The sequence below is a fragment of the Odocoileus virginianus genome, chromosome 24 (genome assembly GCF_023699985.2).
Source record: "Odocoileus virginianus isolate 20LAN1187 ecotype Illinois chromosome 24, Ovbor_1.2, whole genome shotgun sequence".
Lineage (NCBI taxonomy): Eukaryota > Metazoa > Chordata > Mammalia > Artiodactyla > Cervidae > Odocoileus > Odocoileus virginianus.
Genome location: NC_069697.1, coordinates 45131426 through 45275604, shown reverse-complemented (window position 1 = coordinate 45275604; position 144179 = coordinate 45131426). Strand labels below are relative to the sequence as shown.

The 144179-nt window shown below is 43.3% G+C and overlaps 1 protein-coding gene and 1 non-coding gene across 2 annotated transcripts; both read left to right on the top strand.

Moving 5' to 3' along the window:
* The first annotated feature begins 58897 nt into the window (after nucleotides 1-58897).
* RASSF3 (Ras association domain family member 3) lies at nucleotides 58898-134823 on the top strand. The gene is made up of 5 exons (XM_070454656.1): nucleotides 58898-59191; nucleotides 122707-122814; nucleotides 124855-125083; nucleotides 126671-126780; nucleotides 132106-134823. Exons 1-5 carry the CDS (start codon nucleotides 59081-59083, stop codon nucleotides 132253-132255), a joined length of 708 nt encoding a protein of 235 aa, XP_070310757.1. The 5' UTR covers nucleotides 58898-59080; the 3' UTR covers nucleotides 132256-134823.
* Nucleotides 67115-67187, top strand: TRNAK-UUU (transfer RNA lysine (anticodon UUU)). Its single transcript has one exon. It is a non-coding gene; the product is annotated as a tRNA-Lys (tRNA).
* Nucleotides 134824-144179: the final 9356 nt, after the last annotated feature.

Below are 144179 nucleotides of genomic sequence, written 5' to 3'. Positions count from 1 at the left end.
TCTTCTTGCCTGGACACCACTTTCATAGATAAAGTTACTTCATAATAAGGCCCCTTATGTATTTCATAATGTAAGATGCCTCTTGAATGGGTTTCATTACTAGACTACTGTTTAGAGAAGTCTATTAGCTGGTGAATAGAGTTGTAGAAGATAAGAAGATAAGATAAGAATCTATGTGTTGTGATCTGGCTGAAAGAGACCTTTTAGAGAGCTTTACACTGGAAAACAGTTTGGCAGTTGCTCAGAAAACTATACAGAACTACCATATATCCCAGCAACTCCTCACCTAGGAATGGAAACAATCCAATGTCCACCAAGTGATGAAAAGATAAAATGTGGCGCTTCAAGCCAGTGAAATATTCAACAAGGAACATTCTGATACGTGGGATGACATGGATAGACCTTGCAAGGAGCTAGACACGAAAGGCCACATATTATATGATTCTGTTGAAACAAAATGTCCAAAATAGACAAATCTGTAGGAACAGAAAGTAGATTAGTGATTTCCAGGGGCTAGAGGAAGAAGGAAATGGGCAGTGGCTGCTAATAGGTAGAGGGCCTGTTCTTGGGATGATGGAAATGTTCTGGAATTAGATAATAGTGATTACTGTGCAACATTATGATTATACTAAAAATCATTTAATTTTATTTTTTAATTTGTATTTATTTTTTTTGGCCACACCATGCAGCTTATGGGATCATAATTCCCCAACCAGGGATAGAACCTGGGCCCTCAGCATTTAAAACACCAAGTCTAACCACTTGAGCTCCATGAAATTCCCTGAACTTTCTACTCTTTAAAACTTTCTAGTCTTTAAAAATTAGAATTTTTATCGACATATAGTTAATTTACAATGTTGTGTTACAGCAAACACAGCAAAGTGTTTGCAAAGTGATTCTGTTGTACATATATATTCTTTTTCATATTCTTCCCCATTATATCAATAGTGTACCACAGGGTGTTGAATATAGTCCCCGGTGCTATACAATAAGCCCTTGTTGTTTATCCACCCGATATATAATAGTCTGTATCTGCTAACCCCAAACTCCCAATCCTTCCCTCCCTTACTCCCCTCCTCCACAGGCAACCCCAAGTCTGCTCTCTATGTCTGCAGGTCTGTGTCTCTTTTGTAGATACGTTCGTTTGTGTTGTATTTTAGATTCCAGATATAAATGATATAATATGGAATTTCTCTTTCTGTCTCTGGCTGACTTGGCTTAGTCTGATCATCTCTAGATCCAGCCACACTGCTGCAGATGGAATGGTTTCATTATTTTTTCTGGCTGAGTAATATTCCATTGTATTTTTATACCACATTTTCCGTATCCATTCATCCACCAGTGGACATTTAGGTTATTTCCATTTCTTGGTTATTGTAAATAGTGCTCCTGTAAACATAGGGGTGCAGGTATCTTTTCAAATTAGAGTTGTATCTGGTCATAAGCCCAGGAGTGAGATTGCTGGATCATAGGGCAACTCTGTTTTTAGTTTTTGGAGGAATTTCCATACTTCTCTCCATAGCGGCTGCACCAATTTACATTCCCACCAGCAGTAGAAGAAAATAAGAAAAGCATTCCCTTTTCTCCACAACCTCTCCAGCATTTATTATCTGGAGGCTAGACTTTTACTGATGGCCATCCTGACCTGTGTGAGGTGACCCTCATTGTAGTTCTGGTTTGCAGTTCTCTAAGTGCCTAACGGCCATCTCTACGTCTTCTTTGGAGAAATGTCTCTTTAGATCTTCTGCCCACTTTTTGGTTGGGTTGTTTATTTTTTGTTTATTTTTTGTTGGATTTTATGAGCTATTTGTATATTTTGGAAATTAAGCCCTTGTCTACTGACATCATTTGCAAATACTTTCTGAGTCAGTGGCTGTCTTTTCATTTTGTTGACAGTTTCCTTTGCTGCACATAAACTGGTACGTTTGCTTAGGTCCCATTTGTTTATTTCTGCTTTTATTTCTATTGCCTTGGGAGACTAAACTAAGAAATCATTGCTACAATTTATGTTTTGCCTATGTTCAGTGAATGTTTTGCTTATGTTCTCTTTATGAGTTTTATGGTGTCATGTCTTATTATATATATATTTAATTCTTTAAGCCATAAATGGTGAATTTTATATTATGTGAATTTTATCTCCATTTTTAAATTGTGAAAATGACGTTGATAGTAGTCTCATCTGTCTTTGTGAAATGTATTCACTGGTATCATGTTTGGATTTCAGAGAAGCCCAGGTTTTCATAAATGGCTTAGCATACTGCTATGAAAGAATAGGCCCTACACAAACATGTATCTCTATTACTCCACATCAGATACTGGGTTTTGGTTTGGAGGCTTAAATTTCTCTCTGTCCATCAGATGGACAGAGATTCATGTACCTCTAACCAAGAACCTCCTGCACTTTCTCTTTCAGAGGGTAAATACATATGCCATTCTTACTGCCAAGACCTGGTACATCTGGATTATCCACAAAATGGGAAATTACCAAGCGGTGTGCCCATTTGTGAACTAAGACACCCGAGCCGAGACAACCCGCAGGTAGGTGCTACAGACTGCTTGCAGTGTTCTGAACTGGGGGCTGCGCCATCGCCTGATGCCGACAGGACGGGCTCCTTCACCCCATGGCTGACCCGTGTGTCTCTATAAGTGCTCACTCGTGTTTATTCTTTGCCGTTGCTCCTTTCTTCTGTTGCATTGGAAGCTTAACCATGGGTTGTGATCCTAGAAATATTAGGATAGAATGTGCGAACAGTTTATCCAACAGATTTTGGAAAAGATACAAGGCATCAATCTGTACCATTGTTAGCCCACATTAAGGATAAGGTGTGGCTGACCAGTGTGCTCACTGCCAACTGACAATGGGACTTGAACTTTGAATGAGTGTGTTGGTTGTTTCTACGTCTGATAAGAGCCTCAGCGTGAACACTCTTCAGGAATCCATCATTTTTTACTGGTTCCGTTAAAGCCAGGGTCTCCAACTAGTTGGTTGAGATCTAATTTTGATAGGTCCTCAGCCTGGTTCTGGCAGACCTCCCTTCTCACTGTTTTCCCTGGTTGGTTGAGATTTCCAGAAGAAAGGGGGTACCACCAGCAGTGGAGCCTGTCTCTGCTACCTTGACTATTTCTACCATCTTCTCTCCTGACCTTTCAAGATTTTTCTTCAAAAGTCATCTTTCCTCCCCACCCCAGAAAGCTGGGGGCAGTGGCATTAAATGATCCTTGGGTGTCTTGTTGATTTCTGGGAGCTCATTTTCATGTCTGAATAGGATTACTGAAATCAGGCAACAATATACATCTTTCCTTTACATGTGTCTGAAGTTATTATTCAGTCTGGGGCCAAGACACAGATTCTGTACAGCCCCCTGACCGATGCTGAGCACAAAAGACCAGATGGGTGATTTTTGCCACTTGCTTTTCCCCTAGCAGAGTTAACTCTTGGTCAGAGCAGGCATGGCTTCTGTGATGAGTTTGTTCAGCATGTGTGGCCCTCACATCTGTTAAATTTCCATTCAATTTAATTACACTTGGCAGGGGCATAGGAATGAATGGGGAGTCAGTAAAGGGCATGAATAATAGCTTGTCTGGCAAACTGATGGCTTCATTTTAACTAGGGACTGATGGGACTTTTACAACAGGAGTCGATTGGAGTTCCTGCAGAGTTGTACCAGCTTTAAAACTAATTTCAGAAAATGCCTTCATCTCCAAAAGAAAAGCTTGGATTAGGGAGGCAGTTTGTAATTTAATAGGATGACTTTGGAGTGAGCAGAGAGAATAATAGAGGTATTGTGAGAGGCTCTAGGGAGAACAAATATATACTTGTTCAGCTTGAAAAAAAAAATGTAGAGTTCAAGTGTAAGGTTTAAACAAATTCTTTAAGACGTTTCTCAAAAGGTATCTGAACTACCAATGCTGAATAATTCATATACTTCTTATATACATTTTAAAAAAGCAACATTGAGCAATCCTATGTGGCTCTAAAAGCTTTTCATAATTATAAAGTAATTTGATGTTTGATTTTTAGTTTAATTTAAATTTTTTTTGTGGACCAGTTTTAAAGTCTTTATTGAATTTGTTACAATATTGTTTCTGTTTTATATTTTTGGGGTTTTTGGCCATAAAGCATGTGAGATCTTAGCTTCCCAACCAGGAATCAAACCTGCACCCCGAAACTGGAAGTTAAAGTCTTAACCACTGGACTGCTAGGGAAGTCCCTAGTTCACTTATTTTTAAACTGTAGAATTTAAGATTTAAAAGTTGATGTTCTAGGGAGTTCCAGATTTGGTTTGCTGGATAGAGCCAAAGCAGAAGATGTGAAAAATGGCTTCCCAACAGCCTAAGTATAAAATTTCTCTATATTAAAGTAAGAATGCCCCCAACTGGAAATACCACCCTAGCATTATCATTTCTTGCATATCCATCTAGGGGATAATGTGTACTTCACAGGAGGTGATGAGAATTAAATTCAATTTTGAATATTTTTTTCTTTTCATAAGGCATATCTAATATAATACATTGTTTTAAAATTCTACCTAACCAATCTATTCCTGTGATTTGAATTGGGGTTTGATACTATATTTAGCTTTTCTCATGAGTTTTTTTTTTTTTTTTTATGTGGACCATTTTTAAAGTTCTTATTGAATTTGTTGCAATATTGTTTTGTGTTTTGTTTTGTGTTTGGCTGTGAGGCATGTGAGATCTTAGTTCCCTGATCAGGGATCGAACTGGTACCCCCTGCATTGGAAGATAAAATCTTAACAACCACTGGACTTCCATGGAATTTCCTTTCAGGGCTTTTAAATCTGCTAAATGATCAATGCAATGGTTTCAAAGTCATTTACAGGATTCTGAGTTCTGACAATCTCTCAGGATATTAACCTTTTGGAAGTGTATGTCAGCTGATGCTATAATCTTTGGCCACTACTAGAGAGATAAACTTCAGAATGGTTTCAATTCTGTGACGACCCTTAAGAAAATTATTTCAAGCAAAATGACCTAGAAGCTATAGAATTTGAGCAAGAACCAATGCAATTTTTCTCTCACTCACTCTTATCTTGCAACTGCTTATTGATATGCTGAGGGCTTTGAAAGATGGTGGATGGAATAGACCCAACCACACAATCATTTTTCCATCTCACTCACCAAATCGTAAGGGATTAAGCCTTTAAAAACACCACCAGCAAGTTTTGAATGCAATACAATGTTCAGGAGACTACATAGAAGTTTAAGATTTGGTGAGTGACTTGGAGAAATGATTGAATGGTTGAACCTCTTCCAGTTTTCCAAAATTGTAATTAGAAAAGTCAGGACTCAGAGAGGTTGGTGATTCTGTGATCTCCTACCCCTGATATCTGGTCATTCTCAGTAGGTTACACAGAAGATGTAGGCTTCACAGCTATTTGTCCTCTTGAGGCTCTGAAAGTGTATCTTTTCCCAAAGTAGGGGAAGAAATGCAAGGTCTGAGTGAACTAGCAGAAAAGTGGGGGTACAAAAGCCCACCACCACCTGTGCTTCTGATGTAGGTAAGAATGGGATTGAAGAATGAACGATGCTAGAAAATGTTTAGGGCTTCAGTAAAACAGCCCATTATAAAAATCTCTGAGGAGCGGTTGTTCCTCCTTCAGTTCTGGCTGCCACAGGCGATAACGTCATTCTGTAAGTTGTGTCTGTCTCCTCTGTTTCCAGCATTCTAAGTGATACACTCTGATTTTGAATTACTCCCCATCTGTTGCTCAGTCACTAAGTTGTATCCGACTCTTTGTGACCCCATTGATTGCAGCACTCCAGGCCTCCCTGTCCTTCACTATCTCCCTGAGTTTCCTCAAACCCATGTCCATCGAGTCGGTGATGCCATCCAACCATCTCATCCTCTGTCATCCCGTTCTCCTCCTGCCCTCCATCTGTCCCAGCATCAGGGTCTTTTCCAATGAGTGGCTCTTCCCATCAGGTAGACAATGTCCTTCCATTGAATATTCATGATTGATTTCCTTTAGGACTGACTGGTTGAATCTCCTTGCAGTCCAGGGGACTCTCAAGAGTCTTCTCCAACATCACAGTTCAAAAGCATCAATTCTTCAGAGTTCAGTCTTCTTTGTGGTCCAGCTCTCACATCCATACATGACCACTAGAAAGACCATAGCTTTGACTAGACAGACCTTTGTCAGCAAAGTGATGTCTCTGCTTTTTAATACACTGTTGAGGTTTGTCATAGCTTTTTTTCCAAAGAGCAAGAGTCTTTTAATTTCATGGCTGCACTCACCATCTGCAGTGATTTTGGAGCCCAAGAAAATAAAATCTGTCACTGCTTCCACTTTTCCCCATCTATTTGTCATGAAGTAATGGGACTATCGGGAAAGGCATATAGCAAGGCTGTATATTGTCACCCTGCTTATTAAACTTCTATGCAGAGTACATCATGAGAAACGCTGGGCTGGAAGAAGCACGAGCTGGAATCAAGATTGCCAGGAGAAATATCAATAACCTCAGATATGCAGATGACACCACCCTAATGGTAGAAAGCAAAGAAGAACTAAAGAGCCTCTTGATGAAAGTGAAAGAGGAGAGTGAAAAAGGTGGCTTAAAACTCAATGTTCAGAAAACTGAGATCATGCCATCCAGTCCCATCACTTAATGACAAATAGATGGGGAAACAATGGAAATGGTGAGAGACTTTATTTTTGGGGGGCCAAAATCACTGCAGCCGAGAAATTAAAACACGCTTGCTCCTTGGAGGAAAAGCTATGAGCAACCTAGACAGCATATTAAAAAGCAAAGACATTACTTTACTAACAAAGGTCTGTCTAGTCAAAGCTATGATTTTTCCAGTAGTCATGTATAGATGTGAGAGTTGGACTTTAAAGAAAGCTGAATGCCGAAGAATTGATGCTTTTGAACTGTGGTGTTGGAGAAGACTCTTGAGAGTCTCTTGGACTGCAAGGAGATTCAGCCAGTCGATCCTAAAGGAAATCAGTCCTGAATGTTCACTGGAAGAACTGATGCTCAAGCTGAAACTCCAATACTTTGGCCACCTGATGCAAAGAACTGACTCATTGGAAAAGACCCTGATGCTGGGAAAGATTGAGGGCAGGAGAAGAAGGGGACGACAGAGGATGAGATGGTTCTATGACATCACCAACTCAATGGACATGAGTTTGAGTAAGCCCTGGGAGTTGGTGATGGACAGGGAAGCCTGGCGTGCTGCAGTCCATGGGGTCGCAAAGAGTCAGACATGACTGAGCGACTGAACTGAACTGATGGGACTGGATGCCATGATATTCATTTTTTGAATGTTGAGTTTTAAGCCAGTTTTTTCACTCTCCTCTTTCATCTTCATCAAGAGGCTCTTTAGGGACTTCTCTGATGGTCCAGCAGCTAGAACTTTGAGCTCCCACGGTAGGGGGCTAGGGTTGATAGAAACTAGATCCTGCATGGTGCAGTGAAGACCCAGTGCAGCTGAATAAATATTTGGAAGAAAAAAAGAAAAGAGGCTCTTTAGTTCCTCTTCACTTTCTGCCGTTAAAGTGGTTTCATCTGCATATCTGAGGTTGTTGATATTTCTGCTGGCAATCTTGATTCCAGCTTGCGAGTCACCCAGTCCAGTGTTTCACATGAGGTATTCTGCATATAAGTTAAATAAGCAGAGTGACAATTTACAGCCTTGATGTACTCCTTGCCCAATTCGGAGCCAGTCCCTTATTCCATGTCCAGTTCTAACTGTTGCTTCTTGATCTGCATACTCCCTATCTAGCAGTAATGATTAGGTGCAGTCACAGGAAATTGACATTTTTGTAGATTATAAATGGCTGAATAGCAGCTAATTTCATAAGGCTCAAACTCAGACTAAGGGAATTATTCTTAATGATTATGCGCAGATGGTAACTTTTTTTTTTGAAGTGTTGGCCACAACAATCAAGCAGAAAAAGAAATAAAAGGAATCCAGATAGGAAAAGAAGAAGAACTCTCACTGTTTGCAGACGACATGATCCTCTACATAGAAAACCCTAAAGACTCTACCAGAAAATTATTAGAGCTAATCAATGAATACAGTAATGTTGCAGGATGTGAGATGGTACCGTTTCTAATGGGAGCATCTGCAGCAGCCTGGCCTCTGCCGAGCTCTCCTCGTTCCGGTGCCTGGAGGCGGGTCAACCGCAAGTGAGGCAGAGCCTTCCCGTCCCGGCCCTGCGAGGCTGGGGTCGGGATAGTAGGTTTCGCTTGTGATCTCAGAGCCGCCAGAGGGCGCTCTAACACCGGCTACCGTGCGTTTGCGCGTTTGCCTTGGACACAGGAGCCTGGGGTGGGCTACAGTCCACGTGACCGCAAGAGTCGGCACGACTTAGCGACTTTATCACCACCACCACCACCAATGAAAAAAGCAACAAATACACCAAGACGGTGTTTATAGAGCACGCATGGACAGAACTAAGGTTTAGATATATCAGTATTATGTTTATTGCTAACATTAGTTACGCGTCTGTGTGCTTGTCACATATTTGCTTTTATGCTTACTACAATTCCGTCAGCAAGATATTTTCATTCTTACAGATGGGGAGAGCAAGGCTTACAGACGTTAAGTGATTTTACAAATGAGAAGACTAAAACAGATTTTATCTAGAGGCTCAGCTAGCTGATAAAAGTGTCTTGCTTTCCCCTCTTTTTTCCTTTTTAAAAATTCGTTCTTTAAAAGAAAAAAGAATTATGCTTCAATTTTTTAAAACTGTTTCTAATTTTATTTTTTTATTTTTATTTTTTCCATTTATTTTCATTAGTTGGAGGCTAATCATCTTACAACATTTTTTTTTTTCCATTTATTTTTATTAGTTGGAGGCTAATTACTTTACATCATTGCAGTGGTTTTTGTCATACATTGAGATGAATTAGCCATGGATTTACATGTATTCCCCATCCTGGTCCCCCCTCCCACCTCCCTCTCCACCCGATCCCTCTGGGTCTTCCCAGTGCACCAGGCCTGAGCACTTGTCTCATGCACCCAACCTGGGCTGGTGATCTGTTTCACCCTAGATAATATACATGTTTCGATGCTGTTCTCTTGAAACATCCCACCCTCGCCTTCTCCCACAGAGTCCACAAGTCTGTTCTATACATCTGAGTCTCTTTTTCTGTTTTGCATATAGGGTTATTGTTACCATCTTTCTAAATTCCATATATATGTGTTAGTATACTGTAATGGTCTTTATCTTTCTGGCTTACTTCGCTCTGTATAATGGGCTCCAGTTTCATCCATCTCATTAGAACTGATTCAAATGAATTCTTTTTAAAGGCTGAGTAATATTCCATGGTGTATATGTACCACAGCTTCCTCATCCATTCGTCTGCTGATGGGCATCTAGGTTGCTTCCATGTCCTGGCTATTATAAACAGTGCTGCGATGAACATTGGGGTGCATGTGTCTCTTTCAGATCTGGTTTCCTTGGTGTGTATGCCCAGCAGTGGGATTGCTGGGTCATATGGCAGTTCTATTTCCAGCTTTTTAAGAAATCTCCACACTGTTTTCCATAGTGGCTGTACTAATTTGCATTCCCACCAACAGTGTAAGAGGGTTCCCTTTTCTCCACACCCTCTCCAGCATTTATTGCTTGTAGACTTTTGGACAGCAGCCATCCTGACTGGCGTGTAATGGTACCTCATTGTGGTTTTGATTTGCATTTCTCTGATAATGAGTGATGTTGAGCATCTTTTCATGTGTTTTTTTTGCCATCTGTATGTCTTCCTTGGAGAAATGTCTGCTTAGTTCTTTGGCCCATTTTTTGATTGGGTCATTTATTTTTCTGGAGTTGAGCTGGAGGAGTTGCTTGTATATTTTTGAGATTAATCCTTTGTTTGTTGCTTGTTTCTAATTTTAAAAATTTAAAAGTTGTTAAATAAATAAAGAAGAAGCCAGAGAGGGAGAGAAAGACAAAGAAGCAGAAGCTGGTGTCCCATAGGTCAGTGAACTCTCCAGTCCTGACTGCCTGCGCAGCAGGACACAGTATCCTACACCAGACTGCCCTGCTCCCGCAAGTCTCTGTCTGCTATTTCTAGGACTCTCCCCACCCCCCAGCTTGCCCTAGAAGACTATTTGATCTTGGTTTCCCCCTTATTTGAATGCAAGCAGTAGGAGCAGGCAAGAGAAGAATGTTAGGAACCTCTACACCCTCAAAGATAGCAGCTCTACTTCTATAGCCCTTAGCGATCAAGGGCCAGGAGATCATCATGCAGCCCCCTGCTAGCTGGGTGGCCTTGGTTACCAAGTCATGTAATGTTGCCAAAAAATTATATGTAAAAAATGTAGTAATATCTTATTCTTAGGGATGTTGCAGAGATTTAAACAGTGCATAGGAAAGCAGTTAGCCCAGTGCTTGGCAGGAACTGATTTAATTAATGTTGCCAACAAAGCTCCATCTGGTCAAAGCTATGATTTTTTCCAGTAGTCATGTATGGATGTGAGAGTTGGACTATAAAGAAAGCTGAGCACCAAAGAATTGATGCTTTTGAACTGTGGTGTTGGAGAAGACTCCTGAGAGTCCCTTGGACTGCAAGGAGATCCAACCAGTCCATCCTAAAGGAGATCAGTCCTGAATAGTCACTGGAAGGACTGATGCTGAAGCTGAAACTCCAATACTTTGGCCACCTGATGCGAAGAACTAACTCACTGGAAAAGTCCCTAATGCTGGGAAAGATTGAAGGAGGGAGGAGAAGGGGACAACAGAGGATGAGCTGGTTCGATGACATCACCGACTCAATGGACATGAGTTTGAGTAAGCCCCAGGTGTTGGTGATGGACAGGGAAGTCTGGCGTGCTGCAGTCCATGGGGTCACAAAGAGTCAGACATGACTGAGCGACTGAACTGAATATTGCTCTTTTATTTAATTCTCCCAACAACACTTTAAGGTTGGCGTTTCTCAGAGAACCTGGCTTAGACCATGATTCTTTGAGTGCTTGTGGTTTACAGAAGAGGAAATTTGAGTTCCCCAGGGGCTAAGTGACTTGCCAAAGGTCCACAGCTAGTATTACAACTATAAAATATTTTCAAAATTTTTTTCATTGTTTTCAGTTTTTCAGCAGGCAAGACTGAGCAATATCATTTTCACATGTGCACCTTTTCACATGTGCACAAGATGCGCGCCTTACACAAATTCTTAAGGCCTTCCAACAGCCTTCGGAAAATCCCTGGTGTTGGCTAATAGGGAAACAGCACCCCAAATTTAGGGGAACCTTGAAATGGATCTAATTTAAACATTGTAATATGATTCTCTGAACAGTTAACTTTTTCTTTATGCTTTGATTGTGGTTAAAAGGATGTGAAAGTGTTAGTTGCTCAGTTGTGTCTGGCTCTCTGCGACCTCATGGACTTCATGGACTTCTCCAGGCAAGAATACTGGAGTGGGTTGCCATTCCCTTCTCCAGGGGATCTTCCCAACCTGGGGATCAAATCCAGGTCTCCTGCATTGCAGGCAGATTGTTTACCATCTGAGCCAACAGGGATGCCCCTTAAAAGGGTGTGGGAGAATATAATTTTGGAGGCTGGGGAGCTAGGTAGAAGGCAGAGGGAGAAAGAGAAATAAACTGTGGTGGGAACACAGAGAACTGAGGCTCAGAAGACCCTGAACAAGAATGCTGAGCCCTGGGCTTCATTGTCCTTTTTTTCCAAAATGAGCAACTTGGATTCTACCTCTGAGTCCTATGATGTGAATATATTCTTTCTGCCTTTATCTTGCAGATCTTTCCACGTTCTCCTTTAGATATCACACAATGCTTTATATTCTCAGGATCAGTGTTAAAGGTGTGAAAGAGATTCACTTTTTTTCTTCCAATGTTATTATTATATTCTTTAAAGGGCTACTCAGTAATGACACCAGGTTCATTTGTTAACTGAAGAGAAAAGGTTAAGTTCCTTTTGTAGATCACAACTGGTTGAGCAATAAAAAGGAAGTAAGCAAGCTGTATGTCTAATGATTCTGGGGTACAGAGCTACCACCGGGCCACGAGACTGGACCAGGGTGTTAAGTGGCCCTGACCCTGGGTCAGGAAGGGCGGATAGGACAGTGTTTGTAAACACTGTGGTGCTGGTAAGTTACTGCCAGGAAATTCGCACTTTTAGTCAAGAATTACAGTAAAATATGGGGACAGTTATTGCCCTTTGGGGCTTCCCAATCTGCCTGCATTGTGGGAGACCTGGGTTCGATCCCTGAGTCAGGAAGATCCCCTGGAGGAGGTCATGGCACCCCACTCCAGTATTCTTGCCTGGAGAATCCCCATGGACAGAGGAGCCTGGTGGGCTACAGTCCATGGGGTCACAAAGAATGGGACAGGAGCGAGTGACTACATGATGATGATGAGGGGACTTCCCTGGTGGTCTGAGAGTTAAGACCTCTGAGAGTCTACACCTCCAATGCAGGGCCTATGGGTTCAACCCCTGGTCAGGGAGTTAAGATCCCGTGTGCCATTGGCTTGGCCAAAAAATAAATTTAAAGAAGAATTACAGTAAAATAGACCCTGGGGATATGTCCTTCACAAAGAGAAATATACTACCTAAGGTCACAAATATTTGATCCTCTCTCAGCGCCATAGAACCACCACATCTCTGAGGGAGACTGGACCTGGGGTGCAATATGCCTGATAGCCTTCACAGCCAGGTTTAAGCCAGGTATCTATCTAGTCTCTGCTTAAACATTTCCCTTAAAGAGATGCTTGCTAATTTAAGAAGTCATCTTCTACACAGTCAGGGCTTTAGGTTCTTGATGCTGAACATAATATGTCTCCCTTCAGTTTTAGCATGTTGGCCCAATTTTTTTTAAGAATTAAAAATTTTTTTTTCTTTAATTTATTTAGCTGCACCTGGCTTTAGTTGTGGCATGTGGGATCTAGTTCCCTGACCAGGGATCAAACCCAGGCCCCCTGCACTGGAAGCATGGAGTCTTAGTCATCGGACCACCAGGGGAAGTCCGTTGGCCGGAGCTCTGATCCAAGGAACAATACAGAACATATCCTTCTCTTTTCAGACTTCTGAGCCTACCCCTGTTTTCTGGGTCCTTGTTCCCCTTACCATGTGACTACAGAGGTTCCGGGCCAGTGCTGTCAGAATGCAGAGGGATCTATTGTAAAGGTTTTTAAAAAGTGAAATTCTGGCAGGTAGAGAAACAGACATGAGCAGATTCCTGGAGGTATCATGACCAAGTAACTGGTAAGAGGAGCCAATAAATGGTCAGTTCCTTTAGAACCATCCTAAGGAGATGGCTAGTTTTGTCTCTGGCTCAATTCAACTAACGAGATTCAGCAAGTATTCATTATGTCTCCACTCTGAAGGGACACTGACTCCAACATGGCCCTATCTTCAAGGCGCTTATGGTCCAGGGGGCAATCCCATCTCCCTGTCTTCAAGGCAGGATTGTCTTCACTCAGGAAATATTCACTGAATACCAACCATGTAAACAAAATAGACAATAATACCTACCTTTGTGCAACTTACATTCTGGTGGGAAAAAAGAAACCATCAATAGTAAACAAAACGTATAACTATATAGTATAATAAATGCTGATAAGTGCTTTGGAAAAAGAAAAAATAGAAAAAAAAAAAAGATAAGGGAATCTGGAGCACCAAGGGGTAAGCTGTTTTCAAATGTTTTAGTTTGAGAACTTACCTGGTGGTCCAGTGGCTAAGACTCCGTGCTCCAATGCAGGAGATATGGGTTTGATCCCCGGTCAGGGAACTAGATCCCGCGTGCCATGACTAAAGATCCTTTGCATCACAGCTAAGACCTGGCACAACCAGATAAATCAACAAAGATAAATATTTTAGAAAATGTTTTAGGGAATTCCCTGGTGGTCCAGTAGTTGAGAATCTGCCTTCCATTGCAGGGGACACAGGTTTGATCCCTGGTCAGGGAATTAAGAATTAACATGCCATGCAGCAGCTAGAGAAGCCGTGCACCACAACGAAGGTCTCTCATGTCACAATTAAGCCCCAACACAGACAAATTAATAAATATATTTAAAGTTGTTTAAAAAATGTTTTAGTGTGGTCAGAGTGGGTCTTGCTGAGAAGGAGCCATCTAGAAAAACTTGAAGAAGATGCAGAGCGAGCCTTACAGATAACTTCGGAAAGAGCATTCCAGATGTTGGCACAAAGGCCCTGGGCAGGAGTGGGCCTGGTTTGTTGAAAGCCAGGGTGAGTGAGGAGGACAAGTAAGGGCGGAGGTGTAGGTGATGGTGGGCAGTCGAGTAGCCCCCTCCACAGAGTTTGATTTTTATTCTGAGTGAAATGAAGAGACATCACACGGCTTTGAGTAGAGTGTGATGTGTTCTAATTTCTTTTAAAGGGATCACTGGGGTTTCTGGGTTCAGAATAAATTATAGGTGGGGGCAGGGTTAGCACTGAGGAGACTCACTGAGAAGTTATTGCAGAAACCCCAGCAGGAGTTTGTGGTGGCTCAGACCAAGCAACAGTAAAAGAGGGAAGATCAGACTCACACTCATGGAGCTGGAAGATGTGGCTGACTCTAATGAGCCACTGGAAGGATGGGGTTTCCACCAGTTGAGACGGGGAGGCCAAGTGAGACGTAAACTGTTGAGCACGAGAGGCTGTCTCCTCCACTAGAATGTAAGGGAGGGAGGTGGGGTTTGGTGTATCCCAGATGCGCTCACATCTGCCTCCTTACAGGAAGCTGTAGACTTTCATTCCATCATGAGCAGGTCTTTCTCTTCCCCATCCCTGGGATCTCCATGTGTGGCACATGGCGGAGGCTCAGTGAATATTTGTTGGATGAATGAATAATGAATTTTGATGTACTACAACTATAATTGAACACTGGAAGAATCTGGCTCTCAAAGTTTTAAACAAGAGATTTATATCCTTTAACTCTTTGATAAGACTCTCTTTGTTATACCTTCAAAAGTCTCCATCTTGAAGTAGATTAATGAGATTTCATGATATGCTCCTGTGTTAGTTTAGAACTTAAAGAAGCAGACGTCAGGATGGGATTATCCAGGTAAGAGATTGACTGTGAGTCCATCTGTGATGGGTGAAGGAGAGGGAGTCAGGGAAAGTGAGGAGAGACTCCAGGCAGCAACAAGGCTGACACTTGAATAGGAAGAAGGAAAGATCTTGGATAGAAGAGTCAGAGGGTGCAGCAGTTCTGAAAAATCCTTGAGTGGAGGAACCTTGAGTCCATTTTTAAAATGGACTAAAAACAAATCTTGCCCTTTGTGACAACATGGATGAGGTTAACCTGGATGACGTTATGCTAAATGAAATAAACCAGACACAGGAGGAGAAACTGCGTGATTCCACTTGTATGAGGGTTGTAAAATAGACAGACTCATAGAAGCAAAGAGTGTAAAGGTGGTTGTCATGGACTGGAGGGTGGGGGAAGTGGGGAGGTATTAGCCAAAGGGCAGAGAGTTTCGGTTATGCAAGATGACTAAGTCTTAGAGATCTAGGTACAGTAGAACGCCGGTTGTTAACAATAATGTTTGGACTTCCTTGGTGGTTCAGATGGTAAAGCATCTGCCTGCAGTGCAGGAGACCCGGGCTTGATCCCTGGGTTGAGAAGATCCCCTGGAAAAGGTAATGGCAACCCACTCCAGTATTCTTGCCTGGAGAATTCCATGTACAGAGAGGAGCCTGGCAGGCTACAGTGCATTGGGTTGCAAAGAATCAGACACGACTGAGCGACTAACACATGGACACTTAGGTGAAAGTGAAAGTTGCTCAATCGTGTCCGACTCTTTGCAACCCCATGGACTATATAGTCCATGGAATCCTCCAGGCCAGAATACTGGAGTGGGTAACCTTTTCCTTCTCCAGGGGATCTTCCCAACCCAGGGAGAGAACCCAGGTCTCCCACATTGCAGGCAGATTCTTTACCATCTGAGCCACAAGGGAAGCCCAAGAAGCCTATCCCTTCTCCAGGGGATCTTCCTGGGCCAGGAATTGAACCAGGATCTCCTGCATTGCAGGTGGATTCTATACCAACTGAGCTATAAGGGGTTAAAGTTTTGCTAAAAGATTAGATTTTATGTTAGGTGTGTACATCAAAAAATAATAATAAAGAGGAAAATTTTGGAGGTGATAGTTATGATTGTGCATAGATTGTGGTGTAGTTTCACAGGTATATACTTACCTCCAAACTCATCTAGCTTCAATATATGCAGCTTTCTTTTTTTTCTTCTGATGTGGACTGTTTTTAAAGTCTTTATTGAATTTGTAGCAATCTTGTTTCTGTTTTATGCTTTAGTTTTTTGGCCATGAGGCATGTGGGATCTTAATTCCCTGGCCAGGGATTAAACCCACACCCCCTGCACTGGAAGGTGAAGTCTTAACCATTGGACCTCCAGGGAACTCCCTATGCAACTTTTTAATATGTCAATCATACCTCAATAGTGGTTTTTTAAACAAATGTAAAGGATGGTGACTTGAAAAAAAAAATTGATCCTGAAAGGAGTTTGCATCTTGCAGGAATGGGCCCACATTAGTCCTTCATCTTTGCTTGGTCATTGACTGGAAGCAGGCAGTGGGAAGAAGGGCTGTGATCCAGAATGTTAGCGGCTCCGACTCTCAGTCCTGCAAGCGCCCCACTGCCGGCAAGCTGAGCAGCGCATTGTCGTGGCCAACGCAACCTCCCACCGAGTCCCTTAAAGCCTGCTTTGGCTATTGCTCATGTGTCTTGTGAGTCACTGAATAAGGAAGCTGTCTCTAACCTCAGAAATGGTTTCATCTAATGTCTTCATTTTAAAGATGAAGAAAGAAAGAGGGACTTCCCTGGTAGTCCAGTGGTTAAGACTCCAATTCAGGGGGGCTGTAGGTTCAATCCTTGGTCAGGGAACTAAGATTCTGCATGCCAGGCAGCATGGCTCTGCCACCTCCAAAAATAAAATAAAAATGAAGAAAGAGAGAGGCAGCAATTTTAAATTTTCCCAAGGTACAGAAATTTTGGACTGGGCATTTATTCTTGTATGAAGGCCATCCTGGCCCCAGAGACTGGATGCCAATTGACTCCCCATCCTGACAAATAAAACTGCTCTTTCCTTTTCTATAAGCTCCTTGGAGGCAGTTTAGTCCCAAGCAGTACCACTGAACAACTCATTATTGATACTTGATACCCAAGACAGAATTATCATGCAGATAAGATCACTACACAATGCACTTCTGTGACACCAAGAGCATATGTAACAAAAAATGCGCCAAGGAGTCTCCCCCATTCCTGCTTCTGCATCTCCATGGCATTTTAAGGTGGTGGTTTAGTTGCTAAGTCATGTCTGACACTTTTGCAACCCCGTGGACTGCAGCCTGCCAGGCTCCTCTGTCCAAAGGATTTCCCAGGCAAGGCTATTGTAGCAGGTTGCCCATTCTTTCTCCAGGAAATCTTCCTGACCCAGGGATTGAACCTGCGTCTCCTGCATTGCAGGCCAATTCTTTACCACCGAGCCACCAAGGAAAGCTTGATAGCATTTGTCTTTTACATAAACGCTCCTTAGAGTTGCTGGTGAGGAGGACCATTCTAGGCAATGCTGTGCTTAGTTCAACTTGCATTCTTCCTATTGCTTCACAAGTGAGTGAAAAGTATCTCAAAACCAAACTGTGACTTTTCCATCCTTCCCCATAAGGCTCCTTCCTTCCCACCTCTAGCCTCCTCTTTCCCTTCTAACTGTGTGACACCTCCCTGCAGCTAGTTGCTCAAGTTAAAAACCTGGCCACCTTCCTCAATTCTTCTCTTTCTCCCCACATCCAAAGAACAGATTCAGTTGGCTCTGTGTCCAGAACGTAACAAATGTCCACCTGCTCTCCTCTATGTGTTCTGCCGCCACTCAGTCCAAGCCACCATCGTCTGTTTTGCAGCACGATGATACCTCCTGTGTTCCCTGCTGGGGAACAGAGCAGCCTGGGAGTATCTTTCAAAATGTTAACCAGGTTTATTCTTAATTAAAATCTTCTTTAATTTGGAATATATCTTATTTACAATGTTATGTTAGTTTTGGGCGTACAGCAAAGTTATCCAGTTGCACATATATCTGTTCTCTTTTAGATTCTGTGTCCATGAGGTTATTGCATCATATTGAGTAGGGTTCCCTCTGCCATACACTAGGTCCTTGTTAATCAATCTGTTTTATATATAGTAGTACATTTATGTTAATTCCAAACTTCTAATTTATCCCCCCCCAACCTTTCCCCTTTGGTAGCCGTAAGTTTATTTTCTCTGTGTGCGAGTCTGTTTCTGTTTTGTGAATAAGTTCATTTGTATCTTTTTTTTTTTTTTTAGATTTCACACATAAGTGATGTCCTATGGTATTTGTCTTTCTCTGTCTGAAGTACTTCACTTAGAATAATAGTATCTGGGTCCATCCATGTTGTTGCAAATGGAATTATTTCATGCTCTTTCACAGTTGAGTCATATTTCATTGTGCATATGTACCACATCTTCCTTATCTGATGGACATTTAGGTTGCTTCCATCATCTTGGCTATTGTAAACAGTGTTGCAATGAAGATTGGGGGGCATGTATGTTTTCAACTTATGGTTTTCTCTGGATATATTCCCAGAAATGGGATTGCTGTATCATATGGTTGTTTTACTTTTAGTTTTTAAGGAACCTCCATAACTGTTCTCCATAGTGGTTGTACCAATTTCCATTCCCACCAACAGTGTAGGAGGGTTCCCTTTTCTCTACACCATCTCCAGCATTTATTGCTTGTAGATTTTTTTGATAATACCCATTCTGACTGGTGTGAAGTGTTACCTCATAATTTTGATTTGCATTTCTCTCATAATTAGCAATATTGAACATATTTTCATGTGCTTTTTGGCCACCTGTATGTTTCCTTTGGAGAAATGGCTCTTTAGATCTTTTGCCCATTTTTTGATTGGGTTGTTTGTTTTTGGATATTGAGCTGCATAAATGTTTGTATATTTGGAGACTAATCCCGTGTTGGTATCTTTGTTTGCAAAAACTTTCTCCTATTCTGTGGGTTGTGTTTTTGTTTTGTTTATGGTTTCCTTTGCTGTGCAAAAAATTAGGTCTTTTAAATTTAAAAAGTTTAATTAAATAAGTTTACTTAGTCCTATTTGTTTTTGTTTTTATTGTTATTTCTCTAGGAGGTGAATCCCAAAGATTTTGCTGCAACTTATGTCAAAGAGTGTTCTGTGTATGTTTTCTTCTAAAAGTTTTTCAGTATCTGGTCTTATAAATATAACCTAGATTATATCACATACCTGTTTAAACACCTACTACCCTTAGAATAAGATATGCATTTTTTTTTTTTGGACGGGATCTTGGTTGCCCCAAACTCATGCCCTCCGCAGTGGAAGCACAGTCTTAACCACTGGACTACCAGGGAAGTCCCTAAAATTTGCACTCTTTACCATATTTACAAGGTCCTCTGTGACCTGTGATCTAGCCCCTGCCTCCTATGCTGACATGGTTCATACCACTGCCTCACTCAGCGACTGTATACTAGCTCCCCTGACTCCTGCTCCATCTCTTAAATGGCCCAAGTTCAGTCCTGAGTTCCTCTGCTGTTCTTTCTGCCTAGAATATTTCCCCCCAGGTATGTTTTAACTGGCTCCTTGATCTAGGACTCAGATTAAATGTCACTTTCTCAGTGAGGCCTTACTTAACCATTCAAATTAAATAAAGCATCACCCCCTCACCATTACACTATAACATATTACCTTGTTTTATTTTCTTCATATCACATACCATCATCTGACTTTATTTTGTTTAGTTTTGTCTCTCTGTTGTAGAATGTAAGTTTCATGAGAGGAGGGACTCTGTCTGTTTTGTTCATGGATGCATCCCTTGTGCCTATCTCATCCTGCACAGATTGTGTTCTCAAAAATATCAGTAATATCTTTGATGTACACAGTCATCGATTCCAGTCAACTGACTAGACCTTTTGACTTTCAATATATACATCTTCCCAAATGGTGGGGTTGTTGTGTTAAGCACTGCCGATTGTCAACGTTGACTTCAACTTTCAACTGACAGACAATATTGGCTATTTGACTCTGGAACATGTGTAATTTCAAAACAATTTCCTTGCCCTCTAATAACTTCTGTGGTATCTTTATTAGGTTGGAGGCTAAATCTTCTTGGGCAAAAGTGAAAGTTGCTTAGTCTTCTCTGACCCTTTGTGACCCCGAGGACTACGCAGTCCATGGGATTCTCCAGGTCAGAATACTAGAATAATGGAGTGGGTAGCTATTCCCTTTTCCAGGGGATCTTCCCAACCCAAGGATCGAACCCAGGTCTCCTGTATGGCAGGCAGATTCTTTACCATCTGAGCCACCAGGGAAGCCCAAGAATACTAGAGAGGGTAGCCTATCCCTTCTCCAGTGGGTCTTCCTGACCCAGGAATCAAACCAGAGTCTCCTCCATTGCAGGCCCTAAATATAGTAAATGCCTCCTCTTCCTCATCACGTTTCTACGAGTTGCCATCTCTAAGAGAGAAACAATCATGTTTTAGAAATACATGATTGGTCCTCTCTCAATGTATTTCCATACATTTTTTTTTTTCTTTTCTGGGGGAGCTATACCACATGGCTTGTGGGATCTTAGTTCCCCAACCAGGGATTGAACCTGGGCCCTCAACAGTGAAACCTAACCACTGGACCGCCAGGGAATTCCCCTTCATACATTTTTAACAACCTCAAAACTAAATTCTGCATACATGAAAGAAGGTAAACGACAACTATCCTGCAAGCCAGAAGCAAAAGTCTGGTTCATAAGCAGAGAGTTCTTGCTTCAATGGTGTGTGTGTTAGAACGCTGGAGGAACCTCTTTTTATACTTGTCACCAATCCCCAAAGGACTGAAGTCTTACTGCTGGAACTCTGTCCAGAATAAGAGAGGAGAGAAACTTCTCTAAGAATGCTCACCATCCTAGACATTTCTCGTGTTTTTCCCCCCAAGGAATGTGAACTATCTTGTTTTACATTTTTTATTTTATCATTTAATCCATTTGCATGGCACTGTTGCAGAGCAACTGAAAAACACATTCCAAAGCAGAACTCATCGGAAGCAAGGACACTGGCCTCGAAATCCAGGGTCCAGCAGTGCCTGGCGCCTAGGGAGCACTCAGTAAGTACGTTGTTGTTGCTCATTCGTGTCCAGCTCTTTGCAACCCCGTGGACTGCAGCACGCCAGGCTTCCCTGTCCTTCACTGTCTCCTAGAGTTTCACGCTCATGTCCATTGAGTCGGTGATGCCATCCAACCATCTCATCCTCTGTTGCCCCCTTCTCCTTCAGCCCTCAATCTTTCCCAGCATCGGGGTCTTTTCTAAAAAGCCAGCTCTTCACATCAGGTGGCCAAAGTACTGGAGCTTCAGCTTCAGCATGTTAACCAGGCCAGAAGTCCTGAAAGGGTCCTGAAGGGAGACAGAGCCCCAATTCCCAATGACTCATTGATGAGTTCATTGCCAAAACTACCAAGACGGTAGGTGGAAGTGGAGGGGACGGAGATGGTAGTAAACACATCCTAAAATGGCAATACTGAGAACTCTGATCAAATATGAATTGAGGCTTCCGCATGCAGGCACAGGAATGTTCCCAGAGACCAATAGACCACAGGCTGTTGCTGCTGGAAGCCCATAGTGAGACCTAAATATCAAGATGGCAGCCAGTTTGCTGCTGACAAAGAGGACTTTGCTTTTCTAGCCCTTCTGTGCAGGTGGCATCTGTAATAAGGACCTGCCCCCTCCTCCCTAAAAGCTGGGGAGCCTCGGCTCTTGAAAGTCTGAGGTGCTGTTTTCTTGTTGCTAGGTGGGGACCAGGATACAAAGCAGTTGTTGGAGTGATTAGGTCCAGATTAAGTGCAGCTTTATGGGCGGAGGCTGAGACCTTGAATCCTGCCCTCGGGCAGATCAGCAGACGCTGCAGTTTGCTGAGGGCGGTGATAATTGATCCTCTTGCTACTAGTCAAGGAGGAAGAGAGCAGCTGGGGCTTGCAACTGTTGTGGCAGATCAATTTCAAGTGGGGCGTAGGGAGAAGAAGCCTGTGGCAGGAGCTGGGCTGGAGACAAAGGCTTGGGTGCGATGCCCAGGGGAGGAACCTGGGTGACATTCACCTGAGGCTGAGCGGGTGACGGTCACACCCTGGTTCTTGGTCCTGCCTTGATCAGTCACAGCCGCAGCAGCAACTCTCTTGCTTGAACAGGTGCAAGTGTAAAGAAAGGCACACCTCCCAGCCCCACCACGGCCCACAAACTAGAACGTCCTCTGTGCAGAGAGACAGGGACCAGCCGCTCACGTGTCCACGCCCTGGTCTTCTTCCCAGACACGCGGCTGCCTTCATTTCCCAGACACCTGAGCTCCTGCCCAGGAAATGTGGTGGAGGTGCCGTTGGCCGCGGTCGGGCCTGGCCCCACTTGCAACCTGCCCTCACTGCTCATCCGCTGGCTGAATAGAGAGGACTTTGCGAAACCCAGGGATGCTGGAGCCAGGAGTGGCAGCAGCCTGGGCCCCTGGAGGGGTGGCCGTCCATAGGCGGGCGGGCTAGGATTTGGGGGTTCTCTCTGACGGCTGACTACTATTCTGCTTCCCGGGCGGCTCAGTGGTAAGAGAATCCTGCCAGTGCAGGAAAGGCGGGAGATGCAGTTTCCATCCCTGGGTCAGGAAGAACTCATAGAGTAGGAATAGCGACCCGTCCAGTATTCCTACCTGGAGAATGCCATGGACAGGGGAGCCTGGTAGGCTACCGTCCGTGGGGTCTCAAAGAGTCGGACACGACTGAGCGACGGAACACACACGCATGCATGGTGGTTACCATACCCTGAGTAACACCCTTCTGGAACTGCATCTGCTGGAAACCCTGTTCCCCGAAAGTCTCACAAAGTCTCACTGGGGGAGCTGCTGGTCTAGGAGTTGGCTCTCCACACACCAGACACTGGCCCTCTGCACGCTGGTCCCACAGGGCTTCCTGGCCTCCGTTGGCGAGCCGGCTTCCCAGACTGCGGCGCGAGCTGATGCTGGAAGAGTCTTTGGATAGACCCTCTTGCCTTTCCCCTCACAACCTGGGCTGTGCCCAAGTGTGTCTCTGGATATGTCTCTCTGTGTGTTTGTTTGTTTTTTGGGCTTGTGTGTGTGTGTGCGTGTATAACATAAAATTTGCTATTTTACACAGGGAACTCTGCTCGATATCATGTGGGCAGAATGGATACAGGTATACGCAAGGCTGAGTCCCTTTGCTGTCCACCTGAATCTATCACAGCATTGTCAATCGGCTATAGTCCAACAGAAAAATAGAAAGTTAAAAAAAATTAAACACATACACACATATTTGATATTCTACCATTTTTTCCAGAAATGTCTAGGCTTTACCTAATATGAAACAATGAACCTCTGGTTATTTAACTATGTAAAATAACATAAGGTTCCTAAACACTTCATGAATCAAGATATAAAATTTGCCATTTTAACCAGTCTTGCTTGTTTTTCTTCTTGCTGTTAGAACAGAGGGAGGGCCCTAGGCCTTTGGAAGGGTCACTGCTCCCTGTTGGAGTTGGTTGGGATGGGGTCCTTTCTCCCAGCCACTTTTCCTCACACGACCCCCAACACAGAGTGGCGGTTCCTCCTAACCCTGCCCTGTTGCCAGAACAGCCTCTGGACTCCACCCCAGCAGGAGCTGCAGGTGTGCATTTTCTCACCTCTTTGGGTGTCCCATTGTGTAGAAAACCCCAAAGGCCTGTCATTTTCATTCATCCCCTAGCACCAGCCCGCCAGGCCCTCCCTGGAGTAGTCAGGAAGTCTCACAGTGGAATGTGAGGACAGTTGATGAGGCCCAAGTGTTGCTCCCAGAACAGCTTCTGGTTAGGACGTGTTCACGCCCACCCCGACATTCAGCGACCCAGACACAGAACTGTCTTTAGGGGGGGCAGTTCCTCTCTTGCTCCTCCCCCAGTGATGTCCTCTTCGGCCCACATTTCTTCCCACTCTTGATACGCCTTCTAGAAAAGCTGTCTTGCACTGTTGCTATTGAAGCCTTCAGAGTTCCTCTGGGGCATTGATTTTGAGCACAAATTGGAACGAGGCCCCTCCTCTGGCAGCTACAGGTGCCCCAGCTTGGCTGGTGGAGGGCGGGCTGGATCCCAGCCTCTGCCTGGTTCCAGCCAGGGCCTTTGTACAGTGTTCCACCGGACCCTTCCACCTGGCTGTTGGAGTCTTCCCCCAAATATTGCCACGAGTTATATTTTCTACTTTTATTATTGTTTTTTGGCTGTACTGTGCAGAATGTGGCATCTTACTTCCCCCTACCAGGGGTCAAACCTTGGGCCTGGCAGTGAAAGTACTGAGTCCTAACCACTGAATTGCCTGAGAAGTTCTCCCGTGAGTCTTAAATAGCCAGGGTCTCCCTCCTCCAGCTCATCACTGTCACCTAGGGGCTCAGAGGCACAGGCTTGGGGATTTTGAGGTAGCCAGAGGTGATTGTAGTCACACTGTGCCAAGCAGAGGCTGTGGACTGATCAGAGAACACCACTACCTTGACACCATTGTTCCTACGGGGAAATGTATCCCTAGGTCTTTTCCAACTATCAACTTAGAAATAAATCTTAGCAGACCCTCACCAGACCTAAATCAGCAGACACCTTGATCTTGGACTTTGTAGCCATCAAAACTACGAGAAGCAGGGAATTCTCTGGTGGTCGAGGACTTTCGCTGCCATGAGTCCAAGATCCCACAAGTCACGTGGCACGGCCAAAAAATAAAAAGTTGCAAGCTAAGTCGCTTCAGTTGAGTCAGACTCTTTGTGACCCCATGGACCATCATCTGCCAGGCTCCTCTGTCTACGGGATTTCCCAGGCAAGGATACTGGAATGGGTTGCCATGCCCCTACAGGGGATCTTCCCGACCCAGGGATCGAACCCGTGTCTCTTATGTCTCCTGCATTGGCAGGCAGGTTCTTTACCACTAATGCCACCTTGGCTTTAAAAAAATAGGTCTTTAGGGGACAATCTGCCCACGAGAAGCACAGGACCTGTAACGTAGGTACTTTCTTCTCACCCTCAGGCTTGTGAACGGCTGCGGCTGACTTACTTTGGCCTTAGCTGGCTCCGATTTGACTGTGGCTCTCAGGCTCTGCCCCACAAACTGTGCAAGCTTTGGAGAACAGGTTTCTGGTGGTAGGAGCTCCTTTGTAACTTGAACCCCAAGCACAGGAGGTGTCTTTGTACAGGATTGATTTAATTAAAAAGTGGACAGGGCTTCCCTGGTGGTCCAGTGGTTAAGAATCTGCCTGCCAACGCAGGGGACACGATCCCTGGTCCAGGGAGATTCCACGTTGCCTCGGGGTGACTCAGCCTGAGCACCTACTAAGCCCGTGCTCTGCAACAAGAGAACCCACTGCAAGGAGAAGCCCGCACACTGCAAGGAAGAGTAGCTACCACTCGCCAAGACTAGAGAAAGCCTGTGCGCAGCAATGAAAGCCAAGCGCAGCCACCAATAAATAAAGAGTTGTTAAAAAGTGGGCAGATGCTGATGAGCTCATGTCTCCTCTTGGAATGCTTGCTTGGTGCCAGCCTAAAGCTGAGGTTTAGTAGCTGCTGGGCTAGGAGGTTAGGAGTTTTACCTTAGCCTTTTATCCCGGGCATTTCTCATCTGGGCATCATGTTACTACCAAGGGACAGACATGCAGTTTGAGCAGAAAGCCATCTCTGAAGTGTTTTGAATTTTAATATCCTTTCATACTGGCCTCTTTTTGTCAAGACACCATGTGTGCCTCTGGCTTAACTTGCTGACTCGAAAACTGAAACACACTTCTAGCTGGTAGCAGAAACAAAGGGAAAAATTGTCTGTCTGAAGAGCTATTTAGCTGCCCGCATTTCCATGCCCCCACTGTCCCACGCCCTCTCCTATGTGAACATCCCCCGCAAGAATCCAGCTGCTTTTGTATTAACGTCAGTCATGGCATTTCTCACAGCGGTCTGTTTAGCGCTGAAAAAGTGGGGGCTCTGTGATTGCAGCGTGGTTCATCACAGCACCTTGAAGCCTGGGTCTTAAGGGAGCCTGCCACGGAGGGGCAGGTCTTCAGAGGGTCTCAAGGCATCTGCCAGCCTAGACTCCAGGTTAAGATGCCTCCGGAAACCTCGCTCAGGTTATGTCCTTTTAATCTGCCTGCTTCTCGGCTGCTTAGACACTACACAGGATAGGTTCAAGGAGTCGGCAGTGGCTTCGTCTGGAAGCATTTTCCTGAAACATACAAATATTTGCACCTCCAGGGACCCTGACTCCAGAAAGGCATACACCAGTGTGAGTGCTATGGAGGTCAACCATAACTCAGGAGACGCTCTGAGGGGAGGCCAGGTTTTACCTAAACAATAAGAAATTTTGAATTTCAGCAACAGGAATAACCTGTGACAGGAAAAGGGCTACAGGAATAGAGAGGCGGGGTGGGTGTGAAACAGACAGTATCTGAAAGTCAGGCCTCCAGATGTTAACTGGCCTGTGGAAGAGGCGTCTGGGGAATGTCATCACTATCTGTCTTGCTCTGTGCTTTATAATGACGTGCTGCAGATACTGGGCCCTGACCTCTGACACAGAGCAGAAAGGCTGTCAGCTCTTCAAGACAAAGGCTTCAGAAGCCTGGGAGGCCACCCAGTAACCGGAAATGAGAACACGTCCTTCCATCCTGAAGGTGGCTCTGCAGACTCAGTCTTACCTGGCGATGGAGGAGAACGCCGCTGCCCTGAGTTCTGGCTGGAGATGGGCTCAGGCTTCAGGCTTAATGAGTCTCTGGATCATTCAACACTTTCTGCTGCACTTTCTTTAAGACACCTGTGTTTTTTGGCTACTCTGAGCAGGGAGAGAAGCCAGGCTGTTGGCAACCTCCTCAGATCTGGTGTTCACAGCATCACAGAGGCTATTTCCAGCAATTATCTTCCCATCATAGATGTTCTGTGGAGAGATTTTCTTTACATGGTTCCGTACAGGGCTCCAGCATTGCAGGTGGATTCTTTATCAGCTGAGACACAAGGGAAACCCTTATGGTTTCAAGGCATTCGTTAAAATTGGGAGATGAATTGTGTTCACATGGTCTATCCTCTCTTCTTGTCAGGTCCCCACATGCTGGCCAGCCTGACCATGAATGGCTGCGTACACAAACCAAGGCGTGCTGGTGAGGATGGTGGGGGCAAGCAGAGTGAGTTTCGAGATTCTGTTGGTGCTAGAATCACTCACTCTATCCTTTCTGATAGGCAAAGGGCAAATGTCCTCCTACCAAGCTCAGACCATAGTTTATGATGCTTATAAACTTCCTCTTACCCTAAATTAAGCCCAGTTCCCCACTGGATTTCTCCCATGGCTCCCCGAACCTTTCTTTCACAGCTCCTATCACAGTTTGTGACTAGATTTGTGTGGGTGTGATTATTTATGTTTTCCTCTCATTAGACTGTCAACTTTATGAGAGCATGAGTCATATCTGCTCTCCTCATGATTGACTCCCAGCCCTAAACACAGAGAAGGGCTTATGGTTGGAGTCCAATCAATATTTGTTAAATGAGTGAACAAGTAAATGAATGGATGGATGAATTAATGAATGGAGCTTAAAGAAATCACAGAGAGTAAGTCTGGTGCCATCATTCAATAGATGAAGATACAGAAGGTAAACGGTTTGTTCAAGTCTATGAAACTCTTTTGATTTCACATGTATGATCTAGTTCCCTGACTAGGGATTGAGCCCAGGCCCCCTGCAGTGGGAGCTGAGTCTTAACCACTGGACCACCGGGCAAGTCCCATCATTTTCTATTCATTAGTAGTGAGCCATTAGGTCCAGCCCACACTCAATGAGAGAGTATTACACAAGGGTGTGAATAACAGGAGGCAGGGATGACAGGTCATCCTAGAATCTGCCAACCACAGCAAGGTTAGTTTAGTAACCCAAAATTAGTGTATTAACCACATTAATATAACAAAGAAGAAAAGTATGATCACCTCAATAGATTAAAAAAAAAACAAGTATTTGATAAAATGTGACACCACTGATGACAAAAGCAAAAAATGAAAGTGATTGGTCTTATTCTGATAAGAACATGTGATAGATCGCGTTAATACCCTGACTTCCTCACCCTTCCTGTACCGCACCCTCCCATCATGGGCGAGATTATTGTGGACTCTGGACTCAGCCGTATGACTCACTTTGGCAATCCATATATTGCCATTAAAATACTTGGCATATTAACAGATGTGATGCCAGCAAAGTTCTGAAATGAGACTGCCTATTGGGGTTTGCTCTTTCGTTCTTCTACAACTCACCATGAGAAGGACCTAAGCAGGCTAGTCCACTGGCTCCATAAGGGGATGAGAAACAGGTGGAACGCAGCTACCCCAGCTAAAGTAGGCAGTCAAACCCAGGTGAGAACAGAGCCCATCCAAGACCAGCCCAACAATCCAGTGAAGCTCAGCTCAGATCAGCTGACTACCACAAATCTGTAAGAAGTGTCTATTGTTATATGTCACTGGGTTTTTGTGGTTCTTTTATTATGCAGTAAAAGCTGACTTATACAGGTTATCTATAAAGCTACCATCAACCAATATCAGCTTTAGAGTTGATATGGTAAAAGTTTTCCTCTGAGACTAGAAATTTCTTAAGTTTGACTGCAATTCATACTTCTTTTTAACTTGGTTCTGGGCATTTTCACCAGTGCAAAAAGGCAAGAAATAGAAATAAAAGAAGAATAGAAAGAAAAAAATAGTTGTCCTAATTTGCAGATGATCTAACTATGTACACATCCAATCCAAAAGAAACTTCAAATCAATGATCAGAATTAGTAAGTGAATTTATCTAGGTCACTAGATTCAAAGTCAATATACAGAAACAATTGTATTTCTATATGCCAGCAATAAAATGAAAGATTTTCAGCATCTCTGTACAGAGACTACTGAGAGAAATTAAAGAAACTACAATAAAAGAAAAAAGGAAGACTATGTTGTGTTCATGGATTGGAAGACTCAACATTGTAAATACGTCAGTTACCCCCAAATTGATCTCCCCAGTGCAATCCCAATAGAATTCTCAACAGGACTTTTGTGAAAATTTACATATCAACCTCAAAATTTGTTTGGAAACACAAAGGGCCAAGAATAGCTAAAACCATCTTGAAGAAAACAACATGGAAACCTTGTTTTTTTTCCTCAGAAAAATCAATATAATTAAGGCTGTGTGGCTTTTTGGCTCAAGCACAAGCAAATAAACCAATGAAACAAAATGTCTATTTCTGCTTTATTGACTATGCCAAAGCATGTGACTGTGGATCACAAAAAACTGTGGAAAATTCTGAAAGAGATGGGAATACCAGACCACCTGACCTGCCTCTTGAGAAACCTGTATGCAGATCAGGAAGCAACAGTTAGAACTGGACATGGAACAATAGACTGGTTCCAAATAGGAAAAGGAGTACATCAAGGCTGTATATTGTCACCCTGCTTATTTAACTTATACGCAGAGTACATCGTGAGAAACGCTGGGCTGGAGGAAGCATAAGCTGGAATCAAGATTGCCAGGACAGGGACTTCCCTGACGGTCCAGTGGTTAAGAATCTGCCTTGCAATGCAAAGGACATGGGTTCAATCCCTGGTCGGGGAACTAAGATCCCACACGCCACAGAGCAGCTCAGCCTGTGTGCTACAACCACTGAGCCCTTGCGCCACAAGTAGAGACTCCGCGTGCCCTAATGAGAGAGCCCCCAGGACACAAGGAGGACCCCACGCACCACAGCTCAGACCAACACAGCCACACAATAAATACATGTTCTTTTAAAAATAAAAGATTGCCAGGAGAAATATCAATAACCTCAGATATACAGATGACACCACTCTTATGGCAGAAAGTGAAGAACTAAAGAGCCTCTTGATGAAAGTGAAACAGGAGAGTGAAAAAGTTGGCTTAAAGCTCAACATTCAGAAAACTAAGATCATGGCATCCGGTCCCATCCCTTCATGGGAAATAGATGGGGAAACAGCAGAAACAGTGACAGACTTTATTTTGGGGGGCTCCAAAATCACTGCAGATGGTGATTGCAGCCATGAAATTAAAAGACACTTGCTTTTTGGAAGAAAAGTTATGAGCAACCTAGACAGCATATTAAAAAGCAGAGACATTACTTTGCCAACAAAGGTTCATCTAGTCAAGGCTATGGTTTTTCCAGTAGTCATGTATGAATGTGAGAGTTGCACTATAAAGAAAGCTGAGCACAGAAGAATTGATGCTTTTGAACTGTGGTGTTGGAGAAGACTCTTGAGAGTCCCTCGGACTGCAAGGAGATCCAACCAGTCCACACTAAAGGAGATCAGTCCTGGGTGTTCATTGGAAGGACTGATGCTGAAGCTGAAACTCCAATACTTGGCCACCTGATACAAAGAGCTGACTCATTTGGAAAGACCCTGATGCTGGGAAAGGTTGAGGGCAGGAGAAGGGGACAGAGGATAAGATGGTTGAATGGCATCACCGACTCAATGGACATGAGTTTGGGTAAACTCCGGGAGTTTGTGATGGACAGGGAGGTCTGGTGTGCTGTGGTTCATGGGGTCGCAAAGAGTCAGACATGACTGAGTGACTGAACTGAACTGATGTGGGCTTGCAGAATCTTAGTTCCTGACCAGGAATTCAACCCTTCTCCCCTGCAGTGGAAGCATAGAGTCCTAACCACTGGACTGCCAGGGAATTCCCTGGTTAACACATATGTTAAAATGTGCTCAACTGTGTTAGGGAAATCAGGATCAAGAAATTCCTAATCAAGGGAGTTCCTTGGTGATCTAGTAGTTAAGATTTCACACTTTCATTGCCTTGACCTGAGTTTAACCCTTGGCTGAGGAATTGCAAGCCACACAGCACAGCCAAAATAATAATAATATTTCTGATGAAGTGTAGGAACCTGGAAAAAGATGCATGGTTTTTTTCAAAGTAAAGGATACAGGATGCACGGAGATACACAGGCTATAATGACGGATATGTAATGTGTGCATGCCTCTGACCAAGGGCTGAAAAGTATTTTGCAAAAGCAAAAATAGTTGGTAGTGATAATTTTTTTCTTTTCCCCAAACAATTCCTAAATTTGTTGCATGGTCTTTCTATGAATGACAAATTAAAAGAAGGGAAGGGGACTTCCCTGGCGGTATAGTGGTTAAGACTCCATGCTCCCAATGCAGGGGCATGAGTTTGATCACTGGTCAGGAAACTAAGATCCCACATGCCTTGTGGCGCAGCCAAAATGTTTTGTTTTTTTTTAATTAAAAAAAAAAAAAAAGAAAGCCTTTCTTCTCTTTGAGAAGTCCCATTCCCCCAAGAAATGTACTGTAGTTTGTAAAGTTCTACTCTGATGAGCTTCTTTAAAAAGGACTAGTCTATCCCTTAGGGGTTGTGTGGTCAGGAATGCTAGCTTCTATTTTCAGCCCTGCTGAGAGACAGATGATGGAGTTCACGCAGGTCCTTTAAGTTTTTCCCATCTTTGAAGCTGAGAACAGTTCCACTTGCTGCTGCCATTTACATTAATGAGGTACATTTAATGCCCATAAAGTTCATTGTGGCATATCAGATTAGTCTTCCTTTGAGAAATCGGCGATATTTATGAAGGAGAAAGAAACAGCAGGAGTGGTGTCAGAAGTGAATTCCTTCAACCAATATTATTGTACAACTGCCCTGCGCAAGATATTGTGTCAAAGTTATTCAGTGGAATAAAAGATGTCTGAATCAAGCCTTCAGGGAGCTTGCAGTCTTCCAGTGATTCTAACTGAGAGTTCATATCCATTGACCAACAGCTCTGGAATTGTGATCTAGAATATTGTGATAAAATCATAGCGTTTAAGTTACAATTAGGTGTTTTAATATGTTATTTGGGGAAGAGGGTCATGAGTCATAGCAAAATGTTAAAAAAAAAAGAAAACAAAACTCTTCATAGTGTTATAACTTTGTCTTGTTCAAGATTAAAATTTTTTCCAGGATCTGTAAAGAATTATAGGGTAAATTTTGATTATGCTGTGAATGGAATATAAAACTAGGTTTTTGTCTTCTGGTTCTTCTGATCTATGCCCTAGTTGTGCACCATAGAGTTAGACTCTAGTGTTTTAAAAGAGCCTAAAGGTCATGTCTAGTCCAGTATTTTTCATACTGTGGGTTGTGAAATCAATGGGCCAGGTTATGACAAGCATTTTCAACAAGTAAAACAGACTAGAATAAAGTTGCACACGGTAAAGATAAGTATTATTTAGCAAAAACTTGTTTTAATACTGGAGTGGGTTGCCATTTCCTTCTCCAGGGGATCTTCCCAACCCTGGGTTTAAACCTGCATTGCAGGAGATTTGTTGAATCTCCTGCATTGCAGGAGATTTCTTTTCCATCTGAGCCACCAGGGAAGCCCTTGTTTTAATTATTATATTGGTTGCATAGGGCTACCATAATCAAGTACTACAAACTGGAAGGCTTAAAGCAACAGAAATTTATTCTTATTGATGTCCCTGCCACCCTGAATGCACCCAATCCCATCTGATCTTGGAAGATAAGTAGGGTTGGGCTTGGTTAGTACTTGGATGGGAGAAATTTATTCTCACAGTTTTAGAAACTGGAAGTCCAAATTGAAGGTGTCAGTAAGGCCATGTTCCCTCTGAAACTCTGGGTAGGCTTCCTTTCATTTTGCTAGTTTCCCATGATAGCGAGAAACCCTTAGCATTCCTTGGCTTACAGCTGCATCACTCATCTTTGCTTCTGGGGTCACATGGCATTCTCTCTGTGTGTTTGTACCCATGCCTGTAATAAAGACTCCCCTGTTCTCCTGAGCCTGTAATAAAGACTCCCCTGTTCTCCTGAGGACACCAGTCATACTGGATAAGGGCCCATCTTAACTTGATTACATATACAATACCCTATTTCCAAATAAAGTCACTTCACAGCTACTGCGGGTTCCAACTTCAATATATCTTTGGCGGGAGTGGGAGAGTGGACATAGTTTAATCTAAAACAATCGTATATCTTTAAAGCCTGTGTGCTGAGTCACAGTGTTAAATGTACTTAATATTAGTCGTGATTAAAAAAGAAACAGCTCGATAAACACTGTTTAATCTAACCAGTCATCCAGTTCTTGACTTTTCTGTAATATATTGACAATAGTCCTAGGGTCCACATGGAGCCCATTAAAACTGGCTGAGCACCTCAGTACTTACCCTGTGGGTCTATGGACAATCCTGATGGTTGACAGTGCTTTTATCAGGGAAGAACTTATTAGGATTGTATACACAGCTAATATGAGATCTAACAGAGCACCTTGAACCATCAGGTTAGGTTTTTTGGTAGCAGTGGTTACAGATAATGTGCTCTTTCAGATCAAAGTGTAATATGGAAATAATAATGATAACAACAACAATATACAGGACTGAGCTACTGAACAACGACTTCCATAGAATAATAATTAACATTGTCATATAAAAGCATAGTACCAGAAAGCAGTCACATTTAGTGATGGAAAAAAAATTAAAATCAGTTTTGGGAACTCCCCAGTGGTCCACTGGTTAAAACTTGACACTTTCACTGCCGAGGGCCTGGGTTCAATCCCTGATCAGGGAACTAAGATTCCCCCAAGCTGTGTACTGTGGTTAGTTGCTCAGTCGTGTCTGACTCTGCGACCCCATAGATGGTAGCCCACCAGGCTTCCCTGTCCATGGGGATTCTCCAGGCAAGAATACTGGAGTGGGCTGCCATGCCCTCCTCCAGGGGATCTTGCCATCCCAGGAATCAAACCCAGGTTGTCTGAGTTGCTGGTGGATTCATTATTGTCTGAGCCACCAGAAGCCCAGGAATACTGGAGTGGAGTGGGTAGCTTTTCTCTAGGGGATCTTCCCAACCCAGGGGTCAAACCGGGGTCTCCTGCATTGCAGGCAGATTCTTCACCAGCGGAGCCACAGGGGAGCCCCACGAGCTGTGTGGTGTGGCCCCATACACACAAAAAAACCACTTTTAGAGGCAAGTTTTAACTGTTACATATAAGGAAGATCTCATTGTCAAAGCTCGAAGAAAGATGCATCTTTTAAAATCTGAAAGGCTTATTCAGAGGAGATCAAGATACTTTTTATTGTAGAAGACAGAAAAAATGAACTAGGTTAAAGGCTCCCCAACCAACAGATCTAGGTCTGCTGTAAAATTGTGAAGCCTTACCTTTACAGATCTCTCAGCGTGTTGCCACCACCCTGCCCAGCTCTCTGAAATTCAGCATCTTTTCCTCCTCTACTTAGACACCTGGCTGCCAGCACCTGTCTGCTCTTTCTAATGAAAAGGCTTTGCCCTGAAACGTTTACCTAGTCTGACCTTTCCTTAGGTAATTTCTAAATAAATCATTGTGTCTATTTTTACATTAAAAGCTTTACCATTTGATTCATAGAAGATCATTGTTAGATCTCAAGGACACTCCAGGTAACAATCCTTTTTTGTCCCTGAGACATTCAAGCTGCAAACAGTCCTATCAATGACAACTCATCACCCTGCCGAGATTCTTGGAGGGGTGGGTCTTAGCGGGGAGGTATGGGGCTACATTTTAGAGGGAAGCGAAAGACGGTATGGAGTTTGAAAATATCTCGTTGAAACAACCTGCCCCCCTGACACCCACCTTCACACCTGCCCTGGAGCCAGACCTGGGTCATGGGTGGCTCTGGAGACCGCAGGACAGGAAAAACACTGAGGGTTAAGCCAGAGTTTTGATTTGGCCCTGCCAGTGATTTCCCTACCAGTTTGTATGCTGGTACCTCTACATGGGAAGGCTGGGATCCCTGGGTCAGGAAGATCCCCTGGAGGAGGGCCTGGCGATCCACTCCGGTATTCTTGCCTGGAGAATCCCATGGAGAGAGCAGCCTGGTGGGCTACAGTCCATAGGGTGGCAAAGAGTCAGACATGACTGAGCGACTAACACTTTCACTCTTGTATGCTCATTTATTTTCTCATCTTTACCAGGGAAGGCTGACTATACAGAGGAACTTTGAGCTACCACTCATTTTTGAAGGGCTTGATCCATGCTAGTATATAGTAACATAATTAATTTGGCTGCTCAGGTCTTAGTTGCAGCACATGGGATTTTCTGTTGCAATGCATGGAGTCTCTAGTTGTGGCAAATGGGCTCAGTAGTTGTGGCTAATTGGCTTAGTTGCTCCGTGGCATGTGGGATCTTAGTTTCCCAACCAGGGATCAATCCCCTGTCCTCTGCATTGCCAAGCAGACTCCTAACCACTGGACGACCAGGGAAGTCCCCCACTGCTTTCTTTTTGCTTTCAGCATGAGCAGCTTTCAGACCTCCAGAGATTTCCTTTAGCCTACCGCCACTCCACTCCCTACCCAAGGCAACAGGAGGCACTTGGGAACATACACACAGCACAAAGTATTGAGCCTTTGTCTCAAGTGGGAAAGAAAATGGTCTCCACCCTTTGGCATAGTTAATGCAGCTGCATTGTTTGGGCTTTTTCTAAAATTAAAAATAATCCCTTTAATTACTTGCTGTTTATGGGCTCAGTGGTAAAAAAATCCATCTGCCTGAAGGAGACTTAAGTTCTATCCCTGAGGTCAGGAGGATCCCCTGGAGAAGGAAATAGCAACCCACTCCAGGACTCTCGCCTGGGCAACCCCATGGACACAGGAGCCTGGCAGGCTACAGTCCGTGGGGTCGCAAAAGAGTTGGATCTGCCTGAGCAACTGAAACAACAGTGGGGTAAAGAGCTCAAGGGTTCTGAGTTAGGTTAGGGGAAGTCAGACTTGTATTTCAGCCATCCACGTAATGTCTGCTGACACCACGCACGTCCCCCATCCCTCAGGCCATCCTGACAGCCTTCGTCGTGATAAACCGTTACAGAAGTGACCAAGGCTTCTTCGTGGTGTCTCCTTGACTTCCTGACCCCCAATCCTGTCCTTTTCCCCCAAAGTCTTGTTGTTGTTTTTTTTTAAACTTTATTTACTTGTTTAGGCTGTGCTGGCTCGTCACTGCTGTGCTCGGATTTGTGGCGAGCAGGGTTAGGGTTAGGGTTAGGGTTAGGGTTAGAGGGGCTGCTCCCCAGCTGCGGTGGGAGGGCTTCCTATTGCCAGGGCTCCTCTGGTGGCGGAACAGGGGCTCTGGGAGTGCAGACTCCAGTAGCTGTGGCTTCAGCAGTGGGTCCGTACGTGTGGTTCCTGGGCTCTCGAGCGCGGGCCCCACAGGTGTGCTGCATGCGCTTCATTGCTCTGTGGCAGGTGGAATCTTCCTGGGCCAGGGATGGAATCTGTGTCTGCTGCATTGGCAGGCGGATTCTTATCCACGGCGCCACTGGAGAAGTCCCTCCTGTTTTCTTTTGAACCTCACTGGCAAGACCTTATTCTGCATGGAAAACATGGTGGGTTTATCTGTGCCATCAATTTCCGAGAAGCATACATTTCGTCTTTTGTCCCTCCACCATTCCAGGCGCTGACCTCGCTCCTGTGTTGCTCACAGCTCTTGCCCAGAAATCCTGCTGTCCAACTAAAACCATGTATTCAGGCAGCTGATTGAAGCCAGAGACCCTGACCTTGCGCTGCATTGCTGTGCAGTAATCCGAGCCATCTGCGCTCGGCAACAATTAAAACCTTCAGATCTCTCGGGCGTTTCCTTCCTCTGATGATAACTTACGGGCTGCAGCTCAACTCAGAGGGAAACGGAGCGGTCTTCGGTGCCAGCTTGATTCCTGCAGGGCAGTTCTGAACAGAGCAATCCCCACTTGATGTACTAGTTCTTTCCTCAGCTGAAATGCAGGTTCTCAACATCTAACAAACCCTGAACGTTTAATTATTCTGATTGCCTCTTTTGCCCAGAGGGGCAGAGGAACCTTCTGTTTATGGAGCCAGAGTCAGACAAAATTATGAGGTAAAGTTGGTTGTGAAGAGCTCATGTCTCCGCTGCAGTCCAAATCTCGTTTTTGGCCTTTCCTGCCAGCTTTCCATCCCCTCAGAGGTCTTGCTGCCTTCGACTAATGAGATCCAAAAGCAACAACAACAACCACAAAACCCCAAAGCAAGTTATTACTTCATTTCTCACCTCCTTTCTTTCCCTTCAAAATTCTTGAATCCTTATGATTGCGACCTTTCCTATCAATTCTGGGGGAAATGCACACAATAAATGCACTTAACCAAAGGGGCCAAGAAAGTCATACTGTCACCCTTGGGAGACGGAGGTGAGAAGCTATAAGAAAAAAATCCTCCAGGAAAAGAATTTGAAAAGGAATAGATATATGTATATGTATAACTGAATCATTTTGCTGTTCCTCTGAACCTAACACAACATTATAAATCAACCACAGTCCAATATAAAATAAACATTAGGAAGAAAAGTCCTTCCAGAGAATGGATTTCTTTTTTTTAATTCAGTTTTTATTTTTAACTGGAAGATAATTACTTTATAATATTCTGATGGGTTCTGCCATACATCAGCATGAATCAACCATAGGTATACATATGTCCCCTCCCTCTTAAACCCCCCTCCCATCTCCCTCCAACTCCCACCCCGCTAGGTTATCACAGAGCACCCGCTTTGGGTTTCCTGCCTCCTATAGCAAATTCCCACTGGCTTTCTACATACGGTAACGTGTAGGTTTCAATACTATTGTCTCAATTCAGCCCTCCCTCCCCCAGTGTGACTAGGGTCTGAGAACTGATTTCTAATGGAAAGCATTATATCCTTAGCAAATCCCTGGGAAGGAGGAAAGATTTGGTTGGCTGGAGTGTAGCTAGTTACACTATGTCCACTACAGTATTATTCTACAGGAGCAAGCCCTCTGGAAAAGCTCAAAAAGGTTCTTCAGATTCAGGCTCTGCTGCTGGATGGAGCTACCAGTCTAAGTCTAGAGACACCACTGAGGATCTCTTGGGTAACCACTGAAAACTTTTAAGACTGTAAAGAGTTCTTTCTCTGAGCATCAGGCTGGGGAGACTATATTGGGGTTGTAGTGCTTTAAGCACTAAGATTTGACAGAATAGTTCCTAACTCAGATGCCAGTAAATGAAGAGGGGTAAAAATAAGATATTTCTTTCCCCAATGCTTGATCAATACTCTTACTGAGTTTTGGAGATGTGTCTTTAGCAGTCATCGTGGAAGACTATCAGAGACCTTCACTGTCTCACTTAATCCTCTTTAGAACCTTGTGAAATATGCATTTTTCACACTCTTAAAAATTAGAAAGTGAAGATCATGCATAAACTTATTCTTGAGAGATAATCACTGATACATATTTTAAATAGTATTATCATCCTCATTTTACAGGTGAGAAAACCAAGATTCAAGAGAAGTACAATAATTTACCCAAAGCCAAATGTTCTATCTCCAAATTTGTATGCTTTTTTATAAGTTTATTTTCCATACCCTCTCCTCCTCTGTTTTTGTGGAGTGGTAGTGATTGTGTCTTTGCCTTTTTCCTATTTAAAAATTTTTCCCACTCGATGGACATGAGTTTGAGCAAGCTCCTGGAGTTGGTGATGGACAGGGAAGCCTGGCATGCTGCAGTCCATGGGGTCTCAAAGAGTCGGACACAGCTGAGAGACTGAACTGACGGACAAAGGAAAAAATGGCTATCAGTTTGAGAATAATCTAATGTGGTTGTTTTATCTACAACACTGTTATGCTGCCTGGTCTGGGTATTGCTAGGTGAAATGTAAAATATAGTGTTTAGTTTGGCTTCCCTGATAGCTCAGTTGATAAAGAATCTGCCTGTAATGCAGGAGACCCCGGTTCAATTCCTGGGTCAGGAAGATCCACTGGAGAAGAGAGAAGCTACCCACTCTAGTATCTTGGGCTTCCTTGTGGCTCAGCTGGTAAAGAATCTGCCTGCAATGCAGGAGACCTGGGTTTGATCTCTGGGTTGGGAAGATCCCCTGGAGAAGGGAAAGGCTACCCACTCCAGTATTCAGGCCTGGAGAATTCCATGGACTATATAGTCCATGGGGTCTCAAAGTGTTGGACACAACTGATCGACTTTCACTTTAATTTAATGTTTTTATTTTTTAAACTATATTTTATTGAAATATAGTTATTTACAATGTCATGGGTTCTTAATATTAATTATTTAAAAAAATTATTTTATTGAAGTATAGTTGATTTATAATGTTGTGTTTATAATTTAATTTTAAAGGACTGGGTTTTGGTGGCCTTCCCTGGTGGGTTTTGATGGTGGAGTGGGTTTTGATAGTGGGTCACCATCCAGAAGACTCCAGAGGACTAATGTTCCTGAAGCCTGGTGGTGTCACCCCCCGATACCCACTAACGTCCCCACTGCCCCAGCCCCACCTCCACCCCCCCCCACTCCTCCACCCTCCGTTTCACACGTGGGATAAGGGACAAATGCTTCTAGTTCAGAGGGTGGTGGTGTTCTGTTGGTATTTGCCAGGCACTTGAGCTTCTACAGTTGTGGCTTCTATACTAAGAGGCGAGGTCCTGGTTGGTTTTTATCATTCCAACTGCTTACAACATGTAACTGAAGAAAATGGAAACTGTAACAGTTCTACTTTAGCTGTAGCTGAAAATATCTCAACATAGACAATGGTATCTCAACCCAATATTTTTTCAAGACCATGATATTTGGTTTTTTCATGGTATTAATTAAATAAACAGCCACACACACACACACAAATACACTGCTCCCCCTCCCCCGCCCTACCCCGCTGCATCTTTAGGTTTCTATATTTATCAAAATCCATTTGCTAAACTAGTACATCAAGGAAGAGCAAGCTATCCCACGTTTTATTCACGTGCTTACTGAGAATAAAGAAAAGGAATAGAGTAAAATGTCACAGGGGAATATTTCTTTATATCTGCTGTGATGGATAGAAAATCAAAATAGTGAATTATGAACTGTCCAGTCAACTGTACATGATGTATCCACTTCTACATGTCATAGAGTTGGTGGGAGCTGTGTATATCACTATTTAAAGTATTCATTCTTGTAGATTAAAATCCAGCATAGAAACTACATGTATTTAAAAATATTTTTTCTTATGATAAAAGCAATACATATCAATTATAGAAAATCCATTAAATGTAGAAAACAGAAAAAAACTAAAAATTATTGATAATTCCTCCAGATTAAGATGATATTTATAAATATCTTAGCCTTCTGGTATTTCCCTGGTGGCCCAGTGACTAAGACTCTGGGCTTCCACTGCAGAGGGTATGGGTTCAAACCCTGGTTGGGGAACTAAGTTTCTACGTGCCATGTGCTGTGGCCAGTAAATTTTAAAAATTAAAAAAATAAAACAAATATTCTATCCTTTTAATCTTTTTCTATGCATAAATTATTTTTAGACAAAATTGGGATCATGTTAAATATTTAGTTTTGTATCATATATTTTTTATTTGATATTAAATCATGAATATTTCTCCATAATATTAAATAAGACGATTTTAATGTCTATATAGTACATATATATATGTAAAAACCTGTTTTATGTACTTCCAATGTGATTGAATATTTTTAATGGGATACAATTACATACCTTTTAATTCCTTTAATTTTTCCATGACTTCTTTTTAATTTTTATGTGTAAAAAGTTGCTGTGATCAAACTTTTTTTAAAAAAGACTGCAGGTTACAATAGGTGAAATATAGCCAGTATTTTATAATAACTATAGATGGGATATAACCTTTAAAAATTGTGAATCACTACATTATGCACCTGAAACATACGATATTGTACATCAGTTATACCTTAGTTAAATTTGTTAAAGTAAAAATAATTAAAAAAAATTAAAAACTAAAGGAAAAATTAGAAATAATTACACTTGTCTTTTGAAAAACAGTAAAACAGAGTATTTAGAGAATACCAAATCTGTTACATAAGTCAAAGAACAAGGGCAACATGGTTGGAAGTAAATTCTCTTTTTCACATTCAACGTGTCAGAATCACTGAACAGTTCAAGATGATACTCTCTCATTAAAGACCAAAGCAGCCGTCCTGTAGTTAGGGCTTTCCCATAGGGCCAGTATTGCTTCAATAAACATGAGCATAATTTTAAACCATTTAGAGGTTTAGAGGTTTGCCTTTTAGAGGCAATTTAAATCAACATCCTTTTTCTCTCCATAAAGGAAAAGGTCTTCCAGACCTAGACTTGCCTGGTAACAATGTTTTCTGTGACAATTTGATGAGCATAAATTTATTAGCCCAATTCTTCCATACATACAGGAAAGGGGCCAGGATAGCACAAACTCGTTAAATAACCACCGTGTTCTAGTATGATTACTTTGTAGATGTGAACCCATGAAACTGACTTTCAAATAAAGGGGAAGGGACACCCTTAATTTCACAGTAGTGTTCAGGAGGAATGCAGGTGGACAAACACACAGACACATGAAGGAAAAGCCTAAATAAATATATAGGTTTAGCAAGGTTTTTAACTAGTCTATTCTCTATGTATGAAATGTAGGGTTTTAAGGTGATGTTTATAATGTGTATACTATTTAACCAAAGTGCTCAAGTAAAAGCTAAAATAACATGAATTTTAATCTCATCACTTGATGTTCATTTCCTCTGTAGTCTTTATCAAATAGCTGAAGGAGCTGGTAAGAAATCTGAGTCCTAGTGTCAGTTCGGCTGAAACTCTCCAAGACTCAGTTTCCCACCTGTGAAGTGACAGTAATTACAGAGCCTTTAGGAGAATATGAGATAACTCTGTGAGAAAGTACCAGGAGCATTTACAAAACTATGGACCAAGATACATCAAGCTGTTATTATTATACTCCTGTTGTTTGATTTCTCCAAGTAGAAATATAGCAATTAACTGAAATACTCCTCAGTGACACAAGGAAACTCAATATCTTTAAGGTTTTTAAACAGCTTTGAAGATGAAAGAGTGCTAAGAGATTTCTTCATAGGAGTGCAGATCTGGTCCCAGTTGAATTTATTTTTAAATAGTGTAAGACAGTTAGTGATTGTATTCACATGGAGTGACTAAAATTAACATCTTTAAAAATTTTTTATTAAAAAACATAATATGAGAACGAATTGTCTAATGAACTCTCACATACCCATCAGGAACATTCAAGATTTTGCCACCCTTGTTTTATCTATTCCCTTTTGCTCAATTCCCTGACAACATATCATTTCATCCATACATCTTTCAAAATACATTTCTAAGAAATATGCACATGAAAAACAATGATTATGAGTAAATAATGCATATTTTAGGGAGTTCCCTGGGGGTCCAGTGGTTAACACTCTGTGCTTTCAATGCAGTGGGCATGGGTTTGATCCCTGATTGGGGAACTAAGATCCCACATGCTTTGTGGTATGGCCAAAACAAACATAAAAACAAAACCAAACAAACAAACAAAACCAATGCTGTCATTATCACTTAATTACTTTATCCTACAAATATTCCTGTAATCATTTAAAAATAATGCCATTATAACACTTTTGCAGCTTAAGATTACTTAATAAATATTTTATGTACTTAGAACATCTCACACTAAGGGACATTCAGACAAAATACTATTTTAAAGACATTGAGAACAATTTTTGTGTGTGTGTGTCTTTGATACTAAATACTTAGTTTCATTTATCTTAATGTATTTTCAATTTGTAGGGGGGTCGCCTTTCCCTCCTTCTGATAAAACCTAAATTTTAAGTATGTAGACATTCACACAATTCCAAAATCCAAATCATATACCAAGATATGTTCACATAGTTGTGGTTCTATTCCCTGTGTCCCCACTGGTTCACTCTAACTCTCTAAAAGTAACTAATTTTATTTTTTATTTTTTGTTTATCTTCTGTTGCTTCTTTTAAAAATATTCTCCAAGTAGATAGCATATGACAAACTGTTCTCCACTGTTCTAACCGAATGGTTAATCCTGGAGATCATTCCATAACAGTGTGCTGAGATTGTTCTCATTTCTTTTCAGGGCTACAACATATTTATTATTTAGCCCATTGCCCAGTTGGTGGATAGTTGGGTTATTTCCACTTCTTAAATTATCATAAATAATGATACAGTCATAACCTTGACCATGAGACATTTTATATTTTAGTCTTGTGACTTTGACATTGTTTCCCACAAGAGGAAATAAATATGTAATTTTGCTAGGTATTGCTAGACTATCTTCCCTTGGAGCTGGAGCTGCTGGCACCCACTTTGTGTTCAAACAACTATATGTGAATGTACATCACAGGGAAATATAGCCTTTATTTTATAATAACTTTAAATGGAGTTTAGTCTATAAAAATATTGAAACACTGTGCTGCATACCTGAAACTAACATAATGTGAATGAAACTAGACTGTAATTTAAAAAAGAGAGAGAGAGAATCCCTTGATGGTCCATTGGTTAGGACTCAGTGCTTTTACTCCTGGGGCCCTGGGTTCAATCCCTGGTTGGGGAACTGAGATCCTTCAAATAAATAAATAAATTTTAAAAGAGGATTGTATAATTGAAGATGCAATATAACAAGAATCGAGTAAAAGAGTAAATTGAGTAATCGAGTAAAATAATCTCATGATAAAAAAATAAAACAGTAGTCACTGTGGTGGTTAATTTTACGCATCAACTTGACTGGGCTGAGGGATGCTCAGATAGCTGGTACAAAATTCTTCCTTTTTTTTTTTTTTAATATTTATTTATGTATTCAGCTGTGTCGGGTCTTGCAGCACATGGGATTCTTCACTGCAGCCCACAGACTCTTAGTTGTGGTGCATGGGCCCAGTTGCTCTGCAATATGTGGGATCTTAGTTCCCTGACCAGGGATCGAACCCAAGTCCCCTGCACCTCGAGGCAGACTCTCAAGCACTAGACCACTAGGGAAGTCCCCAGAACATTATTTCTTAATGTTTTTGAACATTTCTGGAGAAGATTAGCATTTGAGTCTGCACACTCGGTAAAGGAGCCCTTTCATGAGTGAGGGTGGACATCATCCAATCCAGTGAGGGCACAAATAGAACAGAGGGTCGGTTAGCTCTCTCTTCTTGAGTGGGGCCGTTTATCTTCTGCCTTCGAACATCAGCACTCCTGGTTCTTGGGCCATCAGACTCAGACTGGGACTGCATACATCATTGGTTACCCTGGTTCCAAGGTTGTCAAGTTTGGATTGGGACTAGACCACTGGCTGTCCCAAGCCTCTGGTTGGCAGACCAGATCATGGGACTTCTCAACCTCCATAATCTTGTAAACCAATTCTTCATAATAAATCTCTTGAGACCTCAGTAACAAAGTTGTCTAACTTTTTTGGGGTTTTTGCCAATTTGATAGAAAAGAAGCTGTATCTTGCAGTAGTTTTGATTTCTTCCCCCCTTCCACTTTTATTGAGATATAAGTGACACACAGCACTGTATAGGTTTCCCTTGTGGCTCAGCTGGTAAAGAATCTGCCTGAAATGTGGGAGAGCTGGGTTCAATCCCTGGGTTGGGAAGATCCCCTGGAGAAGGGAAAAGCTACCTACTCCAGTATTCTGGCCTGGAGAATTCCATGGACTCTATAGTCCGTGGGGTCACAAAGAGTTGGACACGACTGAGCAACTCGCTTTCATTGTATATGTTTAAGGTGTACAGTATAATGATTTGACTTACACATACCTGAAATGATTACCACAATAAGATTAGTGAGCATCCATCATATACAGATAGAAAGTTAAAGAAACAGAAAAAAAGTTTTTGCCTTGTGATGAGAACTCTTAGGACTTACTCTTTTAACTTTCATCATATAACACACAGCAGTGTTAATTTTCTTTATCGTGTACATCATATCCTTAGTACTTGTCTTATAATTGGAAGTTTATAACTTTTTTTTTTGTAGTGATTTTTGCCGTCCATTGACATGAATCAGCCATGGAAGTTTATAACTTTTGATTGCCTTCAACCAATTGCCCCTCTGCTACCCCCAATTTGCATTTCTATTGTGAGGGTGCACTTCTTTTCATGTAGATTTAAGGGCTATTTTCTTTTTTCTGTGAACCAGCTTATCTTTTGCCCACTTTTCTGTTGGGTTCCTGCTCTTCTTGATGTTTAGGAGTGTTTTTTAGATGACGGATATTTTCTGTTTTTGACAAAATTTTTATTATTTTTTCCTGGTTTGTAAATTACCCTTCTCCTTATTTAAAAAATCAGGGCATAATTTATACACAGTGGAACTCACCCTTTATAGAGCACAGTTCATCAAGTTTTGACAAATGTATACAATTGTGTAACCCACCATGACCACAATCAGGATTTAGCATAGTTCCTGTCGTTTATCTTTGACTCTGCCCATTGTGTTCTATTTTGCCATGATTTTGTACTTTTTTTTTTTTTAGCTACTATAGCCATGACTCATGTAAACTGTTTCTTTCAGTGCACATCTCATAATTTTTTTCTGAGTTTTAAACAAACATTACATAGCCTAACGGTACATTCCACCTGGGGAGGTGAGGACACATATAACTAATAAAATGCATTTTTTTTTCTGTTAAAGTTGTTAAAGCAAAACTGAATAGAATTGCTCGTTTTCATTTGAGGTGTTGTGGGGCGAGCAGTAAGTTGAAGGTACAAAAAGAACTATGGCAGCCTTTAAAGAACCTTTGGTAGTGTTGCTATTTCCAACATACTACTTAGAGGGATCAGGATACACCACTCCAAAATACACCACTCTAACATAAAAGATTCTTTTGAGTCAAAAGCAACTGAGGAACAGCCAACTCCAGAAAAACTCTAAAACCAGAGTGTAAATTTCCCTTTTGCAAAGGAACTTTACATTTTTATAAAGGAAATTTACATTTGTACACATGTCTTGCTCTCCTGTAGAAAGAGAATGAGCAGCGACTCTTATCTAAGATGACTTGAGTCTGCTTAACTAATCTTACTTAACAACCCTTATTTACTTGGTGACCATCCTACAACCTCCCCCTCCTCCCTTGCCATAGTCCAAAATTCCCTTCACACTGATATGAAGATATTTAAGCCCTGGGATTTCAGTCCTTTTCTGGAAAGCTCCCTTATGCCTATGTAACAAACGTATGTGCGTGTTCAGTCACTAAGTCATCTCAACTCTTTGCAACCCCATGGACTGTAGCCCACCAGCCTCCTCTGTCCACGGGATTTCCCAGGCAAGAATACTGGAGTGGGCTGCCATTTCCTATTCCAGAGGATCTTCCAGACCCAGGGATCAAACCTGCATCTCCTGCATAGGCAGGAGGATTCTTTACCACCGAGCCACCTAGTAAGCCCCCATGTAACAAATATTTTCTCCTACTAACAAATCCTTTTCTCCTATTAGTCCTTTTGTCAGCTTAATTTGTAGGGATTTCGAACCTGGACCTAACAAAATAGAGGAAAAATTTCTTCCTCCCCCTATTACCTCCCTGGGTAGAATGTGCATTTAGGCTGTATAATGATAGTTTAAAATCCAGAAGAGAATCATGAGAAATTTGTTGAAAGAAACCTATTTGCATTAAAAAAAAAAAAGGGGGGGAGAGAGAGACAAAATCATGGTAAAATAGAATACAGTAGTCAAAGATACGTGATGGAAACTGTCCTAAATATAGATTATGAAAAAAAAATGTATATATATATAGTTTATGGTCATCGTGGCTTACACAGTTGTAATACAATTGTCAAAATTCATTGCACTATCCTCATCACTTGCATTTTTTGAGTTTAGCAGGAGACTGAGTTTGGCTAGGTTGTTTTTGACAAGAGCAGTCAGTGACACAAAGTTCAAGGATTTGAAGTCCTGTGTCACAATGCAAAACCAGGGCTCACACTGTGAGTCCCTCACCAAACCACAGGAAGTTTCACAAGAGATGGTCCGCTTGTTTGTCCTCTCTTGTCTGGTGTTACAACACAAGCCCCGTGGCCTTGCCTGCCCGGCTCCCCCACCCCAACACTCTCCTTCATGTCCAACCCAGGCTGGTAGTGTGCGAATTCCTGGCAGATGAAGTCTTACCTCCGTGGCTTATGTTTCTGCACCTTGCCCCGCATCTGCTGAGCTCAACTTTCCTTCTCATCTCTGAGTGTTTGATTCAGCCATCAAATAGGCGGTGCTTCAGTTTTTGCTGTGACCTTTTCTCTCGTCCCTGAAATTCCTGCTCTGTTCTCTGCCTGTCTCTCTCCTTCACGGCTCACCAGATCTTCCCATTTTCTGATCTTCGGTTCATGTTTTCACATATTCTTCAGAGAGGGCCTTGGCACTGTCTATCTGTCACTAGTAGGCAATTGTTTCATTGGGTATGTTTTCCTCACCAAATATAAGATTTTATCGTTTTCTTCACTCAACTGTAAGATTTTGGAGGACAGGGAAACTACCACTTTTTTAAAAAAGTAACTTTTATTTATTTATGTTTGGCTGGGCTGGGTCTTTGCTGCTGCCTTCCTCGGGCTGCTGTGAGCCGGGGCCACTCTGGTTGTGGCGTGCAGGCTTCTCCTTGCAGTGGCTTCTCCTGGGGGGGAGCACGGCCCCCAGGGCCTGCGGGCTCAGGCCCTGCAGCTCCCGGTTCTGCGGCACAGGCTCAACAGTCGTGACCCCTGGGCTTATCTGCTCCGCAGCATGTGGGATCTTCCCAGACCAGGGATGGTCGTGTCTCCTGCATCGGCAGGTGAATTCTTTACCACTGAGCCCCCGGGAAGCCCCTCTCTCACTTCTTTTATACTTTACCTGGCTTCTCTGATGCTGTGCACACAGTGAGATCTGAATTGTTACTTAACATAACGAGAGAATGGAGACGGCAGAGCACCAGAGAAGAGCAGGGAGAGCTTTAACTCAGCTCTGGAAGTCTATCCCCATCACCAGTTCTTCTCTTCTATGTGGACAATTTTATGTAGCCCAGTTTATGTTCAGTTCAGTCACGTAGTCGTGTCTGACTCCTTGCGACCCCATGAACCGCAGCACGCCAGGCCTCCCTGTCCATCACCAACTCCCAGAGTTACCCAAACATATGTCCATTGAGTCGGTGATGCCATCCAACCATCTCATCCTCTGTCACCCCCTTCTCCTCCTGCCCTCAATCTTTCCCAGCATCAGGGTCTTTTCAAATGAGTCAGCTCTTCGCATCAGGTGGCCAAAATACTGGAGTTTCAACTTTAACATCAGTCCTTCCAATGAACACCTAGGACCGATTTCCCTTAGGATGGACTGGTTGGATCTCCTTGCAGTCCAAGGGACTCTCAAAAGTCTTCTCCAACACCACAGATCAAGAGCATCAATTCTTCTGCACTCAGCTTACCTTATAGTCCAACTCTCACATCCATACATGACCACTGGAAAAACCATAACCTTGACTAGATGGACCTTTGTTGAAAAAGTAATGTCTCTGCTTTTTAATATGCTGTCTAGGTTGGTCATAACTTTCCTTCCAAGGAGTAAGCGTCTTTTATGTAGTTTTTGTATGTAGTTTATGTAGCCCAGGACAATTTATGTGCTGCCCTTAAGGCTTCCTTCATAGAAATTCTGAAGCCACCACGAGCCTTTTCTGGACCAAAAAAAATATCTAGCTAAAGCAGTTATCTTAAAACACAGACTTCAAAGTCAGATATTTTGAGCTCTGGGAATAGGTGCCATTTACTGAAAAACAGTCATCAGACCGCTGTCTTGTGTTTGTGATAAATGTTCCATAGTCAGCCACTGTTGAGGAGTATCTTCCTCTATCCTTCAAAGGTTCTTTTGGCTGGTTTAATGATCAAATTGACATCAGACAAATTAACAGGAGAAAGGCAAATGTATTTATTTATTTAATGTCCACACTTATTTGTTTGCTTTTTAAAAAAATTTACTTATTTTTTTGGCTGCACCGGGTTCTTAGCTGCAGCACACAGAATCCTCAATCTTAGTTGAGGCCTATGGGACCTAGTTCCCTGACCAGGGATCGAATCCAGGCCCCCGGGCATTGGGAGTAATGAACCTTAGCCAACGGACCAGCAAGAAAGTCCCATAAAGCAAATTGAATTCCATACGTATGAGAAACACACAGACAGGAGCAGTTGGAAGACAGAAGGGTAAAATGAGGAATATATGCCACCCTGAGCTAAGGAATGGGAAAGGAGCCTGAGTCTTCACATGGAGGAAGACAAGTCACAGGACAATCAGAAGGAGAGCAGACATTTGGGAGACGTTTGCTGTGCATGTGAAGTCACTTAGATAAATTTATCTCTGGTAATCATCCTCATTTTGGGAAACGCACTCAATTTCAATTCTTTTTGCTAGTTAAGGCAGAGGCAGGAATTTCTCTCCAGCTCACAGAGTCCTGATTGCCTTTAGCTCAAAATAAGCCACATGCCAAAGTGGCATATTTTGGGGAGGCTTGCCTTGAACCCTTTCACCACAGAACTGTCCCAAGTCTCCATTCCTCCCTCCAGCTCCCAGCCCCTTGAGATTAATTAAATCTCAAGCAAAAATGGCAGAAAACGTCTTTTTATTCTTTATAGGTTATAAAATGAGTATGTCCGCAGAGAGTACATCACTTGACAAGTAGCCCCAGCAGTGGCCTACTTGATTGACTCCTTTCTTTTTATTTATTTATCTATTTGGCTGCTCCAGGTCTTAGTCATGGCACACAAAATCTTTGATCTTAGTTGTAGCATGTGGATCTAGTTCCCTGACCTGGGATGGAACCCAGGCCCCCCTGCATTGGGTGCATGAAGTCTTGGCCAGTGGACCACCAGGGAAGTCCTTGATTCCATTCTTTTTTTTTTTTTTTTAATTAATTTTTTTTTATTCCTTTCTTTTAATCTCCCAGTCACAGCTCTGCTTTCTGAGACCGCTGCAAGAGACAATGCCAGTGTATGTGTATGCTCAGTTGTGTCTGACTCTTTGTGACCCGTGGACTGTAGCCTGCCAGGAGTGGGTTGACATTTCCTACTCTGATGCTAGTGTGAATGGGCCATAATAAGGATGACTATCCCGTGGCGAATGAGTGCAGGTTCTTTCTACCTGTGTTCAAAATAAAGGACTCAGAGCTAAAAGCCCTTGGCAGAAGTGTGGGAATAGGGTGGAGACTTAAATTACTTGGAAGGACTGGTGAAAATAAATATTGGAAAGTTCAGAGTCCCAGTCAATTGAATAAGAATAATCATTTCTCTCATTTAAAAACTCCAAATAGCAAATTTTTTTTTTACACAAATGCACTCTGTTATAATGCATTTCAAATCAATTCACTGCAAATCATTTCTGGTTAAGTCTCAAAGGCTATGCAGTGGTAAGGAAGGTGAATATAGGAGTTACTACTGCTTCACCCAGAGCAGCTGTTATAGTTACCCCATGTTTCTTTTTTATCAGGGGACAATGATGGGGCTTCTGGGGATTAAATGAGTTAATACAAACCAAGCATTCAGAGTACTGCCTGGCACATAGTGAAAGATCAGTAAGTGTCCGATGAATTTTATTTATTTTTAATTGAAGGATAGTTGCTTTACAATGTTGTTTCCAGTACACAGCAATGTGATTCATGTGTGTGTGTGTGTGTGTGTGTGTATTTTTTTTCCATATTCTTTTCCATTATAAATGTTTGGGCTTTGTTTTTCTTTTTGGTCTCTTTTGGATCTTTATTGACAACATATTGACAAGTGTAGCTTGGTGTGTTGTTGGGTGGTTTTTTTTTAGATTCTTTTCCATTATGAATTATTATGAGATATGGAATGTAGTTCCCTGTGCTATACAGTTGGTCCTTGTTTATATTTATTTTTTGCCTTGTCTGAGGGATTCTCTATGATAATAATATCTTGGAAGTTAAAAATGAGATATCAATTGTATCATGATTTTTTTCTATAGGATTTCTTTCATTGAATGTGACTTAACTAATACTTTAATGAAGGCAAACAAGTATGTTTATTCAGTAAAACTCCCAACTATTTGAGGAACAATCCACCTAATTAAGTTTTAGCTTCAAATGTCCTTTGGAAGTCCCGTATCTTTGCCAAAATGATTCAACTGTGTTTTTAATGTTTTGTTTTTTGTTTTGGTTCTTTGAGGGCAACTAGAGTTTTCATTCTAAAATTTTCATTCAATTCATATACATCCATCTTTTTAGCCTGACTTATAAAAAACTTCAACTGATTTATATGTAGTTAATGGTATATGGAAAATACCAATGAACATCTTAGACTCCCACGGTGGTTTTGTGTGGTGTTGGGTTTTTTACAATTTATGAAGCTATAACAAAGTTTATTGTTTTATTTGTTAAATTGTTAAGTATATTTGAGTTTTCAATCTTGAACTACTTTTTACCCTGGGCTACTTTTGCTTGTTTTATTTTGAGATTTGCATGAGAAAAGAAATGTTGAGGTGTAGAAGTGCTAAATGTTTTTCTTCGAGTTTTCATAATCTTCTCTTACCACCCTCGAAAACCCCCAGTGTCTAAACCAAGATCATATTAGATTTTTATCTATCTAGAGGCTTCCCTTGGAGAGGGAAATGGTAACCCACGGCAGTGTTCTTGCCTGGAGAATCCCAGGGACGGAGGAGCCCAGTGGGCTCCCATCCGTGGGGTCAGGGTAGGGGCGCGGTGTTGCACAGAGTTGGGCACAACTGAAGCGACTTAGCAGCATCAGCAGGGGCTTCCCTGGGGCTCAGATGGTGAAGAATCTGCCTGCAATGCCCGAGACTTGGGCATTCGATCCCTGGGTCGGGAAGATCCCCTGGAGAAGGGAATGGCTGCTCACCCCAGTAGTCTTGCCTGGAAAATCCCAAGGACAGAGGGGCCTGGTGCACCACAGTACATGAGGTCACAGAGTTGGACAAGACTGAGCAACTAACACTTTCACGTTTTTCAGGCTTACTGAAACTATACTTGTAGTTATTGCCTTTTTAAAATGAAATATTTTTCACAGAGTTATTATTGAGAGTCTATTTTACTATTATGACTTAACTTTTCAGAGGTTTTAGGACTGAGGCCCCCTTCTTCCATTCCATAATCTGTGGAAAAAGTTCCTTGTAGCGTTGAAACTCAATTGCTTAAAACGTTGCAGCTATTATTTTTTAGTTTCATTTTGATTTTATAAAGCTAAGGAATATTCCAGGCATACAAAAAATACAGACAATACCATAAAAACTCTCTTCAATATCTAGATATTAATAAACTATTTATTAATATTTTAACATATTTGTTTTAGTCTTTTGTCTCTAAGAAATAAATGCCACAATACAGATAGAGATTGCTCCCCATTCTTCTTCCCTTCATTCTCTCATATTTGGGGCATAACTTTCTCATCTCTCTTTTGTCTGTCTTTTAATGGAGACAAGTAGTTATCACTTAAGAGTTCCTGTTAATGTCTGTGGCTTTGAGGGTCCGAAGAAAGAAGATAACATGATTAAGTATCATAATGATGAAGGGCTTTTTCATCAGATATGTGCTTTCCCTTGGCCTGTTCTTATCCAAATAATGAGGAAATGCAAAAGCCTAAGATGAAATCTGGGCTTCCCTGGTAGTTCAGGGAGCTAAACTTGTAAAGAACCTGCCTGCAATGCAGGAGACCTGGGTTCGATTCCTGGGCCAGGAAGATCCCCTGGAGAAGGGATGGGCTACCCACTCCAGTATTCTTGGGCTTCTCTGGTGGTTCACACTGTAAAGAATCCACCTGCAATGTGGGAGACCTGGGTTCAATCCCTGGATTAGGAAGATCCCCTGGAGGAGGGCATGGCAATCCACTCTAGTATGCTTGTCTGGAGAATCCCCATGGACAGAGGAGCCTGGCAGGCTACAGTCCATTGGGTTGCAGAGAGTCAGATGCGACTAAGTACAACACAGCAAGATGAAATCTACTTGGATATAGAAACCAAACCGTGGGGTTAACTCTGGAATATTCATGCCATGTGGTGTCCTTCGCATGAAATATTTTGGCTTGTTCTAGTAGGTCCTAGTCGGATTGGCAAATCTAGGGATGGGAAGGACCGTTTGTCTTTTCTTCCAACATGTCCCATACACCTAGGTAATCTTCATGATAATACGTAATGAGTGTATCGCTTTCCTGGGTCCTGGAGATATGCCCAAACATGGAAATACTATACTTACCTATAGTCATATTAGCTAACACTAACTGAGTTGTTATTATGTGCCAGGCACAGTGTATTACGACACTCACTTTATCTCTTCCCTGTAAGAACTTGTCAAGATAAGCACTACTGTCCCCCATTTTCCAAAGATGGAACCAAAGCTTAACCAGGTTAGACAATGTGCTACTGGTTATGTGATCTCAGGCTACATCTCAGCCTAGGCAGTCTGATCTCCAAGCCCACATACTTAACTACCAAACACACAGCCTTCCAGTTATTATATTGTTTATTTCTGTTGTCATGAAAAAAACTGGAGTAACAAGAGTGATCGTTGCTACCACAGGCCCTGTTTGTGTTGAAACAGAGGAGATACTGATTGTACCAGTGTAGCTACCCAAGTGCATATCCTCTAAATATCAGCCCTGAGGTAAAACCAACTGCCATCACCTTTGAATCTGAGTGTCATAGAATTTTCGAGACAAATTTTAGCATATCTCTTTTCCTTTTTAAAAGACATTTTATTTTTTAAAAAGTATTATTATTATTATTTTAGGCCACTCTGTGCAGCATGTGGGATCTTTGTTCCCCAACCAGGGATCGAATCTGTACCCCTTGCACTTGGGAGCACAGAGTCTCAACCACTGGGAAATACCTTAAAGCCATTTTAAAGACCAGTCCTTTAGGAAGAGTTCTGTTTCAATGTGAGAGAATGACCTTTCTAAATTATTTTCAGGGGAACAAGTCATCATTTTGAAAGTCTTATTTCTGATTCTGTGTCTCTATTGACTCTACCCAGCATCAACAGAGAACAGAACTTGGCAGAAACATGATGAGAGGGACTTTTCTGGCAAGGAAAAAAAAAGATATGATGGGACTATCTCATGATAATATGGCTGACTTAACTGGCTTAAACAATTTAAAAAACATTATCTCACATAACAAGGAGTCCTAATTAGGGCAGCTTCAAAGTTGGTTAATTCAAGGACCCATGCCAGTTCTTTGCATCATTCTGCTTTGCCATCTTTAGTCTTTAATTTTTGCCTCCAAAATGGCTACAGAATTCCCAGGTACCACATTCAGGCATGACAAGACCCAGGGGAAGAAGAGAGTCTTCTTTTGGGGAGTCTCTTTTCAAGGTGAGGAAACTTTCCCCCAAAGCCACCAGCAAACTTTCCCTCAGGTCTCAAAGTCTCAACGACCAGGTCTGTAGGGGACCTGCTCACACCTAAAGGAGTTGAAAATCAGGCCTTCCTTCTGAGCTGGGATTGGAGCACCTTCCCTGGGAGGGGAGGATTCCTGAACTAAAGTCCTTGTTTGGTTAACAAGGAAGTGAGTCATGGATGTTGAGTATGTAACAAAGTCTAATATTTAGGGCAAGAAAGGCTAATATTTGCTTGGCCTTGTTTTATGCCAAGGGCTTTACGTGGATTCTCTTGTTTCATCCTTAAAGTAAACTAAAGGAGCTAAACAGGGACATGGTTAAAGATTTCCATTTTACTCATGATGAACCTGAGGCCGAGAGGCTAATTAAATTATTAAAGATCACACAAGAGTAAGTGACAGTGTTATTCAAATTCCTGTCAGGCTAACCTCCATGGTCATGCTCCTTCCATATGACAAAGGTATCCAAAAAGCGGTTGTTTTTCAATGTGACCTTTATTATAAATCTCCTCGATAAATTATCTCAGTCTTTAGCGTATCCTAAGAATACTACCTACAATTATGATTACACAAATGTAATCACGGCATACATGCTGTTTCATGACCTGCTTTAGAAAATAATTGCTGATCTCGTGAGTGAAAAATGTACCTTGTTGTTTTCATTTGCTGGAGTTTTCAGAAGCCTTAACGGTTTGTTTATGCCCAGCAACCAAAGGATTCCTTTAAAAAGGTTAAGTCAAAAAAAATAAATAAATAAAAATAAAAAATAAATAAATAAAAAGGTTAAGTCAAATCATGTCATGTCACTGTCTCAAACCTCTAGGGGTTTCTCAACTCAGATTGAAAAGCAAAATCAAATTCCCTATAATTGCTCAGTCCATAGGGTCACAAAGAGTTGGACATAACCAAAGGACTTAGTGCACACGTATGCATACTTAGTCAAAGTGTGAGTGGTCTAAATTTTTTCTACATTTATTATATTTGAGTTTCTACTGTTTGTGGATATATACTACTTAAAGAATCTGATTTAAACATTGTGATTTGTAGTCACATTTTTCTCCTGGGTGGTTTACTTGGTGAGCAAGAAGGGTTAAAACTGTTCCAAGAGCCTCCTCTTCTGGATTTATTCAAGGAAAATGGTTTGTGGTACAGGATGATTAAAATTATGAAATCTTTGTGTGTGTTTATAATATTTACATGTACTTATTGTTTTCAGTATATTCCCCATTTAGCATAGAGATAAAAGGTCATTAGGCTATAAATTTCAATCATTAGGATCTTGTGTCAGTGGGACATTTATGATAACAGAGTCCACTTACAAATTCTACTTTGTATTTGATAGTAAGTCCATTCAAAATTGAACTTGGTTCCATACATTTTTATTTACTCCCCTTGCTTGAATTTTAAATGTTAAAAAGTCTAGTTGCTTAATGTGACATTTTCATTTTTTTACAGACAAGTTCCAGTTTTATGTGACTTCCCAGGTGGCTCAGCAGTAAAGAATCTGCCTGCCAATGCAGGAGAACAGGATATGCAGGTTCAATCCCTGGGTTGGGAAGATCCCCTGGAGGAAATGGCAATCCACTCCAGTATTCCTGCCTGAAAAATTTCATGCACAGAGGAGCCTGGCAGGCTATAGCCCAAGGGGTCAAAAAGAGTCAGACCTGACTAAGTGATGAAGCATGCACCAATTTCATGAACCAAATTTTAAATCTGTGATTTTTTTTTTTTAATCAGGAATACTATCAGGAATTCCCTGGCAGTCCAGTGGTTAGGGCTCTGCGCTCTCATTGCAGAGGTTCAATTCTTGGTCAGGAACTAAGATCCCACAAGCTACATGGCATGGCCCAAAAAAAAAAAGCGTACTAAAGTTTGCCCAAGTCTTTTAAAAAAATACTATCAGAAAAATATGGATATATGACTACTATGCTGATTTAGGAAACAGAATACCAATTTTCCTTTCCTTTATTTACGTATTGCTTTTTGTTGTTTAAAGCAGTGCTTCTACTTCATTATTCAATTATGCGTTTTTGTTACACCCAATTCTGGTGATGCGCTGACAAATATAAAAATTAATTCTGTCCTTTGGAACTTAAAAACAATACCAGGAAAATATCCTATTTATGGTACGGTGGCTCACAAAGCACTTTAATGTATTTTTTCTTTTAATATCTTTCTTCAGAGTATTCAGGAATTGTGCAAAACACTTTGTTCTGGGTGGGGTTATCTCCTTCTTTCCATTTACAATCAAACAAGTTATATAAATCCTTTAAGGTACACATGACTCTTAAATTGGAGTATTTAAGTATTTAAATTGGAGTACCCTACCAGGGAGGCGCAATTAGTAAGGATTGTGTTAATGAAATAATGGAAAGCAAATGACAAAAGTCTATCATAAAGTAAGTAGATCATCTGATTTCCTTACATCAGTTTCTGTGCATGGCACACACAGGGGTTGGGCTTCCCTATGGTTCAGACGGTGAAAAATCTGTCTGCAATGCAGGAGACCTGGGTTTGATCCCTGGAGTGGGGAGATCCCCTGGAGAAGGGAAAGGCTGCCCACTCCAGTATTCTGGCCTGGAGAAGTCCATAGACAGAGGAGCCTGGTGGGCAACAGTCCATGGGGTCACAAAAGAGCGGAACATGACTGGGTGACTAACATTTTCACACAGGGATCAGCTTAGATCCGGTGAAACAACATGGAATATCTGGTTTTTAATTATCCAATGGCTGTGAGGCTGGAAAGGCTTCAATGTTGCAAGATCTTTAAAGTGGACTGGCTGTAACTCCAAGGCCTGCTGCCTAGGGTGACTGAGACTCCCTTGAGTTAATAGACAACTTTGCAAACTGGATGTGAGTAAGCCTGAAGGCGTGCAAGCCTTCTTTCTGTCTGAGGAGAGAATGACTCAAGCCAGTTCTATCCTTCTTGTCATCTCTGGGTCAGTTCTCCCTCCCAACTATTCCACATGGCCGAGGAGAGAACCTATAAGGGCATCTGAAGCTCTTCAGATCACAACGGTCCCAGTCCTTACAGCTCCCCTCCTCTCTTGAAGGCTCAGTTGCTCTAGATGTAGTGAAGTGAAAGTTGCTCAGTCATGTCCAACTCTTTGCTACTCCATGGATTTCTTCAGGCCAGAATACTGAAGTGAGTAGCTTTTTCCTTCTTCAGGGGATCTTCCCAACCCAGGGATGGAACCCAGGTCTCCCACACTGCAGGCAGTTTTACCCGCTAAGCCACAAGGGAAGCTAACTCTAGAAAGCATCCTTCAAATCCATGACTGAAAAATAATTGGCCTATTCAGGAATTTCAGACAATAAAGTATAAGGATTCGGTGTATATCTTTAAACAAGTCTCCAATTATCATTTGACTTTTTTACGCCCAAAATAGGAGTATTGCATGGACTGTTACAAGGAATTAATAGCCCTTGTTCCTTTAAATTTTCATGTAAAATGAGCATAAAATAGTACTAACTACCCTGCAGTTGCTCAGTCCTGTCCGACTCTTTGTGACCCCCACAGATTGTAGCCCCCCAGACTCCTCTGTCCGTGGAAGTCTCCAGGCAAGAATACTGGAGTGGGCGCCGTTCTCTTCTCCAGGGATCTCTCCCACCTAGGGATCGAACCCCGGGTCTCCAGCATTGCAGGCAGATTGTTTACTGTAGGGTCGCCAGGGAAGCCTGCTAACCACCTTATGCAGTTGTTTTCAGGACTAAAGGCGGTAACGCAAGGAAGTTTAGCTATAATAGCTGAAAATTTTGTTTTCTAAACTTCTCTTCCCCTCCTAATGTAACCTCTCCTAAAGCCGGGTTACCACAGCAGAGCTGAAACTTCAAAACCGCCTTTCAGTCAGGATCTCAGCAAGGGAATTAGTATGGTTTAAATCAATTTAATAACACCAAGATGTAAATAACTATCACCCACAGGTGGCCTGGAGAAGAATTTTGCATTTTAAAAGAGGATTAGCTGAGTGGAAAGGATTCAGAAAATACGGAACTTGTTTGTTTTTTGAGGAGGGTGAATAGAGTTCCCTGAAGCCTTCACCCCAAGATTGAAACCGTGCCTTGTAGGTAAAGCGGATTTTGGAAGGGAAGATTTAAAAAGCACGTTTAATTAATAAGCACTCGAATTGCAGAACTCGTTCACCCTGCTTCGCACCAAGTGGCCTCAAAGATCATAATGACCTTGGCCGTCCTTATTTCGGAATGAATCCTCACTAGAAAGAAGGGCGAGAGAGAAAGCCCGAAGCTCAACTGAATTTCCGGAAAGGATGTTTTTATTTGAATAAACTACCCAGTCGTTACTTCCCCACGCCTCTCAGCTAACTTTTAACCCTCCTTGGAGGGCTGGGTTGCCAGAGCTCTCTTCGGGGCGAAAAGACTGCAGAACTCCTGAGAGTCTCGGGGGTGGGGTGGGGTGGGGTGGGGGGTTCCTGCGCCCTGCAGTCTTCGCCCGCTGGACCCCCGGGAGGAGGCAAGCAGTGTGGAGACCGCGGACAAAGTTTCCGGCTCTGCTTGGGCCCTCCCCCAAACCCGAGCTAGCCGGGCGGGGGGACTGATCTCCGAGGAATTGGCAGTTTCCGGGAGGCTGGGGTAGCGACCCGGAGCACAGACGCAGCCATCTAAGCAGGGTTCCGGGGGGTTCCCCAAATACTGCTCGGGAAGAGCAGCGCTCGTAGAACAGCCCAGCTACATCGCCCCCACTCCCACCTGCGCCGGGAGTGCCCAGACCGCCCGGGGCGCGTCCCAGGCCTCTCGGGGCGGGGCCCGCGGAGCGCGGGGCGGGGTCACGGCCCAGGGGGCGGGGTCGCCGGGCGCTTCTCGGGCCCCAGCCGCGCCAGGAGCCGGGCCGGGAAGCCGGGAGGCGGCGGGAGGGGCCGGGACGGCCGGGTTGAGCGGCGGCCGCAGCTGCAGCAGGACGGCCCGCCGGCGGCTTGGGGCCGCGCGCCGGGAACCTCGCGGGGCGGGCGGGCGCGGCACCCCCTGCGTGGCCGCCAGCGCCCCGGGGAGGCGGCCCCCGCGCGACGGGACCAGCAGCATGAGCAGCGGCTACAGCAGCCTGGAGGAGGACTCCGAGGACTTCTTCTTCACCGCCAGGACCTCCTTCTTCAGGAGAGCGCCCCAGGGCAAGCTCCGCAGCGGCCAGCAAGTGAGTGGTGTGCCCGGTGGGCGCAGTAGCCGGCGCCCAGTCGCTCCCGGGGAATCCCGGGGCGGCAGGACCCCAACTCCACGTGTTTTCGCGGGGTGCGCGAGGGATGCTCGCGAGGAAGGAGGTGGCGGCCATCGAGAAGGGGCTTCTGTCTTTTCGGATCTCGGAGTAGTGCCTCGAGCTGGTGCTTGCGGGCTTGCGCTGGGCGCACCGGGAGGGAAGCCGGAGGAAGGGCGGGGAGGCGGAGGGCCCGCTCCCGCCTGCCGCGCCAGATGGCCTCTGTGACTCCGCCTCGGGCGGCCGGCGGCTGGGGAGCAGTTCAGAGAGCCAGGAGTCGTCCCCGGGCCACTCCCCAAGTTTCCCCTGTGCCCGGGGACGCCCTTCGCCCCCTCGCGGTCCTCATGGCGGCCCCCTCTATTAGTCCGTTTATTGGCCTGTGGCCCCCGGAGTGTTTGGGGGCCGTGTAACGGCCAGGGGTGGACGTGGGGACCCAGCCTCCCCTACCTTCTCGGTCAGTGCGCCTCTCGTGGCGGGGTGGGGGGCGCTGAGGGAAACACGGGGCCTCGCCAGAGCAGGCGCTCATTAAATCTGGGGGGCAGGAGTCACGGTGGTGCGTTTCCAGTAGAGTCAAGTTTATAGGCGCCTCTAATGTTTTGCAAACAAGTTCCGGTGCTAGGTAGGAGCAGCCGGCGAGAGCTGAGCCTTCGGTTGGTTTCTTCCTTTTTTGGAGGAAGCGTGCAGTGGAAAGCATGACTTGGGAAAAGATTGGAAGGGAACTTGGGTTGGTTTCGCCGACCATGATTGTGTGTTTCAGGGAGGCTCCCCCTGAACGGGACGCTCGGGCTGATGTCTGAGTCCTGTGCTTGAACCCCGCGGCCTCCTGGCCCTGGGAGCCTCGGCAGGGAAGTCCTGCCAACGCAGACGTGCTGGTATCCGATCAGAGAAGGCTGGAAGGGAACAGATTGATTGCTTCTTAAAAAACAGCAGGCGCGCGCCCAACATTGCCATCAGACTTCTTTCTGGAGACTAGAGGCAAGGAAAATCAGGGCCGCATGATGACTTATGGGAGGGGTGAGGACGGAGTAATGTGTCAGGATTTCCTTGCCAGACCTTTAAAGTTTACTTAACCACTTTAGGAGGTCAAATTTCTTTTTAAGATTCGGAAGTTTCAGTCTTTTGAACCTCTTAACTTCCCAAACCTGAAGAAGGGGCGAAGGGTAGGGAAGGGCAAGAGTCAGGTGCCCTTACTCAGTAGCTGATGATCCCAAGTGAAGTTCCGAGTCAATAGTCCTCGGCTTTTGATTGTTTCTAAGGCTTAGTCACTTTAACCTGAGGCTGCTGTAACATATGGTAGGTGATTTCAACAACAAAGTATGTATTTCTGAAAGTTCTAGAGGCTAGATGTCCGAGGTGTGGGTGCCAGCATGTTGGGTTCTTTTTTTTTTTTTTTTTGGCCCTTAGGGGCATGCAGGAGATCCCCCCAATCAGGGATCAGACACTTGCACCCAGGGAGTGGGAGCCAGGAGTCTTGACCATTAGACCACCAGGGAAGTCCCAGCGTGTTGTGTTCTGATGAGGGCCCCTTCCGGGCTCTAGATAGCTGATAGCTACCTGGCAGTTCCCCCACTCTAGAGAAAGGGCTACCTCTCACCTTCTTATAAGGCCACTCATCTCATCCTGTCGGCCACCCTGAAGGCCTGACTACCTCCCAAAGGCCCCACCTCCAAATCTTATCACAGTAGCGTTTCATCATATGAATTGAGGGGTTGGGGGGGGGGCAGAGGCAACAGTTCATAGCAAGTGAAATCTTATTTTTAGTGAAGTGTATTCTGATGCCATGAGTTTGCTGTAAAGTTCGGAAGTCAGGAATGCCTACCTCTCCAGTCAGTGCATTGAAGAATTGCATTTTCTTGTGCTTTTTTTTTTTTCCACTTTGCTTTTCTCTTTCTTGGGCTCTACTTCCTTTCTCTTCTCTACTTTGTGTTTTTGTGTTTTTTTTTTTTCCATTTATGTCACTGTCATCATTTGACACTTTTGAGTAGAGATTGTCAGAGATGGTTGTGCTCATTTGAAGTCTATCCCAGAGGCTACTAGTAGCTGCAGAAAACTAGTTGGTGGTGAATTCTCCAGGCCTGAAATGCTCCTTTATGAGGGCCAAGGTATCCAGGTTGAGCTTGTATGAAAAAATTTTAGTGCTTTAAAAAGTAATAATTTTTTTTCTGGGTTTATACACTTACAATGTCTATGTTATACTCATTAACTTACATAATATTCATCCAGTATATATAACATACTCATTTAATGATACTTATTTAGTGTTTAGGCTGTCCTACCATCGATATATGTTTTGAAGATTGTGCTGAGTGAGAATCAGAGCAGTAAGTCTTAGATCTTTGCTTAAAGAGCTTCAAAGTATATTCTGAAACTTTACTGCCTGTGTATTTCCCCTTCTAACATAACACTTACTGGGTGCTGAGTTAGAGGACTTATTTACCAGTTGGAGAACGTGTTCCAACTGAAACTTGTGGGCATTTTGGTTTATCTAAAGAGTGAATCTGTTAAATTCCTGATAAGATTTATGGGTTAAGGAAGTCAAACTTACTGTAAATTTAAAACAAGGCACTCTTAATACAGAACATGTCTTTTACCTAAGGTTAGATAAATCTTTTTTCCTTCTTTATGCCGGTGATTATAAGAATTAGGTAGCCTCTGACATATAGTTTAGAAGTGAAATTTATGTTTTCTCTAAAGAGGTGGAAAGAGAAGTGTTGCCAGAAGGATCTATTATGGATAATAGTGATTTTGTAAAATTGCTATACCACCTGGTGGAAAGGCCAGGAAAATGTGGTTTCTAGAACTCTTGAAAATATCCAGGGAAAACAAGATGTCTGTGGTAAATGCAGGATGGTGAGAAAGGGGGAGAGAGGGTGAGAAATTTCTTTCTTCTCTTGCCAGGCAAAGGAACATGGCCCAACTTTTTCTTTCTTATTTTATATTGGTGTCCTCTTTAAGAAAAAAAAAAAGGAAAAGGCTTAAAAACTTGTCTGAAAAATACAAAGGAAAGAAATTGTGGCCTTTTTCTAGGAGTTTGAATGCCATGGTTGCTGCTGTATCCCCAGGGCTTCCATCAGTGAGTCTTAGTTGAATGAATGAATGTTTTCTTGGTTTGATAATTGTTGGCTCTTTATGGGTTTTCAGTGTACTCTGTCTTATGATTCTCCCAAGAATCCTCTGCGGCATTAACCTAATGAAAGGTTGCGCCTCGTTAAGTGATTTGCTAAAGACCCACACTTAGGTAGGGAAAAGGCAGTACTCAAGTTTTCCCGACTCAAAATCCCTGTCTGCTTTTCACTGCTTCTTGGCTATAAAAATAATTTTAATATTCCAGTTTACTTTTGCAAAATGGATATCTATAATTTAGGAGTTTCTTAACATTTTGACACCCTAACTTTCATGTATCTTCATTACAGTGTTCATAAGTCATCCTTATGAATGTACTGTTATGCTTTGTGCAGAAGCAAGAATGTTAACAGTGTGTTAACTCATAATTTTCCTTTTCTACATATTAAGGCTTCCAAGAGTAGAAATGGACTAAAATCGTTAATCTATCAGAGCATATTCTGCTTCTTCTCTAAACCAAGGTGGTCACTTTTCTTCCTGAGCCTTGGGTACATAATAGGAATAAGAAATGACTCTGTGTTTGCTTTAGAAGTAGAATAATTAAGAAGTAATTATAATTATAATAAAAGGGAGTTAATAAAAAATGTTAAAAAGAGAAAGAAGTCTTATTTAGGAGCTTGAAATTGTCTTCTGAGCCATCCGCACTTTTTAAGAAGTTCTGGAAAAAAAAAAAAAAGACGTTCTGCTGAAGAATGGGTTAAGATCTTAAGTTCGCCCATGGGTTTTTTTCCTTGTTATAATTTAAATATTTTGTGGTTCTCTGGCTCTGCATCTTACACCTAGAACCAACAGTAATGAGTTGCACTATTTTATTCAGTGTTTCCATTAGAAGTTTTGGTGATAGAGCGCTAATTTACAACATCAAAGGTATTTGATGTTGTATTTAATACAGAGTCCCTGTATTACTGAATATAAACATTCCCAGCAGTTGTTTTGCTCCGTGTACGGTTATTTGCACATCTCGTCACCGTGTCTGATATATTCTGTTCTTACACAGTGTTAATCCAGTGGAATTTTGTGTCTGTGTGAGCAGGACTCACAGAAACACATTCCTTTAACTGAATTTCAGAAGAAAATTAGTCACCAGTCATATACCAGCAAGCATGAACATACACACTCTACCCCATTTCTTTTCATGGCTAACGTGCGAGAGTTAGAATTATTTGGAAAGCAGTGACACAAAACATTTACAAAAAGGAAAGCTAAACACATCCAATGATGTGGTTATTCTTCTTAGATTTCCTTAGGCAGTCAGTGCGTGTTGTACTGTAAACATTCGTTTTTGGACAAAAAAGTGAGACTGGCCGAATGCTTTCTCGTGTACCAGCTCCTCGCCTAAAGCATCAACTCTTGTTTACTCTTAGCTTTCCAGATAAATTGCTGCCTTTTGATAAAGACCCCAGTTTGAGGCTTGCTTTTGGCTTCTAATTTGTCCCAGGGTCATTGGCTAGCCGGGCGCCTCTTTGGAATGGATGGAGAGAAACAGTGTACGGTATAATAAGGTAAATGCTTGCAAAGATACATCTTGACTAACTTGGCCCATTTTTGTCCTTGTCTTGTTGAAGAGCTGATATGTGTTACCTTGTAGGAGGCTGCTATTCTGGTTAAGCTGGCAGTCTACAGTCCTACAGTCTGTGGGGTCGCAAAGAGTCAGACACAGCTGAGTGAATGAGCACGCAAAGCATTGCCTGTTATTACATATGTTGTATATGAGAAGGCCTAGCTCATTGTTCTCTGATGCAACAACTTTTTAAAAAAAATATTTATTTTTATTTATTTACTTATTTGGCTGTGCCCAATCTTAATTGCAGCACACGGGATCTTTAGTTGTGGCATGTGGGATCTAGCTCCTCCACCAGGAATCGAACCCAGGCTCCCTGCATTGGGAATGCAGAGTCATAGCCACTGGACCAGCAGCGAAGTCCCTGATGCAACAACTTTAATTAAGAGTCTGTAACTAGCAGTCTAGTCTTTTTAGGCTTCTTCAGTTCCCTTCAGGATTCAAGTTGGTCCTCATCACAGAACCTGGGCCTGGAATTGCTTTTTTCTTAGTTCTTGCCTTGTCAATTTACATGCCACTTTCTCAGAGAAGTCTTCCTGAACCACCAATCCAAACTAGACACCCTTCCCTCTTAAAGTACTCTGCTCTTTCCCTTCATAGTAAAAGTTGTAATCTCTTGTTATAGTTTGTTTAGAACAGATACTAGCATGTTTACCCAGGGTCTGAAACAAATGCCTGGCACTTGGTAGGTGCTTGAGTAAGTGAAAGCCTACTCATCATTTTGAATGAAAGTCCCAGTACTAGGTACTATGAGTTTTCCTTTAAACACAAGTGCACAATTTCCTCTCTTCTCACAACTAGACCATGAGCCTCCACTGCATCTTATAGAGGGTAGTCATTTAAAAATGGGTAATATTGGTGGTAACCATTACTGCTGGTTTAGCTCACTTTATTTTTCTTTATTTTAAGCTTCAATCATTCATTCATTTATGCCACAATTGAGTTTATTTTTGCTATGAAGGGAAAGAGCAGAGGGCTGCTTCAGATCAGTGATTCAGAAAGACTTCTCTGAAAAGGTGAACTGTAAGGAGAAAAATGTGACCACCTCCACCCAAATCTGGCTCTGGGAATAGAGCAATGAAAAAACAATGTCCCTAACCTCATTTAGCAATAATTTTAAAAAAGCTTATCAAATACATAAATTAAAGCATCTCTCATTTTTCTTTAAAGAGCTTGCTTCTTTGATAAAAGGAAACTTTTTAACTGTTTAGTTTTTTCAGGAATACCCCTGTTGTACAAAGTCTGGTAAGGCTGTTATGTCTATTTAGATAGAAATGTTGGCTGAGATGTGTATCCCTGTAAAACAAGCCACATTTCTCTGTTGACATTTGTCCTAAAATTGTAGAGGACTGTAATATATGATCATCCTATAGTTAGTGTTGGCTTGGCTGTCAGTGGCTAGTTGAAATGGTTTTTGCTTACTTGTATACACACACACACACACACACACACACACACATATACACACATTTTTAATGGAGAGGGCCCAGTTACACACCAGGAGAGAGATTATCAGAGCCTATAAAAAATTAGCATGTGAAATGAATATAAACATGTCACAAAATGGAAGTGACCATCATTCTAAAAGTGTGCTGCCCACGTAGGGTAGTTACTAGTCAGGTATGGCTGTTGAATACTTGAAATGTGGCTAGCCTGATTTGAGAGCTGCTGTCAAGTCTGAACTACGTACTGAATTTCCAAGACAAAGGAAAGAGAAAATATATCACAATACTTGTAATTATTGGTTTACATGTTGAAATAATACTGAGTATATTGAGTTCAATAAAATTAATTTTTATATGTTTATTTTTTGACATGACTATTGGAAAATGTTAAATTAGTGGCTTCCTAAAATAACTGACTTCCCTGGTAAATGCAGTGGTTAAGAGTTCGCCTGCCAATGCAGGGGACACGGTTTCGATCCCCGGTCTGGGAAGACCCCACATGTGGAGAAGCAGCTAAGCTCGTGCACAACTGTGAAGCCTGTGCGCCGGGAGCCCGCGCCCTGCTGCAGGAGAAGCGACTGCAGTGAGAAGCCCGTGCCAGCAACTGCAGAAAGCCCCTGTGCCGCGATGAAACCCAGCACAGCCAGTAAATAATCAAGTCAGTGGCTTGTGTTATACCTCTGTTGGACAGTGCTGTCTGCAAAAGCAGAGCTGCGGCCTCTTGCCAAGGGTGTGAATCTCTATCCTCTAGATGGCTGCAGGTGGACGGACTGGGTACCAGCCAAGCCCGCTGGGAAGATTTTTCTTTGTGAAGGGAAATGTGCCCTTTGCTGTTTGGAATGGTTTCTTCTCAGCTTAGCTCGGGTCACACATATGAGCCAAATGAGCATTTTGAGGTTGTGAAACTGGTGTATATGGGACTTTCCTTTTTTTCACTTTAAGAACTGAAAGGATGAAACCATCCTAGTGGCATTCTAGCTGCAAATGTGCCTTCAGTGTACGGAGGCAAGGGCTCATCTTTCATAGAGTATTACAACAGCCAGAGTAATCTGCATTTTATAGATGGTAATTGCCCACTGCTGCTGCATATGATCCCATCAGCTAAGACAATTTACTAGTTATATATTGCAACACTCAGTTCTTTTTCCAGATACTAAACAAAGTGAGATAATTAGAGGAGGAGAAAGGGTGAGGTGGGAGATTGGAAGCCAGAAGAATAGATTTAGAAGATCTTGGATTTAAAAGATTTAGAATGTAATCAGCAGAATGTTTTCATGGAATTAATGCCAGTTGGCCAAAGTGTGTGTGTGGATTGTGAAAGGAGCTTTCTAAATTCATTTTCCAAGTGTTTATGAATATTCACAATGGGCTAGACTGCTGCTGGGGATTCAATGAACAAAACAGATTGAAACCTGCTCTCATGGAGTTTAGTTAGATCAATTCTTATCCATGGTAAAGAGCAAGATCTTAGTTCAAACTTTGGCTCCATGTTTGTTATATATATGCTGAAAAAATGAGTAATTTCTCATATGTATATCATCTGCACTGGAAAGATTTTAAGATTTTGTGGGTTAGCTAGAGCAATATTTTTAAATTTTTTAAAATAGTGATATAAAAATCACAGCACAGATGATATTAACACATAAGTATTTTGCAGAATTATTTTTCTAGGCTTTTTTGTTTTGCACATATATAATCTTACTGTACTGTTACTTTTAAAAATTGTGAGTTGGGAATTCCCTGGCAGTCCAGTGGTTAGAACTTTGTGCTTTTACTGCAGAGGGCCCAGGTTCAATCCCTGGTCAGGGAACTAAGATCCCACAAGCTGTGTGGCCCCACCAAGAAAAAACATAAATAAATTGTTAGTTTAATACAGGTAGCATTTGCCATCAAAACCATTTTTCAGTGTTCAGTAGTGTTAAGTGTATTTGCATTGTTGTGTATTCAGTTGCCAGAACTTTTTCTTGGGAACTGAAACTCTGTCCTCATTAAATTACAGTACCAAAAAAAAAAAAATAAATAAATTACAGTAGAGTTCCCCTTTCCTCCTCTCAGCCAGCTCCTACTTTTGGTTGTTCTTTGGCTGTTCTATCTCTCTCTCAAGTGGTATCATACAATATTTGTCTTTTTGTGACTGGCTTATTTCACTTAGCATGATATCCTTAAGGTTCATCCATGTGTCAAGATTTCCTTCCTTTAAGTCTGAGTAATATTCCATTGTATATGTATACCTCATTTTGTTTATCCATTTACTCAGCCAGTGGACATTTGGCTGCTTCCACCTTTTGGCTTTTGTGAATATTGCTGTTGTGAACAGGAGTGTACAGATATCTCTTAGAGACCTTGCTTTTATTATTATTATTGCTTAGAAACTTTGCTGTTATTTCAGGTATGTACCCAGAAGTGACACTGCTGAATCATATAATTCTATTGGTAATTTGTTGAGAAATATTGTACTGATAGATTTCCTGCTGTTTAAACTTAGAATTATGAGATACAGCTGTGTGACTTCAGCTATCATTTTGATGTCTGTATTGTATTTTATTGAATAGGCTCTCATTCCCAAAATAGGGCAAACATGGATGTTTCTAATTTTTGCTACTATACATAATACTGTAGTGAACAAGAGCAAGAAACCTTTACCATTTATGGATGTTTTTTAGGATAGATATACAAAATAGAATTTACTGAGTATGAGGGTGTAACCCTTTTTATGAGTAGTTATTTATTGTCAGTTTAAGACTATTTTTAATCTAGTTTCATTGCACCCTCAGCTGCACTGGATGCAGTCAGTGAGAGGAAAAACGTTGCAAAGTCACCTCATTGTTATTTAATTTGCATTCCCTTGGTTAATGGTGAGTGTAGGGACTTCCTGGTGGCTCAGTGGTTGGGACTCTGTGCTTGCACCGCAGGGGGCGCAGTTTGGATCCTTGGTGGGGGGACCAAGATCCCATAGGCCATGGGGCAACTCAGCCTGAGTGCCACAACTGCAGAAGCCGGCGTGCTGCAGTCAACACCCAGTGAATTTAATATTTTGTGGTGCTTTTGCATGGATCTTCCTCTTGGTGTGTGCAGTGTTCATGGCCTTTGACCATTAGGTAGGTGGAAGTCTGGAGAACATTGCTCTTTGCGTCTCCTGTCTGTTTAGCAGGGTAAATGCTTCTTCCCCTTTTTTGTGGTCAGCTGAACTTCAGGTTATTTTTGACTTTGTACCAAAGGGTGGTTGCATATTCTGTCCTTTTGAAATACATTAGAATGTGTTTCAGGCTGACATCACTGAAACTCAGAGCAAAATACTTTTTACTCCTATAATTATGGCACAGGAAAAGCATTGCTAAGACAGCATCAGCATCCTGTGGATACACTGCGGAATATAGAGGGCGGGGAGCTGGATGATGTGTCTTTTACTAATCATGTGAGAAAGGGTGACTAGGAGTGCCTGTTTATCTTTAAATTTCAGTAAGTTTAGCATGAGTTTTCCAACCACTATGGTAGAATTTGGAGGAATTGAAGTTATCTTATAAATGTACTGGGAACTGAAAAACGTTAAGGACAAACTAGTAAAAACCCCACCTACGAAAGAGGATTTTTATACCGTTTACTTATAAGCGTATTGTCTTTGGTTGAAAAATTGCAATTAGATAGAATCTGACCCCATAGTCCACTTTAAGGTTCACCTGTGTCCAAAATTGTTGCTTAATGTTTTATAATCTGATTGTTTTGCTCTCATTTAATTTTTTCCTTCTTTCAGAATATTTTAAGTAAGTGAATCTTTTAAAAGGCTGTGGAGAGTTATTTCTGACTTTAGATAGATGATGAACCCTTCTCAATACTCATATTCTTAGACAATTCAAATTTACCCTGGAAACTTCCCACAGATGCTTGTTTCGAGGAATATTTTTTGATATGTTGCCAGTCAGATCATAGAAATTTATGTGTGTCTGATATAGTTCTCCAACAGCAAAACAAACAAAAACCAAACTTTTTTTTTTTGAAAACAGAAAGCATAACTAGGTGCACCGTGTTGGAGAAAAAAAAAATAGCAATCCTAAAATGAAGTTTAACATTTCATAACATTTTACAGTTAAAGGAGCTTTCCAAGGGAATTAAGATTCATTTGGTTTATTTGGGCTTTAATTTCAGCAGAGCTTTGAGATGATAAGTTAAACAGAAGTTTTATTGGTTTAGGCCTTAAGCAGATCCAGGTTTAATGGCATGGCAGAGGTGAATTCAGGGGTTACTCGACTGTAGTCAGTGATTTCCCAGCTATGGGAAAATGTAAATATTATGTAGGTGGCTTAAAGAAACAATAATATTACTTTTGTCTGTTTAAGCCTGTTTCTGTTTGTTTAAACGGGCTTGTGGATTGCTTTTTCTTGCCAGTTTTCCTTTGAGGGGAAGTGCTGCCCTTTCAGAGCTTTCTGAAGTTTAAGAATTCCTTTCTCGCTTTTCCTAATGACCTGTGTGGGACACGCAGCCCAGTCGGCTGGCGTGAGGGTGATGGCTCTGCCATGCTGAGGTGTGGGGTTGGATCCTCGCTGTCCTGTGGATCTCAGCTAGAGGGAATTTGTTTTGTGAACTGTACTCAAAGCATAATTGTACCTGACATTTGGTGGAGAGGGTTTGGAGGTAGGTTGTGTAGAATGAGTATTTTTTAAAAAGGCAAATCTAGCACCAGTATCAGCAAATTAACTTGAAAGTCATTCTCACTGCACATAGTTCTGTGCAGTTTTAATCACAATGAATCTTAGCAGGGAGAAGCAAGATAAGGATCGGGGGTTGAGAAGTACAAATTGTTATGTGTAAAATAAGTTACAAGGATATACTGTACAGCGTAGGGAATATAGCTTCTATTTTATAATAACTACAAATGAAGTATAACCTTTAAAATTTTTGAATCACTGTATTATACACCTATAACTTACAGAATATTGTACATCAACTATACTTCAATTAAAGAGTAAATCAATATTTTTAAGAAGAAAAAATGGATCTTGATCTTTTCAGGTGAAGCTATTACTGTTTTTAAAGAAAGGGACTGGGTTTTGTTACGGGCTAAAAGGATGGCGTTCCTCTAGACTAACTGCAGTCAGTGGTGTGAGGCAGCCTGAGTTAAATCAGTGTTGTGGACAAGTCATTGCACCTCTTTAAGCCTCAGTTTCTTCATCTGTGTATTACGTGCATGCCTGGCATACAATAAGCAGTAACAAATATTAGTCATTGTTATTTGTGGAAGGTTCTATTATATATGATCATGTGCTTTGAGTGTGCTAGGTTGAACAGAGAACTGACGGTGATTGAGAGATTTGAACCTAATAATCTACTGGAGAATAAAAGACAGCAGGAAATTAGGTTGTCTCTCTTTGGCTTTATGGACCAAAGTAAATTGGGACTTTAATGTAATTGATCGGGAAGGCGCTCCAGTCATTCCCAGAGGCTTAATTTTCTTCTTCTTTTTCCTCCTTCTGTATCACTGTGGTGTCTTTGTTTTTTGGTAAAAGGGCTGATTCCTCCTGACCAAGCCTGAGGCCACCCTTCAAAGTCTTCACCCACTTCTTTCTTCTTTAGCAAGCCATTCCATTGGAAAGAGAGAGAACAGGCATGTGAGAGTGGGGTTCTTTTGCCCAAGCCTTTCTGTAAAAGTTAACACATAGTATGAAAGTGTTTTTCTTTTCATCCTCATCTTTTCTTCCTATTTTATCTGCCTCAGAGTGCAGGGTTTTAGTTGCAGTTTTGCTGGAGGCTGCTGGCTTGACCCGGTGACAAATTCCATTTCTTCTTAGGGCTTTCCTTTTTCCTCCAGAAGGTCTAAATTGCCTTGCGCTAGGCGTTTAGGGACTTAGTCACTGCCTTCTTTCTGGTTTTCCTAAGGTCAGGCCGAATGAGGTAATTCACATAAACTTTGTAACACGCTGCAGGGGGGACGCTGTGGTTAGAGTCCTGGTTCCACGGGCTGTGGCTGGCCTCCCACCCACAGGGTGTCTATCTCCTCTCTGAGGCATTTCTGCGTTGCTGAACACACCCGCAGTTTGCAAACAAGCTTGCTTTTGCAGAATTTGAAAGTAGGCATGGAGGAAGCTCGATGAGTCACGTGATCCGTTTGGCTAACTCTTCAGAGGTCACTGATGCTCTGTGAAAAGTGGCGTGAGTTTTAGAGTGTGGTGGGAAACCTCTTCCTGTGGGTCACATGAGTCTCCTGGGGTTTGTTGCTATTCCCTCTCTGCCCTCAACCATCCCTCTTTGGTTGTATGTTTTTTATAATTAGTTGGTTGTCTGAAACTGGCTCTATATTAATTCTGAATACAGTTGTGAATTTTAATTGCCCTAAAAACTTCTAATCGACTGAGCTGTAGTATTACTGAAGTACTTTTTTAAACAAATGAAAATTATGTGTTTGGCTGTACTGGGTCTTAGTTGTGGCATGTGGGAATCTCATTCCCTGACTGAGGATCAGACCTGGGCCCCCTGCATTGGGAGCACAGGATCTTAGCCACTGGACTACCAGGAAAGTCCCTACTGAAGTACTCTTATAAATAATATCATCAATTTGTGTAAAAGATTTCCAACAGTATCTGGTATGTGAGTGCATGTTTAATACACTAATATTAACTAGTATTATTTCTACTGGTATTAGCATTATCAGTTTAAAAGAGTTTGGCAGGAGCTTTTATTCAGACTGGTGGCTCAGATGGTAAAAAAAAATCTGCCTGCAATCCAGGAGACCGGGTTCGGTCCCTGGGTCAGGAAGATCCCCTGGAGAAGGGAATGGTTACCCACTCCAGTATTCTTGCCTGGAGAATGCCAGGGACAGAGGAACCTGGCAGGCTACAGTCCATGGGGTTGGAAAGAGTTGGACACGACTGAGTGACTAACACCTTCTTACTGAGACAGTTTGGTTCAATAGAAAAGTCTTGGAATCTGGAATTAGGAGGCTCTTGCTTTTGGATCTGTCATCTGTCAGTTCTGAGAGCTGCAGCAGGTTCCTTAACTTCCTTGAGTATCATTTTGGTAGTCTTTACAACAAATTATCATAGAGGGGTTAAATGAGAAAATGTGTGTTATAATTCCTAGATTATAGATTGTAACATAATTGTAAGTATGACAGCATCACAGGTGTGTTTAGAGACTACAAAAGTTTTTATTTTTAATATATATCTTGTCTCTTATAAATTGATTACACATTCTCAGCTTATCATGGTATTAGAGGTGACGCTTGACAAATAGTTGTTGAAAAATGAATTTATTCCTCCGTCTCATTCGTGTGTGTCTGTATATGCAAAGTGGTGATTTGTGTTTGAATAGTTACATCTAAGCAAATTTTAATTACTTTATGAATGGATTGTGATACTTAGGAAGCACTCAGATACTTTGGGGAAAAAACGACATTCTAGTCCATTGTCAGATGAGTCAGGGACCCAAGTAAATTTCATTAGTTTTAAGCCTTCCAGGTTATCCTGTCTGTAAACTTCATGACTCTGATGCTGGAAAAGATTGAAGGCAGGAGGAGAAGGGGACGACAGAGGATGAGATGGTTGGATGGCATCACCGACTCAATGGACATGGGTTTGAGCAAACTCCAGGAGATGGTGAAGGACAGGGAAGCCTAGTGTGCTGTGGTCCATGGGGATGCAGAGTCAGACATGACTGACTGACTGAACAAGAAGAAGGTTTACAAGGGTGAGCCACTTCTGTCCTGTTCACCACTGTATCTTCGTTGTTAATGTGGTGCTTGGCTCAGGGCACAGAGCGGGGCCGTTGATTTTTGTTGATTGGCCATCTGGTGGTTGTTTGATCAGACTCACATCAGAATTATAATCGAGAAAAAGAAGTTGGGTGACCTAGTGGAATAGATTTCTTTTGGTTTCAAGAATAGTAATAGTAAGCAATGACAATAGATTCTGTATCATGTGAAAGTGAGACTTTTAGGTGAAATGGAAAGTATTTTGGACTGGGGATGGTAGCGACCTCCTAGATAGGTAGGTTTAATTGCGAAGTCATGTCTGACTCTTGCAACCCCATGGGATAGCCTGCCATGCTTCCCTGTCCATGGGATCTCCTAGGCAAGAATACTGGAGTGGGTTGCAATTTCCTCTTCCAGGGAATCTTTTTCTGACCCAGGGGTCAAACCCAGGTCTCCTGCATTGCAGGCAGACTCTTAACTGACTGAGCCACAAGAGATCCATGGAGACATCCTAGCCTTGCTCTTTGTTAAATAGCTAAGATAACTTCGGGAATTACTTAGCCACTTTGGGCTTCAGTTTGTTCCTCAATGGTCCTGTCCAGTTCTGGGACAAATAGTTAATTTATACTAGAGCTGCATTCCATATTGGAGGGAAAGTAACGGATCAGTCTTGAAAGGGACTCCATTAAATGTATTGAGATGCCAAATGAATTAGTTTGGAAACAGCTATCTGAAATCTTATCTGGTTGGATGGGGTTGAATTTAAGTGTATTGATTAGTCATTACTTTTTGAGAAATGACTAGAATATGTAGAATTATTTCTTTTTCTGAAGAGGGAACAGCTTGGGAAAGAATCAGAGAAGTTCTTGAGATGTATTTAATTCATCCATATATAGTGCCAACAAGAATGGGTGTCATGCAAGCTGAAGGGAACACTTAATTGTTCTGAACTTCTGTATTGCTGGAGTTATAAATATAGTGTCAAGAGCTGCTTAGGAAAGAACCCACCAGCAGTGCCACATTCCTCAAAGACAGGGCAGGATAAATGTTTGAAAGTCCTCTGCTTGCTGAGAACGTGAGGCCAGGAGCCACTGTGCTTACTGAGGGTGCATTCTTGTGGGTTGGTGTGGCATTTGGGAGTGAGGAAGTATATACATTTCCTTTGGAAAATTTAATTTTTTCTTTTCTTTCTAATATCTCCTTTATTCCAGTTGCACATACTCTTGCCTGGTCAATGTTCCTTGAAAACTTTTAGCAAGTAAAATCCTACTATAAACATTTCAGAATCTATTGTAGCCAAATGCCAGGCTTCTTCTAGAGGCCTCTACCCTCTTGCCCACATTCTGTGTTGAGTGCCTTAACCAGCCTCTCCATTCACTGATCCTAAAATACTCAGTTTAAAGCTCATTTTTTTTAGAATCTCTTGTCCTCTGATTGCTTTATGTGTATTTAAATATGGCTGTCCTGACGACAATGAAAATTCTTGGGGGCTGAGGATTTTTGCTATAGAGGCCATATCAAACGATTTATGAATGTGATGATTAACTTGGTTCGTTAATGAGACATTGTCTTTCCAGAGAAATTTGTTTTTGTTTTTGTTTTTTTAGTGGCCGTGCTGCACAGCTTGTGGGATCTTAATTCCCTGACCAGGTATTGAACCCAGGCCCTGGCCAGTGAGAACACCAGCGTCCTAACCACTGGACTGCCAGGCATTCCCGAGGATTATTTTTAATCTGGGCAGTTTATTTAGAATTTTGCTCTCATATGTTTCTAATTTCATATATACTTCAGGGGGTGTTTCTTCAAGAACCTGAGAGGGAAGATATTTCCTTAAAACTGGTTTTTAAATATTTGAGGGATTATTGATAATTTAGAACAGTGTAAATCTAGGTGGACTGGTCTTTTTAACCTGAGGAGTCTGAGGTTTTTGGCTATTATTTTAGCTAGAAGGAATATGCTTAATGTATCATGACATCAAGGTTTGCTTTCAGTCATGGAAATCATTGAAAATTATTTTTCTAGCAACAGCTGTTCTTTTCATTAAACATACCATAGTATCCCTGAAGTTTTGTAGTGCATTTTCGGGTTGGAAAATGTGTGATGTGATAAACAGAAGAGATGACTGATTTAGTTAACTGCTCACATTCTGTGTTTGTTTTAATTCGAAATGTTGGCCTCATAAAAATGAATATTGTGTCATAATAGTTTATGTGAACTAAAATGTTGGCATCTTGCGGCAAGTAAAGCACCGAGTCTCCAGATCCTATATGTTATAGTCATTGAGCACTATTTGAAGTATCTCTGAATTTACATAAGACATTCCGTTCATTTAGACACTCACTGATCTTGAACAGTTAGTGATCAAAAGGCAAAGTGTGGGCTGAACTATAAAGTAATAATTTCCCCAGATGTAAAATATATATCTCAAAAAAGATGGAAATACAAAGTTCAAAAGCTACTTGGAGGGCCTTCCTTGGTGGTCCAGTGGCTAAGACTCCACGCTCCCGGTGCAGGGGGCCCAGGTTCAATCCCTGGTCAGGGAACTGGATCCTGCATGTCGCATCTAAGAATTTCGCATGCTGCAAGTAAAAGATCGAATGTGCCGCAACTAAGACCTGGTGCTGCAAGAAAGAAAGAAAAGAAAAAGCTGCTTGGAAACGCCAAACCATTCTTCATGGCTGTCAGAACATGTTACATCCAGTTGTGTGTGCCTCAGGAGTCAGTTCTGGTCCCCAGTGGCTGTTGAGTGAGAGTGGAGATAAAGTGAAGAAGGGATTGGAGATACTGCTGATTGGGGAGGATTTGGTTGTGTTGAATGTGTTGGGGCAGTGACAGAAGGGAATCAGAGAGGAATTCATGAGTTTCTGGCTCGGGTGACCGGAAGATGATGCTATCACTTACCAGGAAAGGGAATATAGCAGCAAGATCAGATTTGGGAGGGAGGGTAAGTTCAGATAGTATACTGACTCCATTCTTCCGCGGTGGCGCAGACAGTAAAGAATCTGCCTGCAGTGCAGGCCACCTGGTTTTGATGTCTGGGTTGGGAAGATCCCCTGGAGAAGGGAATGGTAACCGCTCCAGTATTCTTGCCTGGAGAATCCCATGGACAGAGGAGCCTAGCGGGCTACAGTCCCTGGGATTGCAGAGAGTTGGGCACAACTGAAGCAACTTAGCATGCACATGGGGTCTTCAGCCAGAAGCATGGAGGATTCCAGGGCCTAAGGGGCAGTCGAAGCAGAGTGTGTTCATGGAAATGGATCAAGGAGGAGTGGCTGGAGGGTAGGGAAGAGAACCCAGAGAGAGTGGGTGTCCTGGGAACCAAGGTAAGGGCCTGCCTCACGAACAAGAGCTTGGCATTTAAAGATACTCAGCATTGCTAATCATCAGGGAAATACAGATCAAAACCACTGTGAGCTATCATCTCACACCTGTCAGAAGGACCGTCATCAAAAAGAACACAAAACAGTAAATGTTGGCAAGGATGTGGGGAAAAGAGAACCCCACTACATTGTTGGTGGGAATGTAAGTTGGTGTAGCTGCCGTGGAGAACAGTGTGGAGGTTCCTCACAGACTTAAAAATAGAACTCCATATGACCCAGAAATGCTACTCCTGGATAGATATCTGCAAAAAATAAAAAAGTAATTTGAAAAGATACATGTACCCCAGTGTTCATAGCAGCACTATTTTCAATAGCCAAGATGTGGAAGCGACCTGTGTCCGTCAGCAGATGAATGGAGAAAGAACAGTGGTACATACATACGATGAAATGCTACTCAGATAAAAAATAAATGAAATAATGCCATTTGCAGCAACATGGATGTCCTTGGAGCGCATCATGCTAAGTGATATAAGTCAGAGAAAGACAAATACTATATGTACCACTTATATCAGGAGTCTTAAAAATACAACAAACTAGTGAATATAACAAAAGAGAAGCTGACTCAAGATACAGAGAACGAGTTCCTGGTTACCAGTTGGGAGAGGGACAGTATGGGGGTAGATGAGTAAGGAGTGCAAACTACTAGGTATAAAATAAGCTACAAGGGTATATTGTACAACATGGAATATAGCCAGTGTTTTATAGTAACTGGAGTAGCTTTAAATATGGAGTATAACTTTTAAAAATTGTGAATCACTGTATTGTATGCCTTTAATTTGTGTAATATTATATATCAACTAAAATTTTAAAAAAACGACTTTAAAAAGAAAAAATGAAAAGAACAAGAGCTTGGTCAGTAGGACAAGTACTGCAGAAAAGCACAGAAGGACTGGAGTGGAGCCAGTAGGAGGTCTCTGGAGACCTGTAGGAAGAATACACGATCAGGGAGGATGAGGGCATTGTTGAAGGGGGTGTCTGTCTCCCCAGTGGAAAGGACTGTATTTGGACCGGAAGTGGCAGGGACTGCTTAGAAAGACAGAACAGGGTCGGGGGCAGTGAAGTCTGGAAATACGTACATGATACAACAGGAGATGACTAGGAACTTGAGTTGTGGCAGATGGATTTGGGTGGAAGAGGGAGGAGGTTTGCACAGATGGGGGGCAGACATGGGCAGAAATCCTCAGAGGCAGGAAGAGGGAGTGCTGGTCTACCCGGACACCTGGCTGGTGTGTGGGCATGGCAGCTGGTCTCACCCTGCGGGTGTGGGGAGAACCACGCCTGGAAGAGGAAGGCTGACTGGTTCTGAACAAGCTTGCTTGCCAGAGTGAGGACTTTGGACTTTGTTTTCTGGGTAAGGAGGTGCCATTTAGGGAGGAATAATGTGGTCTCTGACTTTGAGACCAATAGCAGTTTATGGCAGAGTTGAGAGAGAGGCGGGGCCGTCCTCTGGGAGGCTATTGTCATAACCTGGGTGGACATCATTAGGGCTAGAAATAGGACAGGTGTGGTGGGAGAGAGGAGGATTCCAGAAGTAGTGAGTAGATTGGCACCTGCCTGATCAGGTGAGGGAGGGAGAGGAAGGGGAGGAGGAAAAAGGAGGAGGTGTGGAAAGTGGCTGAGAGCATGACAGCATTGTTGTGCAAATAGCACAGGTCTAGTGAGGAGGCAGGACGGTTCAGTTTTAGGCACATTACAAAACATCTATGGAGCATCCAGCCGACAACCAGGACCAGGGCTCTGGAGCTCTGGAGGGAGGTCAAGGCAACAGGCAAAGACTTGGCAGCATGAAATCATCATCCTTGAATTAGAGGTGGTTAAGATTTATTTGAAGGAACAAGAGAAAAATAAATCTTGATGTGGAACTGTAAATGTAAACTTCTCAGACCACTGCAGTATATTTTTATCTTTCTTAGAATAAGGCCTTTGATGACTGGAATGTGGACCTGCCCCCCAAATACCTCGAAATTAACATGACAAGAAGATAAGATGTTAGGAAATAAGAAGTTTCACTAGAAATGCTGTTATCTTGATAGTTTTTTCTTCTGTTAAAATCTGTTTCTTCAATCCTTTTGTTTTGTCTTTTTGATGAGGTAGACATTGGAAGACTGCTGGGGACTAGCTAGCTGGTTGTATTTTTGAAAAGTCTTTGAAGGTGAAATATACTGTGTTAAATGTGGTATTATTGCATTTTATTCCCTGGGTTTGGCAACAGTGGATACTTAATAATGAGATGATCTAACGAAGTGTCCAGGGATGGATTTAAAGAGAAAGCAACTAGAGTGGTTTATACTTCTTTTCAGGAAATAGGCCGATTGCAATTTGCATTTAGCTAAATGCTGACTTGGAGAGCCTTGCCCTGGGATGGTCTCCCAGAAAATCTATGTTTTCCTGCTTTCCTTTGGAAAACGTATAAGCTGGTAATATTGCTGTTCTGTGGAAATGTTAATTACACAGAAGTAGATTCTTTAAATCTCTGGAATGTCCAGCAGTGTGGTGGGCGTTCTAGAATTTGTGGAAGGATGTGAGTGGTTATTCTTCCCAACCCCAGCTGCTCTCTGCGAATTATCTCTACTACTTCCCTTTTGATTTAGTGCTTCAAAAGAGAGATGAATCTGCCTGCTTTTATGGTATCAACAAACATATACTGAGTTCCTGCCTTACACCCAGAGCTATGCTTGGCTCTGAGGATGGACTCAGAGAAGAATAAGTCAGTATTCCTTCCCTCAGCAGCACAGTCCAGTGGAAAATCAAAGAGCTGTTGTGATTTTGTGATGTAAAAAGAAATATGTATTTGGTGCAAAAATTCTAAAAGCCCTTGGAATGTCCTAAGTGTTAAGAGTGATAAAAATAAAAGGAGTGTCTTTTATTATTCATAATAATAACAAGCAAGGGGATCAAATCGGTCAATTCTAAAGGAAATCAACCTGAATATTCATTGGAAGAACTGATGCTGAAGCTCCGATACTTTGGCCACTCTGAGGCAAAGAGACCCAGATTCTGGGAAAGATTGAGGGCGGGAGGAGGAGGGGACAACAGAAGATGAGATAGTTGGATGGCATCACCGACTCAATGGACGTGAGTTTGAGCAAGCTCCAGGAGATGGTGAAGGACAGGGGAGCCTGGTGTGGTGCAGTCCATGGAGTCGCAGATCGGACTGAGCAACAAAGAGCTCCTTTCAACCAGCTAGAGTTTCTGTTAAGGAGGTGAAGTCTGAGAAGCCCCTAAGGTTTGAGGGGCTGGTTGCCAGGGGGACCAAGCAGGGATTAGAGGGTTTAGGATGGGGAGAGGGGCTGGAGATTGGGTTCAATCACCAGTGGCCAGTGAGTTAATCAATCATGCCTATGTAATAAAGCCTTCATACAAACTTACATGCAGGGGTTTGTAGAGCCCCCTGGCTGGTCACCAAGGACAGGGGCTGGGAGGTGGCACCCATGGGGAGCCGTGGGCAGTCAGCCTCTTCCCGTGTACCCTGTCCTACCTCTCTTCCATTTGCCTGTTCCTGAGCTGTGTCCTTGTGACAAACAGGGAATAGTAAGTCAAGAGCTTTCGTGAGTTGTGTGGGCCACTCCAGCAAATTATCAAATCCCAATAAGGGATCGTGGAAACCCTCGATTTACAGCTGGTTGGGTAGGAGCGCAGGTGGCAGCCTGGACTTGCCTTTGAGATCCAGAGCGGGAAGGAAGCTGTGCGGGCATGACCTCTGTAGCCGGGGGATCTGCTAAACCAAGGAAGGTAGCGCGGGAATTGAGTTAGTGTAGGATACCCAGGTGGTGTCTGCAGAGATCTGCCTGGTAGCGGGGGAAAGCCCCACGTGGCGGGAGTCAGAAGTGCAGTGTTGTGAGCCGTGGAGCGGAGAGTACAGAAAGAGTTTTCCTTTCAGAGACCATGTGGCTGCTGACCACTGGGAGCCATAGTGGCTCATGTTTATGGCCCCATCATAGTGCCTTTTACCATGATCGCTTCAGTTCATCCTCACGCTAACCCGGTGCATAGGCATGGTCGCTCTCTCTGTCCACGAGAGGTTCACTGGTAACTGGTGAGTAGGGGAACCAGGAATAGAAACTGGGCCGTCCGCTGTGAGAACCCACACTTCAAGAAAGTGGTAAAGGGGCTTCCCTGGCGGTCCAGTGGTTAAGACTCTGGGCTTTCACCCCAGAGAGCATGAGTTCCATCCCTGGCTGGGGAACTAAGGTGCTGCACGGTGGGGACCAAAAGAGACTAAGGAGAGCAGAAAAAATAAATAGTTAAAAAGAGAAAAAGTGGTGAAGAGAGTAGGGGAAGTTAGTTAGGGTGGGAGGAGTGTGTGGAGCTTGGGCTGGGGGTTGGGGAATGGTGAGAGGAGAAATCATAAGGTTAGTGTTGAATTAAGCCCAATGAACTCGTTTGAAGTCAAGTAGTGGAAGGTGATGCTAGAGAAAGGGAGGGACCCAGATTGTGAAAATAGGCGGTGTCTCCTTTTACCATGAAATTCCTAAGAATATAGTTTCATGTCTGTGGCACATTTACTGTGGACATTCAGCAGACGCTGTTTGAATTTATAGCATTCTTATTTTCATCCCAGTTGTACTCATTACCGGCGAAAAAAAATATGCTGCTTGTACCATATGTGTGGAAGTTACAGTGATTATAATGATTGTCTCTCGCAACTCCAGAGAAGTTGGGGATTTCTGCGTGGTTTATGGTTATTTAGAGAACAGTCTGTAATTAGCAAACTTTGGAAATTTGTTTCAAGGAGTGGGAGACGAAGGCCCTCAAGAGGCTAGCTGTATATTGCTGCGTGTTTGTTTTCCTCTCAGATCAGAAAGAAAATTTAAAGGATCTTGGGTGGGTTCCAAGAGTTAAAGTCAGCTACTCGCCCTTATTGGCGTGCTGAGGTCACTCGATGTTTGCGGTAAGGATTACTGAGAACAGACCGTGCGCAGAGCTTAATACTGTACGTAACTGGGTCATTGTGGAAGAGTCCTGCTCCCTCCCTTTAAGGAACTCTGGGGTTGCATGGGGAGACCCACGTAATGGATGCAGTTTGTGAACAGTAACAGCAGCTGTGTAAACTAAGACAGAGGAGAGGGGATTAGAACAAATACATTTGTGTGTGTGCTCAGTCGCTTCAGTCGTGTCTGACTCTTTGCAGCCCTATGGACTGTACCCTGCCAGGCTCCTCTGTCCGTGGGATTCTCCAGGCAAGAATATTGGAGTGGGCTGCCATGCCCTCCTCCAGGGGATCTTCCTGATCCAGAGATCAAACTCTCATCTGCTTGGCAGGTGGACTCTTTACCCATTGAGCCACCTGGGAAGCCCAGGTACATTGAGGAGACATTTAAAATAAACACGTTATAATACCACCCCTGATCTGTTCATTTGTGAAACTCTTGATACCTATGGGGGTGCCAGGAGGCAGAAAAGAGAAAAGGGCAGACCTAATTAGGAATACCTCCTGAAGGTTGTAAAAGTTTATTTGGATTTGGGTGTCGGAAAGATAAAAGTTCAAGCAGTTGATGGAGTGGGTGTATCTTTCACTTTTCTGTAGAAAAAGCAATAGTGTGTATTTTGAAAAGGTTTAGATTGTCTCCAAAACATAATGAGTTTTATAGACTTATTTTCAAAAATACCCTGTGTGCCTCTAATAGAGGTTATCTCTGGGGGTAGGTGTATAGTGAGTATTTTCTAGAAACATTGCAGAATCTAGCGATTGGAATCAATCTTAAAAGGGGATGTTTCTTCTTGCTCTTTTTCCATAATTGTTAAATCAGATATTTCTGCCAGAGAATCCATGGTTATAGCACAAAAGGAAATTATTTTTTAATTGTTATATTGTCAAAGTAAATGTCAATTTCTTGAGGTAGGTAGAAATGCTAGGAAAGCGTGTTTTTCTTTTTACTATTGTAAAATAATTCTGAATACAGTCATTATATAAAAGGAGTATGAATACCTTTGTAATTGCCATCCATCCTAAAAGATAAGACACTGCAGATAAGAATCGAAGCCTCTGTCTGGGTCTCACTTCTGGCCTCATTTTCTCTCTCCCTTCCTTTCTCTCCAGTTTTTTTTTTTTCCTTAATTATTGCCACCCATGTATTTTATATCTTTTCCATGGGTGTCTGTGTAAGCACTCATCATCACTAGTGTTGTTTCACATGTGTTTAAAGACTGCAGCAGTGGTGTTGTAGTGCATGTTTTTGTCTGTCCCTCACTTCTATTGTTCTGCCTTGTTTTTGAGAATTTTTTCAGCTCTAGTTCATTCTTTTTAACTGCTCAACACACCATAGTGTATCCATTTCCCTGTTGATGGACATTTAATTATGATTTCCTCCCATTTTTCTCTAATACAAATGATATTGCAATACACAGTTTTACGTGTCTCCTTTCATGTGCGTGAGACTTTGCGTAGGTTGTAATCTCAGGAGTGGACCTGCTCAGTTATAGGGAAGGGAATGCATCTTTCTGTCCTTTGGGTAACCGTTCCTTAGTCCCTTCTTTGAAATGGAAGCTTGAGGATTAAAACATTATCTCTTTTTAACTTGTGTAGTGATTTTTTTAAAAATAATCATAATGAGCCTCTGAAACTTGTGGTTTGGGGAAAAGAGTACAGAATAGGTAGTATTATGCATTAATTTCTTGGTGATTTATGTAAAGTTCCATTTAACTGAAAAATGCATGGTTGTGTATCTTCACCTAGGATCTATTTTAAAAAAAAGAAAAATTTCAACTCTGTTTCTTTGATTACCAGTACATACTCAGGTGAAGTTAGAGTGAATGGGACTTGACAGGACAAGGGAGACGTTTGAATAGAAAATAACGTTTTTTGCTGTTGTTTAAATTTTCTTCCGTTTACTTGAAAGTCTCTTTAAATTAAAAGCATCCTACTGAAGCATAATTGACATGCGACATTCATTATATTAGTTTCAGTGTACAAACATCATGATTCAGTATTTGTATTTATTACAAAATGACCACCACTGTAGTCTGGTTAACATTTTTCACCAAACATAGTTACAGAATTTTTTTCCCCCTTGTGATGAGAAGTTAAGATTTATTCTCTTAGCAACTTTCAGATATGCAATACAGCATTAATTAGTGTCACCATGCTGCACTGAAAATCTCTTTTTAAATCCTTGTTATCTCTCAGGGTGATCAGGTAGGAGGGAGCAGGTGCCTGAATTATCAAGAATGGCATAAGTCATGACAGGATCTCTTTGAAATGATCTGGTGTACTCGCTTTGGGTGAAAGAGGGTTCTGTTTTCTTATCATCCTCTTCCTGCTCAAGCTGCCTATGTGGAATTTGTGGCTTACAACATACCCGTTGGACTGGCTTTAGGCTGATAATATCACTTCCTTCATGTTTTCTTCCACATCTTTTTTTAAAGAGAATATATTTATTTTTGGCTGCACTACACAACATGTGGGATCTTAATTTCCCGACCAGAGATCGAATTCGCTTTCCCTGCATTCGAAGTGCAGAGTCTTAACCACTGGATCACCAGAGAAGTTCTTCCATGTCTTATTTTTTAGAATTTTTTTGTAACTCTTTTTCAATAAGATCCTAAGCCATTTCCTGTTATGGTTTAGTTGCTTCTCCAAATATTTATTCCTTCTGGCAGCAATCAAGACGAGAGGTACTTCTCATGACTCTTGGCCACAAATTCTAATGTGTCGTTATTGACAGCAACCTTTTGAGCAACATGGATGATTTGTTATTTTTGTGATGAAGAAATGAGGGGTAAACGTATTTATGGATTTAATGTAAATCTCGACTGATTTCATCTGAGTCTTTTGAGGGCCTTTTATATTCTCCTCCGCTGTCTTGCTGGTTTGGACTTGGAACTTGCAAGTGAGTGATGGTCAAAGCTGATAACAAATGGGAAATCCTGTGGATGTGGGGTCCTGTGAATCTGTGCAATTGTTGATACTGGGTTTGAGAATTAACTGACTCCAAGGGGTATTTATGCAGTTCATCTGTTCTTGAACACCTGCATTTCTTTAGTCATGTAAAGTACATACTGATTCTATTCCTATACTTGGAACCATCTAATTATAATTATTTGTTGCAAATTATCTTTTGAGGTTTCCTTGTAAGTTGATCAGCTGACTTGGTTATTTAAATTGTTTGCTTTATCCTCTGACCTAGTACTTCAACTAAAGTTTATCCTAAAAAAAAAAAAAAAAAACCAAAAAAACAAAACAACAACAAACCTATGGAAAGATCTCTTATAAGAATTCTCAGCACAGTTTTGTTTTTAATAGTGAAAAATTTGGACACAACTTAAAGGCCCAACACCAAACCTCTCGGGTATATTAACATTCAACTATTTAAAATTATTTATATAGTGATTAAAAGTACAGGTTCTGGATCTAGACTGCATACATTCTAATTCTAGTGTTGTTACTTAGAGTTGTGTGACCTTGGGCAAGTTTCTTTTTTTAAAATTTTTTGAATTGTAAAATATACATAGCATAAAATTTGCCTTTTTAATCCCCTTCAGGCATACATTTAAGTGATAAGAAGTGCATTCACATTGCCATGTAGTCAATGGAATTCATCATTGTAATAGTTGACAGCTTTCTTTGGGTTATTTTGGGTATCAAAGAAGTTAAAGGAGTAGACTGCCTGAAGTCAAGTGAAGTGAAAGTCGCTTAGTCCTGTCCAACTCCTTTCGACCCCATGGACTATAGTCTGCCAGGCTCCTCTCTCCATGGGATTCTCCAGGCAAAACTGCTGGAGTGGGTAGCCATTCCCTTCTCCAGGGGATGTTCCTGATCCAAGGATCGAACCCAGATCTCCTGTCTTACAGGCAGATTCTTTACCATCTGAGCCAGTGGGGAAACCCCCTAGATTGGTTCATAGTAAATACTCAGTAAACATTAGCTATTGTATTTTCATATAAAAATAAAATGTGTGAGTGTGTACATGTATGTGGGTATTTGTTGTTTTTAGTCACTAAGTCATATCCAACTCTTTTGCAACCCCATAGACTGTAGCCTGCCAGGTTCCTCTGTTTGTGGCATTTTCCAGGCAAGAATACTGGACTGGGTTGCTACTTCCTTCTCCAGGAGTATATATATATTCTTGTTTTAAAAACAAAGATTCTATATAAGGCATACACTATAATGATTTCATATGCATAGTGAAATTGTTACTCAGTTAAGCTAATTAGCGTGGTTTCCTTACATAGGTGCCATTTTTTTGGTGCGTGATATGAGAGGACCAGAAATCTATTCTTAGCAGATTTCCTGTATTCAGGACAATATTATTAACTGTAGTCATGCTGTACATTAGCTCTGTAGACTTACTCATCCTGCATAACTATAGCTTTGTACCCTTTGACCAACAAACAGCTATTGTTAAAGTATTCAATACCCAGATACAGAATTTTCTAAAATGGAAAAGATTTTCACTGGCAGACTCTATCTCTGGGTGATAGGAAAAGGCTCATTTTGCTTCTGTCCTTTTTTTCCCCTCTTATAATTACCCTGTTTTTCTTTTGTAATAGAAAAAAAAATTGCATGCAAATTTTATTCCGGAGTCTTTGGGTAAACACCCAGAGGTTACTGGCAAGCTAATCTAAAAAGGACCATTTTATTTTTCACTTGATCTCAGAGTTTCATTTGTTCCCCTTGATTGACTAATTGTTTAAATAAAGTTCAGGTTCATTGTGGCGTGCCTACAGTTGTGTCAAAAACACGTTTTCATACAAAGGCAACTTCCTTAAGGGTATACTTAAGATTTGTGTATAGTTTGTTAATCTTATTGTGGTATTTTGTTTTTCTTAACTATAGTTTCCTGTTCTTTTGATTTTGCATGTCGACATTGCTGAAAATAAATATTTTGGTCTGCAGAGTTTGTAAGCGAGATGGGGTGGTGTTTATAATTCAAGGAAATAGCGGAAACGACTTCAGTTGAAATTGCATGAAAGACCAGGTGTACTTTGATTAGAGTACGGTAGAAGAGCCGACTCTGGAAAGAAAGACCCTAATGCTGGGAAAGATTGGAGGCAAAAGAAGGGGGCAGCAGGGGATGAGATGGTTAGATAGTATCACCGACTCAGTTGAGCAGACTCTTGGAGATGGTGACGGACAGCGGAGCCTGACCTGCAGTCCAGGGGATCGTAGAGTCAGACACGACTTTGCAGCTGAACAACATCAACAAAGAGAGTGAAGAACAGTCTATTCCCTGGGCCCGTGTAGTTAACGCTGCTACTAGAGGTGAAGAGAGGGAAACAGCAACGTTTCTCAGCAGGGTCATGTTTATTTTAGCAAATGCAGTTTTTGTTTATTGTTTTTTAACATACATTTTTATTCATTTATATGGCTGCACTGGCAGCTTGCGGATCCTAATTCCCTGAGCGGAGATCCAACCCATGGCCTCTGCAGTGGAAGCACGGAGTTCTAACCACGGGTCTGCCAGGGAGGTCCCTTGATACCTGTTGAAACATCAGTACATTTTTTTTTTTCCCATTTTAAGTCACGTTGCCTCTGGCATATGTGCCATATTTGTTTCGACTTTCTGGCGTACTTCGGAACCCCTGGAGGCTTGTGTAGACGCTGGAATGAGAAGCAAGGCCCACAGAACTTGGGTATTTTCTTATGGATTCAGGTGGAATTACTGATGGTTTGCATGCTTTGAGAGAGCTTCTGTGAGTTTATTCAACAAATATTGAACACTCACTGGGTTGAGAATTTTTGTGGGTTGGGCCAAAAAGGAGTGACACTAATGGACAAATAATTTAGGGAAACAATTATTAAGTAACGAATACTGTGCACTGTGTTAATGAATATGTACTGAATGAGTGAATTACTAAGTAAGAAAAGGCACTGTATTGCATGCTTAATTGTATTATCAGTTAACCGTCATCACCCTATACGTAAGCCCGTAAGACTGGCACTGTTATCATCTTCACTTATAGGAGGGAGTACATTAGGGAAGGATTTATCCTTTCTTAAGAAATATTTTCATCTTGAAAGTGTTTATGTACTTTTGGTATATTTTCTATTTTATAAAGTAACAGTTGTTATTACTAATCCTATCTCCTGCCGTCTGTCAGAAAAAAAATTTTATTCCTGAGGTTAACAATGGAGTATAATGTGTCTTCAGACACAGAAGCTTCATCTGTACTTGGGTAGATAGCTAAAAATTAAAAATGGAGATATAACTGGTATAAAGTGGTAATAGCACAGTTTAGTGGGTGGCACTCTCTCTGCCCCTTTCTCTCCCACCACCATCACCCAAATCAGTACAGTACATTCTGCCGCCCCAGGAGATTCTTTTGTGTCCACTGCCAGTCAGGAAGCTCCTTACCCCTTGGCTAAAACCCGTATTCTGACTTTGATCACTGTAAATTAACTTTGCCTCGTCTTCAACTTCATATGAGTGAAACCATGTGCTCACTATGCAGCCTTCTGCCCAATACAGTATCATGTCATTGATCCATGTTGTTGCTTGTGTCAGCAATTTGTTGTTGCTGTGTGTTATTTCCATTGTATGAATGTGCCGTGGGGTACCTGTTTTCCTGATGAACACTGGGATTGTTTTCAGCTTCTTTGATGAACATTATTGTAGTACATATCTTTTTATGGACATAGGTCCTCATTTCTCTTGGGTATATACCTAGAAGTGGAACTGCTACATCGCGGGGTTAGTGTTGGCTTTAGTAGATATGCTCCAATGTGATTAGACCAATGTACATGCCCACCAGCAACATATGAGAATTCCCTTTGCTGCATTGCCTTGCCAACAGTTTTTTTTTTTCTCTTTAGACATTTGAATTTTTGCTGCATCTTCAAGTAGGGAGCTTGGGAGAATGTTGTTGATTGCTGCAGCTTGGATAGGATGAAGATAAATTAACAATATACAATCAGCCATAAAATTTTGCTCAGCAACTTTTTCAGACATAGTGGTTATTTCAGTGGCAACTGAAAAATAGTTGGTTGGACCCCACCCATCCACTTTTTATTTAAGCCAACTTCGTCAAAATTCTAGCTCGATGATGCTTTTTTTTTTTTCGGGATAAGAGACTCATCATTTCCTCTCTAGTTTTCATGTTGAAATATTTTTTAAAAATCTCCAAAAATTCCTATAGGAAACCTTATACTTCAGAAGGAATCAGTGTTTGATTTTCCCCTTCTCCGGCACATATTTCTTCTGTTGAAATGGAGCGAGAGACCCAGGAAAAGCAATGTCTAAGTACATTTTGTTGATCTAATAACACTTATTACAGCTTTCATTGAGGGTCTTCTCTAGGCCAGGCCCTGTGCTGAGTGATTTATATTCCCTAGCTTCTTTATCCTTTATCACAACCCAGTGAGATATAGTTCCTGTTATTATTCCCATTTTACAGATGAAGAAACTAAAGCCCTGAGAGGTTAAGGAATTTACCCAGATTTATCCAGTAGTAAGAAGCTGAAATTTCAAGTCTGTCTGGCTGACAAAGAGCAAAATTAGGCTCCCTTCTTATCATTACTAGTTTTTAATCATTAAGTAAGTGATAGATCTCTACATAGTTATGATTTACTAATTCAATTTCTTTTTAATTGAACTTTCCCCTCCTCATCCCCATACTGGCAAAAGGTGAATGAAGCCCATATTTCTTTTCCCCCAAGATTGATTTTCGGCCCTCTGAGGAATATATAGAACACAGTGAATGGGAAACGGGTCCAGTCAGTCTTCCGGAGTGCTGTATGTGGTCCCCACGATGAGAGATGCACGTGGCTGGCGTGAGCTAGAAAGCGCATGCCATGGATGAAGACCTGTGGCTGTCGAGGTGCAGGCTTTGTGCTGGAGATATCTGCCCTCTGCTTTGAAGCGACTGGACTTTGGACTTGTGGGCACTCGAGGCTGGGCCAGGGACGATGGGATGGAATCTGTGCTCTCCCGCCTCCAAGTTGCAGATACTCGTGTTTGGTGGGACATGAGGTATGTGTCAGGCATATATGCTTGGCGAGTCGTGGCCCCACTAGATCTGATCAGGTCAAGGAGGCTCTTGAATGTCTGGCTATGAAGCCTTTCGAGGTGTTTCCTGCTTTGGGAAAATGGGCAGCACTATGGCAGCAGGTGGAGGTGGAGAAGCCTCTGGAAAGTTTGCAGTAGGATGCTGGTCATGTGGGACGGAAGGGCAGCAGGGAGGCCTGGGCTGGAGGAAACGCACGCAGAACTGGCTCTAGGAGCTGTGTGAGTGGGTGGAGGCCTCTGGCTAGCTCCCTGGTGTCTTCAGGACACTTCACTAGTGTCCCTAGTGTCCGAGTCTTTGCGACCCTATGGACTGTAGCCTGCCAGGCTCCTCTGTCCATGGGATTCTCCAAGTAAGAATATTGGAGTGGGCTGCCATGTCCTTCTCCAGGGGATCTTCCTGACTCAGGGATCTAAACCAGCGTCTCTTATGTCTCCTGCACTGGCAGGTCAGTTCTTTACCACTAGAACTGCCTGGGAAGTCCCTCCCTCGAGGAGTAGAGTTAACCAGAATTTCTTATAAAAACTCTTCAAGATACACAGGCCTGGACTGACCTCGGAGCTTCTGATTGGATGGATTCTGGGATGGATTTTAATAGGAGCCTCTGCTTATTCTAATGCATTTTCCCTCCCCATCCTGCAGTTTAGAGTCAGTGAGGAAAATGGGGATGCTTCTAGGACCCACTCACATCTCAGGGGCAGGAGAGTCAGACGAGAGTTTCCTGTCTTGATGGTCAAGGGAGCAACATTAAACATCTCCAAAAAGGTCTTGTTTCCAGAGTGGGCACACTGTTCCTCCTCAAAGATTTCCAGAGCCAAGAGCTTGCCAACTTCCCAGGCTGCCGTTTTTGGACAATTTCGAGGATCAGAAATGCTTTTCTGTGAAGTAAGCCAAAGTGTCTCCTTGTATAGCTTTCCCAGGGTGGGCGTTCCTTGCAGGGAGCACAGGGCTGGTGCTGTCTCCATGTGATACTCTTTATGGTTTTAAAGCCAGTTTTCACATTTCCCCAGTTTTCCTTTTTCCCAACTGGAACACCTCCAGTGTACCCTCGTATTGTTTTCAGAGCCTTTATTATGTTCTTTGAACTCTTCCTCTTTGTCACTATTGCTTTTCTTTTCTGAGATTTCTTTTTTTCCTTTTTTAGGCTATGAATCATTTTAAAGGTCTTTACTGAATTTGTTACAAGCTGGCTTCTGGTTTGTATTTTGTTTTTTTGACCTAGAAGCATGGAGGATCTTAGCTCCCCAACCAGGGATCGAACTTGCACCCTCTACATTGGAAGGCAAAGTCTTAACCACTGGACCACCTGGGAAATCCACTATTGCTTTTCAAATAAGACCTCCCCACATCCAGGTATTTTGACCTGCATCAGATAGAGTGGGACCGTTTATTCCTGTCTTGTTAAATAGAGAGAACACTTCTGTAGTTTTTTTGGAAGGAATGGAGGGATCCCAAGACCTTAAATATACCTTGGACTCATCTTGGACTCATCCTATTCTTTGAGCCTGTGGACCTTAATTATGTTAGCTGGCCCACCCTCCCAGCTATTATTTTGCCAATTTGGTAAGCAAATGTGATCCTCTCCCAGCAGAAGAGGCCTCAAAGCCAGGCTGAGAAAGCCTCTCCTGGGTTTCTTTATCTCATGACCCACTTAGTAAGTTCAGTTAGGAGTTGACAGATCAAATTCTAATATTTAATCAATACTGACTAATGACTTGTCCTCGGGATGTTCACATTAAAAAAAAGAAATGGCTTTTGCACCCCAGGAGATGTTTGCTAGAGAGGAGTTTTGGGGGTCTTTTCCTGCATCTTAAAGAAGCAGCCGCACTAGGGAGATTTGCTGTCGCAGGTGTTTTATACAGATTCCTGGACGTCTGCTTCAGATGGATTATGAGCGTTGGAAAGTCCCCGCACTGGGTGTTTACTTTTAGTCATGCTGTTCTGCAAACTTTATGACTTGGGCGTGTAAGATTGTTTATACGGCTAGATCTTCTGCCTCTACTGCTGTTGACACTGATTTCTTACCTGCTTTTAGAATAGTGTCCCAGAGGTATTTGCTATATATGCTTGGCTGCATTTGATATAAATACATTTCAAGTTGGCGCTGGAAAGTGCCCTGTAACCATATACAGAGCTAACTTACTAAGGATGTGTTATTGCATTTCAGACACTGAAATCTAATAATAGAAAAAGCAGTCTTTTGACAGGCTGTGCCTCACTATGGTGAGCCTTCAATTTTATTTTATTTTTTTAAACTGCTGACTAAATGTTAGGAGCTTTGGCAGCAGCTTACCTAATTGAAAGCCTAGGATATTTGGAGAGGCAGTAAAAATGATAATGACCATGGTACCTTAGGATGCATATATTGAGGGTTGTTTTTAAGGTACCATTTAATGTTTAATCATAGATGTGATTATTATGTATAAATTACTAAACATTCTTGCTTTGAATTATTGGAAGTGCAAAGGCAGTAGTTTTGAAGATTGCTACAAAAAACTAATTGATTACATAAAAGATTAGCAGGCTTTTCAGTATATCAGCAATTTCCTTTTCTTCACTTATTGAATAGAGATGAGGAAGGGTGGCATCTTAGCTATAAATTAGAGGGATAAGCAGAATAAGCATTGTAATCTTAGGATTTCTTGAATAATGTAACTTTCTGAATAGTGTATTTTTATTTTGCTTTATAGAACCTGATTTGTGACTTCCTTAAAGACGCTGTCCATTTTTAAACCTTGTTATTTTAACACTTCTGTGTCTTTCCCTGGGACTTCCTGGCGGCTTACTGCGGCCGTGCAGGAGTTGACTCGGCCACTCAGCCCTGTCCGACCCTGGGACTCCGTGGACTGCAGCCCGCTGGGCTTCCCTGTCATCCAGTACCTCCTGGAGTTTGCATCGAGCTGATGCAATGCAGGAACACGAGGTCATTTCCTGGGTCGGGAAGATCCCCTGGAGGAGGGCATGGCAGCCCACTCCAGTATTCTTGCCTGGAGAATCCCATGGACAGAGGAGCCTGGCGGGCTACAGTCCATGGGGTTGCCAAGAGTCAGACACGCCTGAGCTACTAGCACACTCATCTTTCACTGTGTGCTAAATATAGAGCGGAGTGTTTTTCTTCACAGCAGGTGTTCAGACTACTTTTAAGACATACATCCCATGATTTATCAGCTTTACGTTCATTTTTCAGAGAAAGCATTAGTTTATTTGCCTGGGCCAGTGCTTGAGCGGCCCTCGGATTCAGGGCCCATCCAGGACTGAGGTGAGTGAGGCCTTGACGCTCTTCACTTAGTCTTCTGCTGCCTCTTACTCCAGGAGGGGCCCTGATGAATGCGTGATGGAATTGTGTCAAGGTTACCGTAGTAATCACAGACTTACTTGATTGAGTTGTGTGGTGTTTGGAGAACCCGAGTACATAATTCTCTTAACTTTGAAGTCCTGGCATCTCCAGCGACGCCCAGTAGCATGCCTGGGAGTGGCGTCTGAGAGGATGGCCGTGGAGCCTGGCTCGGGTTGACCCGAGCATCGCCAGGCTGGCGGAGGGCGGCTGTCCATGGAGCTGCTTTCCTGGACTGTGAGCAGGCTTGTTCTGGGAAGGGATCTGGCCGCCCCACGGACAGAGGGCAGTTCTCCCTCCGTCGGTTGGTAGCGCTGGGAGGACTCATTTCTGCCGTGGCGCAGGTGGGTCTTGCCAATAGTCTAGTTTTTTTTTATCGCTAGTACACAGACATACAATAGATTATTTTTTATGGTTGCACTGGGGCTTTGTTGCTGTGCTCTGGCTTTCTCTGGTTGCGCTGCATGGGCTTGTAATTGCGGCGGCTTCTCTGGTTGCGAAGCGCAAGCTCTCGGGCACCGGGGCTTCAGTAGTTGCGTGGGGCGGTCTCGGTAGTTGAGGCGCTCAGGCTCTGAGGCTGTGGTGCACGGGCTTAGGAGCCCCGTGGGCAAGTGGGGTCTTCCTCAACCAGGGATCGAACCCATGTCCCCTGCATTGGCAGGGCTATTCTTAACCACTGGATCACCAGGGAAGGCCCAGTCTGACCAATTTTTAATTAACGTGCTATATTTCACCTGGAATGAATTTACTGAGACTGCCTTCTTTTCCTTCTAAGTAAATGATTTCAGTAAACATCGTGGTCTCCTTTGTTACAGCATTAACTTCAGGGAAGGCTATTTTATTTATTTATTTTCTCCCAAGTTATTGATATGTTTATTTTACTAAGCTTCAACCCATTTATTCAGCTAACTAGGTAACATGGTATTGGTCAGATCAAAGCCACTGGTTCAATTGCTATTTGAACAAATTCACTTCATTCAATCCAGTGTCAATACATTGCACCTCTGCCTGAAAGAGTTATCCTACAAATATACATTTATGACACAAGCTACTAAGAATAGATCTGTGCAAATCCACCTCCTAGGGAAGGCTATTTTAAAACATTTCTTGTATGCTGTGACTTATTGGCTGTCGAGAATGAATGACACACAGTACCTGTCCTAGGAGAAATCAGGTCCCAAGAAAAATGAGGGTGAGGGGATTTTAAATTCAAAACTGGTTCAGAGAGATAGCCCAGGCTTTCCTCTAAGCAGCTTAGTTGTAGATCATAGAAGGTTTTGAAATTGACAAAATGCTCACAAGTTTTTTATTTAGTATTTAGTTCATCTGTAGCTATGAGTACGTAATTTGCCTTTTCTTTAAAAGCTGTGATAGTGGTACTGTTTTCTTTAAGAGGATGCAGCATCAGAGCTTTAAGAGGCAGGACTGACTGAAGTGTCTTTTCATAAGCTGTATTGTTGTTACTGCTGGAAAAGAGGCTGGGTTCCCCGCAGAGCAGAGGGCGTGTGGTCTCCCATTGTGCTGGCAAGGCAGGGCCGGAGAAGAGCGCGGGGTGTTCCGCAGGGCAGAGTCCTCTCCTGAAGTGCGCGTCTCAGCCCCGCTTACTGCTTTCTACATGCTCAGTCGTGTCCACTCTTTGCGACCCCGTGGACTGTAGCCCACCAGGCTCCTCTGTTTGTGGAATTTTCCAGACAAGAATACTGGAGGGGGTTGCCATTTCCTACTTCAGAGGATCTTCCTGACCCAGGGATCGAACCCACATCTCTTGCGTCTCTGCGCTGGTAGGCAGATTCTTTACCACTAGTGCCGCCTGTTACTGCTTTAAAATTATTTAATTTTAAGCAAAACAAAAGCTACTTCCTTAGGAATATACCTTTTAAGAATATAAATTCCTTCATTCTTAACTAGAATCTCAAGTTACTGGGGGAGGAAGAGATCTTGGGATATGTCTAGCAACAAAATTTCTGACACAGTGTTTACTGGAGGGAGTTATTTTTGAGGTTAATGGTGACATACATATATATGGTCGTAGATAGGTTTATGGGAATTTCAAGTACCTGCTGAGTAGTTTGGGAGATGCCGGCGGGAGGAATATAAGACTGTCAACTAGATACAGAGGTTAAGATCGTATGGGAAGGGGTAAGGTATAGCTCTGATGGGTACAGGGTTTCTTTTAGGGTTGATGAAACTGTAAATCTGGAACCTGGGGATGGTTGTACAGCCTCGTGAATATACTAACATCATTGACTTGTGTGCTTCAAATGGATGAATTTTATGGTATGTGAGTTATATCTTAATAAGGGTGTTTTTAAAAAAGATCTTATTAATGAATTCACAGTGAAGATTCCAGAATTGCCTTTGATTTCCTGCTTTCCCTTTTCCATTCTCCAGCTCTCCAAAAGTAGTTGAAATGAAAGATAAAGAAGACCACTCTCTCTTCCCTTCTGTGGTGGGGACATGTGAGTGGGTGGCCCCAGACCTGTCAGGGAAAGTTGTTTACACAAGCTTTGAGGCTGTAAGCCCAGAGGTAAGAAAAACCAGGCCGAAGGCCCACTCAGGCGAAAACTGACCAGAGAGAGGGGCCCTGTCTGCTCCCTGGGAAATCTGAGATTTCCTGAAGCTCGGTCCGGTAATTTGTGGACAAAGCTAGGCTGTCAGCTAAGTAAGTAGTAGTGCAAAGTCACAGTGAGATCGTGGCTCAGGCAGCAGCACAGAGGAACCTGGTTACCCGCAGAAATATCAACAACCTCGGATACACAGATGACATCACCCCAATGGCAGAAAGTGAAGAGGAACTGAAGAGCCTCTTGATGAAGGTGAAAGAAGAGTGAAAAAGCTGGCTTAAAATTCAGCATTCAGAAAACTAAGATCATGGCATCCGGTCCCATCACTGCATGGCAAATACATGGGGGGAAAAGTGCAATCAGGGACAGATTTTATTTTATTTTCTTGGGCTCCAAAATCACTGTGGACAGTGATTGCAGCCATGAAATGAAAAGACTTTTGCTCCTTGGAAGAAAAGCTATGACAAACTAGATAGCGTATTAAAAATAAAAAGCAGAGACATCACTTTGCTGACTAAGGTCCATAGTCAAAGCTGTAGGTTTTTCCAGTAGTCATGTATGGATGTGAGAGTTGGGCCATAAAGAAGTCTGAATGCCAAAGAATTGATGCTTTTGAACTGTGGTGTTGGAAAAGACTCTTGAGAGTCCCTTGGACTGCACGGAGATCAAATAGTCAATCCTAAAGGAGATCAGTTCTGAATATTCATTGGAAAGACTGATGCTGAAGCTCCAGTACTTTAGCCATTTGATGTGAAAAGATGGCTCATGGGAAACGATGCTGATGCTGGGTTTGATTGAGGGCAAGAGGAGAAGGGGGCAGCAGAGAATGAAATGGTTAGATAGCATCACCAACTCAATGGACATGAGTTTGCACAAACTCTGGGAGATGGTGAAGGACAGGGAAGCCTGGCATGCTGCTGTTCATGGGGTTGCAGAGAGTTGGACATGACTTAGCGACTAAACAACACCACTAAGTAAAATATGCCAGTCACAGAAGGTCAGATACAATGTGACTCCACCTCCATGAGGTACCTAGAGTTGTGAAATTCATAGACACAGCAAGTAGAACATTGGTTGCCAGGGCCTGCGGAGTTATTGTTTACTAAGTACAGAGTTTCAACATGAAGAAATTGTGGGGAGATGGATGGTGATGATGGTTACACAACAATGTGAATGTGCATAATTCCACAGACCATTTGAAAATGGTGAGAGTGGAAACTTCCCTGGTGGTCCAGTGATTAAGACTCCACCCTTCCAATGCAGGGGCCATGGGTGTGATCCCTGGTCAGGGAACTAAGATTCCACATGCCACACAGTTCCCTGCCTTCCTACCAAAAAAAAAATGCTATAATGTTATGAGTTCAATGTAATGTCTACCACAATAAAAAAAATAATAAACGTAAAATTACGTAGAGGAATAAGGGGACAGGGTATTGGATTCTTTACTAGACAGGACACCTTTTTTGGTGGCCTTGCTTCTGCTGCTGTGTGTGAGAGACAGCCAGAGTGCTTCGTGAGGCCTCTGACCTGCTCCACCTTCTTTCCCGTCCTTCCACCAGTCACTCATGGAGCATTGCCTGTCTTCCAGAAATTGGGCTGGGTGCTGGGGAAAGAGGCATTTATACTGTAGGAGGTTGGGAGAGATGCATTTGCTTTTTTCAAAAAAAGAGTGTGACATTGTGTAGTGGTCACCTGTGGTTGGAAGCGTGAGTGGCACTATTTAGGTGTTACTGGGGCTGGCAGTGCACGGGCAGTGGATGGGCAGGAGTGACAGTGAGATGTCTGGAAACCTAATTTAAAGTAGTCAAATCAACATGTGACTGAAAGTTAATACTTGCAGGTGAACTCTTTGAAAAAACAGAGTTTCTCAAGAAGAGTAATAGGACTTTGTCTTATAACTTGAAAATTTTTAATGGAAGAAAGAATTCCTTATGGTGCTGGAGGAGCCCCCAGGATAAGGATGAGACAGTCTATTTGGTGGCTGCTGTTTGTTGAGGCAGCAGAAGAAAGACAGCTAATTTCTTAAGGAACTGTGGAGGAGACTGAAGTACAAACATGAAGCAGATCCTATTTACAGAGTGTCTTAGTCTGTTCATGTGCTATAACAAAATACTGTCGACTGGATGATGTGTAAGCCACAGAAGTTTATTTCTTACAATTCTGGAGGCTTGGAAGTCCCAAGATCGAGGTGCCAGCAAATTCGGTGTCTGGTGGAGCCCACTTCCTGGTTCACAACAATATTTTTGTTGTGTCCTCATATTGCAGAAGGGGTGAGGGAGCTGTCTAGGGGTCTCTTTTATAAGGGCCTCATGATTAACCAACAGCTTCTCCAGCACTCTACCTCCTAATATCATCACTTTGGAGAATAGGACTTCAACATAGGAAAGATGCAATCAATCTAGTACAGAACAGTATATAAGTAACTGACGATTAATTTATTAAGGACTAATTAACTGGTGGGTACCGTCTCTGGGGTCGTACAGAATCGGACACGACTGAAGCGACTTAGCAGCAGCAGCAAGAGAAGAAGCAGGAAAGACAGGTGGGTCAGGGACCACAACCTCTAGGTAGGAAAATCCAGTTTCAAAACGCATGTAATGTTTTTAGAGAGAGATGGGTTGCAGAGGCAGCCCTCATCTGTTAAATAGATTCTTTACTAGGGAGGAGGTGGAGTAGAGGTGAACTGGGGCAAGGATGTGATATTTTTGGAACAGTTTGAGATACTAAGTAACTTCCTGATAAGATTAATTTCCTCCTAAATTAAATCTGCAGTGTGGTCATGCTCTTACTAATGAAAAAGTCAAAAGTGGAGAAGCTGGAGCGATCTGGCTTCCTAGCTGTTGTGCTCAGTTCTGTGGTGTTTCCTGAGCACACTTGAAAAGAGTTGGCTTTGGGATAAGGGAGGGACTCTGTTTTTGTGGAATACCATATTTTTTTTCTTAAAAATTTATAAAAATTGAAGTATAGTTGATATACAATGTTGTGTTAATTTCTGTTGTACAGCAAAGTGATTCACTTATTCATGTACATCCATTCTTTTTAATATTCTTATCCACTGTGGTTTATCACAGAATATTGGATATAGTTCCCTGGGCTGTACAGTGGGACCTTGTTGCTTATCCATTCTCTGCTGCTTTGCATCTACTCAAATTCCTTAGAGTACCTGGTTTTGATTTGAGATTTGCTGTGAATTTCACAGTAAAAGTAAGTCATAGTCTTATTTTCCTGTCAGTTTTCAATTGTGTACGTGTGGCAGGGTGAGTGAGCAGTTTGCAACAATTCAGAGTATAGCAAAATTTAAAAGGAAGTTCAGAAAAATCAAATACTAACAATTATTATCCTAATGTGGCTGGAAACAAGTCCTCTGCTTTTTTTTTTTCTTCCAGGAAAAGAAAACTAGAAAATAATTAGATTAGTGATACCTCTTTCTTTCTACATGCTCACATTCCATTCTTGTTAACCAGTTACATTTAGAAGTCATTGTAATAAGCATTTTTGGAATTTATCCCTGGTAGCTCAGAGGGTAAAGAATCTGCCTGCAATGCTGGAGGTCCAGGTTCGATCCCTGGGTCGGGAAGTTCCCCTGGAGAAGGAAATGGCAACCCACTTCAGTGTTCTTGCCTGGAAAATTCCATGGACAGTGGAGCCTGGCAGGCTCTGGTTTATGGGTCATAAAGAGTTGGACAGGACTAAGCGACTGACAGTTTTACATTTTCACTTTAATTTTTCTTAATTTTTTTTTTTATTTAAGAAATGTGAACCATTTTTTAAAGTCTTTATTGAATTTGTTACAGTATTGCTTTTGTTTTATGTTTTTGGTTTTATTGACCCACAGGCGTGTGGGGTCTTAGCTCCCTGGGCAGGGATTGAAACTCTGTCCGCTGCGTTGGAAGGCAGAGTCTTAACCCTTGAACCAGCAGGGAGGTCCCTTTAATAGGCATTTTAAAGGAAACTAATAAAGTGCTATCTCATTTTCTTTAAAGTTGTGAATACTGAAGAGTTTGTGTTGGCCTATATTGTGAGAAAACTGCTGCTTGAACCTGGCTTGGTGCTGTCAGCTCTAGGGGACAAAGGCTAATGCTTTGTCATTATTCTGCTTTCTTGACCTTTAAGGAGTAGGTCACAAATAAATGTGTATTTTAAAAATAGGTGGTGACATTATCATTTGTTATTCCTCATAAAGGCTAGGGAATTTCTTTTTAAAATAGATTTCTCCCAATGACTAAAATAACATATACTCAGTGCAGACAACTTGGAAATAGAAAAAAATAGAGAAGTTTCTGGAAAACCTCTCCCTTTCAGGGAAACGATTGACTTTATTTTGAGCAAGCTGTGTTCCTGCTGACTTGCCTTTTTCTCATCCCGGAAGATCTTTCTGGTTTGGAATCTCCTTCGTGGAGGGCTTGTCAAGGACACAGCTGTCCTTTCTGCCCCCCGTCTGGTCTCTTGAGTTTCGAGGACTTGGAAGGCAGTCACCTGGCTTTCTCACCCCGTCCACGTCCTGTCTTTCAAATTGTTAAACGCAGAAATCCGTGAACTGGTGAACAGAACATCCTTGGTGGCCCCATACTTGGGAGCATGTGTCACCAAGGCTTGTGTCTGAGACAGGCTTGACAATAGGACGCATCTTGCCGAGATGCAGGAGGCACTGGGTCCAGACTCTGGCCCACTTCGCAGCTGAACTGTGTATGGTGTGAGAGTCCCTCAGTCGTGTCCGACTCTTTGCGACCCCGTGGACTGTAGCTCACCAGGCTCCTCTGTCTATGGAATTCTCCAGGCAAGAATACCAGAGTAGGTTGCCACTCCCTTCTCCAGGGGATCTTCCCGACCCAGTGATGGAACCTGGGTCTCCTGCATCGCAGGCAGATTCTTTACCATCGGAACCAGCAATGTAGCTGCTCTCAGCCAAACTGTAGCTGCTACTGAAAAAATTGCACAACTTGAAAGTTGAGAATTATGTTTTATTTGGTGATATTCTGAGGACTTAAGCCTGGGAGACAGCCTCTCAGAATAGCCCTGTGGGACTGCTCTGGAGAGGTAAGGGAGGAACCAGGATATATAGGAGGTTTTGCAAAGGAAAAAAAAAAAAAAGAAACCCAGGTAGTCAGAACACCAAAAGATTACTCTCGAGACTTCCCTGGTTCCAGTGTTTTAAGAATCCACCTTCCAGCGCCTGGGACACAGGTTCAATCCTTGATCCAATAAGACCCCACGTGCTGCGGAGCCACTAATCCCTTGCGCGACTACTGAACCTGCGCCCTAGCACCCACAAGCTGCAACGAGAGACGCCACCTCAACAAGCTGCCCACTGCAGCTAGAGAGTAGCCCTCACTTGCCGCAGCTAGAGAAAATCTGTGTGTAGCAATGAAGATTCACTGCAGCCAAAAATAAACAAAAATAAAAAAAGATTACTCTTAATTAAAGAAAACCAGACACCTCGAGTTAATGACTTTAGCACTTTTCTGTGTATGAGAAGATGGCAGAATCTGGGCTCGCTGACATCTTTCCTTTGATAGGCACCTTAGCATATCAAATATGAATAGGATACTGGAACCAGTATCCTGTTCTTTCCCATCCTGAGTCCCCTCGGTGCACCACTTGGGGTGGCTGGCCACAACATACTTTGTTTACTGATATGGCAGACAACATTCTTCCTCCACAGTGGTAACAAAATTTTTTATATCAAATTATCTGATTTATCTGATACATAGCAAGTTCTTAGAATTCTTTCCATGGATATTATACCCACCAAAACCTTTTTGTTTCTTTCATTCAGAAATGTTTACTGAGCACCACCTGTGTACTTGCCCTTAGGAATGGATCCCACAACAGAAAAATCTTTTTCTTAAGGGAGGTCAGCTTTTTGTGGGGGAGGTGCTAAGTCGCTTCAGTCGTGTCGGACTCTTTGCGACACTATGAACTGTGTAGCCTGCCAGGCTCCTCTGTGTATGGGATTCTCCAGGTAAGAATGCTGGAGTGGGTTACCATGCCCTCCTCCAGGGAAACTTCCTGACCCAGGAGACAGTAATAAATAAGATGACTAAATATATTTAAATATTTTAAATAGTGGTAAGTGCAAAGGAGGAAAGCGCGCAAAGGGAGATATAGGGTGTGTGTGTGTGTGTGTGTGAACCCTGGTAGAGAAGGAACATTGACTTATTTAGCTTGTAACGTTGCCATGTATAATTTCACTATGTAATGAGTCTTTAACATTTTTCTTTTACTTATTTATGTGTATTTGGCTCTGCTGGGTCTTCGTCGCTGTGTGGGCTTTTCTCTAGTTGGAGAGAGCGGGAGCGGCTTTCTGGTTGCAGTGCAAGGAGGGCTTCTCTCGTGGGGCACAGGCTCAGCAGTTTGGGCACACAGGCTTAGTTGTTCACTGGTATGTGGGATCCTCCAGGATCAAGGATCCAGCCGGCGTCTCCTGCATTGGCAGGCAGGTTCTTTACTGATGAGCGACTAGGGAAGCCTCGTAATGCATCTTTATGCCCCAGCTGGAGGCAAGTACTCACCCCTCTGTTTGAGTAGGGCTTCCTCGTTGTCTCTGGCATGCTGTTTCTGGGAGGATGTGGGGTCTGGATATTGCCTGGCTGGAAGTGAGGGCTCCACAACAAGGTTTGCAGTTTGAGAGGGGTGTGTGTGTGTGTTTCTGTTATAAAACTCAAAGTTTTAAATAGAAACTGGAGGGACCACTTTCTTGGAAAAAGTGCCCAGTGCTAGAAGCAGTAATTACGTAAGTGCCAGATTTGGAGCAGACACGTAATGTTGACACACACCCCCCCACCCCCTAATCTTTCCCACACTGGTACTTCTCTTTTCCACATACTGCGTATTCTATCCTTCTTCTTTCATCCCTTGAGGCCATTTTGGAAAAATAAGTTTTTAAGGCACGAACTACAGTTAGCATATGTGACAAAGGCCTCCTTGTGTGATAATCTGCTGAATCAATAGGCAAAAGGAAGAAGCTTTTCAAAGAATAATCAGGTTTCTAAAAATGTACATGGATAAAGGGAAGAGTATAAGAAACCTACTAAAGATGTGGTGTGTGCTGATTGATTAAAAAACAAACATAGCTTTCCTAAACCCTGGCCATATCTTGTTGAGTGGCTGAGTGTGGGTCTTAGAAACTACGGATCTCCATTCCGAAGTGTGAGTTTGTTCAATGTGGTTTGTACCTGCAATTTCTCATTACTTCTCAGTGATGCTTTTTAGTTTAAGAAATATGGATTCCATTACTGGTTTTAAAACTTGTACTTAAGAAACTTTATTGACGGCTCCTCCTAATTATTTGAATTTTCTGTGCAGTGTGAGTACCTCAGTATTAACAGTGGCCACCAAAACATTTTAATAGTAGGGCTCAGACTTCTCTGGGCTTTCCTGGTACCTCAGTCAGCAAAGAATCAGGGGACCTGGGTTCGATCCCTGAGTCAGGAAGTTCCCCTGGAGAAGAAAATGGCAACCCACTCCAATGTTCTTACCTGGAAAATCTCATGGACAGAAGAGCCTGGCAGGCTACAATCCATGGGGTTGCAAGAGTCGGACACGACTTAGCGACTAAACCACCATACTTCCCTGGTGGTGCAGTGGATAAGAATCTGCCTGCCGGTGCAGGGGAAAACAGGTTCGATCTCTGGTCCGGAAGCAGCTAAACCCATGCCCCCCGACTGCTGAAGCTGTGCCCTAGGCCCCGTGAGCCGCAACTACTGAAGCCCATGCACCCTGGAGCATGTGTTCTGCAAAAGAGAAGCCGTTGCAATGAGACGCCTGCACACCACAACTAGAGAACGCCCAAGTGCAGCAACAAGGCCCAGCGCAACCAAAAATTAAAAAAAAAGTCGGCCTCCGCTGAAAATACTAGAAACCACCCCTGCTTAAAAAATCAGAGATCCAGAATTAAAAGGTACAGGGCTTGCTGTTGGTTAAGGTATTTTGTGGCCTAAACTATCTTCTAAAATCAGAAAAGCAACAAAATATTGTGGAAAGTTTAGAATTTGCATGGATCTGGGTTAGAATATCAGCTCCTCTTTCAACCAGTTATGTAATGATTTGGGCAGATTAGTCTCTGCATCTCGGTTTTCTCACATGTGAAATTATTATTATCTCACAGAGTTTTCGTTATGGTGATTAAATGGACTAATATATGTGTTTGGCACAAAGTAGATGCTCAGTTCAGTTCAGTCGCTCAGTCGTGTCCGACTCTTTGCGACCTCATGAACCGCAGCACACCAGGCCTCCCTGTCCATCACCAACTCCGGGAGTCCACCCAAACCCATGTCCATCGAGTCGGTGATGCCATCCAGCCATCTCATCCTCTGTCGTCTCCTTCTCCTCCTGCCCTCAATCTGCCCCAGCATCAGGGTCTTTTCCAGTGAGTCAACTCTTCGCGTGAGGTGGCCAAAGTATTGGAGTTTCAGCTTTAGCATCAGCCCTTCCAGTGAACACCCAGGACTGATCTCCTTTAGGATGGACTGGTTGACGGGTTTTTAAAAAATGTTTAAGTGTTTGTTTATTTTGCGGTGCTGGGTCTTACTTGCAGCACTTGGGATCTGTGGTCTTTAGTTGTGGGATACGAACTCCTAGCTGTAGGATCTAGTTCCCTGACCAGGGAATCAATTAAAATACTGATTTTGAGAGCCCTCAGTCAGACGGTCCGATTGACAAACATTACTTTTTAATGTTAGATTTTCCCTTAATGTAATAATTAAAGCTAGTAATAATAGTAATAATGATGGTGATGGGAACCAGCCATCATTATAAGGTGCTTTGTGTGTGTTATTTTGGTTACTCGGAACAGGGGCTACTTGATAGCAAGTATTTGTGTTATGTTCATTTTGCCGACAAGAGACTGAGGTCTTGTGAGGTTAAGAGATTTAGAAAGTAAAGAAAGAAAAATGTTACCTTGAAAGATCACTTTTTATTGATTAAGATTACATCTGAGTTGAAAAGTCATGGGAGGTTGCTTACATAAGATAGCATTTGGAAGCGACTCAGCCCTTTGCAGGGCAGAAGCCCAGACCTCCTGTGGCTGTCACATGGAACCACTGTTCGTTTCATGCATAAGTACTGTGGGCCGTTTGAAATCCGAATGAATGGAGTCCTAAAGGGCTGGTGTATTGACATCGTCTTCCTGAAAATTCCCAGGAAGTGTGTAACTTTACTTTGCTGTCAACAGATCTGTTCACCTGGGAAATAACTGGATTACTGCTGATTACTCTCACTTCCCACTGGAATGAGAGTCCAGCCTGAAATCTCTGTTTTGCAGGGAAGGAAATAGGTTGGAAGACCACAACAGATAGGTCTGCCCAGGGTGTCTGGGGATCAAGCTGAACGGTGCTTGATTTCTTTTTCCTAAGTTTTCTTTATTCATTTTTGGCTGCGCTGGGTCTTTATTACTCTGCGGCCTTTTTCTCTAGCCGCGATGAGTAGAGGGTGATCTCTAGTTACGGCGCTCAGCCTTCTCATGTGATGGCCTCTTTTGCTTTGGAGCATGGCCTCCGGAGCGCTCAGGCTTCAGCAGTTGCAGGTCCCAGGCTCTAGAACACAGCCTCAGTAGTCGTGGTGCCTCCTTGCTCCTTGGCATCTTCCCGGATCAGGGATCGAAGCTGCATTGGCAGGTGGGTTCCTTACCGCTAAGCCACCAGGGAAGCCCTGAAATGTGCATGATTTCTGTCACTGTCTCTCTTCCTGTGGGATTTCTGATGCTGAGGCTCACCAGGCAGCTGGGAATTCGCGGTGAATCAGCAGTTGCCGGTCATTAAATTTAGAACTCTCAATATTCTGCATACTCCAGCTACCCACAAATGAAAAATAGAAAGTTCTAGAATGTGACACCCCCCCGTCAGGCTTATACTTGTGCTTATTTTTCTGTTTGGATGCCGGCATTTCAGTGAATTCGCAGAGAAGTTGTATTGATCTCAGAGTGTTAGGAAAATAAGTCCAAATTGACATGACAAACCCAAGATAAGAACCTTGATTGGATCAAAAACAGCTATAAATGATATTTGTGGGACAAATAAGGAACTCTGAATATGGAACTGATACTAGATGATGATATGAAATTATAGATTTTCTTAGGTATGATAATAAGGATGTTTTGATTATGCAGCAGAATGGCCTTATTCCTAAGAGATTCATGCTTAAGTATGAAGGGGTAGGATGTCATCATGTCTGCAGTTTAGAGATGATTCTGCAAAAAGTAAAGCTCACTCCCTACACACAGGGGTGAGGTTAAACTCACCGAGGGCAGGGCCTGCACCAGAAGCAGTACCTGAACATGTAACTCACAGTAAGTATTTGCCAAGTGGGAATTCATTACAGAAAAACCAGCCTGCACAGCCAGCCACCTCTGTCCCTTCTCCCACACTGAATCTTCCCCCAAGCACCTTGCACAGTGCTGGCTCTCATTAATCTCTGTTGAAGGAATGGGAAAAATGCTGAACTAGTAAGAATAGCAGTGGCCACCTGAAAGTGGGTTACTTTTTCCTTGCAGACTTGCAGACCTGCAGAAATGCAAGGATGAGGGGGAAATCTGTCTGGTTCTTGGGGGTTGTTTTCAGGGAAGTGAGGCTGAGTTATTAGTAGTAACTGATCTGAAGAAGGAGCTGCAGGGCACTGGGTGATACAGCTGAAAACCCCAAGTATTTGTGCAGAAAATAAGCAGGTGCCATTGTGCATCATGAAAGCTGAGCTTTCTGGAACGTCCCATCCTTAACTTTGGAATTTGGTTTGGTCTTAGGCTGGGCTAGTTTTTAAGTTTTAAGAGCCTAGGGTAAACCTACGGTTGCTCTCAGGTTTTGAAATGCAGTTAAGCCCCTTGTTGGGTGGTATTGAGAATGGAAGGAAAACTTAGCAATCTGACCAGATTGATTGCCTATTGCTCATATAAATTTACATTGTTCGATGTTTTCTCAAGATAGGCAGTGAGAAAATTCAGGCCACAGTCTTTCTTCCCCAAGTACTAAGCACATACTTATGGTATTTAGGCATTGAATGGAATTAGTTACAGAATCCCTAATGTCAATTGTGTATTTTCTGTTTTAGGATGGAAGAAATGGGACCCAAAAGAGGGAAAACAACTTTTTACTTGTTACAAATTTGAAATCTGTTTTTCTTCTTTCTCTAACTACTGAGAAATCAGAGTAGTTAACTGAAACAGACTCTAAAAATACTCTTTAGCAGCATGCTAAAGTATTTTCTCTTTGTCTAAAATTAGCTGATTTGAGCTGGGCGCTCTGGTTTTCAAAAAGCCTTCCATTAGATTCTCCAGCTCCTCCTCCCTGGTTTTAAGAGCTCTCCAAAACATGTTTGATGGGGAAGCAGAATTTACAAGCTCCTGAGGCAGGTTCTGGCTTAGATCTCACCTCCTCCAGGAAGCCCTCCTGAGATTTTTCTCTCCTGTACTCATTTCTGACCGCTCTGACACTGTAACCTCCACTAGTACCACTTTTCATGACCCAGCCTGTCCTGAAGGACACACCCTATGCTCTGCTAACTGTCATCAGTGCCTCACACAGCTGTTGGCTAAATATTTAGTTAAAGTGTTAGTCGCTCAGTCATGTCTAGTTCTTTGTGACCCATGGACAGAAGCCCACCAGGCTCCTCTGTCGATGGAATCCTCCAGGCAAGAATACTGGAGTGGGTAGCTATTCCCTTCTCCAGGGGATCTTCCCCAACTCAGGGATTGAACCCAGGTCTCTTGCATTGCAGGCAGATTCTTTACTGTCTGAGCCACCAGTAGGCTCTCAAATATTTAGGTGCTGAACAAATGTTTGTTGAATGCTAAAATTGGTCCTTTTGACTAAGCATATAGAAAGGAAAGTATTTGTTGGCAGTGTTGACAAAGAGTCTTATCAAGAAGGAAGTGGGGACAGAAAAGAAAGTGGGAGAGAAACTAGTTGCAATGGGAGCGGCTCAGAAATGTTGACAAGGTCAGGATGTGGTGGGAGAAGCCCTTTGCCTGGAAGGGGGATGCGGCAGAGACAGCTACTACTTGTCCATCCTCTGCCTGAGCCCTCTAGATGGCTTTGGACAGTTGTAAGGTGTGTTTTATTTTTAAAACAATGTGCTTTCAAAAATACCATTTACCTGCTCTGATTGGGAAATGACATTTTTATGAAAGTATGTGTACTCGGTAAACAGATTCCATTTGCTAAGTATCTGGAAATGTTTTTTCCTTGGGGTGTGGGGTGTGTGTGTATTTCCTATCACTAGTTCCTTGAGGTGGCTCCGATGGTAAAGAATCTGCCTGCAATGCAGGAGACCTGGGTTCAATCCCTGGGTTGGGAAGATTCCCCTGGAGGAGGGCATGGCAGCCCACTCCAGTGTTCTTGCCTGGAGAAAGTCCCCATGGACAGAGGAGCCTGGCTGGCTGTAGTCTAGTTCAGTTCAGTTGCTCAGTTGTGTCTGAATCTTTGCGACCCCATGGACTGCAGCAAGACACGCTTCCCTGTCCATCACCAACTCCTGGAGTTTACTCAAACTCATGTCCATCAAGTTGGTGATGCCATCCACCCATCTCATCCTCTGTCATCCCCTTCTCCTCCTGCCTTCAGTCTTTCCCTGCATCAGGGTCTTTTCCAATGAGTCAGTTCTTCACATCAGGTGACCAAAGTATTGGAATTTCAGTTTCAGCATCAGTCCTTCCAATGAGACAATGAGAGTTGTGTCCAACTCTTTGCAATCTCACGGATTATAGCCCTTTTCATACTGAGAACGCCATGAACAGTATGAAAAGGGCTATAGTCTGTGGGGTCGCAAAGAGTCAGTGGTGCCAGTGACTAAGCATAGCACAGTTCCTTGAGACAAGGGAGTTATAACTTCTATTTTAGACCAATAGAATTTCTGTCTTAGACATGTTCCCATTTTACAGGTCCAGACTTCGTCCCATTGAGTTGTCTGAGTTCTGAATCAATTGAGAAGACCGGATTGAGGAGGATAGAGACCAAAATTTACCTTTACTGCTGGTTTGGAGCCGATGCGGAGAATGTGGCTTATCCTTGTGGGCAAGGGGCTTTCCTGAGGCTGACCGGTGCTGTCCTACAGGGTCAAGAGCAGGATGCTGGCCCCCACCGAGGACAGAGGGAGGGGCTGACTGTGCACACACGCCCACTTTCTCCTTCCAGACTCACTGCCCCCGCTTCTGATGGGGTGGAGAGAGGACGCCTTCTCTCCCTTTTAAGTGATAAGAAAAGGTTATGTACTTTCTTAAAGTCACCCAGGTAGTTGGCAACAGATTTTTCTCCTGGACTCGAGAGGTCATTTGATACGCATAGAAAGGCCATGGTTTGGGAACTGGCCAGGATTTGTGTCCACATGCTGCCTCTGTGACCTTTGCCTGGGTTTATGCATCTGTACAGTGGGGTTAAACTTTCTACCTCAGGGCTTTTGAGGGTTACATGAGCTCTAACCCATGTTTAGTAAGCTGGGCCAGTGTTCTGTTTCTTTAAGTGAGCATCACACACATCACCCTGCAAGACTGGGTCATTTATCAATCCTCCAGTTCTTTTTTTTCTTTTTTAAATCTGGCGTGGAGCCTCAGGAAACTTTGTGATTGGGGGATTTTGGTATTTTAGAAGGAAAAAAAATTGTCGCTAACTTCCTTATGTCCTAAATTGAAAGAAATATACATGTCCCACTCACCCTAGAAAAACTTGCTTCATACCTAGAATTGACTTTATATATAGTCAGGAGTTGAAAGTGGCCTAACTTTGGGAAGCCAACGTCTTTATTTTGGCTGCACCGCATGGCTTGTGGGTTTTAGTTCCCCAATCAGGGATTGAACCCGAGCTCTTAGCAGTGAAAGCGTGGAGTCCTAACCACTGGACCTCCAGGGCATTCTGCTAAAGTCTTTCAAATCTAAATATTCACATTTCTTTTCTAGGACCTTCTTTAAGTAGCTGTTTGAGGAGTTTTGTTTTGTTCTGTGTTGGGGGTGGGGTGGGGAGCGGCCCAAGTGAAGGCGTGGAAAGGTGAAGCAATCTTTGTGCCAGGGATCTGGCCGGGAGCTTGTACATGGTGATGTGGTGTGGTCTCCATCTTCCCGTTTCCTTAGACGTACTGGATGAAGCAGTCCCCTGTGCCCTCGGGGACACTGTTGTTTCAGGCGGTGCCCCACGTGGGGACAAGGATGCAGCTCTGAGCCGGCTCATATCCTGTGTTGAATACTGGCATTGACTCTCCACTTTGAGTGTCTGCTGTTTGCTTCCTGTCCAGATCTTCAGTTTAGTGAGGTCCACACAACTTTGATCCACTTGTTTATTTCAGACCCCTAATGCCAACACATTGATTAAATCCAGTTTCCCTTCTTTCTTCCCTTCAAATCCTCTTGCTTTATAGTCCACACCTCCTAGCAGGGCAGCACCTCCACCCGCCCTCGCCCCCCCATCCGGCTCCGGGCGTGGGGGTGGCTGGGCAGCCAGTCCGCTGACCCCTAGCGCCGAGGAAAGGTGGGGCGGGAGGGCGCTTCCTCCAGGCCTCGGGCTTCCTGTGCTCGCTGGAGGAAAGCGGAGCCGGAGGGTGTGATGTGAGCCCTCAGGTCTTGCAAGTGACAGGACCAGTCCTGCACAACAAAGCAAATCCCAGTTGCTTGTAAATCACCCCCCACTGCCCATGGCTATTCAGTTTCCAGGGCGACTGCAATGTAGCTTTTATTTATAAATTGGTCGACCAACGGGGTGATGTTTAAAAAGCTACTTTTCCTTTCCTTTCCTCAGTCCTTTGCAATAGCAGGGTTTTTGTTTTTTGTTTTTTTAAATAGCTAGAAGAAGCCTTCTTTTTTTTTCCCCCAGACCACAGTGCCTTATTTTCACCTAGATCTCTAGTTTGCTGTCTTCTAGCAGCTTCCACACGTAGACCTCTGTGAGTGGATTTGCTGCAGGCGTGAGCTCGGATGCTTGGATGCTTTCTGTTCTCAGCCTCAAGAGTCGTTTCCGGGGGTGGGTGGGGTGGCTCGCCTGCCAGGAGTGGCCGGCACATCAAAGTCTGTTCAGTTACTCTGCCAGGCTGGTCCTTGGTGTTTACTGTTTCCTTGGCTGTTTTTAAAAATTTTTTTAGATACATGAGCGTCTCCCCGCCCCGTCACTAGATTTTACTCCCTACCTCCACCCCTGGAAGAATCCCATGGATGGAGGAGCCTGACGGGCCGTGTAGGCCATGGGGTCACAAAGAGCACGAGGGGGCAACTAACATTTCAACACACTTTCCACCCCAATTAACAGGCATACAGACCAGAGAAGTTTTTGAAAATTTTGTCAAAATTTTGTACAGAAAGAGAATTAAAGCCTCAGATCTTACCAAACATAAACACTTAACGTTTTGAAATATTTCCTCTTGTCTGCAGGCACATAGTTTGTTACGTTGGCTGGGCAGTTTCTCTTGATTTTTTTGTTCTGTCTTGTCTTCCATTAATATCTCTCTGTAAGCATCATGTTAAGAGCTTCTGTATGGTCCCCTCTTAAGGTATATGAGTGCGTTTAGCCATTTCCCTAACACTGGGCAAATAGTTTGTGATTTTTAGCTAATTCTCTGTAGACTCAGCCAGGTGACCAGTGCCCCTGGCAGGTAATTGCTAGTTGTGTTAGTACCTCATCCTCCAAAATAGGTTGTGTATCAGCCGCCTCACCCTCTGGAAGGCAGTGATGCACAAACCTGGTGGTCTGTCCACGAGCTTTCACCTCCTCCAGCGTCCCTTCCCTCGTCCTCCTCCTTTCTTGGCTGAATGGGCTTTGAGTCAGACAGACCTACTGTGAGCTCAACCCCTGCACGAACTGCATGCCCTCTCCATGTGAATGCTTCCAAACCTCCATTTTCCTATTTGCAGAATAGGGGTAAGAGTGATTCCTCAAAACACGTCATAGATGAGTTCTGAGTCGGGTGTGAAGGGTGTGGTGGGGGGGTTCTGACCTGAGTGGTGCAGCTGCCGCCACCTTCAGCAGCCTTCCAGTGCTTCAGGTTGGCTAATTTTGCCCGTCTGGTTTTGGACTAAGAGCAGAAGAGGATAGGGAAGCAAAGTGGGGGAGGTATATTGAGAAGGTTTTCTTCCCGTTCTCACTATAAGGGCGTGGAGAAGGCAATGGCACCCCACTCCAGTACTCTTGCCTGGAAGATCCCTGGTAGGCTGCAGTCCATGGGGTCGCTATGAGTCAGACACAATTGAGCAACTTCACTTTCACTGTTCACTTTCACGCATTGGAGAAGGAAATGGCAACCCACTCCAGTGTTCTTGCCTGGAGAATCCCAGGGACGGGGGAGCCTGGTGGGCTGCGGTCTATGGGATCGCACAGAATCGGACATGACCGAAGCGACTTAGCAGCAGCTTTATAAGGGCTTCCCTGAGAGTTCAGTTGTTAAAGAATCCACCTACATTGCAAGAGACCCTGGTTCGATTCCTGGGTGGGGAAGATCCCCTGGAGAAGGGAAAGTCTAACCCACTCCAGTATTCCAGCCTGGAGAATTCCATGAACTGTATAGTCCAGGGGGTTGGTTGCAAAGAGTTGGACACGACTGAGTGACTTTCATACTCTCAGTATAAAGTTCAAGTGTTTGTTTCAGCATTGCCTGAACCCTTCGAGCAGGGTGTCTGGGATCCCTGGCTGGGCTTGTGGGGTGGGAAGCGGGGGCCAGGGTCCCCAGGCCCTTGCCTGTTCTCCTGGCAGGGTTCTGCCTTCCTGGTCTCTCCTCTTCTGGTCGCTCTGTTGGTGTCTCCCAACTCACCCCAAGCCTGGAGGTTCTCGTGATGACTTTCATGTTTCTCAGCTTATCCATAACCAAGCAGGAGGGCAAGGAGCGATTCCTGTGCAAAAGAGTATCTTTAGAAATTGCTGGAACTTCCCTTGGCAGTCCAGTGGTTAAGAATCCTCCTGTAAATAGGGACCGTGGGTTTGATCCCTGGTCTGGGCAGATGCCGCATGCTGCAGGGCCTGTAAGCCCATGCGCTGCAACTACTGAGCCCGCACTCGAGAGCATGTGCCCGTTTTCTGCACAGATCATTGTCCTTCTGAGGGTGGAGGGCGTCATGTATTGCTCGTGAAGAATACACAGAGAAGAATGAGGCCTCCTGCACTTGGTACTTCAGCCGTGCCTTTTAAGGGCTATGAAGAGGCTTAATCACAAGAACCATCTTGAGTGCAGTGGAGCGTGGAGGGGAGAATTCAGGCCAAGGATTGAATTAATAGGAGGATGGGTGATATAAAACAGCTTAACTCCTCATGGGCTCCTTCAGACTTTCAACTTAGTCTGTCGGAAAATTGTTCCGAGTCTGGGGAATTACCTGGTGGTGCAGTGTGCAGTGGTCGAGACTCTGCATTTCCATTGCAAGGGGCACGGGTTCAGTCGCTGGCTGGGGAACTGACATTCCCACATGCCCCATGCCCCTCCAGATGAGCCTGCTCATTTCCTTTCTCTGGAGCCTCCCCTTATTGCCAGGGTTCAAAGGTTTCATCAAGGATATGGTGGTCACCAGACCTGACCTCCAAACTCTGACCTTTGAAAGAGTCTCTAGTATCCTTGGGGTAATCTCAGTCAGGGGACTGTGGCCACAACTGTAACTGCTGTTGAAGGAGATGGACGGCTGTCAGATGACCTCTAGAGCCTTGAGCAGTGACAGGTTTTAATCTAGAATTTAGGGCCGGATGCTCTGTCACGTTCCCCATTGTAACGTAACGTCTTGTCTCTTTCCCCTCTTGGTGTCTTGGCCACCTCTTGTATGTATTTTTCCCATTGATTTTCCTACTCCCAGTGGACTTTGTAAGCATTGTATTTGATTAGGGTGGTAGTGTAGATGGTACACAGTCTTAGAAAAGTTACTGCTGAAAGGGACCATGATGCAATGCTCTCTTAATCATCAAAGAAACTGGGTTTTTGAGGCCACGCCTTCTTTTGGAAACCTGAGTCCCTTCTGATGGAGACCTCAGAGAAAAGGGCTCCCCAGTGGACTGGGCCAGGGCAGGAGTGCCGGCTCACCTAGGGCCACATTCTTTTTCTAATGATCACAGCTGATTAGTGGGATTTGGTTGTGCTTGGCTCTGAAGGGTTCTCATAATCGCTCCTTTCTTTGTTGCCTTAGAATTTAAAGAAAGTTAAGCCAGTTGTGAAATGTATCACCTTTCAGAAAGGGATAGCATCTTAATTGACTCCCTTTGAAAACATGTCATACTGGGATTTTTTAAGTATCTGGTGTAATCTGGTATGCCTTGAGGTTGAGACCTCCAGCTGGGGCACGCTAGGGAGACTGGTCCACCTCCAAGTTTGTTTTCTGGCTCCAAACAAATGAGTGACTGTTTGACAATTGGCACGCGACCCGGTTTTAAAAGTACAACCATATAGGGTATGGCAGACGGGAAACTGAGAGGGGGGTGGTTGAAAGAGCGAGGTCATGGAAGGCCCAGATGAAACGCTTTTAATGTGTATCACAACTGCAATTAATCTTATTAACACGCTGGGCTGGGGCTGCTCACCCTGCCCCGGGTGTTCAGGGGTATTGGAAGGGCATGCTTTGAAGGACTATCTTCTTTGATGGTGCAGATGGATAGCAGAAGCGTATCCGACTTTGTATCTGGTACCAGAAAGGCCTTTTGTGTGCCTGAGCAGACGCATTCCATTTTGAGAAGCAAATAAAACTTGATGCAGATTGATAAGATGTACAAAAGAGGGTGGGTTTTCAATGTGGTCTTGTAGCTGTGGGCTCTGGGACCAGACAGAATCAGCTGAAAAGGGAGGGAGCCTCCTCGTTGGTGCTCAGCATCCGGCTGGTGACAGCTCCGGGAGCGAAAGCTTTAAAAACATGAGTTGTTGGGAGGCAAGAGTAGAACACAGGAAACAGCAGACCAGAGAAGGTGCTGCGATGAGAGATCTGAGTTGATGGGGTGGTGCAGGGGTCCCTGAGGCTGCTGTGGTTACAGTGGCTTCCTGGGTGGGGCGGCCTTGATAGGAGGGTCACAGGGTGAGGGCTGGGAGTGGGGGACACTCACAGGGGAAAGATTGTGGGCTGCGGGGTAGGTGGTGCAGTGGTTAGGGGTGAGGCTGACCTATAGAAGGCACACTTTGATCTATCCGTGTCTGTCTTTGACACGTGCGTGTGAGGGAAGCTAGTACAGTACTGCCTCCTTATAAGGCTGCTGCCAAGTTCGGGTTTTGCCACCCCCCCTTTTTTATTTTTTCCAGAAGTCCTCTGAAATACCCATCTAGATTCCCTTCTGCTGTACTGTTGTTGTTTAACAAATAGCCTTGGGGGGCAAAGAGGTGGTTTGAAATTGTGGAGTTCAACAGATGTGGTTTGGGTATGCGAATATCCTCGGATGAATACACAATCTAGCCGCTCAGTGAATAATGGACGAGAAAAGAAATATCTGTTCCTGTATAATGTACCCATTTGGTCATGATTAATGAATGTCACGCTTAAACCATTATTAAAGATCTGTCCTCTTCAAGTCTCCTTGCTGTGTGCGGACACATGCCGGTTTCCCCCCTGCAGGACCCCTCAGAGACGTCAGCATTCTGAAGGGCTTTGGGAATCAGCGAGGGCGCTAGTGGGGGAGGAGGGGGCCCCTGCTGTCCACGGGGCATCGTGGAGGGGTTTCCCCCCTGCAGGACCCCTCAGAGACGTCAGCATTCTGAAGGGCTTTGGGAATCAGCGAGGGCGCTAGTGGGGGAGGAGGGGGCCGGCCCTGCTGTCCACGGGGCATCGTGGAGGCTTGGCTGCTCTTCGACAGTGCTTGGTGCATTGCCCTTGCTCTCTCGGCTGCGCTCCACTCGGTCCATTTACTTTTCCCGCCTTAAGACGATGGTGACGCATCTCTTGAACCAAGGAAGCTGAGGGGGCTCTTACATCCCCGCTTCCTTTTTCTTTGCTATTGGAGCAGCCAACAGATGGCTGCATAGACTACAGACTGAACTAAATTTGGGCAAGACAAGTCCCTGAATCCTCACATAAATGGAAATAGAGTCCTAGCTCTATATCCTGCCACTAAAAAAAAAAAAAAAATCTTCCTGTGTGGCAGGGGATACCACCCGAGAGTGGCCAGAATGGGTCGGTATGCCGTGGCCAGACATCTCTCGCCGTGGCACCCGTCAGCCCTGGTGCCGTGAGAATGGGGCAGCAAGCAGCACGCTGTGCTTTTAAGGTCAGAACAGCCCCTGGAATTTCCCTGGTGCTCCAGTGCTGAAGACTCTGCTTCCACTGCAGGGGGCACAGGTTCCATCCCTGGTCAGGGAGCTAAGAACTAAGATCCCGCCTGCCCCATCGCACAGCCAAAAAACCCAAGTAAACAAAACAGACAAACAGAAAACAAAATCCAGCAGCACCCAACGTTCCAGAAACAAGTGTTCTGGTTCTCTCCTTCAGGAATAGACTCTTCCTTACTCCAGAATCTGCCTGCAATGCAGGAGGCCCGGGTTTGATCCCTGATTTGGGGAGATTCCTTGGAGAAGGGAATGGCTACCCACTCCAGTCTTCTTGCCTGGGAAGTCCCATGGACAGACGAGCCTGGTGGACTATAGTCCGTGGGGTCAGAAAGAGTTGGACACGACTGAGTGAGTAACACTTTCACTATTCCAGAACAGTTGTCTTTTTACCGTAGTGTATTTTGCTTTACTTTCTTGTGGCTTTCCCTCCCTCGTTCATTACACCTGCCCACGTCGCAGTCCAGCTTCACTCTGTCCGCTGGAGTTCCGCTGGCTGCCTGGGGCTGTGTATACTTAAATTATTTTAAATGAAATAAAATTTAAAAGTCAGTTCCCCATTTCAAACTCTCAGGAGCCGTGTGTGGCTTGTTCTGTTTTGGACAATGCAGATATAGAACATTTCCATCATTTCAGATCATGCTGTTGGGTGGAACTTTCCGAGTTTCCGCAACACCTCTGCCTGCTTTAACACTTAGAGGTTGTGGTACCGCAAGCGAGGAATGTCTGACAGATGTTGACTGTAAATATGAAGCTGCCCCCCACGGGCTTCTTGCGACCAGTCATCAGGGTTGAGCAAGGCATTTTGTGTGTCTGCTCAGTTGTGCCCTACTCTTTGCAGCCCTTTGGACCGTAGCCTGCCAGGGTCCTCTGTCCATGGGCCTTTCCAGGCAAGAGCACGGGAGTGGGTTGCCATTTCCTCCTGCAGGGGATCTCCTGGACCCAGGGGTCGACCCTCAGGCTCCTGCAGCTCCTGAATTGACCCTCTTGGGACTTTGCAGGCTTAGCTTTGTGTGACAGCGTTTCTGTATTCATCACAGGATTTCCGCTTTGCTCATGTACAAAGGACATCTCGGGACAGTGTTTTCCTACCTGCTAATCTAGTGCTTTAGAATACAATTCAGGAGCATCGCACCTGACTTGCTGAAAGTGTCTTTTGAGCCCTACAAATGGCTTGCTCACAAGTTCCTGGAAATCACTGCTTCTTCCTGTGCTTTTATGTGCAGACTTGCTTTGGTTTGCTTATAGGTTCCTCCTTGACTGCAGTAGAAGAATCTCTCCTGGAGGAGATTTTTCTATTTTGCTTAGGTCCACGATACTTTATATGATGTCTTTGTTGGAACAGAACCTGGAAGGAAGACGTGTGAAGTCTTACCTAGACTACATTTGTCTCAAGCTATCTGTGAATTCCATTTGCAGCATGGCCAACTTGTCCAGGGAAGTGTAGTTTTAGAAAGGAGGGTGCTTGGTGTTTTATCCGCTGCACAATACAAGGCTGGCACCTTTTCCAGCTGTAATTGCACCCAGCATCCCAGTCTTTTAGGGACGTCAGTAGGTCACTGCCTGTTCTTCAGCTGGAGAGGAGATGAAAAGTAGGAATTCATGAGTTTGGAATGCAGTCTCTCTTAGAGAAGGCACCTGTTGACTTGATAAGTTTATCCTCTACTGAGAGAGGCTGGACCCCAGACTGGTCAGAACTGCTCCCCATGAGAGCTGCAGAACCACCAGTGGGGAGGTGATGAGACTCTTCACTCCTGTCATGGCATGATGCAGATATGTGCTGTCTACTCCATCTAGGAATCTGTGCTGTTTGCGTTTTTAAAGAGTCTATTGTTTTGTTTCTAGGAGAGGTCTGTGATGCAAACAAAACAATGTCGCACATGCAAGGGGATGGGGCAGGGAGTAAGACAGACTTGACTGAGCTGAGAACCAAGAAAAGGTAGAAAAGCTGGGACCAGAGTGGGCTCTCCCGGCTTTAAGTGCTTGGTGCAGAGCTGGGCAGCAGTAGGCATGTAATAAGTAGTTGTTGAGTAATGGGTTGTATTGTCCATGGGTCACAAAAAGTCAGACATGGCTGTTATTTTCATAACAGTTCTGTAAAGTTCATATTGTTCTGTACATTTTAAAAAGATGAGAAAACTGAGGCTCAGGTTAAATAACTCACTTTCGGTCAACAGCTAGAATCACAGCCGTGATTCAGACCTAAGTATGCCTAAGCCTTAGACCACCTGCCTTCACTAGGCTCAAAGAGAGGGAGCAGTAGGGCCATATTCATCTTCTCTCCTCCCTCCCTCTGCCCTCCCATCTCTCTCCCTTTCTCCCTGCTCCCCCCTCGTAGTTACCCTCAGATGCTTTATACTTGTTTAAGTTTTTTTATTGTTATATTTTTAACTTAAGAAATTATGCTGTATTTTATACAGTGTTGTTGTCAATTATATCTCGATAAAACTGGAAGAAAAAAACTTTAATTGTGATATGATTTCAAAATTACAAAAAAAATGGCAGGAAGGGTGTAAGCAGTGTTCAGGTTCGCAGGGGTCTGTATACTCTTGGAGAGTCGGGTTGTGAGCCCCTCCAGCCTGGAGCCGGCCACGCTGCCTTCACATAGTCTGAGCCACGCTGCCTGGGATTCCTGTGTGTCTGGGAGATAGGGTGTGCCCCTTATGAAAGTTCACCGGTGTAAAAACAGCAATGTGACCTCACCCAGGAACTGAGGCAAACCCAATAGCAGCCTTCCAGATGCTAGGTGTAAACATGAGCAAAGAGTCTAGGGTTTATAGTTTTGCATGGAAGAGCTTGCCCTTTGAGAAACTGGAGGGTTTGGGGAATGTAAAAGAAAAATGGCTTATAAAAAAAGCTGACTGGTAACTTCCCAAACAGACACTCTCAGGCGTGGCACCATACCCTCCCCAGCTGCCAAGAACAATAGCGGATGCGTTCACAGACTCCTGCCACCATGCCATTTCCTCCATGCAATTGCAGATGAATGTTTACACTCTGTGCTCTCTGTCCCACGCCCGCCACGTGGTTTGTTTTTTTTAACCTTCTCCTTGCCTTTGTACTCACGGAATCTGCTTTCTCACTTCTGGGCTCAGTCCTGCTAGTGTAGAAGCAGTGTTGGGAGCTCACTTGTGCCCGGCTCTTTGAGACCCCGTGGACTGTAACCCGCCAGGCTCCTCTGTCCGGGGGACTCTCCAGGCGAGAATACTGGAGTGCGTTGCCATGCCCTTCTCTCCAGCGGATCCTCCCGAACCAGGGATCAAACCTAGGTCTCTTGCATTTGCAGGCAGATTCTTTACCATCTGAACCACCAGGGAAGCCTGTAGGCTTGCATTGTGTTTGGAGGACATGCAGGAGGATTCTTCCTGGTGTGAGAGGAAGGGCCAGGGTGTCCTCTTTTAAAGGGTTAAACAGTCTGGAAGTTTCCCAAATCAGGAGACTTCCTCCAGTTCCGACGCTAAGAGAAACCAGCGTCCTCCGCTCCAGGGCCTCAGGTATGGCTCCTAGGCCTCTCCCTTGGCTGCCAGACTCCTCTCCTCGGAGGAACTGAGCTTAGTGAGCCTCCTGGAAGTCTCTTTTTCTCTGCCATGCCTCACTCACACCTGCGTCGGACAGGAAGTGCCATGAAGGTGGAGGTGCTGTGTGATGTCCCCACACGGGGCATGCCTGGCCCACAGCTTCTGTTCAGAAAATATTTGCTGAGTGACTAGGCCTTGGTGAACAGTTGCTGCCTCAGTTGACTGAAGAATGCAAGATCACAGAAGAAGAGTGTAGATCTCAGACATTCTTATCAGAAGGAAAACAAATGAACTGGGTGGTGATGAATGTACATATAAAATCATTATGTTGTACACCTGAAACAAACAGGATGTTACATGTCAAAGTCGCTTCAGTCGTGTCCAGCTCTTTGCGACCCTATAAACTGTAACCTGCCAGACTCCTCTATCCAGGGGGTTCTCCAGGCAAGAATATTGGAGTGGCTTGCCATGCCCTCCTCCAGGGGATCTTCCTGAACCAGGGATCGAACCCGAGTCTTCTGTGTCTCCTGCATTGGCAGGCAGGTTCTCTACCACTAGCACCACCTGGAAGCCTACTATGTTATATACCTTAAACTATTATAATATTGTAAATCAATTATACTTGCTTTACAAGTATATACAGGTATTTAAGGACTTCCCTGGTGGCTCAGACGGTAAAGCATCTGCCTACAATGCGGGAGACCTGGGTTCCATCCCTGGGTCGGGAAGATCTCCTGGAGAAGGAACTGGCAACCCACTCCAGTATTCTTGTCTGGAAAATCCCGTGGACAGAGGAGCCTGGTAGGCTATAGGCCTTGGGGTCGCAAAGAGTCGGACACGGCTGAGCGACTTCGCTTTCACTTTCTTTTCATAGGTTTTTAAGGAAAATACAGGCTTACAGCCCTTTAGGATTTAATTGCTTCTCTGGGATTTGCTCTGCAGTTGATCTTTTAATAATGAGATTTGGGGTTTGGAAGAGATCTTGGAGATCTTTGGATCCATCTCTTTTTTGTTGTTGCTTCCTATGGTTTGCTGGGTTTTTAATCTCTGAGAAAGTCTGCTGAGTGGTTTTACACAGGCATGTCTCAGTTATGCATGTGTGGATGACCCAGGGCAAGTTTCTCTTCCCAGACTGGCCTGCTCCTTTGACTGAAGCTCCTGGGAATGCTGACCCGAGGAGGCCTCAAGATGGGTGCCAAGTCCAGTGTTATCAGCAAAACCTGTGATCAAGGACTGACCGAAATGATCTGACCTCCTGCCTGTTGCTCTTCTGCACTCCCCTCAGCCTTTCTCCTTTTCTTCTTTCTTCAAGTAGTAAGCCCCTAGGGCGCATGTACGCTCCAGTATTCAGACAGTTTACTATTTTTGTGTGTTTTTAATGGCGAGCCCTTGGTTTCCTTGATTCCTTGAGTGGATCCATCCTGTCCCATTGGTCGCACTAGTGGAAGCACATTTTTGCAAACAGAAAGCAGGGAAACACTTGGGAGACGTCTACTCAAGTATCATTTCTTATCTGATAGGAAAGGAGAGAGCAGACTCAGGTTAGTAGCCCAGGGCTCAGCATTAGTTTCGGTGACCTGGCTGAGTCCCAGGTCTGGCTGGAATGGGGCACTTTCCCAGAACCTTTGGCCTGCCAACATCACATCCCACACCCATGAAATGGGAAATCTCTCATTGTATACTTTTGTTTTAAAAATGTTACATATATATTTTTTGTTTAATGAAACCATTTTTTTGGCTGCAGTGTGTGGCATGTGGGATCTTAGTTGGGATTCCCAACCAGGGATTGAATGCTCATCCCCAGTAATGGAAATGCAGTCTTAACCCCTGGATGTCCAGGGAAGTACCATGTATTATATCTTATAATTATTTTCTCTTTTTTTCCCCCAATTGAGGTGTAGTTGACTTACTGTGTTTCAGATGTACAGGAAAGTGGTTCTGTTTCCGACAGATTCTTCTTCAGGTTCTTTTCCATTATAAGTTGTTAGAAGATACTGAATATAGTTCCCTGTACTATACAGTAGGTCCTTGTTGTTTATCTTTAATATTTAGTAGTGTGTATCTGTGAATCCCAAATTCCTAGTTTAACCCTCCCCCCTCTTATTGTATACTTTTTAGGGTGTTCTTTGAGGAGTCTTTGGATAGTTCATAGTGAATAATGAATGCTGTAAGACTCTCATTTTCTGCTCCAGCCATGACCTGGAGCTGGCTAACTGTGGACTGGAAAGAGTGGGTCAGGCAGAGAGATGTGAGAGACATGTTTTAAACTTCCTTAGAAATAGTCACTGAAGCTCCTGAAAAGTTACTTTAATCTACAGCTTTTTCCTCCCCTAACCATTGACACCAAAAATAAGATTGCTCTGGGACTTGACACTGGTAGATAGAATGCTCCCCAGGGGACTTGAGGTTTGCTTCCGAAGCTGGGCAGTGACCACGCTGGCCTCCCAACACTGACCCGTCAGACCTCGCTAGGACAGGACTGGAATCGCAAAGTTCCTGAGATGACTTACAGTCAGCACAGCCCTCTCTGGGTCTCCAGTCAAGGAACATGAGACCTGAATGGATTTGATGCCCTTAAAGCGCTCTTGCATGCAAGTTCTTCCCTCGCTGGGGGGCTGTGTTCATCACACTCACTCCCAGTGTCCGGTGGGAGCAAATGCCTACTCCGATAGCCTGCAGCTGCGAGGATGGGGTGATGTATCTGGCTGGAAAAGAGGTACTTTTTAAAGGTTTTATTTAGGGGGTTATTAAATTATCCACTTTCCTCTCTATCTTGAAGGTTATTCGGACCCTTCTTCTTTTTGAGTTTATTTCTCAGGTTTGAGTCTGATTATGCAGCCTTTCTTTAAGTTTTCAAACACCCACACAGGAATGGTGGGAGCCTATTCAGTTTAGTGGAAACCACACGGGAACTGGATTAAAATCGAGCTTGGTATCTTAACCAATTGTCCCCGGCAAGCCCCTTGACCTCTGTCAGCCTCCATGCCTCTGTAACGGGGGGATGCTGACGAAGGTTAAAATGAGGACCCCAGGTGCAAGTACTTGGGGTTCCTGAGAGTGGGTGGGCTCGGATCAGGTTTTTCAGGTAAGGCCAACACTTCTACAGAGCAGTTTTTATTGGGAGATTAGTTTACTTCTTAGAACTTGATCTCATCTAGAAACGGAAGTAAAAGCGCCTGCTTGGTTAGGTTGTTGGGAGAAGCAAACGCCGGGTAAGTCAGTTGCCTGGCGTGCCTGGCTTCAGGGGCCACGGGACTCTGGAGCGTGGCCATCGGCGATTGACATCAGCTGTCACACGACGTCATGCACTGGTTGAGCTCTTTAGACAAAACAGTTGGTGAATTTTTCACAGTCAAGAGAGGATTTCACTAAAATCCTCCCCTGCAGAATGTGGGGAGAGACTGGAGGGATGGGGGTTGAGAGTGGGTGGGTCCAGGAAGTCTGGCTACTTGTATCTTTGTTTGGAAGATTAAATTACCTTCTGGCAGTTGTGTCGAATTTGACAGGTCAGTGATTAGTGTCAGTTTAACACTTATTAACTACCATACTTTTTGCTGATAAAGACTGTAAAGCTATAAAAATCGTAAAGTTCATAGGGTGTGTGTGTGTGTGTGTGAGAGAGAGAGAGAAGGTGAAGTGCTCCATAGCTGTCGTTATGCGGCATGTGAAAAGAATCCTGGCTTTTCATTTTTTTCTATGGCTGCTCATGGATGGTTTGGCTTATTTTTCTTCTAGGATGTGGAGAAAGAGAAGGAAACCCACAATTACCTCAGCAAAGAGGAAATCAAAGAGAAAGTTCATAAATACAACTTAGCAGTCACAGACAAGTTGAAGATGACCTTGGTGAGCACCCATGTGTTTAGCTTGACAATATCAAAGGACAACTGTAAGTTGTTGGTACCACAGTCTGTATGTTTTAAAATCTCTGAATCACGCTTGCAGAAATTTAAAGATTAAGGTATATAGGACCAGAAAACCAGATATTTCTGCATCTTTCAAATGAAAGCTGTATTTTGAAGTAGCTTTATCTCAAAATCAGTCAACACTTCCTAAAATTTTATTTTGAAAGATGTTATGACCTCCAAAGGGTTCTTAGCACTGAGTGTAATCCTTGCCTGTTTATCACAGGGGCGGTAACTCAGATTCTAACAAGGCCTTTTAGATAAGTTTTACCTTATGCCAATAAATCTGGAAGTGTCAGGAAAAGGGTTTTGTGACCACGGATTGGGATATAATTGAGCTCGGAGTTTTCTCAGCTGGTTGTGGGTGTAAGACGAGTGTGTATTAGTAACAGTCGGCCTCCTGCACTGTTGTTTCAACTTTGCGTTTTCTACAGCTTTGTGCTGGAGCTCAGAGGGGAGCAAGGGTGCAGGGGGGCAAAGCCCAGGCTTGGTGACAGAGGAGGGAAGCGCACAGCAGAGCCCGCTGCGGGCTCCCCTGGCCGGCCTGGCCTTGCCCCGCCCGTGGTGACCTTCCTCGAGGCACCTGCCACCCCTCGGGGCCAGTGTCCAGGGCCCTTGAAGCCCTGCCTGGCCGCCTCGTGACCCTGAACTGACAAGAGCTCAGCAAAGGATGGGACGACCTGGTTAGAACAGGTCCGACTGAGTTCTCTGACCCTTGGGGAGGAACTTTTAAATATAAACCCTTGGGAGAAAGGATCCCTCTCTGGTGGGATTCCACCCAAAAAGGGAAGACAGCAGATAATCTCAAGATTATTCCTCTTTACTCCACCAGTCTTACTTCTCCTTTTTCAAACATTGTTTTTATCAAAGCAGAACATTCTCTCCCCCTTGGAGATTAAAACAGATGCAAATTTCCATGTCATTTCAAAGATTAAAAAGAAAAAGTGAAATGTTGTATAATACTTTCCACAAGAATAATGAGTGGATTAGTACTATAAATTGATCTTGTGGAAAGGAAGAAAAACAATGGCCCATAAAGGAGATTTTTCTTGTTCTGTGTTAACTGTCATTTATATATAACTTAACCTGAAGGCTCATTTAAATAAAGCATTACAATGTTTGTTTGTTTTTTTTCTGAATATACTAGAAGTTAAAAGTGAAGACCAAACCATTATCACTATTTTTAGCAACTAAAATATTCTACCACCAATTAAGACAAGTGCAGGGGATGTCCCCCGTGGTCCAGTGGTTAAGACTCCACTGCAGGAGGCCCTGGTTAGGGTATTAGGACCCTGTATGCTTTGTGGCCTGGCCAAAGAAAAAAACAAAACACAAGTGTTTGTATAATAATGTCTATGGTTTACATTGTAACTTGAATTTGTTGTAAAAATATTGCTGCTTGAGGTGTCTGAAGTGCCTCATTGTGTATCCCATGCTAGAGGGGGACCCTACACTATATAAAATAGTTTAAGCAAAGTTGGTAATGTCTGGTACATAGGCTAGCCACTAGGGATGAAAATAGCTTGTTTTCTTCCCGTCTGCCCCTTGTTACTTGAGTATTTCAGAGTCCTAATTGTGACTTTCCTTTTTTGTGTAATAGCTGGTCATCAGTTGGAGATGTTGTTTCCTTTGAGCAGTTAGCCTGCACATGGCCCCAAGCTTTAACAAGCCTTGTGGTTTGGCCAGCATCTGTGCCAGGGGATGGCAGGCTCACCCGTGGGCCCCGACCTTTCACATGCAGCTTCGCAGGCTTTGGTCCCCACATCTGCCCTGCAGACCTTGCCTGAGAAGCCCTTTCCTGGAGTGTGTTAACCTTTCCGAGGTCGTCTCCTGAGGGCCCGTCTAGAGTGAACCTTTGCCCCAGAGCCATAAAAGGCGAGGATAAGGGAGGGAGTGTTTCACCTCCCTTTTCTGTTGTTGTTTTGATACGCTCCTGCCCTAAAACGCCCAGCTCACGTGTGTGTTCCTCTTCCTGCCTCAGAATTCAAATGGGATTTACACTGGCTTCATTAAAGTACAGATGGAACTCTGCAAACCTTCACAGACAGCTGGAAAGCCCGCTCCCAGTAGCAATGGCTGTATGAACACCCTTCACATCAGCAGCACGAACACCGTTGGCGAAGTGATTGAGGCCCTGCTTAAGAAGTTTCTTGTGACCGAGAGCCCTACCAAGTTTGCACTTTATAAGCGGTGTCACCGGGAAGATCAAGGTACCATGCTTAAAATGAAAATGGTCCCTGTTTTTGTTTCTGTCTTTTGACCTCATTCGTGGAAGACTGGTGGGTGTACCTATATCAGTTATGTCAGAGCCCGGGGATGTATTCTGGAATAAATGGTGACTGCATCCTGGCTGGCTGTGTTTTTCAGGTGGACAGCTCTCGGTCTGAGAGCCCAGAGGTATCTGTATGTGAAGTATGTGATGGGTATTTATGGAGGATTTATGGGATAGCCTCCCTCCCCCCGCCCCCACCACCCCACCCAGCACAAAGAAGAATGCCTTTGTGCTTAAGTTTTCAGTAGCACATTGACGTTGGATGTGATTGGTCAACTTGCAGGCTTCTGTCAAAGGCACAGTCCTGGGCTCTCCTTTCCCCTTAGCCTGTCTCATGCTAGGTGTGACCCTGCGATGGGTTGGCACCCTGACCCCCCACCCTCCACCCCCCCAGAGGCACATGCAGTGGGTGAATAACATTTTGATCTGAGGTCTACCTGTCTGAACTTAATACCCACAATCAGTGGATTAAAACGAATCTTAAATTACTGAATAAGATATTCCAGGTCAGGTCATCGTTGAACAGAAATTGATACTGATGGTGGACAACAGGGATTTAGTGATTCACTAAGTGCTGATTTGAAAATGGTGTATATATGTGAACATCTGTGCTTTCCCTAGTTTTTCTGGGTTGAGCCTATAGCAGCTGTGTGGCAGAAAACCCACTCACCTTGGCATGATGGGAAAGTCCCTTGGTTGCCTAGGGTTAAACCCAGCTAGATGCTGAGTATGTTCACGGTTCTTCAACACGTACTGTGGGCAGACCCTGCAGAATACAGGGCTGAACAGGCCGAGGTTCCCCTCCTTCGGAGGCCGCAGGCTCAGAGTGGGGGGAAGTTTACATTTCCAGGGGAGATGTATATATAATGCATAATGCGGTGGTCTCCGAAAGGGAGAAAATAATACAGATCAATTCAGATGGCGTTTTGTCTTGCCTCCTTCTTTGCGTGCCCCACCTGGTCTTTAGCTGCATAATCTAACAGCAATAGCATCCTACCGACATATTACCCACAAGGCAAATCTTTCAACCCTACAAGGGGGCGGGGGAGAGAGAGAGAGAGAGAGAGTGTGTGTCTGTGTGTGTATGCAGAGCTTGCGTCCAGACAGACTGCTTTGTTTGTGCCTGCTGAATCTAAATTAATCTGTAGGAAAATTTGCTTCTAGAGTTCTGATTTCATGTTCTTGGGAAGGTATATTTTTATTGTTGCAGGGATTGCAGATCCTGTTTTAGGTTTATCTTGCTTTCTAAAAGGAGGAACGGGATGAATTATAAGCCCATTTTGAGAGTGATACTCATTTAAATTCATTCTCAAGAATGATTTCCTTTTTAAATCAAGGCCCAGTTTACATTATGCAGATAGAATGGAAATGGTATAGAATTCATCCCCTGTAGGCTATTTACTGGTGACAAGATGAGGAGGGTAGTGCCCAGGTGGCTGAGGTAATCACACTGTTGCGTTGATCTGGGGACGGCGAGGGCAATGATGTCGTGTTGTATTTGTGACACGCCTCTCCTTCTCACCAGTCTACGCCTGCAAGCTCTCGGACCGGGAACATCCACTCTACCTGCGTCTGGTAGCAGGTCCCAAAACAGACACACTCAGTTTTGTTCTTCGCGAACATGAAATTGGAGAGGTGAGTGATTGTTCATTCCTGCTTTAAACTCTGCAGACCAGCTGGTCCTGCTTTATCGCTCTGGTCCAGTGACTCTGCCACTGACTGCGGAGGAGGAGGGGTGGGGAGGGAGAGGGAATGTGTGTGTCTGCCTGTCACGGGAGGAGAGGTGATCCTGTGAAGGCAGGGCGTTTTTGAATGTCAGAAATGAACCCAGAGTTAGTCTACAATATAATTTTCTTGTAACACTCATTATTTGGGTCTGTAATTTTCAGAGGTGGGAGGATATACACTTTCTTTTTAAACTTTATCACCTCCCAGACTCATTTTCACCCCTTCCACCTCCAAATTACTCTAATCCAGCTGCGCTTTGAAAGTTGACACTCTCCATATGTTTGCTGGTAATCAAAGTCTCCAGGCTCCTTCGCTCTAAAGGGAATAAAGGGAAACACAGTCTCTTTACTATGAAAGCCATTTAACTTTCTAGACTCTTTCTTTCCTCTTTGCCCAGATAATTTAAGAATTTATGTCTATACGTGCATTATTTGCCACTGTCTCTCCAAGAAGGATTGTATTTAGGTCAGTTCAGTTGAAGGAAAAGGCACTTTAGACTGTCCTTCTAGATAAGTGTCAGTTGAGTAAATCTCTCAAGCTCTGGGTCTCAGCCTTTTGTCTAGAATTGGAAATGGCACGATTTGTCCGTGTAGAGTACTTTGTGATGCAGTGAGAATAGCTTCTAGGTTAAAAGTTAAGAAACCAAGACTCTGCTTCCTGCCATCGCTTTTACCAAATTAGGAGCACAACATTGGGTAAATCTGCTCTTTTCAGTCCTCAGTTTTAAAATCTGTAATGTGGGGCTACAAACTTGAAAAGGTGGTTTTTTTGAGTCACAAATTAGAAATGTATGTAAACATTCTTGGTAAAGAGTATGTTTATATGTCAGCCTAAATTGGAAGTTTATTTAGGGGAATTTTAGGAAGACAGTGATTTGGGACATTTTGGAAGTTTCTTTTGATTTTATCTTTTGAAATCTTTAAAATCCACTCTCATTTTGAAGAGATGGCTTGGTACAAAAGTCTAAAATTTGAGGTTTTGGCTGGCACTTGATAGTCTGTTCGTTTCCAAGGCAAACCATTCAGTATCATGGTAATCCAAGCCTATGCCCCACCAGTAACGCTGAAGAAGCTGAAGTTGAACGGTTCTATGAAGACCTATTAGACCTTTTAGAACTAACAGCCAAAAAAGATGTCTTTTTCATTATAGAGGACTGGAATGCAAAAGTAGGAAGTCAGGAAACACCTGGAGTAACAGGCAAATTTGGCCTTGGAGTACGGAATGAAGCAGGGCAAAGGCTAATAGAGTTTTGCCAAGAGAACGCACTGGTCATAGCAAACACCCTCTTCCAACAACACAAGAGAAGACTCTACACATGGACATCACCAGATGGTCAACACCGAAATAAGACTGATTATATTCTTGCAGCCAAAGATGGAGAGGCTCTATACAGTCAGCAAAAACAAGACTGGGAGCGGACTGTGGCTCAGATCATGAACTCCTTATTGCCAAATTCAGACTTAAATTGAAGAAAGTAGGGAAAACCACTAGACCATTCAGGTATGACCTAAATCAAATCCCTTATGACTATACAGTGGAAGTGAGAAATAGATTTAAGGGACTAGATCTGATAGAGCTCCTGATGAACTATGGATGGAGGTTCATAACATTGTACAGGAGACAGGGATTAAGACCATCCCCATGGAAAAGAAGTGCAAAAAAGCAAAATGGCTCTCAGGAGGCCTTCCAAATAGCTGTGAAAAGAAGAGAAGCAAAAAGCAAAGGAGAAAAGGAAAGATATTCCAATCTGAATGCAGAGTTCCAAAGAATAGCCAGGAGAGATAAAAAAGCCTTCCTCGGCAATCAATGCAAAGAAATAGAGAAAAACAACAGAACGGGAAAGACTAGAGATCTCTTCAAGAATATTAGAGATACCAAGGGAACATTTCATGCAAAGATGGGCTCAATAAAGGACAGAAATGGTAGGGACCTAACAGAAGCAGAAGATATTAAGAAGAGGTGGCAAGAATACACAGAAGAACTGTACAAAAAAGATCTTCATGACCCAGATAATCACGATGGTGTGATCACTGACCTAGAGCCAGACATCCTGGAATGTGAAGTCAAGTGGGCCTTAGAAAGCATCACTACGAACAAAGCTAGTGGAAGTGATGGAATTCCAGTGGAGCTATTTCAAATCCTGAAAGATGATGCTGTAAAAGTGCTGCACTCAATATACCAGCAAATTTGGAAAACTTAGCAGTGGCCACACGACTGGAAAAGTTCATTCCAATCCCAAAGAAAGGCAATGCCAAAGAATACTCGAACTACCACACAATTGCACTCATCTCACATACTAATAACGTAATGCTCAAAATTCTCCAAGCCAGATTTCAGCAATACGTGAACTGTGAACTTCCAGGTGTTCAAGCTGGTTTTAGAAAAGCAGAGGAACAAGAGATCAAATTGCCAACATCTGCTGGATCATTGAAAAAGCAAGAGAGTTCCAGAAAAACATCTATTTCTGTTTTATTGACTATGCCAAATCCTTTGACTGTGTGGATCACAATAAACTGTAGAAAATTCTTAAAGAGATGGGGAAGACCAGACCATCTGACTTGTCTCTTGAGAAACCTGTATGCAGGTCAGGAAGCAACAGTTAGAACTGGACATGGAACAACAGACTGGTTCCAAATAGGAAAAGGAGTACGTCAAGGCTGTATATTGTCACCCTGCTTATTTAACTTATATGCAGAGTACAACATGAGAAATGCTGGGCTGGAAGAAGCACAAACTGGAATCAAGATTGCCGGGAGAAACATCAATAACCTCAGATATGCAGACAACACCACCCTTATGGCAGAAAGTGAAGAGGAACTAAAAAGCCTCTTGATGAAAGTGAAAGAGGAGAGTGAAAAAGTTGGCTTAAAGCTCAACATTCAGAAAACTAAGATCATGGCATCTGGTCCCATCACCTCATGGGAAATAGATGGGGAAACAGTAGAAACAGTGGCTGACTTTATTTTTTGGGGCTCCAAAATCATTGCATATGGTGATTGCAGCCATGAAATTAAAAGACGCTTGCTCCTTGGAAGGAAAGTTATAACCAACCTGGATAGCATATTTAAAAGCAGAGACATTACTTTGCCAACAACGGTCCATCTAGTCAAGGCTATGGTTTTTCCAGTGGTCATGTATGGATGTGAGAGTTGGACAGGGAAGAAAGCTGAGCACCGAAGAATTGATGCTTTTGAACTGTGGTGTTGGAGAAGGATCTTGAGAGTCCCTTGGACTGTGAGGAGATCCAACCAGTCCATCCTAAAGGAGATCAGTCCTGGGTGTTCATTGGAGGGACTGATGCTGAAGCTGAAACTCCAGTAATTTGGCCAACTCATGCGAAGAGTTGACTCATTGAAAAAGACCCTTAATGCTGGGAAGGATTGGGCACAGGAGGAGAAGGGGATGACAGAGAATGAGATGGCTGGATGGCATCACCAACTCAATGGACATGGGTTTGGGTAGACTCCGGGGGTTGGTGATGGACAGGGAGGCCTGGCGTGCTGCGGTTCATGGGGTCGCAAAGAGTCGGACACGACTGAGTGACTGAACTGAACTGAACTGATAGTCTGCCCTCTGCACACAAGTCAGTCATATCAGCATAGTCTTGTAGCATCTTATCTTTCTTGGTCCTAGTTTCTGAGTGTTGCACATAGTTTAGTTAGTGTAATTGGAGCTGCCTTGTCTGGGAGGGAATTATATTGGCTTAGTTTTGAAATTCACTCTACATTGTGTTCTAATGTTCTGGATTGCTTTCTGACCTCTCTATGGTATGCCTGTGTCTCAAGTTTTTGAGGTTAACTGAATTGAGAGAAGAAACTTTCCATAGCTGTCAGAGAGTGGGAGGGAGATGCTAATTTATAATGTCTTTATTTTGGAGAACTTTTGTGAAAAATAGTTAATTTTCAAATTAACTGAGTATTCTAATATAGACCGTTTCGTTCTCCCGCTTCACCTCTCACTTTCTTTAGTAACTAGCTCAGTCAGTCTCCAAGAGCCAATTTCCTTCAGTCATCGATCCATTTGGTGATTTTATTCTGTCTCCTCTCTCGGCACTTGTAATAGGTTATCCTGTTTTTTCCCATCCCCCGGGAGTCCCCCCATCAGACATTGCTCCTGGCTGAGATAGTGGTGCTCAGCCCAGGACTGAGGGCCTCCTTTTGGGAGGGGAGGAGGTGTAGTTTGGAAAGAAACCTCCCAGATGATGCCACATACCCTTCTTGATATTTACTGCTTAAAAAAAATTTTTTTTTTTTAGAAAAATACCATAAACATTTTGTGCCTGCCGAGTACCAGGTGCTATTAGGGAAAACGAAGTCAGAAGCTCAAGGGCCAAAGACAAAGCCCACATAGTTGGAAGTATAACAGATGCAGTGCAGACAAGAGAAATACTAACCAAATAATTATAACACTGTTTAGGTCTTTTGTGATCAGGCTGTGATTAGGGCTTCCAGTGCTCAGTGAAAGTTTCTAAAAGACATAATCCTGACTGAGCAAGAAGGGAAGGAAATCATGGAAGGTTTCTTAGAGTGGCATGGAATCTGGGACTTGAAGGTTGCGGAGGAGTTCACCGGCAGAGTGGAGGAGGGGAAAGCGTGTGCAGAGCCACACAGGGCAACGAGTGAGGGGCGCAGGGACAGAGATGGACTGGAGAGGGGACGGTCTTTCAGACTTAGCAGAAACAACCACAGGAAGCCACTGAATGATTCCAGACAAGGACGGTCATGCCTCGATTGGCATTTTAGAGAGAGTATTCAGGCTGGCTGTTTGGGGGAACAGATTAGGGAATGGAAAAGTGGAGCTGGGAGGCTAGCCCAGGGTTGGAGGGGAAGATGGTGGTGGATAGGAGGGGTGAGATTGATCGTGGGAACTGGGGAACGAAGGCAGTGACAGTGAGGAACCCACGGAGAGGGAGGGAGGAGGGAGTGTGGAGCTCCACTTCATGCTTCTGAGGGTTAGTGTCTCCTGGAGTTAGGTGTTTGCTCTTAGAGCCCTTTTGGAGGAGGCTGGGAGGAGGGGAGCAGCGGGCAGTGGGAGTGAGCCGAGGTGGGGATGTAAGGCTGGTCAGGGGGCTCAGCTCTTGTCCACCAGGCCTTCTGAGACGGCCGGGCAGCACTGGGCAGTGTGAGTCAGGAGGGGAAGGCAATCACACTCCCCTGTGCTCCCCGCCCTCCTCATTCCTAAGTCTTGAATTAATAAACACCTGGCGTTTTTCATTTTTGTGTTCCTTCACAGTGGGAAGCCTTCAGCCTGCCGGAGCTACAGAATTTCTTGAGGATCTTGGACAAGGAAGAAGACGAGCAGCTACAGAACCTGAAGGAGCGCTATGCGGCCTACAGACACAAGCTGGAAGAAGCCCTCAGCCAGGCGTGGAAACCGGGGTAAAGTGGGGGCTCCCTGCCCCCCAGGGACGGCACGGGACCTGCGTGTGCGCCGGCGGCCAGGGTCTCTCTTGTCGGAGGGCGGTTTTCTTGCCCTATGATGCTAGGGCCTTTCCTTTTTACAAATCTCTAGATCTAGTTCCCCCAAACTGGTCATGCAGCATCCTGCAGCTTGGGCGTCCTCTGTCAGGGATTCCGGAAGCTTGTTCTGTTAACGGCACCACGGTGTTACCTCTTGGCAAGCTGTGAACCTGTGGTCTCATCTGGAGCATTCTAGAGTGCTTTGAAGCATGGACTTTGAGTTGTGTTTTTTTCCTTATTTTCTTTTAGTTGAGTATATGATGATGTTAAGCTTAAGGTTGTGCAAATGATTTTTTAAAAGCTTAACAAAGACTATTTCTGAATACTTGTCTTACCTTGAAACTACCTGTCTGTTACTGGGGTTTTTTTTGTTTTGTTTTTAATGTCGGAGGAAACAATTCATGTGAATTGAAGGGCACAGGAAGCTAGGGGCGCTGAGGAGTTGGTGAAGGATTTTGGAGGAGTCTGACAGAGAGGAAAGAGGAGGGATGGAAGAAGTTGGAGGGTGGAGGTGGGGAGCCTTGAGGGAAGGTGGTTTGGGTAAGTGGATGGTGGAGAAGGAGGTGAACTTGCTTGTTGAGGGGTTAAAAGCTTTCAGTTTAGAGACATTAAATCCATTGTCATAGTGCTTGATTTCCTGGTGAGTAAAACGTGGGAACGGAAACCAAAGAAAGTAGGAGCTGGACCCAGAGGAGGAACTGACGGCCGCCGGGGAGGCAGCGGGAGCCGCCATCTTGGTGAGCCGCCATCTTGGTGAGCCCGCGCCCTCCCCGCCCTTCCGGGGCGGGAGGTCTGATGGGTGTGCAGCTTCTCTGGGCCGGCCGGGCGCAGAGCGGCAGCTCTGACCCCTGTGACGTTACAGTCTCCCCCTGAGGTTGCTTTTCAAAGCGGAAAAGGAGTTCGGGAGGAGGCAGTGTGCCGCCCAGCCCCCCCACGCCCCCCCACCCCCCAACTGGGACTTGTCGAGTGATTTGTAAAGTGAGGGGCTCTCAGCACTCTTGTTTATCACTCGCTCCTCTCCCTTTAGCCTTCCCCTCCCTTCTTCCTCCTTCCCTCCCCTCACTGCTCTCCCTTCTCCTCTTATGAACTGAAGAAGACTGATGTGGAACAGGGGTGTGGATTAAGGAGGCCCAGGACGACCCAGGTCCTCAGTTCCGAAGGGTGACGGTAAAGTGGGAGCGGGGGGCAGCGTCCACTCCCAGCGGACCACAGAGGAGGGGGGTTCTTAGATTTTTAACCAAAGTGCATGTTCCTGCAGACCAAAGAAGTGCATGTGCAATAGGAGCCTTCCTTAAAACAGGTTAAATAGTCTCATTTTATGCAGTAGTTAATCTGAAAACAACAGGAAAGGTGTGTTGTGCTTCCAGAGGGGCCTTCCAGTCTATTTGTAGTCTAGATATTGTTTATAAATTCCCAAGGAATTGTTAACACTTTGGTGACACCTAATGGATTCTTTTTGAAATTCCAAGGTGCTTCAGTTCTTGGCCTCCTAAGTGAACTGTGCCTTTTTTAAGAACTGCATTTCTGTTCCCCTCTTGGTGGATCTTCTGACTTTTCAGAGAACACCCGTCTTATTGGAGGCAGATGTGTCGCTTCTGCTATGCCACACACATTACTGAGACAATCATATCTTCCTAAGCTTTTTAAGGAAAGTTGGAAAGAAACCAAAAAAAAAGGTAGAACTAGCTATAAAATATGTATGGCACATCTTGTTTAATTTTGCATGTAAGTTCCTTTTAGTGCCTCAATGAGGTTTTAGTGACATTGTCAACCAATTCTTTACCTTCATTGTTCAGGGAATGCCTTCATGATTTTTATACTGGTTTTACTGTTCAGACTATGGCTTTGGTGTGAGTGTACTGTTATCAGCCACCTGGTCTTTTAATTACCCATCCCAGTAAGCTCATATTTTGTGAAGCCGTTGTTTCTCAGATTAAGACACTGTTCGAACCTTAAAGTAGTTACCTGATGGGTATCTGTGAAATTTTTTTTTTTTTTTTACTTGAAGTAGATTGTCTAAATTAGGTATCCTCGTCTGTATGATCCGGGACCTCGCTCATTGTCATCTGCACTACAAGTTTCAGTTTGGAAAACTTAACTGTGTTGAAGTCCTGTCGGTTCATGATTCTTGAAGACCAATGGTCTCTCCCGAACACTGGTGACTGCCGCATTTTTAATGTGTAAGAGGCCACTGAGGCCACAGATTTTAAAAAGTTATTGTACAAATTCTTATGTTAAATTAAACTATCTAAGCTTTGCTGTAATACTGTTTTCTCTTCAGTATGTGATGGTACAGGAACGAGGTTAAATGAAGGGGTGGTATTGCAGGGGAGCATTTTAAATCACAGAAGTAAAAAAAAAAAAAAAATTATAATATTTATAATTTTCATGAGTTTAAGTTTATTTTTATGGGGAAAGAGTTTTTTTCCCCTAAAATTGTTTCTGGAATGGTAAATTGTTTCCATTATTAAAAGTTGAAGTTGTTAGTTCATGTTTGTGTGTTTTTATTTATGGCAGTATGCTGGATAAAAGGTCATGGGAGTGGGAGGAACTGCTTTTGAAGGTAATTGTGGACATGGGCTGAAATGTGACAGTTTTCAGTAGGTTTGCATGGTTCACGTTTGTTCTTCCAAATGTCACCTTCCTTTGCGTTACCATCTGGGGAAGATAACTGGAGGTGAGTATCTGCCCACATTCCTGAAACAGTTGTTTTGTGAAATATACATATATTTAGAGGTGTATGAAGTGTATACATACAAGTGTGTGAAGCATGTGAATAAAGAATTACTATGAAGTGGCTGCCCTGTGACCACGGCCACGATAGAACATTGTCCCCTCCTCAGCAAGTCTCCTCCACCACCTAGTCCTTTCCTGAGACCTCCCACCTAGAAAACTGCATCTGTTTGTTGGCTGCGCTGGGTCTTTGTTGCCGTGTGTAGGCTTTCTCGAGCTGTGGCGGGCGGGCTCCCTGTGCTGGCCCCTCTTGTTGGAGAGCCTGGACTTCAGTATTTGCAGCGCATGGGCTCGGTAGTTGTGGCACACAGGCTTAGTCGTCCCTCTGCATGTGGGGTCTTCCCAGACCAGGGACCAAACCCATGTCCCTTGGACTGGCAGGCGGATTCCTAACCACTGGACCACCAGGGAGGTCCCCTCCCACTCTTAAAGAGAGACCACTTTCAACGTTAAATTATCTGTATTTTTTTGAATCACTGTGACTATCTCTCACAGGATTGGGTACACAACTGCTTCTCTTCATAGGCTTCCAAGCCTGGTGGAGACGAGTGATTTTACTACTGCACTAACCCTTAGAGGAGGTGGGGAAGCAGGCGCAAAGCTGTACCAACTGGTGGAGGGGAGAACATCTAAGTGCCATAGCTGCTTTGCAAGTGAAAGTATTATGATAGAAATGATGGCTCAACATCGGTCTTTTTCACAAAAATATCCAGAAGAATCTAGTTTAGAAGTTCGGCCTGGGTTTACTTACCCAAGGTGCAGTTGGGAATGTGGGAATTTTTATCCCTTTAAGGGAGTTCGCTTCTTGCCCAAGGAATTTGTCATCAATTGATAATTAAATGAATATTCTTATGTTGCAAAGTTAGTTCTCAAGGATTTGTACACTGTTTTGGGACTTTGTCAGGTGATCCTAATTAGGAATTTTTCTGTTTTTGAATGAAAGGAGGAGTCTATATACATATCTTTTATATATGTGTGTTTATATATAATATATATTATTAAAACATTTTACATAATATGTATATATTACTATATAAATGTATTAAATATATTGCATTATATAGTAAAACGCATATCATCTATAACTTTAACTCACTCATTTTTGGCGGCACTGGGTCTTTGTTGCTGCACAGGCTTTCCTCTGGTGTGCTGAGCGGGCTGCCCACCCGCTGTGCGGCCCAGGCTCCTCGCTGCAGAGGCTTCCCTTGCTGCGGCGCGCAGCAGGCAGGGTGCGCAGGCCTCAGGAGTCGCAGCTCCCGGGCTCTGGGGCACAGGCTGAGTAGTTGCGGCACACGGGCTTGGTGTGGGATCTTCCCCGATCAGGGATCGAACCCGTGTCTTCTGCATTTTCAGGTGGATTCTTTGCCACTGAGCCGTCAGGGAAGCCCCATATACAGATTTTCATTGATTGACCGAGGGGTTATGTTCTGATAAACCCATCATAAGTTGGAAATACATAGTAAGTCAAAAATGCATTCCATACACATCACCTCCCAAACATCATAGTTCTGCTGAGCATACCTTAAACCTCCCCAGGACACATGCATTATTAGCCTACAGTCAGGCAAAGTCATCTGACACAAAGTGTGTTAAGTGTTGAATGTCTCATGTAATTTATTGAATACTCTCCTGAAAGTGGAAAACAGAATGGTTGTCTGGGTATGGAATGTTTTCTTTTTCCCCCCAGAATGTTACAAGTATATTGGTTGTTTACCTTCATAAACAAAAAAAAGTATCACTAGCCTGGGAAAAGATCACAATTCAAAATCCCAAGTACATTTTCTAGTGAATGCATACCACTGTCACACCATCGTAAAGTCAAGAAACAGTTAGTTAAACTGTTGTTAAGTTGGGGACCTTCTGTACTGTAATAGCAAATTCAGACACAGTGTTTACCATGTTCTAGGCATTATTCTAATGAGTTTAATATGTATTAACTCAGTTCCCCGCCATGAGATGGGTATTGTCAACACTCTCATTTTACAGATGAGGAGACAGAAACCCACTGAAGTCCAGCAGCTTGCCCATGGCTGCTCTGTGAGTGAATAAAAGATGGCCCTCCTGTGCACCAGTTAGTTCCTGTAAGCTTTACCCTGGTTTTCAGTAAAACTGCCCAGTAAGGGCCCATCAGAATGTGTATAGTGGGCAGTTCAACTGAAATCAGGGCTATTGGTAGAGTTGGGATTTGTGGGAAATGGAAGGCGACAGGCTTGATGTCAGAGCACTCTATCATCCTTTTGTTGGTGTTCACTTAGCATTCCATTTAAGTGGTTATACTAAGTTACAGAGAAGGAGATGCCTACCTGTGTTTTCATTTACAGGTTCTGTTGCATGCAAGAAGCCACAGGGTAGGTAACCAAACCTCATGTTCTCACTGCAATTAGTAAGATAATTCCCTGGATCCACTAGAAGAATAGCTTCAAGAAGTCACAGTTCCCAGGAACCACTAAACACTTTGTGGAGGCTGGAGTTTTGCTTCCTGATCAAGGATGAGCCTCTCCAAAGAAACAGGGAAACTAAGTATGCAAATCTTAAAAGTATACATTTGCCTGGTGTGAATCACTACTTGCTTAATTAAGAAAACAGGTTTGTATAAGGATGGGGTGAGAAATGGGGCTAAGGGGGTGGTGGTGGAAAGGAGTGGGCAGATTAAATAGCTGTCAGTTGAATGTATTAATTCCATCTGTAGGATTTTTTTGGTTTTTAAATTTTTCCTGGCTTTTGGCTTTTTAGAGGTTGGTAGTTTGGGGTTTCATTTTGGGTTTGCTTTTTGGCAGATCTTTCTCTTTCTAAGATGAGGCTGACCAGGCAGATGACAGACCTTCTGATCTTCGTATTAGTTTCCAAAGTCACTTGTGACCCACTTGGTGGCAGTTGAACTCAGAAAGCTCCTCTTCCCTTTTCTGAGAAAGGTGAGTATTGGCATTTTTAAATGTTTGCACACAAACAGTATCTGGACTCTTTGTAAACTTCAGAGAAGTTGGGTTTTGGCTTTGTGTCTGGGAGGGAGTTCCTTTATCCAGGAGAGTTGGTTTTGATCTTTCTAAGCAAGGAGGCTTACCGTGAACGCTCCCGTCTTCAGCAGCCACAGGTCTGCTTGTGGCCCAGTGTGTGCACCCTCCCCTCGCCTTAGCCACCCTGTGTGGACACAGGAGATTAATTAAACCTGTGCAGCTCCTTTTCTCTGGAGTTCTAGGGGACCTCCGATCCAGAGGATGTTCTGATTTTCGAATGAGAGAAAATTTGCTAAAGTTCTAGTCATTCTGGAGCAGCACCGTGAGGTATCTTACCACAAGTTAGAATCCTTGAATTATGGGCTGGGAGGTGACAGCTTAAACTCACATCTTTTTCATGCATGTGTGATCACTCAAGGAAAATGTTCCAACTCCATGACTTTTAGGTAAAACTGAGCATGTTATTAAATGCCTGATCAATAAAAGATGCTTGTCTGAGAATACACAGCAGCCTTAGAAATCGAAAACTTGGCTCTCAGCCTTCAGAAAAGCTGAAGCCTCATTGCCTTAATTCCAGATAAACTTTCTGCAGGAGTTTGTGTGCTGGGGAAGGGTCTGTGTGTCAGGGAAGACACAGAGCTGGTGGGCAGGATGTGGGTGAGGCCGGAAATGATGTTCCTGTCCCTCGTGGTGCCTTCTGCTCCCGGCTTGCTTTTCAAATTTTTTTTCTATTCCAAGTAAGGTGAGCCAAGCAGAGGCACTATAGTTCTCGGGGAAAAAGTTGTTATGAAGCTAGTGGTTGGGAAAGGGTAGTGTTTAAGATCTGTTAGATGAGCTTTCAAGACAAAAATGAGGTTATTACTCGGTTTCTTTATGGACTACCTACATACAGGTGCTGATTTTTAAAAGGCAGATTTTTCTATACCCTACCCCAAAGCTAATACTAAGCCCTGAGAATCTCCTACTTTAACTAGCACCCCATGTTTTTTCCCAAACATTAAGTGTAAATCTTAGAGCTCTGCAGAGTATTTCATAGGTTGAAGGGATCTATCCAGGTGCATAGTTCTCTTTAAACAGGTTACTTCCACACTGAGAGCAACGGCCAGCCTGCAGAGACTCCCTGTCGTGCCTCACTTAGCCCTGGAAAGGGTAGTCCTCTGTATACTGTTACCCTGTGCCCCAACCATGGCTAATTGGGTTTTAGTTAGGCCTTGGATACAAGACTGTTGATCAATTAGACTTTCTTAAAATTCTAAATAAAGAAACAGAGGATTTGTAGTTAGTCTGTGATGGGTACTCATGAGCCAGGGGACTGAACCCACCATTGAGCCTTGTGTCAGAAGCAGAGAGACTGCAGAGAAGGCAGAATGGGCAGCAAGAAGCCAAGAGGAGTCTGTGTGGCCTCTGGAAGGTGAAGAGAGTAAATGCAGAACCTACTTGATGTTTGTTAGCTGTTGAATTTCTCCTGGTGCCCTCTCCCTCAGAAAGGAATCATCTTTGTTTACATGAGCTCTGTACTCATGTGCCCATTTCTATAATGGGGTCAAGAGTAGAAACAGAGGGAAATTTATGGTACTAAATGCCTTTTAGAAAAGATGAAAGGGCTCAAACGAATGATCTCAACCTCCTCTTAAAAAGAAAAGCAAACCCAAAGTAAGCAGAAGAAAGGAAGTGATAAAGAGTGGTAACAAATGAAACAAAAAACAAAATCAGCGAAACCAAAAGTATGTTCTTAAGAGATCAGTAGAGTTGATAATTCTCTAACCATACTGACCAGGCCAAAAAGAGAGAATGCAAATTATTAACACCACTATTAGCAACAGGAGTGGTGACATCACTATAGATATGTTCATATTTTAGGTCCTTGCATTGCAATAAGTGTCCTTAAAAAGTGTTATTTTTTGGAAAAACAAAAGGTGAGTTCTACACATTCCTAATTTTGCCTAGTTTTGAAAAATCTGCCAAGTGACAAATGCTGATGTTACTGGTACCATCAACTGTTTGGTTCCCTCCCACAGTTATTTACAGTATTATAACTTTAATGCACATGATCAGTACTATTGTAACTTAATATTTAAGGTTGCTTTCATATTATTAGAAATACAGTAAGATTTCTGCTTATTAAAATGTGAATTATGATAGTTTCTTCCTTCTTTTCCATCCTCCCCCTCCTATTCCTCTCCCTCCCTCCCTCCTTTTTCTTTCTTTTTCTACAAACAGCTTAGGACTAATTGTAATCATATTTGAGGAATGAGTGTGTCTGTTTTACTGTTGGGTTCTGTGATACCTATATTCTTACAACGATCCTTTTTAATTTTTTTAATAACTTTTCACTTCTATTATTTTTTTCTGTTCTTCGCACAAAAAGAAACTTAAGTAGAACACCAAGTGTTTTAACTTTTTTTATTCAGCAAGTATTTTAAATTACCTGAGGATGTTAGGACTGTGTCAGTTATGGTGAGAGAAAACATCATGGTCCTGTCTTCACTGAAACTGGTTTGCATCAGTTTCCATGTGTAATGAAAACCGGCAAGTGTCACCAAGATGAAATACAGAGCGCTGTGAGAGTTTATTACTTCAGGCTTTTAGAGAAGGCTTCCTAGAGGGAGTGATTTAGAGCTAAAATTTTTAAGGATGAGTCGGAGTTACCTGGCAGAATTTATGGTTTACAGGAAAATTTTCTACGTAATAGCCACTGGTTTCTCAAGCCTTTCTTTGGGTAGTGTGTTATATTGGCGTCACTCTTGCTGTCTTTCCTGTTACGAGAAAGGAACTTACAGATAATTCTCCGTGGGTTCTGAGTTCATCTTTGGCAGGGGCAGAGTTAAAATTTACAGTAGCAATTGCCCTGGACCAGCTGTTTTACCCCCCTGTAAAGTGGAGAGGGCATCATGTTTGCTTTCTTCATCAGACTCATGAGGACCAAATAAGATAATGAAGGTCAAGGTACTCTACACCCTGTAAAGCCTGATGTAGTGTAAGGTGGTACTATTTTTCAAATTCTTCTTCCTATAGTGGTGGTATGGCTGCTTTACTAATGGGCCAGGATGTTTACATACCATGTTGACACTGACATTCATCTAAGAAGCATCACCTAGGATGTAATTTCCAAGAGGGACATTTTTTTCAAGGTGAAATTTTTTGTTTTTGTTTTCTAAACTCATGCTTAGGGAAGGCAAAACACTCAAGATCCAGGGCAATTAACAGACCAAGAAATCTACATTCAGTGCCTTTCCATGTGCCCCCCGTAAATATAATGGCGAGGCATTGTCAGTTTTCTCTGACAAGTTAGACCCGCAAGGCTCAGAGCTGCGGGGACCAGGGTTGCCCATGCCATCACGTTCCTGTAGGTGCTGAGCGATCCAGACCAGAGGGTCACGTGTGGGTGTCATCTGGAGGCCGTGGCCTGTTTCTCATCTGGTGGTGTCATGTGTGTGAATTCTCACCCCAGATAGCAATCTCTGTGGGGGCTGGGGCATGTCTTCAGCTCATGTCAGCGCTCTGAGCTGGGGGGCGTAACATCTGTGGGACTAAACATTTCATCGTGTCTGGAAACAGCCACTTGGGCAGCTTGGAGGAGGAATGGGGCTGTTCTGCAAGGCTTCCTGCCTCTCGTAAAGTCAGTGTTCACCCCCGGCTGAACCCTTCACCAGGGCCCTAAGTGGCAATACAGGGAGAAAGGGGGCGGGATGACCGAGACCCCGTTTTTGTGTTCCCCTATGGTACAGAAGACCAGACTCAGCATCCCAGGCTTCATTTTCTATGGAATCCTCCATGAAGTGCAGTCACTGGCTGAGGCTGCCTGATAGATGACTCAGTAAGGGGTCCCTCATTCCAGACTGCTGAAAGGATCCAAGTTCTTGTGTTGATGTCAGGTCTAATAATGTTGCTACTCATGTGATCTCGGAGGAGGCTGGGAAACACAGGAGGCCTGGGGAAGAAAAGGACATGGGAGGCCACTTTTCTTCAGGGCTTAAGCAGAAGCGGCTGTATTTCTGAGATATTCCTAGCATTAGGACGAGGCAAAGGAGTAGCGTCTGATGGCTTGATTTGGACAACAGGTGCCTCAGAGGCCAAGCCAAGGTCTTGGCCTGCAGCAGCTGCTGAAAGAGCAGCTCCGCCCCTGCGCTGGGCTCTCCCACGCACAACTTTTGTGGGCAATAGAGACCCTCCGGAGGGGAAGGCTTGGACGTCTGTCCGGGGCCTGCCAGCCGAGAGTCCACTAAAATGTTTCCAGCACGTGCTGAGAGCAATACTTCAGCAACCATATAAAGAAGCTTCTACTAGATTTTGGTAGTTATAGCTGCATACTGGTATTTATTTATACTTTTCAGTTATATAATGTGCAGAAGATTTTCTTCTGCCTTGGGAGACAAGTTGAGCCTCTACCACTGGGCAGCTTTGCCCTGTTCCAGGTACCTGCCATTTTATAGGTTTTGGCTAAAGGTTTGTCCTATTTTCTCTTGGTAAATTAGGTTTGGTCATTATGTTAGTTATACATTGCCATACACAGTTACAAAAGTATTTTTTTTCTCATGATGAGGACGTTTAACATGTACTCTTAGCAAATTTCAAATATGTAATACAGCATTGCTAACTAGTCATTATGCTGTACGTTACATCCCCGTGGCTGGTTTTATAACTGGAAGTTGGTACCTTTGGACCCCCTTCACCTGTATGTCCTACTCCCCAACCCCCACCTCTGGCAACCACCATATGTTCTCCACCGCGATAAGCTTGGTTTTCTTTCCTGTTGTAATTGTTATTATTTTTAAAATTCCACATATTAGTGAGATCATGAGGTATTTGTCGTTGTCTTACTTAACATAATGCCCTTAGGGTCTATGCATATTGCCACAAGTGGTAAGATTTCATTCATTTTTATGGCAGAATAGTATTGTGTATATATACATCATCCTCTTTATCCATGCATCCATTGATGGATACTTGTTTCTGTATCTTGGCTATTGTAAATATATAGGTTGTTTCTGTATCTTGGCTATTATATGTAATGCTGCAGTGAATATGGGGTTTCAAATTAGTGTCGTTTTTTTTTTTTTTTCATATAAATACCCAGAAGTGGAATTGCTGGATCATATGGTAGTTCTATTTTTAATTTTTTGAGGAACCTCCATACTGTTGTCCACAGTGGCTATTTCAGTTTACATTCTCACCAGCAGTGCACACAGATGCTCTTAATATCCTTGTCTTCTTATTTCTGGCTGTGTTGTGCAGCTTGCAGGATCTTATTAAATAGTTCCCTGACCAAGGATTGAACCCTGGTCAATTGTTTCTTTTCCTGCTCAGAGTTTTCAAGTGTTCATTGTTGAATAAGATGTTAGCTGTGGACTTCTCATCTATGGCTTTTATGTTGAGGTACATTTCCTCTATAACCATTTATCATAAATGAATGCTGAATTTTGTCAAGTGCTCTTTCTGTATCTGTTGAGATGATTATCTTTGTTACCTTTCATCTTGTTAACGTAGTATATAACACTGATCTGTGGATACGGAATCACTCTTGAATTCTTGTACTAAATTCCACTTGATCATGGTGTGTGAAGCTTTTCATGTGTTGTTGAATTCAGTCTGCTGATACTTTGTTCAAGATTTTTGCCTCTTTGTCAGGAATGTTGACCTGTTGTCTGGTTTTTGGTATGAGAGTAATGCTGGCCTTGTAAAATGAGTTTGGAAGTGTTCCTTCCTTTTCTATTTCTGGAAGAGTTTGAGAAGGAGTGTTGTTAGTTCCACTTTGAACGCTTGGTAGAATTCACCAGTGAAGCTACCTGGTCCTTACTAGTGATTAGAGTATTCACATTTCCTGTTTTTTCATGATTCAGTCCTGGAAGGTTGTATGTTTCTGGGAATTTGTTCATTTATCTGATTTGTTGGCATCTAATTAATTGTGGTACTCTCCTTTGTCAATCTGAGGTGCAGTTGTAATGTCTTCCCTTTCATTTCTGATGTTACTTATTTGAGCCCTTCTTATTCCTGGTGAGTCTATTTAAAGGTTTGTCAGAGGAGCTTTGTTTTCTGTTTTGAAAAGTCAGGCTGTGGAGCAGGACAAGAAACCATTTGAATGGTAGTGTCAACTCTCCTTCTTAGTCTGAAACTATTTTCCCTGTAAATACAGATATCAGGGACAAGTTTTCTTTTCAGT

Coding starts and splice junctions, on each gene's coding strand:
- RASSF3 (XM_070454656.1), top strand. CDS start 59,081: ATGAGCAGCGGCTACAGCAGCCTGGAGGAGGACTCCGAGGACTTCTTC. Junction 59,192..122,706: donor AGCTCCGCAGCGGCCAGCAA/GTGAGTGGTGTG, acceptor TTTTTCTTCTAG/GATGTGGAGAAAGAGAAGGA. Junction 122,815..124,854: donor ACAAGTTGAAGATGACCTTG/GTGAGCACCCAT, acceptor TTCCTGCCTCAG/AATTCAAATGGGATTTACAC.